Source organism: Nuphar pumila, chromosome 17, assembly GCF_984573655.1.
Source record: "Nuphar pumila chromosome 17, dmNupPumi1.hap1.1, whole genome shotgun sequence".
Lineage (NCBI taxonomy): Eukaryota > Viridiplantae > Streptophyta > Magnoliopsida > Nymphaeales > Nymphaeaceae > Nuphar > Nuphar pumila.
Window position 1 is genome coordinate 70,778,318 of NC_143265.1, and position 119,538 is coordinate 70,897,855.

The 119,538-nt window shown below is 36.7% G+C and overlaps 2 protein-coding genes across 4 annotated transcripts; both read left to right on the top strand.

Annotated features, from left to right (window-relative positions):
• The first annotated feature begins 17,475 nt into the window (after positions 1-17,475).
• On the top strand, positions 17,476-65,952 carry LOC149812159 (F-box/LRR-repeat protein 15-like). Of its 3 annotated transcripts, XM_089993712.1 has the most exons (17): positions 17,476-18,688; positions 25,598-25,859; positions 25,950-26,082; positions 26,230-26,329; positions 26,435-26,632; positions 26,725-26,995; positions 27,078-27,176; positions 27,284-27,372; positions 27,469-27,568; positions 27,658-27,828; positions 37,696-37,848; positions 51,022-51,182; positions 51,296-51,494; positions 52,766-53,235; positions 53,347-53,410; positions 53,684-53,770; positions 65,328-65,952. In XM_089993712.1, exons 1-17 carry the CDS (start codon positions 18,069-18,071, stop codon positions 65,397-65,399), a joined length of 3,249 nt encoding a protein of 1,082 aa, XP_089849838.1. In that variant the 5' UTR covers positions 17,476-18,068; the 3' UTR covers positions 65,400-65,952. The 3 variants fall into 3 exon arrangements, with proteins under 3 accessions (XP_089849838.1, XP_089849840.1, XP_089849839.1); XM_089993714.1 differs by lacking the exon at positions 53,347-53,410 and having other exon boundaries at positions 17,482-18,688; XM_089993713.1 differs by lacking the exon at positions 37,696-37,848 and having other exon boundaries at positions 17,482-18,688.
• Positions 65,953-90,535: 24,583 nt separating this feature from the next.
• LOC149812160 (auxin-binding protein ABP19a-like) lies at positions 90,536-91,457 on the top strand. Its single transcript, XM_089993543.1, has one exon. It carries the CDS (start codon positions 90,601-90,603, stop codon positions 91,234-91,236), a length of 636 nt encoding a protein of 211 aa, XP_089849669.1. The 5' UTR covers positions 90,536-90,600; the 3' UTR covers positions 91,237-91,457.
• The last annotated feature ends 28,081 nt before the right edge of the window (positions 91,458-119,538 follow it).

A 119,538-nucleotide genomic window follows, 5' to 3' on the forward strand; every position in this document is an offset into this window, starting at 1 on the left:
TCTTCCAAGAGCTCATTTTTCACCTTCTTAGACTCATCAGCATCCTCCTACACACTCTCCACAATAAGAGCCTTCTCCTTTGGTTGAGGACCATCAACATCATTTATCACCTCAACATCTACACCTTCAATCTTCTATAAAATGTCCTCTACCCCCAGCATGATATTCTTCGTTGTTATTTTAGCCATTAACAATATGCTTATTGTCGTCTTTTAAATATGAAAACAAACCCTAAAATATGAATTATTGATTTTTAAAGGTAGTTGTCTTTATCAAGCTTCACAAACACTAGAGATGAAAAGGTATTTCATTGGATTGCTAAATTAGGAGTTAGGGAAGATAAGGTTGACGCCATCTCAAAGACACACAGAACACTGTGCATACTCAAACACACTCAGAAGCCAATAGGCTCTGATACCATGAAAATGTTGGAAACAAGGTAATATGAACACACAAACACATAGACACACACACATTGAATGTGGTTCGATCGTGAATGACCTACGTCCATGATAAAAGCTCTTTCTCTCTCTAATACATGATGAGAAGAGGAGTTGCTTCATGTTTATTTATAGAATCATATACAAGTTGATTAAGGGCTCTATAGTTCTTGATTTTCTTAGAGTTCATACAACTCTAGGAGTTCTGTTTATGAATTATGCTTTCATTAGGAGTTACAAGAAATGTCTTATTTATATCGGACTTCCCACTAAAATGTGACTCCTTGCCAATATGAGCTTCTTTAAAAAATGTTGGAGACTTTTGGATTCCTTCTAAAAGGTCATGGGCTCCTTCATGATCGACGGTGTACAGTGGGTCTAGATCTGGACATGTTATCTTTACAAGGGGGATCTGAGGTTTGTACACTAATGAGCTGGGTGAGTGAGGTAGTTTTCCTCGATTAAAAGAAAGAAAGAGCAATTGTAACATTTTGACAACATGGTTGGTGTATTCCTAACCCTAGCTTATCAATCCATAAAACTAAAAGTAACATTTTGATGTTTAAAATTTTGAACATGCAAGAATCTTGATTGGTGCGTGTAGAAAAAAAACTCTTGTTAAAGTGAGAATTCTACCCAATAAAGGATCTCTAAATTTTAATACGCACAAAAAAAACTTGTGTATTAGTATTCTACACAAAAATAAAAAGAAAACTAGTAATAACTATTTGTGATTATAGATCCCATGAACATAAAGATGATAAGTAAAGTTGTAAAGTGAAAACCAGTAATCAAATAATGAGACAACTTATAGCATGATGGAGACATTGAGGCCTAGGTTTGACATCAGGTTGAGCAGCTTGGGTTGGGGCCCAACCAATTTGGCTTAGTTTATTAAGCATTTTGGATGCAGTGTGGTTGGGTCACAGACTAGTCAACCAGTCTATGGCGGCTCTACCAATGAACTATTTATTTTTTATATAAATAGGAAAAGCTATCTCACTTGCTCATGAGTTCATCATTGTAAAACCCGTAGGCCCCTTACGCACCATAGTGTGTGCCCAACTTTGGCCTTACTGTAAGATATATGCATCCAATGGATTTTGAACTCTTGACATCGATTCAGTTTGGTGACGTTTATAAACAGCCTCTACTAGATGAGCGGAGCCTTCATGGGTCCTGTGTCCATTAGGAACGCCTACAACAAGGAAGTACTTTAAGTGGGTGTTTGCATCCTTGTATGCGCCCATCCATGGGATGCACCGAGCATGGACCCACACACGATCGCACACCCACGCAAATGTGAGATGCACATATGTTGCTTTGGTGTATCCTGCAGACTTGAAAATAGCATATGTATAGAATAGGGGCAAACAAACAAGCACAAATACCAAAAAAACAATTTTTTTATGGTGAGTGGATAGGACAAGACAATGCATCTTGTCTAGTTTGCGGATGGGTCAGGATGCCTCGTGTTGTCCTATCCATTGATGTATGTGTTATCATTGCAAAATTTTACTTTTGCAAGTCAAACTGACCTTTAAAAAGTTTTTGAAAATAATTCGTCTCTGTTTTAAAATATAAGAAACTTTTGTAGAATGAGACTCAACTGTCAGTACGAGGTTCAACCGTTCCTGACGTCATAACCAGGGGTAATCGAACCAAGGATCAATCTAGTGCTTTGCTTTGCTCAACTGTCTAAATCGATGTTCTATTCCTAAATGCACAAAGAATCAAGCATGTGCTATGACTTAAACAAAAATTGACTGAAAATATGATGTATGCTTCGAAGATTGGAAAATACTTGGAAAAAGGACACTTTGAAAATTGTAAATCATATCGGGAAAGTATTTTGAAGAAAAGGAAAATTGATTCCTAAAAGAAATTTAAATAACTCTGAGAAAGTCGATTTCTCTGAATTTAAATTTTGAAATTGAGAAGTATTGAAACTTTGGAGAATCATGAATTGAACTTAGAAAGATTGAAAATTTCTTGGAAAATTGAGGGTTTTGAGAAAATTGATTCTGAGAAAAACTCAGGTGACTTTGAAAAAAAATGGTTTTTCTGAGATAGGATTTTTGAATTGTTCAAAAGAATGGGCGTGTGTCCCAATGAAATCTTTTCATGATGCAGTCTAAACCTAGATGATGCATGAATGCAATTTTAGAAAATATTTTCTGAAGAATTTTTTAGAAAACCATTGATAAAAGATTTTTTTTGTGCCTTATAGAGTTTAGATGAAATATATTTGTCACATATCCCTGACTATGACCACGAATATGTATTGAATATAGTTCATTTGATTCTAAAAGGAGAAAATACTTAGAAAACTTTTGAGAATATGCAATAATGTCTAAAAATAGCCTAAGAGTGTAGGTCGTTTGTGGCTTAAAAGAAGATGATAAATCTGAATATTGTTCGCATTCTGACTATGGACATAAATACAAACTCAATCGAGTTTATTAACTTCTTAGAAGCGAGTGCATCTGTCATTCATGTTGACCATTGTGATTTAAAATATGCATGAATCATCATCCATCACACGAATCATATTATTAAAAATAAATTATATGCAATGCAGCCCTAATCTAAGCAGGAAATTAAATTCTTATTCTAAAGTTTATAATTTACATCAATAATAAATTGAAGAAAAGAAAAGAAAAATATAATCTTGAACCTCCCTGCAAAATTAGCAAACTTGTTAGTGGAAATATGTTGGCTTTTCGGGATTTATCCAATAATATATGAAATTGAGGGATTTATCCAGATATAAGCTTTTTTCCATGCTTCTCTAAAATAAATATAATAAAGGATGATGCATAATTAAATAAATAATAAAAATAAGAAACTTTAAAATTTAAATTTTGGGAGAAAATGACCAAAATACCCTTAGAAATTGACCTTTATTGCAAAACAGGATTAAAAATAGTGTTTTTCATAAAATATTTTTATAAAAAACTTAATTCGGAGATCAAATGAATGCAAAACAAAGCAAAATCGGGTGGAGAGCATACCAATATGATTATGAACATTACCAAATCTTAAAAATATAAAACTTTTCAAGAAAAAAAATCAAAATATTAGAAAAAAATCATTTTTTCCTGTATTTCAGTTGAATCAGGACTCCGTGGGCGTCCTGTTTTTATGAAATAACTGAATAATGCATCAAATAAATTCTAAAATTCATAAAAATTGACATAGACACTTTTAATAACCCTAAAATTAAAATACAATTGAATAATATGTTTTTTGTATTATTTAAATATGAATATTAAATAAAGAAAAGAAAATATGTGATTTTGCCCGTGGGCATGTACCTGTCATAGTGTCAGCCCTAAATCGGATATCAAAAAGTAGTAAAAAACTATATAATTTTACATAAAGAAACTAGACATATGAACAAAAATATATCTTATTACAGATCAGAAAAATCATCTACGGTTGGGGAGATACGATTCTGGCAAGTTGTATCTAATTTTGGCTTATACGTAACAATGTGAAACAGACAGATCTGGTTTTGGGTGCAGGGAAATATAGAAGACAGTAGTCAAAATTTATAAAATTTTCGCAGAGGATATTAGACATGCAGATGAAAACACTTCCTTTTACGGATCATCGATCGGATCTTCGGTTTGGGAGATATGATTCCGACAAGTTGACTTAGGGCTTAAACAATGTATAACGGTCTCTGAGGAAAAGATTCTGATTTCTGATAAAGTAAAAATAGCAAATGATTGTAGAAAATTTTGAAAATTTTACAAAATATACTAGACATCTTAACTAACACACTGCTTTTTACATATTGTCGATCAAATCTCGGATGAGGGAGATATGACCTCCGTCCCTGATTCTGTATAGCATTTTCACGATGCATGAATTAGGTTTCGGTTTTTGAATTTTTAAGCAAAGTTACAAAACCCAAAATAATCCAATTTTTTTACTGAAAATCGTAAACACATGTATCATTCAACCATAAAAAAATCAAATTTTATTGACAGAAAAATGCACATAAAATAACATTATTTCTGCATGGTCAGACTTAAGATAAGCATATAACCGATAAAGCACATGAATAACCCTAATCTAGGCATGCAAAATCATAAAAAAAAACTTGTAAATAATATGACAAATTATGATTTGATGCTTGAATAATTAAAACAAATATGAATACAATGAAATAAACAAAAAAAATCAGGGATACACGGTCAAAAGTTTGATTTAGCCTTTTGAAAGAGGGATTCAATCCATAGAGGGATGAAATCTCATCTTTTCTTTGGCATAAACATAAAAAGCAATAATCTAAGCTATTTCAATAGATTAAAAAAGTGGAAATCACTCTAATACAGCATTAGATCATGTTCTTGAATTTATTTCATGGTTATTGAATGAATAGCATGCTTGAATTCAATACTAAGGGAGGGCGGCAATGGCTAAAATACTAAATAAAGCAATAAAAACTAATAAAAATAATGAAAGAAGTTAGAAGAAATCTTACCTTGGGGCTGCAACAATAAAGGAGTTGCTGGAAAAGGAGAGCTTGAAGGAGGAGAGAGAGAAAGCAAGAAGGATAAGAGGAGATAATAATGAGGGTCGACCTCCCTAGAGGTCCCCTTTTATAGAACTCATTAGCATTAATTAGGGTTAGAGAGTTTCACCTAAGTGAGAACTCTTTTAATTAAAGAGGATAAGCAATAAAAAGAGGGGACAATTTTCCTTGGAGAGCCCTAATTGAACTAAGCTTTGATTAAACCTAATTAACTCTAATCAAACTAGAATTCTAATAAATCTATCCAAATGCGACGCCACCCATGTGGGCCCCATTTGGTTTTAAAAACAAATTTAAAAACAAGGGTTAAAAATGATGAAAATAAAGGATAAAATCAAAGATTAAAAATTGAAGTTCTAGAATAACTAAAAGACCAAAATGGATTAAAAATTCCTCCAATATGGCACCGCCTAAGTTGGCCCCATTTGGGTTTTTTTTTTAAATGCTTTTAAAAGTAAAATAAAGGCTAAAAAAAAAGAAGGTTATAAACTCATAATCCTAAACTAAGAGTCTAAATGAATTGGGCATTTGACATTTCTATCTTGAGCCTAAATAAAACCCTAATCTGACCTAAATATTCTCAAATGTGGCACCACCTAATGTGGGCCTCATTTGGTTTTTCAGAAAGCGATTTTAAAACTTGAAAATAAAGGGATTAAAAATAAGGTTTTCAAAAGGGCTTTGAAACAAAAGATAAAAACTAAAGTTTTAAATCAACTAGAGTCGTAAATGAATTGAAAATCTCTCAAATGTAGTGCCAATTGTGTGGGCCCCATATTCGGGTTTTAAAAATGTCAAAATAAAGATTAAAAAGGGTTTTTAAAATAAGGTTAAAATCATCGGATAAAAATTGAAAGCTTAAACAGAGTCCTAAACTAACTAAAACTCTGGACTAGAGTCCTAAATCGACTGAAATTCTGTGATAAAGTTCTAAAACTTTGAAATTCAGTTTTTTGAAAGACAAATGAAGAAGTTTTTGAAAGGTTTTCTCATAAATAAAGTCAGGGTTAGAGTCCTAAATCAACTGAAACTCTGGAACATAGTCCTGATCTGACTAAAACTCTAGAATTATGGTTTCTTTTAAAAGATTTTGCAAGGTTTTCTTGAAAACAGGTAAAAGTAGAAATGAAAGGTAGAGTCCTAATCTGACTGAAACTCCGAAGTAAAGTCCTAGTCCGATTGAAACTCTAAATTTTTGTTTTTTTGTGAAAGATTTTCTTAAAAACAGGTAAAAATAGAAATGAAAGATAGACTCCTAATCCATCTGAAACTTCGGAATAGAGTCCTAGTCCGACTGAAACTCTATAACTTTGGCTAAAATGAAAGTTAAGGTTATCTCTCATTTAAAACCGAAATGAAATTTTGATAGGGGTTCAAAGGGTAAAAAGACAGAGTCCTAAATCAACTAAAACTCTGAAATAACTAAAATTTTGATAAATCTAAATGAAAGAAGTGGTCCAGAAGTGACACCACCTAGATGGGTCCTGTTCGAGAAATGAGATTAGTTAAAAATTGAGTTTAAAGTAAATCCAGATCGCTTTCTAAGTAAAATATTTTGAAATAAAGAAATATAAGATCCTGAGGGTTGATAAATGACAAATATCGATCTAAAACCTATGTTTTTTAAATTGATTTCGAAATAAGGTTTTTAAAACTCGAATCTGGATTGGAGATTTTGAAAACAAGAGTGTTGGATCTAAAAAATGACATGCAATGACATGAAATGATGTGAAATAACAAGAAATGATATACAAAATGCAAACCCGGGATGAGGGATTTGCTGTCCCAAACCCCTGAGAGAAACAAAGAATTAAACATTCATGTTCGAGGATAAAAATTGATAATTGAATATCTGATCCGACACTAGATCCAATCCAAATATGAAATGGGTCTCGGATATATCTAAAATTTTCAGGAAAAGAATTGATCCAAGCTTCGACTATTGATTATACCAGCTGGAGGAATGACAATGAAGTTCTGGACAAGAACGATCCGAGAAATTATTTTGCCCCTGTAGGACATAGAGTGACACTAGAAATGAGGTATGGGCTGGTCTTGACTGGTTTAAACTGAATCCTAGGGTTTTTAAACTTAGAAGAACTAAAAAGATACTGACTCAAACAAACTCCTAGACTGGATGATCGAGAAATGATACAATTCTCAAAGAAATGGTGAGAAATGACCACTGGAGTAAAGTGGGTAACGAGACTGCACTGTGTTTGAGCTAGAATGAAGGTCAAAAATACTGAGATGAACTAATTCTGAAGCTTAAACACTAGCTCAATTGACTGGATTCAGCTCAATTTCAGCTGAAATGGGCTAAAATAGACTCCAACAATATGGAAAATGGAATTGAACTAGATATGGGCCACTTGAACTCTTGGTGAGCTTAGGTTAGACTCAAGGGAATAGGGTCAACTGGGATTAACTGACTAAAAAATAATTGACTATAATTCGAGCTGGAATTGAGCTCATTTTTGAGGAAATGAACCAATTTTAGCTGAAATGGTAAGAAATGAATAGGGTTCGCTCATCGTGAGCTAGAAATGACAGACATTCTAACTATTCTAAACTTAAAAATGAGTTTGGTTGACTCTAATTGGCAGGGATCTAAGCTGACCTAGGGGTAAAATGAGACTTTTACTGACAAACTGGGGTGGAATGACACCTAAACTTGGATCGACCTGGGGTTAGGCTCCTATACTGACCTGCAAAGGGTTGGCATCCGCTGAAAGGGGGTGTCTGAAAATGTATGAGGAAAAATTGGGGTGTTTACAATATGCGATTCAAATACCACCTAAAATAATAAAATGAAAATTGAACACAAGTGAAGGTAATGAAGTAGTAATATTGATGAAAACAGAAAAAATGTCATGATGACAATAAATAATAAAAAAAGATAGTGTTTTTTTTCCTCATGAGAAACCACTCCCAAACCTCGAAGTAAGAGATATGGCCATGCTCGTTGGTGCCTGCCAACTTATGGTCATTTTTTGGTGGCATAAAACCATAGTGCATCCCTTGAGCCTCTGGGAGTCACCTTGCTTGGGTTTAATAACACAAGGGGTGACAATTATGATAATGGAATCTCAACAACATATTTAGCGGTCTAACCATCCCACAACATGCCAAACCCCTTTAGGCCAAACAAAGGCAACAATTAAAGATAAGGGAAAATGGACGAAAGTAAAGGCACAATAAGAGGGAAAAAGATAAAGGATTAGGATAGTAAGAGGGAAGAAGACAATGATGAGAGAGAGAGTCACTTGTAAAAAAGGGACCGATAGTGGGAGAAGGCAAAGGTTGAAGTTGATAGTGAGATAGTGGGATCTTTAGTCTGAGAGGGATCCTTTTGGCTGCTATGGAAGAATGCAAAACAAAGAAGTTAATGGTCTCAGGGACTCTCAAATCTGATCCAAACAAAACCCAAATGTGAGAGGGATAGGTGGGAGACACGAATCTCATTTTTGAGCCTCACCTTGTTCCAAACCGCCAAGTTGTCACTTTGTTTCATCTAATGTAATACATCTCCCTCTCTAAGTGTTGAAAAAATTGGGTTTTCCTTAAGTTTCCCCATATATGAAGTGATACAGTTCACCCTCTCTCTTTGTACATTCTCAAGTTTACTATAAAAAGTTTATGCTTTCTTGTATTCTTGCTCTCTTTATGTAATTGTGAACATGCGTGCTTGTGATTCTACACCTACACGCCTTGCTATGATCTTGCATTATTTGTTATGTGATTACATTAGTTTTCCTAGACTCATTAAGCTGACTTGTTCAGGACCACCAGGTGTTGCATGATGCTCCCAATAAGCCCGTGACAACTGGTACTAGAGCCTATTCGAGAACTTGGGAAGAAAAAGAAGGGTCTATATTGAAACCCTCAATGATTGTTTCGATTTGGCATGGATTCAGAAGTAAGTGAACTCCTTGGGAAGTCCCATAAAGAAAAAAAGGCAGACAAGAAAAAAGTTGTCATGGAGGCAGTTGAAGGGTCTTGCTTGGAAGGAATGGTAAGCCCGTTAGAGAAATGAGTGACCAAGGTTGAGAAAAAGATGGTAGAGTTATCAGTAGATGTTTGAGCATGTGCCAATACAGTTGAGAGATCATAAGATGATTTTGAAAAATTAGATAATGATGTAAGGGTTGAGGTCAAAGATTTGAAGGCCATGGTCCAAGAGCTGATAGACCGGTTGGGCAATCAAGAGATCAAGTTTTGTGAACTCTGAGAAAGATACAGAGTCTTAGAAAGGTTACTGGGGAATGAAAATGATGATATTGGTAATATCTGAAATGATGGAAATGTTGAGAATAACAAGAACACATTGATGATTCGATGTAAGAAGCCTAAGCTAAACCCGATAGAGCTGGCAAAGTACAAAGGGGAAAGGGCAACAAGGACCATCAAAAATTGGGTGTGGGATATAGAACAGTTCTTTGACCATGTTGAGATTAGAGACGATACCAAGCGAATACGAACTACAACCATATATTTGATAGACAATGTCGCGGTGTGGTGGAGGCTTAATGTCATAACATGGAATGGGGAAGATTGACATTTGATTCATGGGGTGATTTTAAAAGAGAGATGAGAAAAATTTTCCTCTCACTGAATGCTGAGGAAATGGCTTGTGACAAAATAATGGCATTGAAACACATGGGGACCATTCAAGAATACGTAGTTGCCTACTCATCATTGATGCTTGATATCGAAGACATGGTCGAGAAACACTATGTCTATTTCTTCAAAAAAGGATTAAAGTACTAGGCTAAAAAAATAATTAACTCGATTGATTTTGCCAATGTTTTGGCCATGGCAGAACAAATAGTCAAACACCCCCCGTGATGGACCTTAAACGAGGCTATTCCATAGGGATGACCGAAGTAATGCAATAGGTGGCCAGGGCCAAAATCAGTATCGGCCACCTCCTTATGATCAAAGGAATCAGAATCAAACAAGACAAGAGGGACTCCTACAAAATAGACCAGCCCCACCAAATAAGTATCTTAGGTGTCCTTAAAACATTCTGTGTTGGTATTGCAATGAAAATTACTTCGCACAAGAATGCCCCACTCAAAACCAAGGAGATATGGGGAACAAAGCCGCCAATGCTATTGAAGTCGAGGAGGAACCTGCAAAGAGGAGATCAAAATGGGAGCCTTATAGAGGGTGAACAAGTTGGAGGGCTCTACCTTTACAACTTCCATGATAAAAAAATAATTGATGTACTTAAAAGTGACCATCAATGGAAGGGTTACCAAAGCAATGATCGATACAGGGGCCACACACAACTTAGGAAAGTTGAAAGTTGGCTTGCGATGGGGCTAGAAAATGAGTCGCATGAAGGCAATGTATTCAATTGCACAACCCGTCTTGGGATTATTTAGAGACATGATAGTCAAGCTGAGAATTGGCAAAATTGAATTCTCGATTACTCCACTAGATGATTTTAAAGTAATCTTAGGCATAGAGTTTCTACAGGCAAGCAAAGTTGTGCCAATCATATCGCTTAGGAGAGTCGAAAGTTGAATAGTGCCAAGCGACAGTATACAATGCACGAGAGAGAGATGACCGCTATTGTCCACTGCCTACGCACTTGGAGACACTATCTGTTGGGTTTGTCATTCATCATCTATATGAACAACATTACCATAAGCTACTTCCAGACCCAGAAGAAGTTCAGTCCTAAGCAAGTTCGGTGGCAAGAGTTCCTGACTGAATTCAACATGATTTTGGAATATAAGTTTGGTAGAACTAATATGGTGGCAGATGCCCTGAGTAGAAATGTTGAGTTAGAGGCCTTGTTTGAAGATGATACTGTGATCACAAAACCTCACAATGACTTCCTCGACAGGATTCATGAGGGTATGCGAGAAGATCTAATGGTATATCTCCTTTCCCTAGTGAAGGAAGGGAAGGTGAGACGATTTTGGCAGCAAGAAGTCGAGTATATGTTGTGAGACCCTCAATAAGATTGCACAAAAAATTGAGCCATTTTTTTATTTTTTATTTTAAATAGAGCATACAACAGAAAATCAAATATTTATTTTTTTAAATATTTTCTCAACACCCCCCCCCCCCTTTTTTTTGCAAATATTTTTTAGCACTAAGGAAGAACAAACATTTCTACAAAAGTTGCATTCCATTCATGTATTCATCACTGATTACAAAATTCAAGGGGTGAACTAACATTGAGTTTCACAAAATTATATTCAATTACATTTCTGATAAAATCCCAAAATACAGAGCACTCTCAAGAAGAGAATGGTCCATGATCCAGCTCCAAAGATACTCCAGTTATACGCATCTGTTGTCGCCAAGCCTGCCTATTCATGGTTTTCTAAAAAAAAAAATGAGAAGGGGTGAGACAAACCACAAGTCTTAGTAAGTAACACGACCACCCACTACTTAATAATGAACATGGGTAGGTCACCAAGCCAAACTAGACTCCAACTAAGTTCATGGCTAACAACGAGTTTCAAATCCTGATGAGGCAGGATTTGACTCAACACGACCACTAACTCGAGAGGTCAAACAAAAAACTGAACATAACCTAAATGCATGCATATAAAATTTTATTTTATTTAGGTTCATTTGTTTCTCTCTACCAATGCACATTACAATTTTTCTTAGTTCTCACTTTCATTATTATCTCCACAAGGGCACCACTGCCTTGGGTTGCTATAGGCTTGTTGGTCGATGTGGGGGTATGCATTCATGAGTGATTTAATATTTTATTTTAAACCCCACAAGAGCACGGGTCACTAGCAAAAAGGTACATAAATCTTTTGTCAAAGAGTTCTTTGCTTTGGAAAAGAGTCCTAGTGTACTACCGCTAGCGTACGTAGCTGGACCTCTACAACAAAAAGAAGTCTACATCCCCTAAGTAGCCGTGGTCGGGGACTGGTCCACCCTAGTAACCAAAATGGGGCCCACAAAAGTGACACACCACCACCAGTGAGAAGGAGTCTATTGGCAACTCAGCACAATCCCATGGGGTTGGGTGCAAGCTCGCTCTCAAGGTGAGTGAAGAGTCACTCAAGGTGACAAGTTACTCCATCTTTTAGGGCGTAACCAAAATATGTGTATCTTGTTTATTTTAATTTCTGAATCATTATCAAATTCTTAATATCTCAAAGTACCCTTTAGGTACTCATGGCCTTGCCAAACAAGACACACTAAAATTTATTTTCACAATGTCATTTTCTAAAAATAGTGCAAATATCTCATTGCACTCTAAATGAGCTGTTATTGTGCCTAGCCAGTAAGCTCTCACTTGGAAAAATTATTTTCCAAGGTCTATACCTAAAAAAATAAAGAAATTTGAGGATATTCGTAAATCCATAATTTACGAATCACAAACCTCATACACGACCCCCAGGCCCTTGTATAGGTTAAATGTTCTTTCTTCTTTATTTTATATTTTTTTTATTTCTAGATGTAATTCATTATTCAAGGCTTTAGAACAACTAAAAATATAGTTTTTAGTTTTCTATCTTTCCTCTCTTTCTTTTCTTCCTTTCTACTCTTTATTTATATAATATTTTATTATATATATATATTTACTTTATTATTAATTTTTTTCAATATCCCCAATGGTTGAATGCATGCTCATCTCTAGATTTACTTATTTGTATCTAGATAGATTATTCAAAGCATACCCAATTCTCTTTTTTTTTTAATCTAACTATTTTTTTGTTATCATTATTATATATATATATTTAATTTTTTTTATACACATGAACTATATGGGAATCAAGCATGCAGAAATATTCATTCCAAGTGCAACATGAAAGAATTATTCAACCATGGCAACAATTTATTTTTATCTGCACGTAGGGCACAAAAGCAAGAATTATCTTTTTTTATAACTATGACTCATCGTAAAGTCTTTTTGTATTTTAACTTAGCAGCAAGCCTATTCTAAAAATTGGGTCAACACATAAAGTGTAGACAGTTTTGTCACCTTTATATCGAGCTAAAATTTTAAATTTTTTGACCACTGGTTGTCGAGTTACGACTCAGACTAGAAAGCTGGTCGTGGACGACTAGTTAAAGATAGTCCCAAATAAGGCTAAGACTTACAATTTTGTTAATGGATATAACATAAAAGTTATAGATATACTTGTTAGTAGTCCAACAAAAAAAATAGGATTTTCTGAGTTTGGATAACCCATAAACAAACTAAATTATGGGCTAGATTGATACAAACCTAGACAGTCACCCGAGTGGTTGCCCTCTCTGTTCTTGGACATTTTTGACATATATAAATCTCAAATTTGGAAAATATTAAAACACAATAATTTTAAATAAAATTGTTAGTCATCCAACACAATAAAAATCAAAATTTTCTGAGTTCATAAGACCCAAATACAGACTAAATGGTGGGCTTGACTGACATTACCTTAGACAATCACTTAAGTGGTTGTCCTCGTTGTTCCAGCATGTTTTCAAAAGAGATAACGCCCAAATTTAGAAAATATTAAAACACAAAAATTTTAGATAAAATTGTTAGTAATATAACACAATAAAAATCAGAATTTTCTGAGTTTGAAAGACCCAAATAGGGACTAAATAGTGGGCTGGACTGACACAACCCTAGAAATCACCTGAATGGTTGTCCTCTCTGTTCCAGCATATTTTTGACAGAGAGAATGACCTAATTTGGAAAAGAGTAAAATAAAAGAATTTTAGATAAAATAAGTAGTCATCCAACTCAATAAAAATCAAAATTTTTTGAGTTCGGATGACCTGAATACAAACTAAATGGTGGGTTGGACTTACGCAGCCCTGGACAGTCACTTGAGTGGTTGTCCTCTCTATTCCAGCATATAACGACTAAATTTGAAGAAGAATAAAACAGAAGGATTATTGGAGAGTTTGATAGCTTTTCAACGAGCTAAACTACCAAATTTTTTTACTTCAGACAACAAAGTTATAACGAAAATAATGACAGTGGGTCTTGTTAGGCAAAATTTTGAGTTACACCAACACATTCATTAAACATTACAAATAAAAATGTATAGTAATCCAATTTTAGTTTTAGTGTTTATAGTTTGATCTACACAAAAAATACTTTTAAAAGTATTTTCTATAATGTGAAGATCCCTTCCTCCTTAACCCAACTTTAGTTAGTCCAAATCAAACAAGTATTGCAAAACTAAGCCAAAAACAAAAAATTGCATATGCATAGATATGTATGTTACACATTTTTTTTTCTAGATTATTTAGCATAACATTTCATCAACACAAAATTTTACCCAATCTACAAGGCTAGAGAAAATCATAGACCTTGCAACCATTAATTTTTTTTTGACAAAGCCTAACTTGAAACAAGCCTAACACATGCTACTATCTCATAGAAGGGGTCGACACCTACCTTGATTTACAAAGTCTGACAAATACAATCCCTAAGCGCTGCTAGACATACCTTTTAGAGTGACTCTCTGGCAGTTCTCCTCTTTAAAATTGTCTAGAACAAAAACATAATGAAAAAAGACAAAGAAACTTTAGAAAATCATCTCCTAAGAACGAGAAAACACAAGAGAAAATAAACACGAAAGAGTCGACCTACCCGGGTCGACTAGGCCTTCACCCTTAAGCTGGGTGTCTCTGAAAATCTCCACCAATCGAACTCCCTTGTTGGATGACCTCTTCAATTGCACCAACTATAACTGGAAAGGTGAGTGGTACCACCCAAAGTTTCAAAAATTCTAACACCACAAAAAATGAGTTGATGCTGAGAGAGAGAGAGAGAGAGAGAGAGAGAGAGAGAGAGAGAGAGAGAGAGAGAGAGAGAGAGAGAGAGAGAGAGAGAGAGAGTTGAGAGTTGAGAAAGAGAGTGAGGGAAGGTTGGACGCCCTCCTCCTCTTCTCCTTCTCTCTATGGCAAAAACGCCCCCCTTCTTTCCTCTCTATCATTACTTTTTTTTTTAATCCAATAAATGAATTGACCAAAATGGGTGGCACAACCCTTATGTCTAAATGAGAGTAGTAGCTTGCTGCTGCCAATGTATGCAGACCAAGCTCTGCATGCATTGGCCTCAGAAAATGTGGAATTGCTATTTTTTTATTTTATTTTTTTTCTTTTAATTTTTGAATAGTTATAGGAGGTGGTAAAGTGAGTTCATAGCACTCATGTGGGCTCATGATGAGCTAACTGCACAAGCTAGTGGCTGACAATGCATGTAGACCCAGCTCTACATGCATTGGCCCAAGAAGAGGTGGTTTTGAATGCCTATTCTCACTTTTAAATCAAAACACCTCAATCTACAAAATAATTTCAAAACCCCTACCTTGGTCAAAACCTAGTTAAAGTGCATGAGACCAAAATGAGTCTCATGCAATTAACCTGGCTGGTCAACAAAGGTTGGGACAAATGTGTCCCTTGGGGTAAAAAATATCCCTAAAAAGCTTCAAAATTACTCAAATTGCCCTCAAAACTTGCCGAGGGTGTTTCAAAGTCAATTTAAGTTCAATTTTGATGAAATAAAAGTCAAAATTCATCAAAATTTTATTGCAGATCTATTCTTGGCCTCAAAAATAAGGTTAGTCGATTCTAAATATCTGAATTTATTTTTGAAAGAAAATTACTCAAAAATTAAGGTTTCTTTATATGTACCTTAATAGGGATCTTTGTGACAAGAGATATTGAAGGATTGCCACAACTCTTTATGGGCAAGGCACTCAGGATAGGAAAAAACTTTTGCATTGATCGATCGAGTATATTATTGACACCCGATGCACGATGACATAGACAAATACATACACACTTGCTTGATCTGTCAACAAGATAAATTCATCAATCAAAAACCCATGGGATTACTGGAGCCTCTCCCCATTCTGAGTCGGTCGTGGGAGAGTATATAAATGGACTTCATTGTCAGCTTGCTAAAGATAGAAAAATACAATGTCAAATTTGTTATGGTTGATAAAATATCTAAATACACAACCTTTGCACCTACTCCTACCACTTGTTCTGTTAAAGACACTGCCTAACTCTTTATGAAGCATGTAGTCAAGTATTAGAGCATCCCAGAAAGCATCATGAGTGGTCATGATGCTCGCTTTATGGGTAAGTTTTGGAGAAAAGTTTTTTAGTTACTAGGATCTTAATTGCATCTCTTTATTAGCTTTTATCCATATATGAACAACCAGACTGAACACATCAATGGGATCTTAGAAGAATATCTATGCTACTTTATCAGCGCAAATAAGAAGAATTAGATGGAGTTACTAGAAATTTCTCAATTTTGTTACAACCTTCAAAGGAGTGAAGCCTTGGGTCACATCCCCTTTGAGATTGCAACAAAGCAACAACCATAGACACCCCATTCGATAGCTGCCCAAGGTCAAGGCAAGGCACCCATTTGCCTACCAATTCATCAAGAATTGGCATGACCAAACTAAATTGGCGAAGACATTTCTACATAAAGCTACCAAGCGAATGATGAAGTGGGTGGACTAAAACTATCACCCTGCTGAATTTTAAGTCAGAGACAAGGTACTAGTCAAGTTATACCCCAAAAAGACAGTAATCTTTTGTGGGCATCAATGTGGGCTCATTCTAAAGCATGATGTGGCCTTCATCATCATCTAGCGGATTGTCATCCTGGTGTACAAGTTAGATCTTCCCACCAATTTTCAAGTCCATCCATTTTTCTCATGTGTGAAATTTGAAGCCCTTTAATGAAGCTAAAGAAGATCCCAACTGCAATTTACCTCAATGAGCTCCCATCCTGTTGCGAGCACCTTCGTCATCACCAGCCCTAGCCTCCCAAGAAGTCAAGTCTATAATGGATCATGTCAACAACTATCTCGTGAAGTGAAAATGATTATCAAAGAGCGATGCCAGTTGGAAGACTCCGTGCAACATTAGTCAATTTGAGAAGCAGATTGGAGACTATGGAATAGTGTCAAGGATGATGCCAATTTAGGCAGAAGAGCGTGTTCTAAACTGTCACTTTGTTTCATCTAATATAATACCTCTTCTCCCTCTCTAAGTGTTATAAAAATAGGCTTTCCTCTAAGTTCCTACCTGTATGAATGAAGTGATACTGCTTTCCCTCTTTATATATATATATATATATTCTCAAGTTTATTTTAAGAAGTTTATGCTTTCTTGCATTATTGCTCTTTGTCATCTGTCTCTCTCTCTATATATGATTATAAATGCTGGTGCTTGTGAGTATGCCTATGAGCATGTTACTTTTCACATGCTTTTAAAGACTGTGCTACAAAGCCAAAAGCCACCAATAGCCAATCAATAAATCTGTTACCACAGCAGGTCCGTGTATAGCCTTCCATTTAAAAAAAAAAAAGAAATTGGAAAAAAAAAACATTTAACCCAATGAAACAAAATCAAGAGGGCAATCACGTAATTTCGGTCGATCACACCAATTGGGTGAAGCAGTGAGGTTGGGGAGGGGGAGAAAAATAGTTGAAAATCTGAGGGGCCTAAAAGGAAAACATCGTGTCAGTCGTGCCTACGCTGTCCGTATAAAATACCCCTCTGATTCTCCACTCAGAGAGAGAGAGGGGGGAAGAGGTCCGCATATCGAATCCTCCGGGGCCTCAAAGGAGATTTTTTTCTTTCCTTCTTTGGTGGAAAACCTTATCAGGTTCTTTGAAGATCCGATCTTTTCGCGCTCTCCCAAAATCGCCCCCAAACGGCGTTGTTCCCCTCTAGGGTTTCCTCTGTCCTCTTTTTTCGTTCTGTGTTCTTCTTCCTCTTCGTTTGATCGGCGACGGTTTCTCGGTCGAATCGTTTCTTTTCGAGGATCGCGTGGGGATCTCGATCTGATTTGTTTGTAAAAAGATCTCGTTTTGTTGTATTTCGGAACCAATTTGGGGATTTCTTCTCTCTTGGGTTTCTGGTGATTCTGGTCCTTCTTGTTTTTTTTTTTCTCTTTTGGGGAAAAAGGAGGTTCTTTTTTATTTAGTTATTTTGTTTCGGTTTTGTTCCTTTCCGCATTTACGCGGGTGTCCATCGAAGGGTAAAGGTTTTGGGCTTGGCAGACTCCTGTGTGGGATCTCCGTGACTGATTTTGTGGTGGAAAGTTTGTGTCTTTTGTGGTGTGTATGAGTATTTCGTTCTCAGTCGCCTGCGTGATTTGGAATTGGGGCATTTGGGGATCTTATATCAGCGATTGGATTCTGAAAGGTGAAATGGAAGGTGATTCTTCGGAGGATGAAGGGTTGGGGTTTGGCCAGAAATGGACTTTTGGTTTGGGGAATGGTGAAGATGATGGCTTGAATGTAAATGCAGACGAGGTTGCTCCTGAGAGGACTGTTGGTGATGCGGGTAATGCGGCCAATCCATGCAGCGGTTTTGATGAAGTTCGGGAAGATGGTAGGCAACCTACGTCTCGTTCTGAGATGAGGCATGTTGTAGAAAACGACAGTGGGGGATCAGATGGAGTTCCTGAGTGGCATTGGGATGTCGGGTCTTCTCGGAGCTTTGCGAGGTTTAGTGCCATGCTTGAGAGAAGGGATTGGGATGCTGACGATGTGCATGTGCTGAGACAAATGGGGAAGTCTTTGCTGAGAGCTCCAGGTCCCATTTTTGAGATAGAAAGGATTCTTCTTGGTCAGGTCCCTCGGAGTCAATCTCGTGCATCGCCGCAACCTTTATGGGTGGGGGAGGCCAGCAATGGGTGTAACAATTTGCAGCACAAGAGAGCCAAGATTCTTGAGAGGCAGTAAGTCCTCTTTGCTCTTATGCTTATTTTTGCAAACTACTGGATGGGTGAGGAGAGCCAGAACTATAGCTCTTCTTTTCTTTCTTCTCTTGTGCTTATTCTTAAGAAACATACTACTACAACACCACAACAGAAACAACAAAGCCTGTCAAACAACAAGAAGTGCCTTCATGGCCAGCACCCTTTCCATTATCACTGATGTCGTGGCATGGATGATTAATGGCATCTAGTTTTGATACTGAGTTGTTATTTTGACCTATCGCTGTGTGAATATTTTTTATGTTTGGTTACTGATTGCAAGGATAGGCATGCAAGAGCCATGTTTGCTTCGTTTATGAATTTATTGGTCATAGGCTTGATGGGGTTCAAATTATAGTTAAACAAATGAAGCGGGACATGATCAGAACATGTCAATTGAGCTTTCCAAATACATTTTTATTTTACGCCTCCAGAACTTCTTGAGCTAATTTTGTAGTTGTTAAAACAGTGTGCATCTATGTCACACAGACATGCTAAAAAGGACACAATAATTTTTTCATTAAAAATCACATAAAGGGGGCATGACATCGACATGAGTAGTTGGAGTATCATTGTGACACAAATGTGCATGGTACATTCTACCATTTCCAATTGGATACTGCTCATGTCTTGTTAATTCTCTGTTTGATGTCCTCTTTATTTGTATTTCATGTTCAAATATGCTTTATCTCTTTGTAGTTTGTTCAGGTGTGTGTGTGTGTGTGCCCCTGTTTGTGTGTGGATGTGATTCATGTTCCATTCTCTTCCCTTAGTTGTGACTTTTCTTCCATCAACTTTGCTTTGGTTTTCCCAACATCCTCAGTGGCCCGCTCATCTTTTAAAACCTTCGTACATCTGCACAAGAAATAAAAATTTTAAGCAAAAAGAGAAGGAAGGCAATAGTAGGAAACATATGATTTTGAAAATAATAACCTGATATAATGTTATAAAATAAGTTACAACAACAATCAAACAACAGTTGGCACTACAACCACCAGGTTAATTGGTTGTGGCTTGAATTATGATAATGGTGTTGTACTAGGATGTTGATAGTGGCTCAGTATGGACAATGGAGTACTTGATAATGATGGTTGAAACCAGTATTGTATAGTCTATTTGGGATCGTTAGCTCCCCCAAGACCATGGCTCACATGGGGATTATTTCATCCATGCAAACCATGGTCTGCTTGGTGATGAATTATGAGTGGTGACCTAAAGCAGACAATTGATAATATTGTCATCAGATTCTCTTTTGTTGACTTCCATCCTGCTTTCTGTGTATGTTCTAGTTCTCCCTGTACAAATTAACAACCTAGATGCTCCTTGCACCCCATTGGACCAGGCTCCCAAGTATATCTGGTGTTCGATCATTAATAGTTCCCAGGTATATCTTGGAATTGTTATTATCTAATAAAGGTGGTTGTGCAAGAGAAGAAACATGGGGAGGCTGAGAGGTAGGTTTGGAATTTTTTACATGCATTCAGTGTTACCATTTGAAGCATAAAGTAAAGGGGGGATAAGGGGCAAGGCCTTCTGGTGGGGATGTCAATAATTGGACTCAGCTGACTGAAGGTGATCTGGTTTTCACATCCAAGGATTATCTGGATTCAGACTTTGATCAAGTGGTGTTAAATGTGAAATTATCTGATTTCGTTGTATGAATGCTGTTGCGATGGTTATTTATACCTTTTTCCAACTGAATGTGTATTGCTTTGTGTCCCAGAGCCTGTCTGCTCATGCCAGTTATACCCGACTGGGTGTCATTGCATGGTCTTAAAAAATCCGGATGAATCTAAGCATGACCTGGTTCTTAAAAATTATACCAGTTCTTTCATATCCATATCTAATCTAATTAGATCCTGATCTGGTGTGTTGTGCATATGCAATGTGATTTTTAATCCAGGTGGTCCTGGACTGACCTGGAAAAAGGTTCATCAGGCTGAAAATCCGCAAACCTATTCTTTGGGAGGGAACCTGCAGAATGAAATCTTCAGAACAACTTTTCCCATGCTTAGCTGAGCTAAGTTTGTTTAGTTGACAGTCCATGATTATTCTTTAAGGGAAGTATTATAGCAAGCATGCATGGTTGTATTTGGGTTCTTAGGAATGTGAAGTGTTGTTTGGAAGCAAAGATTCAGGGAAAGCTTCAAGTCTGCGGGCATGGTTTTTGGTCCCTGCTTTGATCATTGAATTCAAAACATTTCACTAATTTTTTTTTATGAAAGGATATTAATCATGTAAAGTAATAAACAAAGTAACAATGATACAGTCACAAGAAGTCACTTTCATGTAGCAATAACTACAGATAAGATCCCCAATTTTCAGAACCTACACCCACAAAACGTCATTTCTAGGACCAATAACAAATATTTCATTGACAAACTGAGTGCACAGATGCTGCACTCAACTTTTTGTCCTCAGAAAATCCAGAGTTTGATTCCATCCATAATGTTGATCATGCTTTATAGCAGCCGTTATCTTCATACCGGGGATCACCATATTCACCATATGGTTCTTAAACTAATGACTATACCATTTACTGAGAGTTGATCTGGCCATGCCATATGAAGAAGCTGTTTGAAAAAGAGCATGACTCAAAAAGATATTGGATAGATTCTTCCTTGCAATTCAACAAACACCTGCTAGCCAGTTGAAATCCTCTTTTTTCAGGTTAGATTTCATTATTAGTTCCGCCAAAGAGGCTAATCAACAGGACATGATCGCGAGTTTAACATTGGCCCCAAGTGTTTCTTTGGTAAAACTTTCTGTTCTTTATTCCAGTGATTCCTCATGACAATACTTCACCTGAAAACATTTTTCGAGCATTTCTACCATGAACAGGCCCATTGGACAGCAGGCTTACAATGTCTTGAAAGTTAGATTAGATTCAACTAGACTATGTGCTCTTCAGATGGATGCTTCCACAGGAAAACACTCTAGCCATTAATCTGTTACCAGCAATTGGTAACAGATATATCTTGGCAGTTTGCAAGGGTGAAGATCTTGGGAAGTAGGTCTCTGACCAGCCCAAGGATCAATCCAAAAAAGGGACAAACTCACTGACACTAAGTTTCACCTGCATTTTATCACTGAATTTTGCGATGAGTTTGCTCCATCCCACATATTGGTACCTGTTTCCCAGTGATGGTTTTCTTTCCATTGCCAAGGCTAGCTGATTATCAACATTTCTTCTTGATATCCATTATTACTATATAGCAGCCACAACCATTTGAAGAGCAGTGCAACATTTATATTTGTGCCAATCAGATGAATATGGAGTGTACCTTGGAGATAATAAGTTAAAGACCTACTATTCCTGCAGCCTTTCCAAAAAAGGGTCTTGAAAACCGTGCAATTTTTTTTCTACCTTCATCAGGATGCTGAAAAGTGGCATAAGTGAGGATACTAGCTGATACATGTTTGATAAGGAGATAACCATCAGAAAATATTTGGCCATTCATGACTGGATTCCAGCACCCACCCTGTTTTCTGCTTCAGCCCATTGAAACTCCTTAGGGCAACCTTTGAGAAGACATATCACCCATCCAAATATGATGCCAGAAGCCCGATTTAGAGTTATCTCCATTGAAGACCAGCAGGGCACATTCATGTTTGTTATCTTTGAGGTCAATTACTTCAGCGATAATTTTATCAAGTGACTACTATCTTTAATACAGAGAGTATGTAGTCTTTCTGAAAAAGTAAGAAATCAGCATCATAATGAAGATGTTTAAATTAATTAATAACTGGACTGCTTTCTCTATCAAATGACTGAAACCTTCCATGGAAGGTTGAACAAGAACATCGAAAATGGGTCTCCTGATCCGAGTCCCTGATGAGGTGTGAAGGAGCAGCTACACTGCTCATTAATGCTAACCAAAATCAAAGATGATGAAAGGAGTCTCCAATCCATTTCCTGCATCTAAGCCCCTTCCCATACTAAAAGATAAGTGCTCCTAGCTCATAGAGTGAAATGCTGTGTACAAGCCAATGATATAAAACTTCCATTTTCTGTGTCCAAATGGTGTGAATATTTTCATTGGCTAAAATTCTACATTTCTAGGTATTTCTTCTTTTGATAAAGTTGTTCTGTTTGGAGAGAGGGACAGAGAGGCCTCATGCAAACACTAAATTGATAAATGTGAACAAGATTATTTGTAAAACTATTACATAAGCGTATCTTTAGATCTCTATTTTGTTGTAAATATGTGTATCAAGGTTGTAAAAGCGTATCATAACCTGTATTGGCCGGACCCAAAATAAGATATGTATCATATCATAAAAAATTATATTTTTAATAAAAATCCAAAATTCCAAAAAATCCATAAAAAAAACATGAAAAGTTCTAAAAAAAATTGTAACACAAGAAACAATGATAAATAAAACCATAATATCACATATCAAACAATTATGAGCTGCATAAGACATCAAACATCAAATAATGAAGATAATATGCTATGAATAGCATGCATATCTCACAAGAAAAATGTAAACTATGAAATAATATGCATATTAAACAACAAAGCTAAGCTAACAAACAAGTCAATGAATTCATAATAGTGCTTGTTCACATAAATACTTAAAAATTTATATAACCAAATATTTTTCAAAATTCAAACAAAAACTAACTAGATAATGTCAATTGAGATCATTGTCATTGATATCACCAATATTTTGAATATATCGTGATATTATTGGCAATTTCAAGCTTGCCGATATTATCGGGAATATATTGCGATATTTTCAAAATATTGGCAAATAAAAAATATCATGATATTATCGCGATATTTTGGAGTTTTTTATTTTTTCTTTAAATTTTAACTTTGCATTTTTTATTTTATGTTTCTTTTATATTTCAAAACCTTTAGAACATGTTTCTTTATATTTTTGAAAGAAAAATAATACAAAACTTGTTATTTATATTTTTTTCAATTTTTTAAACTCCTGACATTTTCCCGAGATATTCCTAAGATTTATCAACTTTTGAAAATCTCTCTTAGAAATACCCTCACCGAGAAATTACCTTTAACGATACAGGTGACTATGATTGAGATTATGATCATCACCATCATCTTCTTCTTGCAAGAAATTAACCTCGAATCACTCTCAAGCTCTTTAGGAATGAACATGGACCCCCTTTAAGGGGCCTTATATGTTAAAAAAAAAAATCAAAATCGATGCAACTTAAACTGCACTGATTGTGTATCGTAAGATACACCCTATATTAGAGTGCATCATACAATAAAAGGATTATCGTATGATACACCCGATACAGGTATGATAGACATCCAAATCTCGATACAGGTGTGTATCATATCGATTTCCCCCAAAGTTATGATATATATGATACAGAATGATGCTTACAACACTGATGTGTATCTTTTGTTTGTATTGGCTTTTAATATACATATTTTTTTTCACTTGTTTGTTTTGGTTCATTCATGTCATATCAAGTCTTCCCACTTTCACACGTTCTTTAATATACTGAATCACAAATAAATTCATTTGTTCTTTTTGATATAATTCTAATCTTAGAAATGTTTCTTGTTTCAAGTTCTAGATTTCAATTTTTTTTCAAGTTGTTGCACAATGAATATCTTACTTGATAGCATGATTTTATGCAACAGCACCCTAAGAAATAGAACTTACAGGAGCACACCCTTATCAAGTTGTTGTAGTGGGAAGCAGCTTTCTGTTCATGGGAGTGCTATTGGAAAGTGGTTGCATGTGGTAAAGTGCAGAATTTGGGTACTAGGGCTCGGAAACATCTTTGTATTGTCCCCTCGATTAGGAACACAATCAGTTTCTGTACATGAAGAAACAAAGTGGAAGTAAACTGGAGACTAATGCATTGAAACCATGCACAGTTACCAATGTAATTAGAGTGCTTGACATATTTCATATTAAAAGAACAGTCCTGTTGTACCTCAGCACATCACATTGCAGGCTTACCATGCTCCATCTGTAGGTTCTCTGTTTATCTGTTTCATTTGAAAATCTTACATGTTTGGAGTGTCTGTGACTTCCAGATAGTAACAATTTTTATATGTATGTTCACACTTTGTTTCGTATAAAGTTCATTGACATTGAAGATATGTTTTGTTTTTATTATTTTATGAGCAAGTAGATTACCTTGAGTTAGTTTATATTCCCACCATTTTATTTATATTGTAATTCTTCATGTTTTTGTTCATTTTCATTTTAATCATTTATGTTTCTCATCAAGCAAATGTATTGCACAAATAACTTTATTATTTTGTGTTGATTTATTTTAGTAGCATGTGTTCTTAGTTTTTTGTTTTATCATCTCACAGTTGTGGCTTTTCGTCATGATTTACAATCTATGCCACAGGGATTCGGTCAGTAGGGTGTTGCACTTGCGTCTACGCGACTCAGGTGCGGGTGCGGCACCCGGTGCGGTCAAGCCGACCTTGGGTGCGGTCAAGCCGACCCAGGGTCATAAATGTCCAACCCTGGACCCGAAAAAAAAAATGATGAAAGGGTCTGGGCGGGGGTTTAAGGCAAAAAATTAACTATTTTTTTATTTCATTAGTGTTAAGTGTTAACCTGGACCCGAAAAAAAAATGATGAAAGGGTCTGGGCGGGGGGGGGGGGGTTTAAGGCAAAAAATTAACTGTTTTTTTATTTCATTAGTGTTAAGTGTTAACTGTTAAAAATTATATATATACCCTCCCGCACCCCCGCACCCAAGTTTTTTTAAAGTGCCGCATTGCCGCACCCGCACCTATGTGACAGTTTACAATCTAAGCAAACTGTCATTCAGGAACATGGTGAATTTTTATATGATAATATGTTCATAAATTTGTTATGAGTGCCTATCATGAGTTTTCTAGAAGGATTCTGACAGAAGTATTTGGTACTTGTTCTTAGGGCATGCACGTATTCAACCATGGCTTCTGCAGACTCTGGTATGTCTGCATCACCATCTGATGCAGGTCAAAGTCTTTCTCGGTGCATGTCTGTGCAATCTGAAGGTGAAATGCCTGTGTACCTCAACTCAGCCTTTGATGAAGGTAGGAGTCCCATGGACTCTGATGGTGGTTGTGGAAATGATGAAGAAGATGAGAGTGATCGCTCTAAGTTGGAGGATTATGCCATCAGAATGGACCTGACTGATGATCTGTTGCACATGGTATGCTTTCTGTCTCTTTCATTAGCCTTTTTTGTACTTAAAAACTTAAGTGTGGTGTTTAATTCATTAATTGGATTTTTCATGTGGCAGGTGTTTTCATTCCTAAACCACATTGATCTCTGTCGTGCTTCTAGAGTATGTAGGCAATGGCGAGCAGCTAGTGCCCATGAAGACTTTTGGAGACTTTTGGATTTTAAAAATTTGAATATTACACCACTACAGTGTAAGTCTGTTTTCATCTCTTTATTGGAATCATGTGGGTATGATGGCTGTTCATATTGTGCATCTTGTTCTTTCTGATATCAAGTTTCACATCTTGTTTAGCCCTGCTATGTTCTAACTAGATTATAATTATCTTTCACATATGCAGTCGCAGATATCTGCAGTCGATACCCCAATGCAACAGAAGTGAACATTCTTGGTACTCCTGATGTTGAGGTTCTTGCTCAGAAAGCACTGAACTCTCTTAGGTAGGCTTTTTACATATGCTATTGCTTTTTTTTATGATAGTTTTTCATCTCACTTCTGATCCCATCCAATTTTATGTAACGTTGCTTGGTTTGTTGCCTCTACAGGAGGTTAGAGGTTCTAATTTTGGGCAAAGGAAACTTTGGTGATGCTTTCTTTCATGCTCTAGTTGAGTGTCCTGTTTTGAGCAAGTTGGACATCGCAGAATCGACTCTTGGTAATGGTATCCAAGAAACACTTGTTTGCCATGACAGGTTGCACCATCTTAGCATGACAAAATGTCGTGTAACCCGTATTTCAATAAGGTGCGGAGATTAAATGCTAAACTTCTTGAGTTGGATTAAATTATTGACTGTATCATATTTTTTTCCTGGCTCTGAACCCTGGCATGTTACAGATGTCCTCAACTAGAAACTTTGTCCTTGAAGCGTACCAACATGACACATGCTATACTCAATTGTCTACAGCTTATAGAATTGAACATAGCATTCTGCAACAAACTTTCAGATGCTGGAGTGCGCTTGGTTGCTACATCTTGCCCTTTATTAATGTCCTTAGACATGTCAAATTGTTCTTCTGTTACTGATGAAACGTTGCGAGAAATTTCACTTGCATGCCCAAATCTTTGTGTTCTTGATGCATCTTATTGCCCAAATATCTCATTGGAGGTTTGATTTTTTTTCTCTGCTTTCTCCTTTTGACTTTGTTCTGTTTTGTTTCTGACACTCTATAGTATGTCATCTTGGGAAGTCTGTCAGACTACCACTGCTAACAGATCTGAATCTGTGTAATTGTGATGGTATTAACTCTGCTTCCATGGCAGCTTTGTCGTATTGCTATATGCTAGAGGTCAGTTGTGTTCCTCTTTTTTTTCCCTATGAACATTAAATTAATGGTTTATTTTGCACTGCTGCATCCTGTCCATTGTTTTTACTGGAAGAATTGAAAATTGTCAGGCATTGCAGCTTGACTGCTGCTGGCTGTTGACTTCTGTCAGTTTAGACTTGCCACGTTTACGTAATATCAGTCTTGCCCATTGCCGCAAGTATGCTACTATGCTTTTGATTTCTACATACTAATTTTCTTTTTCTTTTTTTACATAAAGCTTAGGTGCATCAAAACTTATATGTTTTCTTTGCAGGTTTGTTGATTTGAACTTGCGGTGCCCTTCGCTTTCATCCATTACTGTATGTAATTGTCCTGTACTTAATAGGATCAGTATCACATCGAATGCTCTTCAGGTTGGTTTCCATGGAAAGAATGTCACTGTTAACCATTCTACTTTGTTGTTCGATGACATTCTGAAACTAACTCTATATCTTTCATGCAGAAATTGGTATTACAAAAACAAGAGAGTTTAGCCTCGGTTCATTTGCAATGTCAAATATTGGAAGAGGTGGACCTTAGTGAGTGTGAATCCCTGAAAAACTCTATTTGTGATGTTTTTTCTGATGGTGGAGGATGTCCAATGCTTAAATCACTAATTCTCGATAGCTGCGAGGTATGTAATTTACTAGTTTGAGTTATGCATGCCTGTGTTTTATTGTCATGCTACTTTCTATTTTTCATGTATTAGTGAATAATCACTGGATGACACTCTAGTTCAGTGTTCCCTTGTCATGTCATTTTTCTTTTGTTTTGAAACCAAGTGCACCTTTACACAATTGGCCTGAGCCTGGCCCATTAATTGTCATCAGATTGTGCTTGTTCTCTTGGAGTTTTAAAAGGGAAAATTGATGGAAAGATTTAGGCTTCTGATTTCCATTGGGAGTATGACTTGAGTGGAGTGCAATCATACAAGATGATGCTCGCTTGATCCTACAGTGGACTTCTATAATAAATGGATAATCATATCTACTTTGTTTATTATCAACAGAAAGAAAAGGACAAGGAACTTATGGTTTGGTTTGTTTATAGGGTACCAGAACAATTTTGGAGTTCTTGAAACTTAGCTAATCATAAATTTTAGTTATTTCCTGTACGTACACATGAGTGAACAAAACAATTGTTGCAAATATGCCCTCCATGTGTATGCCTATACAAAATGCATTCGTACTTTAAATGGAATCATAAACACAGAGGTATGCTTACAAAAATAAAAACATTGCGTTGTACTTCAAGAGATCTCATCAAACATACATTTTTGGATGATTCTAATTTAGCAAATCAGCATGTGTCTATTGCGCACACACTTATGTGTAATGAAGCGTCACCAATAAGATGAATCCACTGACACCAAGGTCACGATCACAAGCACAAGTAGTCCACTAAGGTCACAAGCACAATAGCCACGAAGGGCGCAAAAGTAACAGCCACTAAGGGCACAAGAGTAGAGTCACAACTCACAAGAGAGCACACACACTTGTAAAAATTAATTTTATTAAGGGAGTAAAATGCTCAAAGCAAACATAATACAAGAGGGGTGAGAATCCCCTATATATACACCAAACAACAGCCCAAACTAGCCATTAGGCTAATCTAACGGCTAGAAATACTAGCTGTTAGACTAGTTCTAACAGCTAGCAGCCCTAGCTACAATAAAAAACAAAAAACAAAAATAACAAAATAGGTAAAAAAAATATTATACATACCATATACATATACATACATGAGTATATATATATATGTGTGTGTGTGTATAATATATACAACTTTACACTCCCCTCAAAGTTATGGTGAAATAAATGAAAGTTTGTTAGGGAGAAAATGGAAGCGTGGAGCTGTAAGAGGCTTTATGAAGAAGTTTGCCAATTGGTATTTGGATGTAACATAGGGCAACTCAATTGTCTTCTGTAGGAATTCCTCTCTCGTATAGTGATAATCCATCTCAATTTGTTTTGTTCTCTAATGGAACATATGGTTGTTGACGATGTAGATGATACTTTTGTTGTCACAACACATTTTGAATGCGTCTGTCAATTCGACTCCCATGTGGGCCAGCAATCTTCTAAGCTAAACCACTTCTATAATGGTAGTAGCTATGGCTGGATATTTCGCTTCAATCGAGGACAACAAGACCTTCTGTTGCTTCTTGCACCGCCACAAGATCAATAAATCACCTAAAACACTAAAAAACCCATGGTTGAGTGCATGTTATTGGGATCACCTTCCTAGTCACCATCAATACATGCAATTAATTCTAATGAAGAAAAAGATAGAAAAAGGCCTCTAAAAGTAGAATTTCTAATGTATCTAATAATTCTCATCAATGCTCCAATATGAATTTATATGGGAGCATGCTGAAATTGACTTGTAGAATGGACTTCATGAGCAATATCCGGTCTGGTAATGGTTAAATAAGAGAGGGCTTTGATCAATTGTCGATAAGGTTTGGGATCATCAAGAGGTTCTCCATCATCAATTCTCATCTTAGCATTAATTACTTCTGGAGTGTCTACTCTTTTGTCATCTGAGATTCCTAACTTGAAAATAATATCATTAGCAAATTTAGAATAGAACAAAAAATATCATCTAGGTGAGTAAGCTCTCGTGCTCGGCCTGTTTAAGCTTGGCTCGAGCTCGTTCGAAAAATAAATGAGCCGAGCTTGAACAAAAGGTTTAGGCTCGGTACACATAAACGGGCCAAGCTTGAACAAGTAGTCTAGCTCGGTTAGGCTCGATAAACTCGATTAAGCTCGATTCACATAGTTATATAAAGAAATTAGATTTCATATATGTATATTATTTTTCTTTACATGATCACAAAAGAGGTGTTACCTTAGTGGGTAAGTCGTGGGGCTCTTTTGAAAGTGGCCTGGGTTCAAATCCCACCACTTACGTTTCTTTCAAAAAATACTTTTGACACGAATTTTAAAAAAAACTTTGAAATTTTTTTATAAATGTGTTCAGCTCGAGCCAAGCCGAGCTTTGCTCGAGCTCAACTCAAGCCGAGCTTTGCTCGAGCTCAACTCAAGCCGATCCTGGGCATAGGCTGTTCAAGCTCGGCTTGAGCTCGAGCCGAGCTTGAACAACCAATTTTCCTTCTCGAGCTGAGTCGAGCCAGCCCAAGCTCGGCTCAAACTCGGCTTGTGTGTGCATCCCTATTAAGAAGTTCCTTTATATTTTCAACTCCCTGCTTGTCTCCACTGATGATGGTCATATCATCTACGTAAAGAAATAGAATCATACTTGCATTAGAAAGATACTTGGAGGTCCCTATGTAGGGGTGGGCAACAAGCCGGGCTCTTGGTCCTAGCCCATTAGCGATCGGGCTGAAACCCGACCTATTATATACATGGGCCGGGGCCTGGCTGGCCTGATGGGCCTTAGCTATTTAATTAATTTTTTAGTAATATGAAATTAAAAGAGTTAGCTAGTTGCATAGTAACTTGGTACCTATTGGTATTTACTTAATTAGTTGCATTAATTTTATGAAAACTAGAAAAATAATTAGTTGAGTACATGGGAAGTTATTAATTATTAGTATTTACCTAATTAGTTGCAATTATTTTATGGAAAATAGAAAGATAATTTTATGGGACTGCTGGTTTATTTAAGAATTAAGTTTTTTGACATTTTTTCTCCATCTCTTTATCACCATCATACAAACTACAACTCCATCATCAAGTAACCAACAAGCCAGAGCACTAGCTGATGGAGCAAGTGGAAATGGCTACGAGCATAGTTGAGCATGAGTAATTATTGTCTAACCTATTGACCACCTTGCTAGGATTCAACACGGTTGTTCGACCCGCTAAACAATTGCCTATTGGGCCAATGGGCAGGGCCATGGGCTGCACTTCAAACCCGAGCCCATTAAGAATCGAGCCAAAACCCGACTCGTTAGTAAATGGGCCGGCCCATCTTCAGGCTGGGCCACACTTAAAACCTGATCGATCGAGCTTTAAATGGGCTTGGGCTGAGATGGGCTGGTCCATTTGCCCACCTATACTTCTGTGTACACATCTTCATTTAATTCACCATTTAAAAAAGGCATTTTTTATGTTCACATGATATATAAGCCAATTTCTAATCAAGACTATTCCAATAAGGGTTCTAACGGTAGTCATTCGGGCAATGGGAGCAAAAGTCTACTCATAATCTATTCTGTACTCTTGAGAATTTTTCTTGGCAACTAATCTCGCTTTGTATCTTTCAAGGGTTCCATCACTTTTGATTTTGACTTTATATACCCATCTCCAACTTATAAGTTTCTTTCCTATTAGAAAGTCTTGTATTTTTCAATTTTGTGCATTTTCTAAAGCTTTTAATTCTATCCTCGTAGCTTCAACCCATTCTGGATATTCTTTGGCTTGCAAATAGGTAGTTGGTTCAAAGTATGAGTGAATGAGGGCAATACAAGTACAATACTTAGATGAAAAATATTCATAGGAAACAATTTTTTTTGGGGCCTTAGATATTCTAAATGAATGCTTAGGTTAATGTCTTCTTTCTTAGAATATTTTCAAGTGCACATTGAAGGCTTTTCATTCTTGCTTCTAGAATATTTCAAATAAGATTTTCAACATTTGGTTGATCTTTCACATGTTGATCATCCACTTCAACATTAGGTTGATCTTTCACATGTTGATCATCCACTTCAACATTAGGTTGTTCAATGTTAACAACAACAATAGTCTCATCACGAGTCTTTCACAATCACAACTATCATCATTATAATTTTCAAGAAAATCAAGCAAAAAAGAATATTCAGTCACCTAGCATTTTCAAATCAAAATAATTTCCATTTTCAATAAATGACACATTTTGAGAAACATATAATTTATTATTTTGAGGATCAAAACACCTATACCCCTTTTGGTTTTCACTATATCCCAAGAAAACATATGAAATAGCACGAGGGGAAAGTTTGTCGCCCTTATGGGATAAAACAAAATATTTGCATCCAAAAACTCTTAACCTGAGTAGTCGGGCAAAAGTTTGAAAAGTTTTTCATCCAGAGAGACATTTTGTAAAGATGAGGATGACATGCAACTTATCAAATAAACGACCGTTAGAGCAGCCCACGTCAAAAATGTTTTTGGAACATGACTTGAAATAAGCAAAGTTCTAGTGGTTTTTATGATATGCCTATGTTTTCTTTTCGCTAGATTTGTGGATAAGATCATTGGTGTGAAATACCATGCAAGTTAAGATAGTCTTTGAATTCATTTGAGAAAAATTCTCCTCTCGAATCAAACACAACAACAACAACTACGCCTTCATCCCAAAACAATTGGGGTTGGCGATATGAACCAACAAAGAAAATCATTATGGGTCTTCCACATGAATCCTTCTCCTCCATTCATTTCTATCCAATGCCATGTCCTCGGTGAGGTTCAAAGCATTCATATCCTTTCTTATCACCTCCATCAATGTCTTCCTAGGCCTACCCCGACCTCTTTTAACTAATATATTTTCCCATTTCTCCATCCTTCTAACTGGAGCATCATTAGGCCTTCGTCGAATATGTCCAAACCACCTTAAACGATTCTCTCTCATCTTATTTTCAATGGGTGCAACGCCTACCTTCTTACGTATCTCCTCGTTCCGAATCTTATCTTTTATTGTATTTCCACACATCCATCTCAGCATACGCATCTCAGCTACACCCATTTTTTTAATATGTTGTCTCTTGGCAGCCCAACATTCCGTACTATATAGTAAAGCGGGCCTAATAGTCCTCCTATAAAACTTTTCCTTCAACCGCAATGGCATTCTACGATCGCACAACACTCAAGTTGCACTCTTCCATTTCATCCACCCAACCTTTATCCTATGATTTACATCTCCATCAATTTCTCCATACTTTTGAATGATAGATCCCAAATATTTGAAAGAATCATCCACCGGTATTTCGTGCTCACCAAGCTTCACTACACTCCCATCACTACTTCGTTGCTTACTAAATCGACATTCCATGTATTCTGTCTTACTCTTACTCAACTTAAAACCTCTTGCTTCCAATGTCTGTCTCCATAATTCTAACTTAGCATTAACCCCAGCTCTAGACTCATCAATCAAAACAATATCATAAGCAAACAACATACACCACGACACATTTTCTTGAATTGATCTCGTAAGCTCATCCATCACTATAGCAAATAGGAAAGGGCTTAAAGCTGATCCTTGATGTAACCCAACCGTTATAGGAAAATTGGTTGTCACCCCTCCACAAGTGCGGACATTGGTTACTACTCCTTCATACATATCTTTAATTATACTAATGTACTTGAGAGAAACACCTATTCTCCTCTCGAATCGGTAAGAAAAAATAGAAATGTTTGCCATTAAACCTATTCTTTATCATATTATTAAATTTTTTCAAGTGCATGAATACCTCAGATTTATGCTTAATTAGATCCAAGTATATCTTGGGAAGTCATCAATAAAAACAACATAATACACATATCTCTACCTTTTGATATAACCAGTAACATTCGAATGAACCAATTCAAATGGTTTAGAAGAAACAAAGGTCTTTCGATAAAATGGCAAAATTTGCCTTTTGCCAAGAATACAATCACTACTTTCAAAATGTTCAACATTACACTTTTTTTTCAAATTTGGAAAATGAGACAACTTTGAAGCACTAGGATGTCCTAATCTTTTATGCTATAAAATTACATTCAATTTTTTAACATTATAACAAAATGTATTCTTGGAAAGTTTCAAAAAATTTATGTAGTAAAGGCCTCCTTCTCTATTGCCTTTTCAAATTAGCTTCCCTGTCTGGCGATCCTGCGCCCAACAACCATTTGATGAGAAGAAGACATTACATCCATAGTCTGAAATTTGATAAACCAATAAAAGGTTTAAATTTAATTTTGAAACATATCTAATTTTTGGAATAAAGTTTGTTTTTTTGTGTTTTCAATACATTTTTCAAAAACAACAACACTTTTGATTTTGAGGAAAGTGCCATCGACGGTAAAAACCTTAGTCTCATTTGAGTTTAGTTGGCATTCATTTAATATATTACAACTGGGGGTCATACGGAAAGAAGCATGAAGGTCTAAGAGCCAAGGGGGCATTGAAATTCGATAAAGAAGAGACTACGATTCCGGTTGATTAAGTTGCTTCCTTGAGAGGGGGTTGAAGGGCCTCCACCAATTGTGACAAGGACATATTTTTAATTAAGTTTTGTTCATTACCTCTCATGTCCTTGGTTTCTTGAGGTGGCTCAATCAAGACAACCTTCTTTTCTTCTCTTTTATTTAACTTAAGAAACAATGGTTTAATATGTCCCGTCTCATTGCAATGATGGCAAGTGATCTTCCTTTTGGTTTCATATTCATTGCTTTGTCTACCGAAGTGAGGTGGTTTGTAAGAACGAGTGTTGATCCTTGGACCTAGACATGGCTAAGACCGAATCTCCATCATTTTTTATTGCTTGCTTTTTCAATATAATTTCTTCCATGCTAAGCTGTTTTATATAATCCACTATGGTAAGAATCTTCCCACTATGGAGAAGGGTCGATTTAGTAGCTTTAAAATCGGGTTTTAATCCATTACAAATTAATAAAAGTGCTCCACATCAATTTGTTTTTGGCGGAGTTCGATGTCCAAGGGTTAATGCAACTTTGGCTCAAGCAAAGCAAGCTCATTCCATAACTCAATAGAGAGCATTGTAGTACTCTATAATACTTTGATCTCCTTGTTTCATAATCCTTAATTTGTCTTGCAAATTGCACACATGTGTAATGTCCTTGAGTGAATACATGTTCTTGAGATAATTCCAAGCATCATTATCATGGTCAAATATCTCCAAACTAGAACACTTTTGAATATAGACACTATTAGTAAGCCAACATAATCTTGAACGGTCTCTTCCTCCATTCTTTTCACTTCTTTTGGTAGCGCGTTTGTTTTGGGTAGCTTTGGTCTTCCCTTCTCCTTGAAGTTCAACACTCTTCCCATTGTCAACTTTGGTGGGAACTAGTTTAAGTTCCACATCAAAACCATCCACCGGTTCTCATAATTCCTTTCCCCATATGTAGTGTTTCATAATAGACAGCCACATAACATAGTTTGTATTATTGAGATTCACTGTTACAATAGTGGCACTCCTTGTCATCAATAAATGAAGACATGAGAGAGAGAGAGCACGAAAACTCGAACCACAAACACTTGATGAAGAGATCACGAACACATGAACCACAATCCCTTCACTTGAGATGCCTTGAATCTTCAACTTTTAGGATCAAGACCCGATGGTTCTCATACCATTTAATGAAGCGTCACCAACAAGATGAATCCACCGTCACCAAGGTCATGATCACAAGCACAAGTAGGCCACTAAGGGCATAAGAGTAACAACCACTAAGGTCACAAGAGTAGAGTCACAAGAGAGCACCCACACACTTGAAAATTTAATTTTATTAAAGGAGTAAAATGCTCAAAGCAAGCATAATACAAGAGGGGCGAGAACCCCCTATATATACACAAGCATCATCTCAAACTAGCCGTTAGACTAGCCCTAGCTACAATAAAAAAATAAAAAGCAAAAACAACAAAATAGATACAAAAAAATTATACAAAAAATAAATGTATATACATATACGTAATTATGTATATACATACCATATACATATACATGTAAGTAAATAATATATGTGTGTGTGTGTGTGTGTGTGTGTGTGTGTGTGTGTGTGTGTGTGTGTGTGTGTATGCGTTGGGATGATCCTGGTGTGCTATGTAGTCAAAAGCCCTGACTAGTCCACCTAGTCGATCTAAACTAAGTAAAATGCCTAGGCTTTGCAATTCCTAGGTGGGTACCTTAAAAAATACCAATTTTTCTGGCTAGGCACCGACTAAGGTGCGTAGCTGGTGACTAAGCTGCCTCCACCTAAGCACGAGGGCAATTTAATTATTTATTATTCATATATATATTGTTATTTTTTTGTATATATAATTATATGTATGTGCGTGTGGTTGTGTGATTTGTTCTGTGAAATCATGAAATCATAAAAGCAAAGTGTGCGTGTGTGCGTGTGTGCTTGTGTGCACGCTACTTTGCTTTTAGGATTTTTTCTGTGAAACATTAAAAGCATGCACAATTAATTTTAATTGATTATTTTTTTTATATATGTGTGTTACTCTATGTCACATGGACACGGGTGCGGCGCAATTTTAAAAATTTTGGACACGGGGACTCGGCTATATATATATATATATATATATATATATATATATATATATATATATATATATATATATATATAAAGACTCGGTCAAAGTTATGCCCATTAGGGGACATGTGATGAGTTGCGAAGCCTGATTCAGGGTTTTTTTCCTTAAGGGGGGGGGGTCCCCCGGCGCGGTCAGGGGTCCAGGGGGGACCACCCCTGGCGGGGGGTTATAGGGGGGCAGCGCCCCCCAAGAATTTTTTTAAAAATTCTGTAGCCCAGAATTTTTTTTTAATTTTTTTCCAAAAAATGAACCAAAATGACCCTGGGTGCGTTCACCGCACCCAGGGTCGGGTTGACCGAGTCTGAGCCGCACCCGTGTCGGTGAGTGTCGACGCGGGTGCATCGACCTTGGAGCCGAGTCCGTGTGACATAGGTGTTACTTTGTTTCTAATGAATTTTTCTATAAAGCCCTGAAAGCATGTTTAGCATAATGAATTATGTAATATGTTATTTATATATGTATGTGTTATTGTGCTTGTGTGAAAGGTTGAAAGCATATTTTGTTGATTATACAGAATATGTTATGAATAATTGAAATATATATATATATACATATATATATATATATATTATATTTGTGTGTACAATTATATATATGTTGTATATTAATATATTTGGTGAAAGCATGTGTAATTTGTATTTGTAATGAAATCATCTTATTAGTAATAGAATTAAACATATTTTTATGTATATTTTGTGTACTTTTTTATATTTAATTGGGGTACCGACTAGTCCGACTAGGCACCACCTAGGGATTTTGACTACATAGTTGGTGTGCATGTGTGCTTGTACCTGTCTTTGTTCACGACTTCGTGCAATTTACACTGGACATTCTGTCTGTGATTATATGCTGGCATTAGGGATTCTTATGGATTTTACCTGTGCTTAGCTGAGTTTTGAGGGAGTTCATGCTAAATAGTTTGCAATTATTTTACCAAAAGTAATCTTGTAAATTATTAGTAATTAGATTTCCTTTGTGAAAATATGGATTTCTTGATATCTATTGTAATTTATGAATAGTGGTTTAATACATGTTTGCTTGTTTGTGATAGTGAAACATGTTTCTGCAATTTACATTAATTTTTCAGTTGACTGTCACTTTTTTTCTTTGCATTATATTTCTTCGAGTTCCTCTTAGCTAATGCAGTGCTGCTGCCAGTGCAGTGACCCAGTGTAATCATATTTAGTTCTCTGTAAAACCTTTTAAGTATCAAAGGTATTTCGTTTTTCTCATACAGAGCTTGACAAAGGTGGGACTCAGGAGTGCTTCATTAGTGATTCTTTCACTAGTTGGTTGTCGTGGCATGAAAAGCCTCAAACTTAGTTGCCTGAACCTTCAGCAAGTTTTTCTCCTTGGTTGTGATCATCTCGAAGATGCATCGTTCTGCCCAGTAAGTGAACCTGTTGATGGTAGTCATTTATAGTTAAAAATTATTTTCATGTTTCAATAGGGATAAAGTAGCTGCTTTATTTACATTTGACATATTGTGATCATAATGAATGAATTAAGAACTTTCTAATATTTAAGCGTAATTTGTGATTTACTCATATATTTGACCTTAATTTTTGTTAGGATGCCACATGATGATAATTATTGCTATACTTACCTACTTCATCTCAACTGTCAACAGATATTCAGAGTTTTGAAAGGAGAGACCAGCAATTAGGCTCTTGAGTACTTATCTTGTATGGATTACCGTACATGAATTCTCCACTAACCTGAGTGTCAGCAAAATATTGGCAATAAAACATAAATTAAAAACATAAAAAAATAATTTTTATAAGGAAATATAAATGAAAAATATTTAAAAATAAAAACCACTTGGGTTTTTCACCATAAATAGTCGATAAAAACATAAATGTCACATTTAAAACACAATATTTATGCTTTTGATGAAAAACTCTTGAGAAAATTGAAAATATTGCGAGAAATTACCATTTGTAACTTTCGGGTAAAATCTCGCAAGATTTGTCACTATGATGTGGACACCCATCTTGAATAGCAATCTTGTATTTCCAATGCATGAAGAGACAAAGACATAAAAAAGGAAAGCTGATTACATGGCAATCAATGCAAATGCATCCTTTCTGCCTTCCCAATGACAATTTGAAAAGGAGAGAGACCTCTCCTAAATAGAGGAAAAAGGGGTCCTTTTTTTCTCTCTTGATTGATATGGGACCATTCCCTCCTCTCATTTGAAAACTTGAATGATTTTACTTATTAAATTTTACCCAACCAACTTAATTATTAATTAGATAATACTTACAAACAAGTTATAATTTTACTTTTAACCTATAATATTTTTATTACATATTTATTTATCATGTATAATAATATATTGAGATTTTCTTGAGAAAAACAAGCTTTCTAAAAATCTCCCAAGATATTCACTCATCCAGAAATTCTGGAGAATGATATTTGTGACTATGGTTCATTCTCTTGTTTGGGATCCAGCTCTTGTGGTACCTTTCTTTGAGTACAAATTATCTCATTTTTAGTTTATTACTCTTAGGATGACGACCATTTACTTGGTCAAGTTTAAGGATGAGGTGTGTTTTGTGTTCAAAATCTATTATAAAGTGATTGATAATCAATACCATGCATTAGTGAAGGGTTTGTGCTTAGATAATGGGGGAGAGTACACCTCCTAGGATATTTAGAGCTATCTTCATGATCATGGGAGTGAACATCAGACCTCTCATCGTAATACCAGAGTTGCCAGTTGAGGAAGCGAGAGCGGGAAGCAATACGGGAAGCGGAAGCGGAAGCGGAAGCGGAAGCGGGAAGCGAGGCACTTCTAAAATTTTAGGAAGCGGGAAGCGCGGGACGACTTAGGAGCGAACTAGGAAGCGACCTAGGGAGCGAACCGGAAGCGACCTAAGAAGCAAAGAAGGAAGCGTCATAGGATTCGAGTGAGAAGCGAAAGGGAAGCGAATAAGAATTGAAAGGGAAGCAAAAATGTAATTATATATTTTTATTTTATCAAAAAATAAGATTTATGTCATTATTGACAAAATAAAACATATATATATAGACAATAAATAATATAAGTTGTAATTATCTAACAAATGAATCATATTGCAGCTGTCAAGCATTTAAAAAATCATACATCAAGAGAAGATCATAATTCACATTCTTGTTGCAACCATTTAACAAATGCAATTACTAAATATTGCATTAAGAAAACAAATAAATTTGATTAAAAAGCGTACCTTTTTCAACGAAAAAATCAAATGAGTTGTTATTTGATGTTGTGATTGTTGTAAATCTTGTCATCTCTGCAACATAGAAAATGAGAAATCAATAAACTCAAAGATTACATAGAGATATGGTTAAATTTTTAAGCTATAAATTTCTAAATTGTAAATTATAAGCTACAAAGTTCTAAAGTCTAAACTTAAAATTAACATAATCCACTACTTCACTTCATCATGCAAGATTCAAAATAAAAGTATACCAAAAAAATATTACAAGACCATGACAAAAAAGTAACAAACGTTTTTAAGTTGGACTACTCCAACTACATCATCAAAAAAATAATTAATAATTCAAGAGTTCATTAATATGTCATATTTCTCTTCCCTTTCAAGTCAACAATAGATCACGAACTTTCTACATCATCACATGCTTCTTGTCCTCCACGACCATGTCTTCTGCTCCTTCCTTCATTTTCTATAATGCATTAAAAAATTAAAATGTTCAAAAACCATAATTTAAAATATAAAAACACAATATCAACATACCTTGCCTAGGTCTCCTGTTAAAGAAACGATCAATCCGACCTTGAGGAACTGATGGTCGCTCTTGTATATCTGCAGTTCTACTAGCTCTGTTGGATTGATTTGTATCCTCTTCAACTTCATTTGTACGTATGATTATTAGAGGTAATGGAGCTCTTAGGTGTGCATCTTTATGTTTGGATTTGGAAATAGTGTTTGATTGTTGTGCACTATCATGTAAATCTCTCCAACACATGTCCTCTGATCTCAACGTATTTTCTTCTACAATAGGAAGTTCTGGATTGATATCCCATTTTCGACTAGGTCCTTCTTTGTAGCGATTGTTGCACCTTTTTATAACAAGAATATAAAATATGAATGATAATAAATAATCAATGATAGAAAAAGAGAAAAAAAATACCAAAACAAAAGTATAACATGATTTAATCATACTTGTCAATCAATCGAAGATTGGAATGGATATACACCATGGTATCAACACGATCTTCATTGAGCCTATTTTTTTTAACATTGTGAATGTAACTATAGGTGCTCTACACTCTTTTTGCAGAAGATGTGCTCATAGATTGAGATAAAACCTTAATGGCTAATGCTCTCAACTCAGGTGTATCACCACCATAAAAACGCCACCAATTAAGCACCGACATTGTAGGATTCAATGCATCTATTCTTGCTGCATTTCGGCTAAATCTTCCACTTCTTGATGCAAAAGCCACAAGTTGTGTCCTATAAAGTGTAGAGAGCTCTTCATTTCCAGCAGATATCACTTCAAGCGCGAGTATTGCACCATCTAAGATATCATTATCCTTTTCTGCAAAAAAAATGTTTAGTAACTATAACAAGAAAATACAAATGAAATAAAAAATAATTAAATAATTAAACTTTAAACGTTATTAAATAGATAGAATAAAATGTTTACCAAGAGAAACTCGTTTGACTCCTCCTGCTGCTAGGATCTTGAGATACTCTGATTCATAATATTTTGGAGTAAACATGTGGGCTAGAGTGTGGAGAGGCACATTCATTCTATCCCATCTATTTGAGACAATCTTATGAATCTTTTCATACAAATCTGGTTGTCCTTTTAGATTGTCTTTGATTTTTTTCAACATGTTGTCCATGCCTTCATATACTTCACCAATTATAGGGCCTTCCTGATCACAAAATTTAATCATCTTATAGATGAGTTTTGTAATCAATAATGCTAAATGAACATAATCCCAATATTCTTCATCAAGAACAGTTGTTTCTGTTGTAACAACCCTTTTTTTCATATTTTCATCCATGCATGATTGTTTCCATTCGCTCCATCTATCTGAAATTACTCTGAGCCTCAAGCTCTCCCTCACATCAAGCAAGCGCTTCAAAGTAGTATAATGTGAAGCAAACCTTGCTTTTGCAATCTTTATTAACTCTAATTTTTCATTGCTTCTAAAGATTGCTAGTGTTTTTGAATGATTTGTAATATACTTCACAATTTCTTTACTCTGCAAATATGTTTCTCCTAACCAATGAAACTCATGTGCCAAATCCTTGAAGATCAAATTAAGTGTATGCACAACACAAGGTGACCAAAAAATATACTTATACGTCTGTTTTAATTCTTCACCTGCTAACTTACAATTCGCTGCATTGTCTGAAATCACTTGCACTACATTAGAAGGCCCCACAAGTTTAAATCCCGTCTTCAAAAACTCGGCAATGTTTGCAGCTGACTGTTGCACATTAGAAAAATCGCTTGCATATAAGAACATCGAGCCAAAACAGTTTGAGGCAAGTATATTTATTAAGTGTTTGTTCTTGATATTTGTCCAACCGTCTGAGACAATGGAAACTCCAAACTCCTTAAACTTTTTTTGAAATTCATTTAACTCTCTGTGAACACACTCTTTCTCACTGTCAAGCAACGTTGTTTGCGCTTTTTCATATGATGGGGGTTTATATTCAAGCACTTTACTAACTGCAGATATCATCTCTTCCTAATATGGTGATCGAAGCACATTAAAAGATATGCCATTTGCACACAAAAATATGATAATTTTGTGATCTACATCATCTCTTTCTACCTTTTTAAAGGTATCACGAATATCAACTGTTTTTCGGCTTCCACTAGATGATGTAGTCATACTAATAGGCTTCTTCGGATTATCAATTCTTGATCTCCTTGATTCAAATGCACTTGATGAAACCTCTACTCAACGAATTTGCCTCTTATTTTTTTTTGCCAATTCTGCATTTTTTGCAACTACAGGACAAAAGGCAATCCCAACACTTTGTCCCTTTGGTAATCCCATGAGATGTGCAAAAACTCGAGTATATGACCCATGATAAATATTTTTGTAGTGCTTGCACATAAAAACCTGGGTTCCACCTTGCTTTCCTTGCCCACTTTTCTTTTGTTTCAATACATGGCGCCATAGCACTGTTGTTTTATGCATGCTAGGTGGTTCATCATCTTGGTCATCTTCAGAATAGTTGTCATCCAAGTCATATTCTTCTTCATCTTCCTCATCAAAACAATTTTCGTTTCTGTCCTCAAACTGATATGGACAAGCAGAAGACCTCTTGCCCTTCCCAACACCACTAGATGATTCATGCTCCAAATTGTACAAAGAATCATCATCGTCATCATAATTATTGTGTTTATAGCTTGGGATGGTCATTAATGAAGCAAAGAACATGCAAATATACCTGCATCATAAAAGTATAAGAATCAGCCTAAAACACTCTAAAAAAGCTATTATTAACAACAAGGGATGGAGAGTGAAGAACACAAATCATTACTCATAATTTACCAATTACTAAAACAAATAAATAAACATCATTTAAGGAGGTGAAAGATCTATGATTCTATAATATACTATGATAAAGCAGACAAAATTTAAAAAAAAAAAAGTTCTTTCAAAAGTTTGCATTTATGAAAAAATGTTAAAGAAAGATAACATAACAACGAAGAAAAACAAAATTCATATTGGCCGACTGTTTCTAGCAATAATGATATTTATTTAAAACTTTAAACAACTAGCTGCAACATACTAGTTGCCCCACTCTTCTGATAGAGTAAATGAGCCGAGCCTGGGTGTGCCCACGCTCGGTATATCAAAGAATTCATACTTAATAGGGATGATAAGCTCAATCATGCTTGGTATACATTTTGTATAATATGTTTTTATATTATAACTTATATATTTTTATAATATAAATTCAAGAATTTTCCTATAATATAATTTTTATATATTAATTTATACTTATAAGTATCTCTTTTGTTTCTTTTATCATGCTTGGTACACTTGATCAACATGTAAGTTCAGAATTCACATAAAGCAAAGTCACTTCAAGAGATCAAGGAGAGAATGGAAGTATGCAAGATCAAACACCATAATGGAACCATTAGACAACTTGTGGAGGCAGAACATGTTTTTCATTGACTTTGAAATTGAAAACAATAAATCAATAATCCATATATATCCAACAGTAAAAGAATAATAAAAGCGATCCAGTCAATTTGATTATGATTCAAGCACTCGTCAAAATGACTTAAAACCTACAAGAATGATAAAAAAATACTGCATTAACCCTTATTCATAATACATAATTACACCAATACTCTACATGAATATGTCAATTTGAGGAAAATTAAGAAGCAAAAGGTTGATTAAAGATGGCTATTCCACATATGACATGAAATATGCAAATCCTGACTCAGGATATTACCATGAACAAACTTCCTTATGCTAACACCATGTAATTTAGCCATACTATTCATTTATCGATACACAACTTTTCACTCTTCAAGAATTAATACAAACAATTTCAATGTGCTTGTTCTTTCCATGCTATATTAGAATGATGGTGATGTAACATAGCACGATTTTCATAATACAACAAAAACTCATGTGCTGACGGCGTGATACCCATCTGCAGTACCTGCTGCTACACCATGTCACAGGGATACTCCAACTTAATCCCATATCATGTCCCCTTGTAATAGAAAATTTCATAAAAATTGTACCCTGGCAGCATAAAAACTCTAAGGGCTTACCACCGAGGTGGTATCCCATGTGGTAAACGGGTCCTGTTACAAGCTGAAAGCTGGAATCCCTCTGCCTCGTGGGGCTTAAGAGATGGTTAGGGTCTGCGACTCTGCCTAACCCCAGCTTGCCTTTAAAAAAATAAAAAGAAAAAAAACTCTAAAGAGTCTGAACGAGAGTCGCCATGCTTGGCTTATGAAGGGGTTGCAGTCGTGCGATGAGCGTGAGAGAAGAGATGGAGAGAGTGAGAGGAGAGCATACCTAAACATAAGGGGGGAGGGGGAAAAATCAGAGTCGTGGGAGATGGAGAGAAGAGATGGAGGGAAAATGGATACGCGTACCTGAATATCCCCATCGTCGGTCGGTGGAGGTCGCCAGACGTCGAAAAAGGTCGCCGAAAGTTCTGAAGGTCGCCGGTCGGTGGCCAAAATCTTGAGAGAGAGGGAGGAAGAGAGAGACTTGGAAGAGGCGTGAAAAAAAACCCTAAAGCCTCTTTTATGTTTTTTTGCGAGTTTTTTAAAATTCCTATTTTGCCCTTAATAAAAAAACTCTTTCTTTTTTTAAAAAAGGCAAAATAGTAATAAAGGTCACTCGTACCCCTTTAAAGGGGTACATGCTTCCTAATACTTAAGTGCGCTTCCCTGTGCATTTCGGAAGCATCGCGTTTCGCGCTTCCGAAGCGCGTATCGGGGAAGCACGCTTCCCCTCAAGCATAGGCGCTTCCGGTAACTCTGCGTAATACCCTCAACAAAATGACAGCTGAGAGAAAAAAAAACTTTTGGAAGTGACTTGTGCCTTGCTTTTTGAGACGAATGTACCAAAAGGATATTGGTCGTAGGTTCTTCTTACTGCTGCCTACCATATTAATCGTATGCCATCTGATGTCCTTAAAAGAAAGTCACCAAACCTAATGTTAAATCCTCAAGCTCCCATCTTCCATATTCTTCCTAGAGTATTTGGCTGTACTTGCTATGTTCATGTTCCTAATATCCTTTGGGATAAACTAGATCTTAAGGCTAGGAAATGTATCTTTATTTGGGTACTCATCTACCCAGAAAGGTATAAATGTTATGACCCTGTAATTAGAAAAAGGATTGTGTCTATAGATGTGGTTTTCTTTGAAAACACTCCATATTATGCTAGACATACATGATGTTGAAGGGGAGTTTGAAAACCAAGATGACTTGTCTATACCTTGTTTGCCAAGAGCTATGTAGATTGTCCTATTCAAGTCACCACTCAAAAAACTAAGGATAAACCAAAATTGGTTGAGACCTACTCTAGAGGAGAAAGGAATACAATTATGCTTCTTTGTCCACAATTGAGGAAGTCCCCGTCCAAAGAAATCTTGAAGGTACACAAAAGGAACCTCAAGAATCACCTTTGGAAATAAATGATCTTGATTTGCCAATTGCCATTTGAAAAGGAAAAAGACAGTGTTCCTATCCTTACACCCATTATTTAATTTTGTTTCTTATCATGCATTATCAAGCTCTTATAAGTCCTTTGTAACCTCTTTAGATTTGTTCGAATTCCAAAGAATTTGGGAGGGGCCCTGAAAGTCCCATAATGAAGAGATGCTATGATAAAGGAGATGGAGGCATTGAAAAAATGAAACATGGGACCTTGTAAGTTTACCTCCGTGCAAGAGTTGTAGGCTGCAAGTGGCTTTATACCCTCAAGTTCAAGCCCGATGGGTCGATTGATAGATACAGGACAAGATTAGTGGCAAAGGGAATATACTCAAACCTATGGAATTGATTATTAAGAAACTTTTGCCCCTTAGCCAAGCTAACTTCAATAAAGATTCTCCTAGCACATACCAACTTGATATGAAGAATGCTTTTTGCATGAAGAACTTCGAGAAGTATGTCTCTACCTCCCAGATTCTTGCAAAACAAAGGAGATCACATGGTATGTAAACTTAAGAAATCCATTTATGGTCTCAAGCAATCTCCACAAGCTTGGTTTGAGAAATTCAGCAAGGCTGTCGTACACTTCGGGTTTGCTAGAAGTATTTGTGACTATCAATGTTGTGAAAAGCACTGAGGCGTAGCGAAGAGCTCCACTAAATATGAAGCTTATGCCTCGAGGCCTAAAGCGTAAGCCTAAAAAATATATATTTGAAAACTTTAAAAAAATATCTAAAAATACAAATAAATAAAAGAAATGCTTTATTCATGAAGCAACAACTGATAAGAAACAAAAAATATCAAATAAATACCAAAAAAATATGAGAGTAACATGTAAAAGTAATGTGAATGCAACAACTTGATCTAAGTATCTAACAAATAAAATGAGCATTCAATGAAAAATTAAGTAACAAAATCACTTACAATTAAATTCCTCAACATCTTGTCATCATCATATAATGCATATTAGCATTAACAACCAAAAGTCAATGTATTTATCCGAGATACTCCAAAATGAGAGTGTTACAACATTACAAATGCAAATGAAGGACAAAAAAACAAAACAAATGCAAAATGCCCGTAGTCCTATCATATGAATTAGGCAACAACATTATTTCAATTTTGTAAAACATGCATACTTGCATACTTGCACATTTTATAAAACAACATTATTTCAAATTTGTAAAAATATTGAAGGTTTATCAGCATAATGCCATGAGGGAAACATCCAGGACTCCATGTTCATGAAGTGTACATATTATAGGGGAGGTGTTACTTGGTTTCAACATATTGGCTTGTTCAGTTTTCAGGATTGGTGCTAATATCTGCTTAAGAAGTTGACAAAAAGCTACCACAAAAGCATGAAGGAGGAAACTAGCAGTCAATCATAATTTCTGATGATAATTAGAATATAAAGCAACACATGAACAAAGGAACAAGGAGGTGGAGGGAAGAAGAAGAAGAAGAAGAAGAAGAAGAAGAAGAAGAAGAAGAAGAAGAAGAAGAAGAAGAAGAAGAAGAAGAGGAGGAGGAGGAGGAGGAGGAGGAGGAGGAGGAAGGAAAGACAAAAAAGGAGGAGAGGGAAGAAGAACAAAGGAAGAAGAAGAAAAAAGGAGGAGAGGGAAGAAGAACAAAGGAAGAAGAAGAAAAAAGGAGGAGAGGGAAGAAGAACAAAGGAAGAAGAAGAAAAAAGGAGGAGAGGGAAGAAGAACAAAGGAAGAAGAAGAAAAAAGGAGGGAAGAAGAAAAAGAAGTAGAGGAAAGGCCTACAGACCCAGATGCTTTGAGTATCCACTGAGCGCCCGACTGATTATTATCAGGTCAGGTTCCTTCGAGGGTATCTGTGACCAGCCAACAGCCCGTTGTGCCCAATAAGCCTGATATTAACCATGACTGTATTATGCCCGATAATGGACCCAATATACATGGCATCCTTTGAATGGACTCGGTAAGCCCAAATATGTCAGAAATGGGAAAGAGAGGAAGATAGCACATTGAACCCCTTCCCCTCGAAGATTCTAAGTGACACAAATAATAGAAATTTAACATATGAAATTGCAATCACTATAACAATCAAAGCAAAAAAAAAGTGCAGATAAACAGGAAACATTGACATTATAAGATCTGCTTATGCTTGATCAACAAATTTACAGAACCAGTCCTAACTAAAGGCACAAACTCAAAGATTTTATGGAGAAGAATGGAAGAAATCAACAAATAAGAATAGGATAAATAACATCTCAAAAAGAAGACAAAAATAAGGCATAAGACAACCACAATAACTATCACTAACATCTAGTTAACGTATTCCTATTATCAAACCTAGTCTCTTCTTTTTTTTCTTCTCTTAAGGATCACTATTGTTTAACATAGATTAAACCAAAAATCAAAGAACAAAAAGGGGAAAAGGAAAGAGACGTATCGGAAAACAGACCCACTAGGCCTTGGCCCTCGCTGCTGACCTTCGTCTCTGCTCGCCGGCCATTGCCGAGCTTTCCTCAGTGCTACCGTCCTGGAAAACAGACCCACCACCATCAGTCCACCAAGCTCGCTGGTTGCAGTGTCTCCGGCGCTCCGATGGCTGCAGTGTCTCCGACTCTCCGGTGCTTAAAGGGGGTGGGGGGAGATGAAAATGGAAAGAGGGGACTCTGGGTTTAGGGTTTTGCTTTTCTCGTTTTGAATCTTTTCATTCTTTTAATTTTTTACTTTTTATTTTAATCTCGAATAATAAGGGCCTGAGTCGGCCCAGTACCCGAGCCCAGGCTTGACCTGTTAAGTTATCGGGTTGGGCCCTGCTCGACTTTATTCGGTCAGGTTCCTCAAACTTGGGCCCGAGCCCGACCAGAGTAGGGCCGGGTACCCGAAAGCCCGTCGGATACCTGACTGGATGTCCAGCCCTAGTTGCCTGTCTCCCTCTCGTTCCTATTCCTCTTGTTGCTGTAACTGATTGGGGTTGTCTTAACAATCTCTCATGTTGTCAATACATGCATTCTCCTACACATAGTCACATGCAAGCTGTATCATGGGTGTTAAGGTATTTAAAGAAAAATCCAGGAAAAGTTATACTCTAGGCTAATCATGATCATCTCAACATAGAGATTTATATGGATATGGATTGGGCTGGATCCTTGGATGATAGGAGATCAACTTCTGTTTTTTGTACTTTTGTTGGTGGCAACCTTATCTCTTGGAAAAGCAAAAAGCAAAATGTGGTGGCTAGATCTAGTGCTGAATCAGAGTATGGAGCTATGGCAATAGGGGCATGTGAAGGTTTGTGGCTCATGTATCTTCTAAATGAATTGGTAGTTTAAGTTTCTTTACCATGACACTTCTTTGTGACAACAAACCAGCCATGCATATTGCCAACAACCCGATGCTCTGTCAACACATACATCAAACATATTGACATTGATTGTCTCTTTATTCGAGAAAAGGTAGAAAAGGAAAAATTTCAAATTGCTTATGTACAAATATATTTACCAAAGCAGTGCATTGATTGAAGCATAATGTGCTTGTAAGCAAGCTGGGGATGATTGACATATTTCATCCCACCTTGAAGGGGGTTGTTCCGAAGGATTTCATTTTTGTCCAAAGTCCTGTTGAGCAACTTTGTCCAGTCCATGTGGGTTGACTGTCTTTGTATGTTTCTTTTTAAGGGCATTTTTGTCATGTTTTATTGTAACATCACTGAATATATGCCTATGGTTATGCCCTCTTCTTTTTCCCTATTTCTTCTCGTCCTCTCATTTCTTCGTCTCCTCTATTTTCTCTCTTGCTACTGTACTAATCTTGCTGCAGCTACACATAAGACATTCAAGATGTAGAAATCTGGTTTGCACATTAACTCCCTTCCCCGGATAAACCCAGTTGAAAAATCTGGGAGGGGATTTGCAAAACTGGGTTGAAAACCTAGTTTTGCCCCCACCCAGGTTTTACTTAAAACTGGGTTTGATGGTACCAAAACGGCAACCAAACAATGTTTTTTTGGTAAAACCTGGTTTGACACCCCAAACCGGGTTTTTAACCTGGTTTTGAATGTGATCCATATGGTACCTAGGGTTTTAATGCTTTGATTGATGTGTGTCATATTAGGCTAGATCTGAGCAGATAAGGTATTTTCACAACTGGGATGAAAATTATGAAATAGATTTGAATGACTTAAAATAAGTATCTGTATGAGTTTAATCAATGTGAATCACGGGGTTTGGAAAGAAAAAGAAAGTATTTTGCTGAAAAGGATTCGGATCCAAATAGATTTGACTTTCAGTGTAAGATAGAAGGGAAAAGGCAGAGGAAAAAGTCATATCAAAGAAATGATGGTCTAGATGAGAAATTAGTTGTCATAGGTGCTAGGCGGTGAGCCCCTAAAAAGGCTTAGGAGGTACCCAAAAAAACAAACAAAAAAAACAAAACAAAAAAAACATAAAAAGCATAATAAGGAACATGTATATTGTCTTCTCTTCTCCTCCTCGAAGAAGAAAACAAATGATATGTCTTCAAAAAACAAAACTTCAAAAAATAAAAAATAAAAAAAGCCTAAGCGGTGATAGCCTAGGCGGCAATATAGGGCCCCACTGCCCAGACCTGGTCGCCCAGGCGGTGGGGCTGCGCCTAGGCCGCCTAGGCGCCGCCTTTGACAACTAAGGAAAAAAGAAGATCAAATGAAGTTCGATGACCAAGAGAGATGCACGTCTTTGGAAATAATAAGGGAGATGATCTTGAACATGAGATTTACATCTTGATGGTCTACTGTTTCCAATGTGTGATGGATGTGCAATAGACTCTCTTGACCTCAAATATTTCCAATATGTGAGGTGGCATGTTGTTATAGTGTTTATACTGTAATATCAAATTTTGGTTAGTAACAATCATGACATTATTTTGACTATTACAAATATGCCATCATGAGGTGGTGCCACCCACTGCCACACGAAGATTACAAAATGCTATTTAAGTTGGCGTGAAACCCAATAACAGATGTTTTCAATGGTTACTTGAATAATATAGTCAAATCCAGGTTTGTTGACAGGTTTCCAATATTATCCGTTATTTTTTGGTTTTGATTGCACGAGCCCGTTAATGCATTTCCTTATCAAATCAGTTGTGAGTAAACTTTTTGAGATTGATCAGCTGTCCTTTTTTGCCTACCAATACCTGGAAATTGCATGGTTGAAAATTTATAGAAATAATTAGTTCTTCCTCGTGAAAATAAACCAAGAAGTTTCACTATAAGTTTAGACATGTCCCACTTTACCATTTCGGACAAGATTACAATTCTTTTTTTTTTTTTTTTGAATTTTGAATCTTGAATTCCTTATTTGGATGTATGGATCACAAACTACTTTGATTCTTTTTAATCTTTCATCTTTTGGTCCTTGCAGGTGGGTCTCAGGTCACTTAATCTTGGTATATGTCCCAAATTGATTGCACTTCGGCTTGAAGCACCACAAATGACGATATTGGAACTCAAGGGTTGTGGTGTGCTGTCGCAAGCATCAATAAGTTGTCCAAACTTGATATCCCTTGATGCCTCTTTTTGCAGGTAATATTCAGCATTTTTCTTCTTTTAGATTATATCCTTCTACCATGTTAACTATTTTTCTTTTTGTTTTTCTATATAGATATTTATCTGACATAAATGATCTTTATTTTCAGTCAACTCCAGGATGATTGCCTCTCAGCAACAACTGCTTCCTGTCCATATATTGAGTCATTGATCTTGATGTCCTGTCCATCTGTTGGTCCTGAGGGGTTGTCCTCATTGTGCCGGCTTCCAAATTTGACCTTACTCGACTTGTCATACACATTTTTAATGAACTTGCAACCTGTTTTTGAGAGTTGTACGCAACTTAGGGTACGTTCGGCTGCTCCTTTCAAAACATGATTCAGAATCACAAGTGATTGAGAATCTCAAGCAAAAAAGAAAGTGACCTCATTTGCAAAAGCAAATGAGATTCACTTTCTCACAGCTTACTTTTTATGTTCGGCTTCTTATACAAATGAGATTCACTTTCTCATTCAAATGAGAAAGTGAATCTCATGTGATCCAACTGAACATGCCCTTAAGGCAACATGCCTGTACGATTGGAAGATGTAAATTGTTGGAGAAAAAGATATGTATCATTTTTTAGTATTAGGATTTCCTGTCTATCTAAAACAGTTTCTTGCCTTACATCTCAATCATATTCAGACTGTTTCAATAATATTGGCGAGAATTTGATTGCTTATATTATAAACAAACTCATTAATGCGGCATTAGGAATTCTAGGAACTCAATTTCTTATTTGTATGAATTTTTGTGCACTTATCATGACATTTTCATGTGAAATTATATTTTTAATTTCAAGAAATTTCCTTTTATTTTTTAAATGTTTGCACTTTTTCTTTGTGAAAAGCATGGTTTATCATAGAATAGTAAATAATATGTGGATTGTTCTAGGTAATTTTTGCCAATCCTCTTCTGATACTGATCTTGGCAATTATGATTGCATAATAATTGTATCCATAATCTGAGATGTAGAATACTAAAATCATAGTCACAGATCTTGTTATTGGGATTTTCTCAGCAAAGGAAAATCTCACAATAGTTAAAAATTGGTTTGCTTGAGAAAATCTTGGGAATATATAGGTATATCTAAAATTTAAAAATATATAATAAACTACATATAAAAATATATAAAAGATTAATATGACATTAATAACAGGATAATATTGTGTTAAAACATGTTATTTTCAAAATATGTGATGTTTTGAAAAACTATCACATTTTTTCAGGATTACCTCGATTTTTGAAAATCTTACGATGAAATGCATTTTAAAAAAATGACCTATATTTATGACTATGACCAACAGCATTAATGAATTTTCTCCAAATATTTGTTTACAATGTTTGGTTTCGTAATTAACATTGTAAATGCTATCTGGAGAGATCATGTGGATTTTCAAATCTACATTGTGGTGCCTGGATGCACAAGAACTACATGCATGCATATTCATTTTGTTTTATCATTTTCCTCCTTTGAAAGGCATTCATATGCATTTGTTGCTGTAACAGAAATACCCAAAGCTTATTTATACTAGGATAATTATTAGGAGGATTGAATCCTTGATTATTCTTTCCTGAAGGTCCTGAAGTTGCAAGCCTGCAAGTATCTTGTTAACTCCTCTCTGGATGCTCTTCATAAAGGAGGTGCTCTTCCAGCCCTTCGTGAGCTCGACTTGTCTTATGGGAGTATTTTCCAATCTGCCATTGATGAGCTTCTAGCCTCTTGTACCCATCTTACACATGTGAGCTTGAATGGATGTGCTAACATGCATGATCTTGATTGGAGCTCTGGTGTTGGTGAAAGTTTCCCATTTTCAAGTGCTGATCAATCATTCCATCATCTACCTGGTTTCGGAGAGGGCAGAAAGATCAATGATGAGCCTGTTCGTTTGCTTCAGAATCTCAATTGTGTTGGTTGCCCAAACACAAAAAAAATTGTTATTCCTTCATCAGCTCTCTGTGTTCATTTGTCATCATTGAACCTATCTTTGTCTGCTAATCTGAAGGAAGTCAACTTATCATGTTGTAACCTGTGTTTCTTGAATTTGAGGTTAGTCTATTCTTTCTTTACTGTATTGGGGAACTGAGGGTTGCATGCATGCACTTAAAATTATTTTCTTGCTTGTGCTTGTAATCAACATGTTCTTTTTTCTCGGTTCAGCAATTGCTGTTCATTGGAGATTTTGGTGCTCGATTGCCCCAGGTTGACCAGCCTTTTGCTTCAGGTTGGTACTCGTACCGTTAAGCACTTGATTTGTATTAACTAAAACAGTTGGCTAGCTAAAACAGTTGGCAACACGTTCCTGGGGTATGAGTTTATGATATGTCCAACATGCCGTGGAATATATTCATCATGCATAGAAAATCTACTTGAAAATGTGACATTTGTGGAGTACAAATTCTGTTTGTTAACATGTCATTAATGTTTTCAGTTTCTCATGATGTATAAGTCATACCTATTTCTTCCTTTTTCTTATTTTTTGTACAATGATCTGCAGTCTTGTGGGATCGAAGAGCAAGTTGTGGAAGATGCAATATCACACTGCAATATGCTAGAAACACTGGATATCCGGTTTTGTCCAAAGGTAAGAATTCCAAGTTAGTCTGTCTATTTGTATTTCTTTTCACCTTTTTTTTTCTTAATCTCAACGAGTCACACCTTTCTTTTCACCTATGTCACATGGGTGCGAGTACGGGTACGGGTGCAGAGCAATTTCAAAAAATGTGGACACGGGGACACGGCTATGTATATGTATATGTATATCTATGTCACATGGGTGCGGGTGCGACACGGGTGCGGCGCAATTTCAAAAAATTCGGACACGGGGACTCCGCTATATATATATATATTAAAAAATATATATATATATATTAAATATATATAATTATATATATAACAATAAATTAACACATAAAGATTGTAAATTTTAAAGCAAAAATAAAAAAGTAATTCTTAACACAAACTTACCAAAATATAACACATAAAGAAGCTTGTGACTCACCTTGCCCGACTGATAGGCCGAGCCTAGCCTTGCCCGTCGGACAGAAGGTAAACGAGGAGGGGTCCAGCCCCTCCTCTGTGAATCGGAGGCACAGGGAGGGGTCGAGCCCCTCTTCTGCGAGCATAGGGTGCAGGGAGGGGGCTGCCGGAAAATAAGAACGAGGCAGGGGCGGAGCACCCTGCCTTGTTCTTTTTTTCCGGTAGGGGGCGGAGGCCCCTGCCATACTTTATTTTCCGGCAGAGGCTCTGCCACCTGTCGGAAAATAAGGAGGAAGGGGGAGCCCCCTGCCGGATGAAGAGGAGAGAGTGGGAATGAAGGGCATACCTGTTGACGGAGGAAAGGGGGAGACGATGGCTGGTGTCGCCTACGGTTACCATCGTCGGAGTCTGGATCGTCGACGTGAGTGTAGGAGGAAGTTGCAGGGGCTGGGGGGAGTTAAAATTGACAGGGTAAGCCCCTCCCCCTGTCGTAAACCCCTTTTAGGGTTCGACCCCGACGATGCAGATGACGTTTGGATCTGAGTCCGGTCTGGATCCAGACCCAACCCGGATCCAAAACGTATTTCAAAACGGACATTTATAGACTCGGTCAAAGTTGATCGAGTCTATAAAGTGGACGGACTCGACCCAGGTGCGTTGAACGAGTCCGACACCTGTTGACCGAGTCTGACCCGTGTTTGAAGCCACACTCGTGTCGGGGCGTGTTGACGCGGGTGCGTCGCCTCCCTAGCCGAGTCTGTGTGAGTTATATGTATATATATATATATATAGCCGTGTCTCCTAATGGGCACAACTTTGACTGAGTCTTATATATAAAAAGACTCGGCTATATATATATATATATATATATATATATATATATATTAAAAAATATATAAAAAAGATCAATTTTTTTTAGTTTTTATGTCTTTTGCCCTAAAACGTGGACAAAAATAGACTCGGTCAAAGTTGACTGAGTCCAAAATGTGGATGGACTCGGCCCTGGTGCGTTGACCGAGTCCGACACTTGGTTGACCGTGTCCACCCCGTGTCCGAAGCCGCACCCGTGTCGGGGCATGTCGACGCGGGTGCGTCGACCTTATAGCCGAGTCCGTGTGACTTAGCTTTTCACCTAATTTTAGCATTAGTGCTGAAAATCTGTGGTATATGGGTTGGTTACCTGTCCATGCTGTATCGGTTTGAAGGAGATGAGAAGCTCATATTAAATCCATATGGAAAATGTGGCTTTTGTTAATTATATATATATATATATATATATTTGTATCTATGCACTTTATTTGTATAGGTATATACATATGTATATGCTATATATATTACATATTTCTTCTATTTTTTTTTTGCATTTTCCCCCTTGTTTTTATTTTTTTGCTGGACTTTGACCAGCTTTGACTAGCCATTAGGACTAGTCTAACGGCTAGTAGTGTCCTCTCTCATTTTGTATATAAACGAGATCTCCCCCATGTGTATCCTATGCATTCTTTGTGCATTTGAATCCTAATAAAATATTTATTTTTTTAAGAGTGTTCTTGTGTTCTCTTTGGCCCTTAGTGGCTATTGTGCTGGTGCCCATATTGGCTTGTGCTTGTTTGCCATTAGTGGCATGTGTTTGTGCCCTTTGTGGGTTGTGTGAGCTCTTTTCCCTACATCGTTACAACAATGTTGATAATATTTCTAGCATACATGAATATTTATAAGACATTTCCTATCTAAATCTAAACGTCGCATATCTGGATGTGGTTTGACCCATATCTGACCTGTTTTCGGCCCTACTGAGAACTAAGGTTGGAAAGGTGTTTGTGCATTATTTGAAGCTGAGGGGTGACCAAGGTCAAAATAAAGTCCTTGACTTGGAAAATATATTTATGCATGGTCAGATGCTATAGGTAGTGCCAAATTTGTTGGTTTAATCAAGAAAACCCAGTTATCTACAGATTATCTCCCAAAACCTTATCTCGTGGCAATTATCATGATCATTAATGTTGGGTAGGCTTCACATAAGGAGTGCGGATGTTAGTTTTCAGAGGGCTGCTAAAGTGGTTGCCTGAATTGTACTGACCTGCCATTTGCAAAATTGAGGTATTGTACTGCATATAAATGCCCTAAGTAAACATTGCATGGTTGACAAGAAAGTTCAATTGTTGTCAATACAATGCAAATTCTATAAATTAGAACACTATGAGACTATGAGAGGAGGCTTCTGAAGTAATGTAAAACCTGAAAAGGACACTATGAGACTTAGGTGAAAATCAGACCATGAGTTAAACAGGGAAACTTACTTTGAAGGTTTCATGATGGGGGAAGTTCATTATGAAAATTCTATTCTTGATCCATCTGCCATATAGCCAAGAAGGTTAGGTGCAATCAGATGCAAAAAGTGATTCTGATTAGAACATGAATCAACATTTCACTAGGAATATCATTAATCTTGAATGAACTATTACTTTCACACATTTGAATAAGAATGGATTTTACCAGAAACTTTTGTTGTAAGCATGGAGTTTAGTGAAAATAACTACAAATTTTGATGCATCTTTGATGAACTACATACAAGTGACTGACCAAAGTCGTTAATGTTTCTAGTGTCCACCTTTGGAGGGCAAAAGCGATGCACTTCATGAGTGTCAGTTACCAGACGTGAATTGTGTGACATTTTAGATTATGGAAGGAAAAAGGCAATACATATTCTATAGCAGCTAGCATTCCTTACAGTGGAAAACAATGTTTAAAACTCGCTGAGTGAGCTCGGTGTCTCTGCTCGACTGGGCCATTCACCTGGTCAAAAAATTGAATGACTAGGTTTTCCACAAGACTCGTCCGAGTCACAAATTGGCTGATTTTTCATATGACTCGGCTATGACTCAGTTGGGTCAACTTATGACTCTGCTGCGTCATATGTAAATATACATTATTTATGTATTTATTTATAATTATATAAGTTCACAATGTATATATTTGCGTAATCTATACTTATGTATACTTTTGTAGGGACAGAAGTAACAGTGGACGGCAGCATTTCGTCCACTGTTACATCAGACGAAATAGCGTGCGATCACGATCAGCGGTTCTCTTTTTTTTACGCAAAACACACATTTAGCGGCGGTCTTGATCGCCGCTAAAGATTTGGGCAGAAAGAATGTCTTTAGTGATGGTCAAGGACCTCTGCTAGTCAAATTTTTGTGCAAAATCGGACATCCCCCTGAGCGTCTAACTATTGTTTGACGGGAAGGGGATCCCATGATACCCCCTTCCCTACTTTTGTAATTGTATATCATATGTTTATAATTGTAATTACCTATATATCTATTTGATTCAATACATTTGAAAGTTAACATGATCCCACCGAGTCACCGAGTCATGAGTGAAGGCACTGCCAGGTAGAGTCCTGAGTCATTTGGATTTTAAAACATTGGTGGAAGGTTCTAAGAAGATCACTTGGATCAGCTCATGAGTTATCAACTCCAGCTGCTTGAGACATCCATACCATAGTGTTACAAATGAACCCCCTCTTCCCTCTCTCTGGATTTAGTGATGAGGCAGTCATCGAGCCAAGGCATCCTAAGTTGTAACAATTTTTTTAAACCCGGTGTTCCTTGAAAGCACACCTTGAAGCAAGGCATAGGCTATTTTGCCTTGAGGCACATGCATAAAGCACAATATAGGGTGAGGCATGCGCCTCATAAGCTTCGAGGCACACTATTGCCCCCAAGGCGTGCCTCACATAAGTGGCCAAATGGGCATCAAAGCCCCGATTTGACCTTTTTTCTCTTCTCTGCACTTTTTCTTTTTTCCTCGCTTCTTTTCTGACCCTGCTTTCTTTTCTTTTCTTTTCTTTTTTTTTCTTCTTCCTCTTTTCTTCTCCTTATGTCATCAATTTTCCATATAGAAAGAATAGAAAGAAGTTTGTTGATATTGATTCATATTTGATTTGTTTCTTAGCTTTGTTTTTGGGTTTAATTCCTTAACAAGAAAATGAAATACTTGCATGTCCATGGTTGCTATATGTAGGTACTAAAATAAGTTGTGTTGGATTGCTATTAGTTCTCTTGTTCTTTGGTTAAATGATACAATTGTTAGATCATTCAAATTGTTGCATTATAATTATTGCTTAAGTTCATTTTGTAATTTATTGGTTCATATTCATAGGGTGTGACCAAGTTTTTATGTTGGCTGTCACAGGCTTACCGCAACCCTCCTCCTTTATCCGGGCTTGGGACCGGCAGTGTATAACTTAACAGTTATACATGTAATGAAATGGTGGTCTTCCACAAACGCCCTTGGAATGATCGAACGAAGTGTCTAAAAGACACTTTAAGCAAAGCCCTTAAAAAGGGTAAAATAGGAACAACACACACATTAATAAATAATTTTATTTATGTAAAAAGGATGCTTGAAAAGCATTACAAGAAGTGAAGTTTACAAGGGGGCTGCACCCCTATTTATACAAGAGCTAAAGAGCTCTCCCTTCTAGCTGTTGGACTAGTCCAACGGCTAGAAATCTAGCTGTTGGACTAGTTCCAACAGCTAGTATTTGGTTAAGTTCCAAATGGAACTTAACCAAATTAGATATTATCTAGTTCGATATGAACTAGATAATATTTATTGTACAATAAATTAAAAGAAAATAAAAAATTAAAAATTAAAATAAAAAATAAAAATAATATATAATAATAATAATATATTATTATTATATATATCTATATTACATTTTAACACTCCACCTCAAACTTACGGTACAATGAGGGAAAGTTTGTCTAAGAGGAAGTGAAATCTGGGAGCCGCAAGAGGTTTGATGAAGAAATCTACTAGTTGTTACTCAGATGTAACATATGGCAGATCAATGGTGCCGTGTAGGTACTCCTCTCGAACATAGTGACAATCCATCTCTATGTGTTTGGTGCGTTCATGAAAGGTCCAGTTGCTTGCGATGTAGATTGCACTCTTATTGTCACAGTACATGCGCGAGGCCTGTGTTGCTTCAGCTCCCATGTCAGCTAACAGTCTTCGGAGTCAAACAACTTCCATTGTGGTGGTTGCCATGACTCTATATTCGGCTTCAGTGGAAGAAAGAGAGACATTCTGCTGCTTCTTGCACCTCCACGATATGAGAGATTCACCTAAGAACACACAAAAAACAGTGGTTGAGTGCCTATCATTAGGATCACCTCCCCAGTCAGCAACAGTATAAGCAATTAAATCCAAAGAAGATGATGCTGACAAGAAAAGTCCTCGTGAAAGAGAACTCTTTAAATATCTAATAATGCGTAAGACTGCTCCCATGTGAGCAGAGGTGGGAGCATGTTGAAATTGATTAGCTGTCTGTGTGGACAACATGTGCAATGTCTGGCCGAGTGATAGAAAGGTAGGAAAGAGCTCCAACAAGTTGTCTAAATGGAGTAGGATCTTCAAGTTGTTCTCCATCATTAATTTTCATCTTAACATTAGCTACTTCTGGAGTATCTACTTTTGTTTCATCTGAGATGCCAAACCTGCAAACAATGTTAAAAACAAATTTAGTTTGAGAAATCAAATACCCTCTAGGGGAATAAGCAACTTCTATGCTTAGAAAATATCATAATAGTCCTAGGTCAGACATCTCAAAATGAGTTTTAAGAAGAGTTTTGATATTAGCAACTCCCTGTTTGTCACCTCCAGTGATGATCATATCATCCACATAAAGAAGAAGGATAATGATACCTGCATCAGATTGCTTAATAAACAAGGCAGTGTCAGTCAAACAAGAACGAAAACCAATATTAGTCATAACATGACTAAACCTGTCATACCAGGCTTTTGGTGCCTGTTTAAGACCATAAAGTGCTTTCTCAAGACGAAGAATTTTACCCTTAGGAAGACTAATACCCGGAGGAGCTTCCATGTATACTTCTTCAACAAGGCTCCCATTTAAGAATGCATTTTAACTTCCATTTGAAATATAGGTCATTTCTTAATAGAGGCTAAGGCAATTAAAGTTCGAACTGTGGTCATTCGAGCCACCGGAGCAAAGGTTTTCTCGTAATCAATGCCATACTCTTGAGTGTAGCCTTTGGCTACAAGACGTCCCTTGTATCTTTCTAGGGTCCCATATCACTTTTGGTTTTGACTTTATAGACCCATCGACAACCTATAGGTTTCTTTCCAAGAGGTAGGTCTTGGATGGACCAAGTATTGGTTTTTTCTAAAGCATCTAGCTCTAATTTCATAGCTTCAATCCATTCTGCATGATTTTTAGTTTCAAAATATGAGGAAGGTTCAACATAGGATTAAATTAAAGCAAGAGCTGCCCTATATGAGGGTGAAAAAGATTCATAGGACACAAACTTCTCGGGGGGTATAGAGATTCTAGAAGTCCTACAAGGAGGAACTTCAGAAAATCTTTCTAACGCGCATGGAGAGCGTTGCTCTCCAATTCTTCGTCTTGAATATTGAAGTCTAATATCCCTACTAGTTTGATCTTCATTATCAAGATCAAAGCTAGTAGGGCTTTGGTCATTGTCAAAAGTACGTTCAAAATCCTCTTCATCGGATTTGGAAGTTAAGTCAATTAAAAAGGAATATTCAGTAATATCCTTGTGTTTTTCACTTTCAAACAAATTCTCCTTTTCAAGAAAGGTCACATTCCTTGACACATATAATTTATTATTTTGAACATCGTAACATCTGTACCCTTTTTGGTTTCGGCATATCCTAAAAAGGCACATGGGATTGCACGAGGGGAGAATTTATCATTTTTGTTTGTAAATATAAAACATTTGCGACCAAATACTCTTAGTCTGGAGTAGTCTGGAGCTAAGGTATAAAGTTTTTCAACCGGCGATATATTTTCTAAAGAAGAAGATGTCATTCGGTTTATAAGATAAAGTAGCAGTTAAAGTTGCTTATACCCAAAACCCTTTTGGCACTTGGCTTGCTATTAGCAAAGTCCGAGTGATCTCCATAATGTGACAATGTTGGTGTTCTGCAAGACCATTCTGTTGCGGGTGTTTGGGCAAGATCGTTGATGAATAATGCCATATGAAATAAGATAGTTTTTAAACTCTCTAGACATAAATTCTTCCCCTGAATCAGTGCGGAAAATGGAGACATTACTTTGAAATTTGTTTGTGACCATTTTATTAAATATTTGAAAGTGAGTAAAAACTTCAGATTTATGTTTAAGAAAATAAATCCAAGTATGTCTATTAAAATCATCTATAAAGATGACATAATATGCAAAACCACCTTTAGAAATTACTGGTGCGGGTCCCCAAACATCCGAATGTATTAACTCAAGTGGTTTTGAAGAGACAAAAGTTCTAATAGAGAAAGGTAATCTTTTCATTTTTTCCAAGAATGCAGTCATTAGAAGCAAAATTTTCAGATTTACAAAACTTTCCCAAATTTGGAAAATATTGGATTTTAGACATATAAGGATGGCCAAGTCTTTTGTGCCATAAGTCTGTTTTCAATTTCTGAACATTTAAGCAAAAAACATTCTTGGGTAGCTCCAAAAAATCCATATAATATAGTCCTCCTTCTCTATGGCCTTCCCCAATCAGCTTTCCTGACTGGCGATCCTGTATCTAGCAACCATCAAAAGAGAATGATATATTACATCCATAATCAGAAATTTGAGAAACAGATAAGAGATTTAAATTAAGTTTTGAGATATATCTAACTTCTGGAACACAAAAAGTTTTGTGTTTTTCAAAACACCCAATTCTCTTTATTTCAAGAGATGTTCCCTCTGCTGTAAAGACTTTTGAAATAGTTGAGTTATTTTTAAGACATTCGGATAAGCATTTATAATGTGGGGTCATATGAAACGAGACACCAGAATCTAAAAGCCAAGGGAAGTTACCTGGACCAGAAACAGATGCAACTGCCGCTCCAGTTGAGGCTTCAGCGGAAGAAGAGACCCCTTGAAAAAGAGGCTGAAGGATCTCCATAAGTTGAGCCATAGAAATAGGTGCATCTTGATCTTTTGATTCTTCAACTGATGCAACTTTCTTTTCATCTCTTTTCTTTAATTTTGGACATTGAGGCCTATAATGCCCCTGTTCATGACAATGATGACAAATCACCTTTCTTTTATCAAACTCGCCATTTTGCCTCCCAAAATGAGGTGGTCTGTAAGTGCGAGTGTGATTCCCAGGCCTAGATATAGCTAGGACCGAATCATCATAAGTTTTAGAGGAACCTTTTCGGAGACGATTTTCCTCCATTGTTAGTTCTTCAATAGTTTCAACAATGGAGGGAATCTTTCCCCGGTGAAGGAGGGCCGATTTGGTGGTTTCAAATTCCGGCCTTAACCCAATTATAAATTGGTAAAAGTGTTCAGCAACAAGTTGCTTTTGGGGAAGCTCAATGTCTTCGGCACAATGCCACTTTGGTTCTAAGAGAGAAAGTTCCTCCCAAAGTTCCGACAACCCATTGTAATATTCATGAATCGTTTTGTCACCTTGAGTCATTATTCGAACCTTTTCTTGGAGGTTGCACACATATGCAATATCTTTAAGGGAATACATATTTTTAAGGTATTCCCATGCCTTATCGGCATAATCAAATTTGGTAAGGCTTGAACATTTTTTAATGTCAATGCTATTGATAAGCCATGACATTGTTTTTGCATGAGCCATTCTCCACTCTTTCCATTTTTTCTCATAAGAGGTTAGGGCTTTGATTTTCTCTTCTTTCGATAGGGAACCTCTTTATCTCCCTCGTTTTTTTGTAAGATATAGTTTAGGTTCCGAATCGGAACCATCCACAATCTTTCATAAACCTTTTCCCCATATATGGTGCTTCATGATAGAAGCCCATGTTACATAGTTCGTATCACTTAACTTCATGGGAATGATGATGACTTTATCATTGTCATCCATTGATTACAAGGAGAGAGAAAGAATAAGGATAGAAGAGAAGAACAATAAAAGAATGAAAAAGGAAAGGGATACAAGATGTGGGAGCTCTTCAAATGAAGTGATAAAACACTTCCCTTCAAGCGGCGAAATACTTTTGCAAAGGGCACGGAAACCGATGCAGCTTTTCTCCGAGATCTATTATTCCCGTAGCTCTGATACCATGTAATGAAATGGTGGTCTTCCACGAACGCCCTTGGAATGATCGAACGAAGTGTCTAAAAGACACTTTAAGCAAAGCCCTTAAAAAGGGTAAAATAGGAACAACACACACATAAATAAATAATTTTATTTATATAAAAAGGATGCTTGAAAAGCATTACAAGAAGTGAAGTTTACAAGGGGGCTGCACCCCTATTTATACAAGAGCTGAGCTCTCCCTTCTAGCTGTTGGACTAGTCCAACGGCTAGTATTTGGTTAAGTTCCAAGTGGAACTTAACCAAACTAGACATTATCTAGTTCGATACGAACTAGATAATATTTATTGTATAATAAATTAAAAGAAAATAAAAAATAAAAAATAAAAATCATAGATATATATAATAATAAAAATATATTATATATATATATATATATATATATATATATATATATTACATTTTAACAATACACAAGGGGAGTTAAAGGATATGGATGCTTTGAACCTCACCGAGGACATGGCATTGGATATAAATGATTGGAGGAGAAGGATTCATGTGGAAGACCCAGAATGATTTTCTTTTTTGGTTCATATCGCCGACCCCAATTGTTTTGGGATGAAGGCGTAGTTGTTGTTGTTTCATTTTGTAATTTATCTTATATTTTCTAATTGTTATTCATTATTGTTTCATAAGTAATGCATTGTTTATTTTTATTTTTAATTTTTAACATATTTTTATATTTGTTTTTAATTGTTTTAATATTTTGTGTGAAACATACACTTTACTCCTCAAGGCTTATGCCTTGCTTTCATGGGCAGTTCTTGCACTTCACTATGCCTCGATGCTTTTCACAACATTGGTTTAACCTTCTAGGTCATCACTTTCATGTGCAGTTATTGCACTTCACTATGCCTCGATGCTTTTCACAACTTTGGTTTAACCTTCTAGGTCATCCATATATTTATTTATGTATAATCATCTCGGGCTTAGATTGTACTTGAGCTGAAAATATGCAACTCAGAAGGCCAGTTCAGTTTATAAACTATGGCAAGTGTAGCCCATCTTTCTTCTAGGTTTCATTGTGAATATGACGGCTCAAACTTCCCTATATTATCATTAAGGATTACATGCCAGGGCATACCTGATTTATTCATGGTTCTTGATGCACGCAAAGTTAAGTGCATTCTGCACACATGCGCGAGTTTAACATTTTTTTGAACGATAATGCCGATGAAGCATGTTGGAATACACATGAACAGAGAAAAACTATTGCCATTTGATTTTGACTGATCCTTCCAAGGCTGCTGAAAAGATATTATTCTTTCCATTTTAAATGATCCTGCAAAGGCTACTGTTTCGAAAGTCAGATGGATCCCCAAGCTATATGTTTGCCTGTATTTTTTTTGCTTAATTGGTTTTCTTTTTTATTTTGATACGGTTGATTATCTGTTGCCCATAAACATGAGGTTAATGTGTCATTAACGACATTTTTTTTATTAATTGGTTTTTGCCTGTGATGCAAACCTACATTAGCAGTCACTTTTAGCAAACCTACATTAGCAGTCATTAACGACATTCTTTTTCTTTTTTAGTATGGTTGAATGTCTGCTGTCCCATAAACATAAGGTTGTGTGTCATCAACAACACTTGCCACCACAATACTTGACAAGAAAGCTCTTGGTGGTTGACATGCATAAAGAGAGCAGATCAAGTGATCTGCCAAATCACTTTTAGAAAAGTGATTTGGTATCCTCACCATCCACAATGTACACAAGGACCATGAGGTCCTTGTGGGATGAAGCAATGGATGGTGAAGATGTCAAATCACTTTATCCCCTACTCGAATTCAACCCTCTTTACTTCCGTTGGTGTAGTCAGAATTCCTATTGGACTATGCATTCATACATTACAATGTTGTATTCTTGTCCGAGTATTCATGAGTGGATTGAGAAGCTGTTGCTTGTACTTTTAGCATCATTACTATCGTTAGCTGCTGCTCTTGAAATAATGAGGTTGAAAGGTTATTTTTCCTGTTTTAACCTTTTTTGTGATATTTTTTCTTAAGAAATTATTTCTCATTTTTCCATTTCCTAATTTTTCTTGCAGATAACTGGAGTAGGAAATCTTCGAACAGTTTGTCCTAGTCTTAAGCGCCTTTTCAGCAGCTTGTGGGCATGACCCTGCTATTTTTCCTTCCAATACAAGGTGTTATTCAAAGATCTATCCTTTCTAGTGCATCACCTCCCGACCAGAGTGAAGGCGTATTTGATGTGAAGTAATGCTCAGATGTCCTCTTGTAAATATCATAGTTCTGCAGTACCCCCGTTTCCTTTCTCTTCTCACCCTTTCTTCTAGGTGGGGTTTGGCCATATCATATATATTTTGTTTGTCATTTGTATGTTTGGGTTCCATGTCAGCTGTTTTGATAATAAGGCTATGTCTCGGTTGAGACAAGAATTGAATGAAGGACTAGGAATACCACTCACTGAGAGAGAGAGAGAGAGAGAGAGAGAGAGAGAGAGAGAGAGAGAGAGAGAGAGAGAGAGAGAGAGAGAGAGAGAGAGCATACAAATGAGTTCAGTCTGAGCTTTAATGGATGTTCAGTAACCTAGTCATCTGGGCTTTAACAATCTTTGGATTACCATGGCCGCTATCCACATATGTTATTGAATTGATGACAAGCTTTATATTTAAAATTAGGAGTAAATGTTAGTTTTATTTTACGAAAAAATAACCTTTCTGTATGGCAAAACTGACATGTTTTCTGAAATGCCCTATAATTTTTTATCTGTCTCATGTTTAAATTTGTAAATGTTAGACTTGTTTAAGGCTATTATACCCTTCACACGATCAAACCTCTTGAAGTTTGTGCGGTGTATTAGTATGACTTTTGGGTATTGCAAACTTTTAGATTCATGTTTTTTTTTCTGACTTCACGAAATTCATATAACTATATTTATGAACTTTAACTGAAACCTATAATTTCATAAATATTTCACTAAATTTGCATATACAGAATGAATATAGAATAGAGTTTGCATGATCACATATGCACTATAGAACTGAAGCTTGTAAAAATTTTATAAATATTTTATTATATATATATATATATATATATATATATATCATGAATATGCACTTGTAATTGAAATCTATTATAACTTTGTAAATATTTTATTAAATTTACATATATAATATGAAGTTTTTATAACTATATTTGTGATCTAACTGAAACTTGTTAAAACTTCATATATATGTGGGTCTTTGATTTTTAAAAGAAAAAATGTAAGGTTTATCATTGAAAATTTATTTAAAAAATACATCAGAGATTCTGTTTTGAATTTGAGAAGAGTCGAGAACCGTTCTTCAAACCTCGAGCTTTTCCTCTTATGTTGAGCAGAGCTCAGATCAAGAATGTTGGATCATCAGAAATACTTAAGAAAAACAAGTTTGGTAATGGAAACTACACAAACTTGAAAAAGACAAAGAAAACAATGTGTAAAAATTAAAATAATTCAAAGCATAAAATAATTTAAATAAGCAACGAAATAAGCAAACTAAACTTATTATGAGCTTGGGCAGCCTTTACGATCGTTGAGAGCGGGCAGTACAGATAACACTTCAGATTGGTTTGTGCTCCAAAGGGTGATCTAGACCCCCACTTTAGGTTGGGTAGGCTAAGCCAAGCTATGCTAGATCGTGAAAGAATTTTTGCATAATGGTATTGCTTGAGGGTTTGATCCTGTAAATAGAGAGAATGACTCCTGTTTATAGGTTTTATCTGGATATATTTTTACATATCCAATATCTGAGACAAGATCAAAGGCTGAAATCAAAAGAATTTAAGCCTAAGGCTAAGATTTGATTTTAAAGAAGTGTTTAGCAGATATGATTTGGTCTTAATAAATTTTATTTAAGTGAGGCTTATTTTGGATTGTCAAAATAGACGAAAATGGGTTTGAGTACATCATTTTTTAAGCTTCTCGACATTTAAAACACATGAATGAGTTAACGAGTAATAACGATAATTCATTTGTCATCATTACTTTTAATAATGTCAAATGTTGAAAATAAAAAGAATATTGTATAAAAAAGAGTAATAATGACACATGATTTTGTGTCATCATTATGAATAATGACAATTCAGGACTTTGAATAAAAATAGGTCTGACAGGTCAACTTGTTTTGGCCATAACTTTTTGCTCTAATGTTCGTTTGAGGTAATTTTTATTGTGTTTAAAAGCTAACATCATCAACTTTAATCTATCTTTTGAGTGAAAAACCAAATTCAATATATTCGATGGCTAAAAACTCATTAAGAGTGAAACTTATGGTAATAATGACAATTCATAAAAGTAATAATGATGAATGATTTATCCTCTTGAAAGATAAACTTGTTTTGACAATAAATTCTTATTCAGATGTCCATTGGAGGTAATTTTTGATGTGTTAAAAAGTTGACATTCTCAACTTTAATCTATATTTTGAATAAAAAATTAAATTTGATCGATTTGATGGTTAAAATGTGCTCAAAATGGGACCTTCTTGTTGTTTTGGTCATAACTTTTTACTCCAATGTCTGATTTTTTTATTCGTTGAAAAGATGGAACCTTTAGTTTAATTGTTCGTTTGGACAAAAAACATATGGATGCCATTTTTTAAGAAAAAAAAATACTGGATTTTGGTACGACACTCGTTATGAGATGACTTGGTCAAAATTTGTGTCTACAGATGCCTTTTTTTGTTGTCGAGCATACAAAGCTTGGCCGACAAAAAAAACAGTCACATTGACTAAAAAACTGCGAAAATGATCAGTTCTGGCAACGTTTTTCGAGAAAGAGATATTGACAAAGATATAGATGGCTTGACGATGCAAGATGATAGCTACATAGCTTAAAATGAGGGATTCCCTATTATGCATGTCATATAGGTAGAGAGGTTCGGCAAAACACGGTTGAAATAGAGACTAAGCTAGTACTTTACTCCACGTGAAGGCTTTTCCTTGAACTCGGTGCGACAAATGAGAAGTCTTGCTGAACGAGGTCAGACAAAGACGGAAAAGGTACCTTGTTGCTTGAAATCACATGAAAGATGATTAATGATTGTGCCAAAGACAAAGACTTCTTTTTTAAAAGACGGACATAGACAAACCTTTTTGGGAAAAAAACATTGAAAGGACTTCTTAAAGATATTTTTGAACTTTTTTAAAAGATATGGAATGGTTTTGCTTTAGAAATAATACATCTATTGGACAAAGATTTAGGTTTAGGATGCTTTATGTTCTCAACAAATGGGTTTCAGATTGCTTCGTCAAACCGTGAAACAACTTATGAACCTAATATTTATATATCTACAAGATGATCCTAAGATAAAATCAGGTAGTCTTTTCTAATGAGATATGAGACAATTGAGTTCCTAAGAACTACGTCAAGTAAAAGAAAACTTGTTAGTAACATGCAAAAAAATATATATGACATGACATGATGATGCATGATCAAATGCTTTGATTTGACCAATTTTATTAAGATGATTCCAAAGTAAGTTCTTAAGACATTTTTTTTGACTCATGAAAGATCAACTTTTTGAGAAAACAATAAAAAAACACTTAGCATTAGCTTGCTTGAAGTCGATATCGACAAACTGTATTTTTAGACGTTTCTGACTCTTCAACTCGATGATCAATTGTTCAAGGTGAGAGGGTCTTGTCGATGACCAACCAGCGGTCTCAAGACAAAGAAGAAACCTTGTTTCATATAAGGGTCCTTCCGACCTAATGAGTAGTTGTGTAAAGTAGGAGTCTTGCCGACGAACAACCATCAGTCTCAAGACGAAACAAGCAAAAAAAATGCAGCCAAACAAAGACAGATTTTTAAAAGATTAACTCAAAATGATACTTCTTGCAAAAACTATGACAATGATTCATGCATTGTGAAAAATCCAATTTGGATAAAATTGATAAAAATTGCAGAAAATCTGTCAAAACAAATTTTGTTGTAAGATCAACTTGTAGACTTTTGTGGGTCAAATGATATAACATAAATGAATGACTCCAATATAAATGCTATAGATGAGACAATCAAATCATTATGTTAAAGAACTTCATGACAAACAAAAGATAATACAAAGATGTATGAATGATAATGGTGCATGACATGATGCTTAGTGTCATGGTGAGACTTATGAAATACAATATGCATGATGATCTAAGTCTAAAAATGATGCTCTAATTTTTTTCTCAAAAAGAAAAAGGAGTTGTCCCTTGATAAAAAATTTAAAACATATTTTGAAAATAAAAATTTTCATATGATTGAATATTTGCCATTAAAAGTGTTGCAGGCATGAGAAGAGTGAGTGCAAAATAAGTATGTACAACTTGCATTACTCTATACTGATTTTATTCTTTGCTAATATTGATTTGATTTTGCTTTCCAATTTTTATACCTAATTGAAGTCATTATAAAATAAACAAGCTCGCTCTTCTTCACAAAAACAAATCTTCTGTTTGACCTTTAAATTTTAAAGTGACTAGTCATACTAACACACATATAAGCTCATACTTCAATAGCTGATAATCTAATTTTACAAAGATTAAGACTATATAAACTTTCAAATGAGTAAGACTCATTGGTTATCTAGGCCTCAAAATGAGAGCTCCAAGCGCATAAAAGCCTAGGACTTTCCAATTCGATGCACTTTAATTCCCTCACTCTAATGCTTGCATCAAACTGATCCATATTAAATATTTTTAAGTAGCCAATCATTTTTCAAAGACTTTGTAGGAAACAAATAGGACATGTTATTGGACGAAGTAAGTGGTAATGATGATGGCAAGGGATAAAATGGTAATGATTTTTTTTCTTTAGGGTGAATAAACTATTTTTTTTTTCAAACTTTGGGTACCACAAAGCTTAGAGGGGCTAACAAAAGAAGTTGGACACAACATTCTTGAACACAAGGCTCTAAGAAAAGCAAGTAGGTTAAAGAATCCTGGGCATCTTTTATTTAAGATCTTCGATTGCAGAGGAAGCATTGGAATTTTTGAAGCTTTCTCACTTTTTTTAATGCCTTTTTTGGCATTTTGGTATTTTTTTGTGATAACTTTTTTCTTAATGCTTCTCTTTATAAAAAATGCCACAAGATAAGGCTTGAATATGTATGTTTTATTTTGTACAATGATATGACTAACTTAGTCATTTTCAAAGATGTTAAAAACATGATTTAAAAGCAAAATATAATGGTGCATAAGATGGATAAGTTCACATGATCGACCAAAGGAGGGTAGAAGAAGCAAAGGCAGAACAAAATGCAGTCTTCACATCTTTTAGTTTGAAGAGTTTTTCCTCTAAGTGGATCATCATGGTCATAAACCATAGAATATGAGACTATACATGCCCCTATATGATTCACCCTTTGTTATTTTTAGGCTTCACAAAGAGTTTTACTCTTCTATTTTACTGCAAGCTCAATCATTTTATTTTGTCTTCTCATATAAGATATCTTTCAAGTTTTTTCTTCACAATAATGGAAAAGAAATCGACCATTGCTAAAGATGCAAAGAGTGAGATGAAGTACATGTGAATTTCTCATAAATATAATGATTTCTTTGGAAAAAAATCATTCAAATGATTAAACTTTTGCAACAAAGAGGTAATCCATTTGAAAATTTTGATTTTTTTTTATTTTTTTGGATTTTCAAGAACTTTCTATATTTTTTGGATTTTTAAGATTTTTCTATTTTTTTTAAAATTTTTAAATGAATATTTATAAAAGATGACCAAGCAACTTATTCATTTTTTTAAAATATGTGAGAATGATGAACACATGGCTTTTGACTGCAAGAGGTTGAGAGCAAACCTAATCTGGATGGTATTGTTTTACCTCTTATGACTTTCTGACCTGACATGGAGAACATGATGCACTTTGGATCTGACCAAGTGACAGACTGCAGGTGCTAGGAGGATAGGTCCATGACATTTTCATCTTGAGGTATACGCTGACTCATATTCTGATTCTATTCTCCGCCTTTCCAGCCTTGATCTTTCAAGTGAACATGAGTTGGACTTTTGCTCTGATGTTGCCCCAGATGTGGCTATATGAAATGGCAGATGATATCGATCTTTCACCTTATTAAAAATATCCGCTAACCTTTTGGCTCTCTCGATCCATCATAGATTTGCTCGGTATAGTGCAGACTGCATGTGACTCCATCATTTTCAATAGTGGAAGCAGAAGTTTGAGTTGAATATGTGAGGATCTTGGTTGTTCTATGGACACTGCTCAAGGTCTAGGCTGAGATCAGAAGGTTGATGACTAACATAAGCATGAGAATGACAATGTTACATCTTCTTTTGGCAAATTTTAAGCTGTTCTGAGGAGTATCATCAACAAAACTTTTTTTTCCTCAAGAGAGGAATGAAGGAATTTGACTTTATGAGAAATCTTCATGAAATGATCTGGATAGTTCATCTGAGTATGATAATTTGTGTCTACCAAGTTAGACGAGTCAATATATTCCATCACATCATCATATTCAGGATCTTCCTCTTCGATAAGAATTTTAGACATCTTTTCTTCCTTTAAGGCGAGAGAACCAATGGTAGATTCCAACATAGTTGAACGTTCCCTTTTTGGAGTCTTGGTAAGATCATCCTCTTTTGGAGCCATGAGATAAATGTCATCTTTTGAAGCCATGACATGGTTTTTCTCTTCCTCTTTTATGATGACAACTTCAGTAGATGACTCAGACATAATTGCTTTTCTGGGACTTTGCCAGAATCATTTTCTTCTTTCTCCTCGACTTGAGTCTCACATTGGTGGACCCGAGGACAGGCAATCTATGATGATTCAGACAACTGTGAGGCTTCTTTCTGATCAACAAAGTCAATGTAGACTCTGAGAATTATGACAAATTTTTAACACTAGCTCAACTTTGCTAATCATGTGGAGTTTCTCATTCTGGACGCAACTTAGTTTCTTCTGAGCTTTTTTATTTTTCAAGATCAGTTCATCTTTATCAAGGAGATCCTGAATTATGTACTTAAGAGAAATACGTTCTTCGATGTCATGACCTAGGGTCTGATGATATCTGCATACTTTTGTGTGGTCCTTTTCTTTTATTGAGAGAGGATTTGACATTTTAGGCAATTTAAATTCCTCATTTTGCAACAAAATACCTAGTACTCAAGATTGAGTCGGTTGGATTTTAGTGAACTCTTTACATCTAGGCCATCTTGGATCTTGGGCTTGCCTCTAGTTTTGCATGAAAGACTATAACCTTTTATTTCTCTTTGAGGAGTGGTTGCACTAACTTAGATCTTGGGTGACTCTTCTCTTTTGGATCTATCCTTTTCAGACCCAATGTTAACCAGAATCCCATCATATATGCCCCTTTCAAGGTTCAACTCTATTTAAGTGGCAACATCAATCAAATCCACAACGGTCTCACACTTTTGAGTGACTAAGAGTCCTTTGAGAGATTGATTAAAATTTTTTATGATGAGGGTGATGGCATGAGATTCTTGGATCGGGTTTTTCATGCAATGATTTACTGATTCTCACCTATTTATAAAGTCTTGAGCATCCTCATCCTTCTTTTGTTTAATATCAAATAATTGACTTATCGTTGGTAGCACATCCACTTTGAACCTGAATCTCTAAATAAACAGATTCATTAGAGTTTGGAATTGTCGAATCTGATGCACATCAAGACTAGAGAGCTAAGACAAAGTTTCTCCTTCCAAACTTCTCGAGAACCATCAGATCAAAGCTCAATTATTATTGAGGCAATCTAAACAAGCATCCAAGAACAGGGTGATATGGGTCTAAGGGTTCTCAGTCCCATTGAACTTCATAAACTTTCTGGAGGTGGGATCCAAAGGTTCAGTATCTTGATCCAAAATGAAGTCTTGGATCTCATATGGTCTTCTTTCACCTTTGGTTCTTTTTTTTTTGATGAGTCATATTTCTTAGTTTTTCTTCCAAATTTTGGACCCACTCCTCGTACTCATCAGGTTGAGAATCAATTGCCCTAACAACAGACATGACTGGATCTGGGATCAGACCATTCAGATCGGTACATATTGTGCCTTGCGCTTCTGATTCTGTTTGAAGCTTTTTAACTTAGCTTCATTTTCCATGAATTGTTGTTGTAGACCCTGCACTATGGTTCTCAAAACTTTATTGGAGTTCTCGACTTCTTCCAAAACAGATTGATCCAAGAACTCATCTGCCACACCTTTACCCTTATCTGTTTTTGCATATCGGATCTCTTCCTCATGCTCTTCTTCTTCTTTCAGTTCTGACTCCGACAGATCTGGATATTCTCCAGAAGGTTCATTGATGAATATCCCACCAGATAGAAGTGCTTCCCAATCTTAAAGCGGAGTCCCGACTAATAAAGCTTTTAACTCATGAGTGCCTTTAGATAGCTTATGTAGACTCCTAGACAGATATCAGATCACATACTAAGGTTAGTTAGGTTTCTAGGGACCCTGACCCAAATCTCAAATCAGGTTCTTTGGAGGATCAATTGGATCCTTTTGTGGAACCATGATTTAGGATCTAATACAAACAAGAGTCCAGACAAATCAAACAACACACATATCAAGATTTTTTGAAAACATGTTTCCTAGTTCTCCTCGAATGCTCCACAGATCGGCAACGTCTGCTCCAAATAAATTATATTAGGATGGGTTTTTCTCCGCACTGGACCATTTGTGATATACCCAAACTGAGGTTCTTGGTACCGCGAGTGGGTCACCGGTCTCCTTGGTCCACCAGGGGTATACCCAAGTTGAAGGCTTCTGGTACTAATGGGGGATCCAAAGATCCAAATTTTAGGATCGGTTAGAGGGTTTTAAAAATTAACATGATAAAATGAAGTCTCTACAATCAAAGGCCTAAGAAAAAGAATAAAGTATTGAGAACATGTGCAAAATAATACATTGTTTTTACCAAAAATGATTTCTTATTTTTGTTGGAGGTTTTTTTTCTAGAAAATTTTATGTGACATGCAATTTTCCAACAAAATTTTCATTTTCCTAAATCTAAAACAATGAAGTAAACACACAATCTGCCCATTATTTATACCTAAGAAAACAGAAAATTCATGTTCAAAACAATTTTCATGTTGAAAAATAAAACAGATCAGATTTTAGATCCAGATATAGATCTTATTCAAAAGATATATCTGGTCTAAAAACAATACACAACACAAAAGACAAGATGCAGACACGGGTTATGGGAACTGGGGATCCGAAACCCAATGAAAATTGGATCCGATACAAAGAAATGTGTATTTCCCCCAAAAAATTCAAGTCTAGAAGGCAACAATAGATGTTCCTACTTATTTTTGACTCAAAAAATAAAAGAATCTAGAAAATCTCCCAATTAAAAAAAAATAAAAATAAAATTAACTTTCAAATTGCGTATGGCATGCCGGAAACGAATATACGGGTGCCGAGATATGACCCCAGAAATGCTCTTGAAAACAAGTGTTGAAGAGGTGCTAGGACGCCTATTCTAACTGTTTTACCCTATTTTTTGGCTACCTGCACTGAAAATTTAGAAAATTGATAAAAATAAAAAATATAGGAGTGTTATTTTTCCAACGTCACCCAGATCACAACAATACGATGAACGGTTGAGGAGATAAGTCTCTGAGAATGCTGACTAGTTAACTGTTTCACAAAATTAGAAAAATATCGATGCCAGAGTTTTTACTAAAAAAATGAGTGCTCCAGAGGAGTTTTTGATTCCGACTCTAAACAATACAATCTTAGACCTTGATCTAAGTTTTTCAGCAAGCCTAAAAACATGCATTTTTGTTGCTGTATCTCTAAGATACAGATAAAAAACATATACTTTTGGTAGAAAACAATCACCAAAATGACTATTTTTTATTGTTTGCGTTGATTTTCAGAGGTCGTTGGGATGAAATCTAAAAATAATCTCAACATATGAAATGTAGTCGCGTTTATCAGCTTTTCAATGACCCAAGAATGTGAAAAAACAATCTACGAGTACGGCTATGTTACTGTGACAATGACAAAAACAAAAACAAAAAATAACTGTAGATTTGGATCTAAGGTGGATCCAGATCCAAAAATACACAAAATGGGGTACCAACCTTTAACACAATTTAGGCAACTTCGATCTTCAGATCAGATGAACCGTCCCACCATGATTGCCATTCTATAGATCATTGATTTTTGAAAGCTAAAATGCATGTTTTTTCACTGAAAATTTATTTAAAAAATGGATCCAAGATCCATATCCGAATTTGAGAAGAGTGTGGAGAACCGTTCTTCAGGACCTCGAGACTGGAATCCAGTTCCCCCCCCCCCTCCCCCCAATTCCTAATGTAGGTTCGTCTCTGTGTGGGAGAATCTTGAAGTTATGACAATTCAGCTGATGAATTTATTGAGAACATTGGTAATGATATAGTCAGCCTTCTCTGATTCATCATATTTTAGTTATCTGGTGTACTTCCAAAGCGTGCAATTAGCTACAAAAGATATTTTCATATCGTTTTAAGTGTGTAGGCCATGTTTATAATGTTATTATTGATAGTGATGCTTGTGAAAAGATGATTTCTTAAAAAATTATTAAATTATTTAATTTGAAAACTGAAAAGCACCCAAGTCGTTACAGGATGACTGGAGATGATGATGCCTTACTACATTTTTTTATGAGAAAAGATTATAAAGATGAGATATGGTGAGACATCACTCTATTGATATATTAACATCATGTTTGGTCGCCCTTGGCTATATGACAGGACTATTCATATAGGTGACAAGAATTCCTATGCTTTTAAATTCCATGGCACGAAAATTTTACTGAAACTCTTAAAAGAAGATAGATTTTCAAGAAAATTTTGTATAGTTGGTATTTCACACAAGGGATTAAGAAATAATGTATATTTAATTAGTTGAGTTGTTTGATTTGCTGCATTACCGTTATATAATGAATTCACTAAATCAAATTCTCTTCAGCCAAGGGAGAATGACACAAGATGGGTCCACAACACCCTAGATCCAAAGGAAGTCGTCCAATCCATGTCCGACTTGCCAAGATGATTCATGATCCAAACGAAAACCCAATACAAACTTGAGTCCTAGTTGAGAGGGTGCAGATGTGTGCAAGGATTTTTTTTTTTCAAAGGCAAGTTGGGGTTAGGCAGACCCCTACCAGAATTCATTGATAAAATAAAAGATTACACTGTGTTAGTATCTAAAAGAGCCGAATATCACAATACACAATGAAAATAAAAGAAACAGAAGGCTGGAGTTAAGGTGGTTCGGTGCAAACTGCACCTACGTCCACGTAGTATGATCTCACACACACAATGTCAACTGTGTGAGGTAACCACTATATAAAATTGATTACAACAACTTTGAGGATCCAAGAGATCATCTATGATCACGATTTCCTTATTTGGATTCTATCTCTTTGATAGATTTTATCAAGTGGTTACATTTACATTTGGAATTCTTGAGAGAGAAGGTAAGTTTATCTTTAGTTGGCGCTATCATTGAGGAGTCCGGTTCACTATCCTTTTGAGGGGTCTTCACATATTGGGTAACTCGATGAGTGGATTCTGCATTATCACCAACTAAGACATGATCACAGGATTCAACTGAGGTGTGCGGATCTAATGCTTTAACATCCCCCCCGCAAATGCAACGGGCTGGGTAGAACGATGCGTTTGGATCAAAGCACAGTAAACTGATGAACTGGAAGAGCTTTGGTGAGGATATCAGCAACTTGATTTGAGGAGGGAATATGATGCACAACCAGTTGGTTCTTATGAATGCCATCTCTAACGAAATGGACATCAATTTCCATATGTTTACTGTGCTGCCGAATGGGCAGCCATATACATAGCACTAACATTGTCACACCAAACAGTGGGCGTGGAAGAGGAGGTAACACCAAGTTCCGGAAGAAGGTATTGGATCCAAATAAGTTCGGCTGCACTATTTGCGACTACCCAATATTCAGATTCAAAGCTGGATCTAGTAATGATGGACTATTTCTTAGAGATCCAGGAGAGAAGGTTGGGGCCAAGAAAGACTTCATATGAATTTGCGATCATCCAGGCAACCTATCAAATCAGCATCAGAAAAGGCAGATAGAGAAAGATCCTAAGCGGATCTGATAAGAAGGCCAAAATGAGCCGTATGCTTAAAATGTCTGAGGATCCGCTTCCATAGTAAGTCGAAACATAAATTGGCAAACCTTGTTAATTGAAAATGATAAGTCAGGCCGAGACAAGGTGAGGTATTGAAGTGCGCCAACAATGCTTCGATAGAGAGTCGAATCATGAAAGGAAGCTCCTAAACCAGCAATAGAGTGACAGAGGAGAAGAGCAGAGTGGGACTAGGTTTGGCACCAACCATGTCTGCAAGAGTGAGAAGGTCCACTATATACTTGCGTTGAGAGAGCAGAAGACCATGAGGTGCATGTGTGGCTTCAATACCAAGAAAAAAAATGAAGGTTGCCAAGATCCTTGACGGCAAAGGAAGAGTCCAAGCAAGAGATAAGACTATGAACAAATCATCAACATAAACTAAGAGAAAAACAAGCAAATACCATTGGCGTATAATATAAATAACGAAGTATCTATATGAGAATTTGTGAAGCTCTCGCAAGAAGAGTATTGCTCAATCGTTGGTACCATGCACATGGCGCCTGTTTGAGACCATAAAGACCCCGTTGAAGGTGAAAAACATGATTAGGAAACTGAGAATTTTAAAAACCAGGTGGCTACTCCATAAAAACTGTTTCATGTAGATCACTATGCAAGAATGCATTTTGCACGTCAAGTTGCTTAACTGGCCATTGATAACTAGTGGCAAGAGTCAAAATCGTGCAAATAGTTGTGGGATTGACAACGAGATTGAAAGTCTCAAAATAGTCTATGCTGTCCTCTTGATCATAACCTTAGCAACAAGGCGAGAGCTTTGCAGCGTTTAAGAGATTCATCTGCTCGTTATTTAACTTTAAAGACCCATTTGCACCCAATGACATGTTGAGAAGGGTGAGGTGATTCGAGAGTCCATGTTTTATTGCATGACAACCCACTAATGAGGACTCTTGTTGGCCTAATGAAAGGTTTTGGGTTCAACATCTTGGGTAAATTCAGTGAGCAAGGCTATAGGAAGTGGATGAGAGATGATGAGATAAATTTTAGAAATATGGGTTCCAGCCTGAGAGTGGTTGACCATGGAATGAGAACGAAGAGGTGTCGGTTTATTCATTGGTTTAGGTGACAAAGTAGGCATGTGAGAGGCAACATGTGACATTGAACCAAGAGAGAGAGTTGGTGAGATAGAATCAGCTGACCTAGTGTGCTCTGATGGTTGTGTTGATGGATTTGGATCAGGAGGAGAAGAGAGATGTGGTGGTGAAGGTATAGACCACATAGGACTAGGAATAACAATAGGATTGACAACTTGTTTAGGGGGGGTCCGATTTCAAGGAAAGATAAAACTGAAACTTGGTTTCATCAAAGACGTCATGCCTAGATATAACAACTTTGTTTGAGAGTGGATTAAGACAATAATATCCATGGTGAGAATCGCTATATCCTAAAAAAACATGAAGATCAGTTTTAAAATCAAGCTTGTTTGAGCGATAAGGCCTAAGACATGGGTAACACACACTACCAAAGATTTTTAGAAACTTATAGTCAGGAGGTTGTTTAAATAGAACTTGAAAGGGAGATTTATAGTGCAAATTTGGTGTAGGTAGACGGTTTATAAGATAGACCACAGTGTTAAAGGCATAAGTCCAATATTGGGTAGGTATGACAAGTGTCCACAATATGTCAGTGTTTTCTTTCAACAATATTGTTTTGTTTATGGGTGTGTGGACAAGAAATTCTATGAGAAGTACCACACTCAAGTAAATATAATGCTAAGCCCTTATACTCTCCTCCTCCAGCTTTAAAGACTTAATTTTCTTATCAAAAAGATTTTCAACCTTTGCTTTAAAATGATGAAACACTGTTGTAACATTAGATTTATGAGCAATCATATGTATCCAAGTAAACTTTAAAAAAGCATCAACAAAGTGAACATAAAACCGATAGTAGTCTAAACAAATGATTGGAGCAAGACCCCCATACATCTGAATAAATGAGTTCAAGTGGTTCAAAAATTTTATGAGGAGAACTAGCAAAGGGAAGAGCATGACTTTTCCCTTGCTGACAAGCACCACAAATGTTATTCACTGCATTTGGAAAGAAAGGAAGCCCAAAATGAAGAAACAACCCCTTGAACAATATGCATAACTGAGTGTCCCTACTGGGTGTGCCACTGATCCAACAAAGCTTGTTCACCTACTAGATCAGCAATTTTCACATTATTCACTTCTTTATTTTTGTCATCTATAGAAAGGTTCGAATCCTCCCACGATTGATCTCTTTCCCTCAAGTTGGATCCTTAATGCAACAATATTCAAGGTGAAATTCAAAAAACAAGATTATTGTCACGAACAAACTTATTCACCGAAGGTAAATTGTGAGAAATATGTGGAACATGCAATATATCTTTAAGCACAAATTTTGATCCATCAATAGAAATAAGAGAAGAACCAATATGACTAATTTCCAAACCTGAGCCATTTCTTATCTTAACCATATCCTTTCCTTAGTGAGGTTAACGAGAGAGCGTTAAGATCACGAGTGATGTGATGCGATGCTCCAGAATCTGGGTATCAGTTTCCTTCTTCCATAGTGTTGGTAGTGGCTTGATACGCTTGAGGAGAAGCTTCACTATTATTGTTATGGTTCTTTAAAAAAATTCTTGTTATTTGAAAGCACCGTTTGGCCGTGTGACCCATTTCTCACAATATTGGCAAACCACAGTGAGTCGGTTTAGGCTAATGAACTCATTTTGACCCGAATTCCTTTTTCTATTGTTTTGATAATAGTGCCCTTGTCCATTATTTTTGGTGCTGAACATAGTTCGCTTGAGGATTTGTCACTGATTCAACATGACTGACATCAATATAATGGGCTTCTTCAATCAACAAAAGACTGTAAAGTTCATTCACGGTGACTGACTCACTCCAAGTAGAAATAGAGGTCTTAAGAAGATGTAACACCATATCTTCTTCGCCGAGAGGCCATATTAAGCTGATGAGAAAGTAACTTGGCTTTTTTAAAATATTCATCTATAGATTGCACAACTTTCTTAAGTTATGCAGTTGATCTTTCAACTGTAATATCTTGGAGCGTGATTGGGCAGCATAAGTGTTTTTCAAAAAGTTCCAAACCTCAAACGAGGATTTTAGACCAACAATCTCAGCATGAATAGGCTCAGAAAGTGAGGAGATAATCCAGCTAAGAAGAAGCTGGTACTGTCTAAGCAACACAATGTAATCGGGATTGATGACTTGAGATTTTCCATCTTTGGACAAAATATACTTTTCAGGGCATTTCTTGGTTCCATCTATGAAACCGTACAAATTATAGGACAACAATAAGAGAGTGAATTGCGACTCCCACAACAGAAATTTATCTGCTGAATGTTTGGTATTCAGAAAGTGTTGAAGGAGGGGCAGGTGACAAATAACTTATCAGAGAGCCGGCTAGCTGATGAAGACACTGCCATTGATTCTTCAACGAAACACGAGAAAACAAAAAGGCAGATCTCATGTTGCCGAGAGACTCACGCTAGCTCCTCTGATACCATAAAAGAGCCTAATATCACAATACACAATGAAAATAAAAGAAACAGAAGGCTGGAGTTAAGGTGGTTCGGTGCAAACTGCACCTACGTCCACGTAGTATGATCTCACACACACAATGTCAACTGTGTGAGGTAACCACTATATAAAATTGATTACAACTTTTTTGAGGATCCAAGAGATCCTCTATGATCACGATTTCCTAATTTGGATTCTATCTCTTGGATAGATTTTATCAAGTGGTTACATTTACATTTGGAACTTTTGAGAGATAAACTAAGTTTATCTTTGGTTGGCACTATCATTGAAGAGTCCGGTTCACTATCCTTTTGAGGGGTCTTCACATATTTGGTAACTCGATGAGTGGATTCTGCATTATCACCAACTATGACATGATCACAGGATTCGGCTGAGGCGTGCGGATCTAATGGATCTAATGCTTTAACATCTTTAATAGTATCATCCCCTGAAGGGATCCAATCAAGGGGATGGTTTTTCCAAGATTTACATAAACCCCTTTTAGCTAAATGAGCTAGTAACTTTGAGGTATAGTTCGAATTACGTACAGTTAGATGTGTGCAATGCTTAGGCTGGCAAAAGGACATAGAAGTTAGACATATAGTCTTTCACCGCCTTGGTGTGGATCGAATTGTGATATGATTCAAACAGGTTCTGGCACGAGATTCATACAGCTATCCAGACCTGTTATCAATTTTTGGAATACTCTAGTTTTTGTTTCTTTGCTTTCCATATTTGCTTGTCCATTGAGTTTTCATTTTTCAGTTAATTTATTTTTTTGATAGTCAAGATGGGGTTAGGCAGACCCCTGCCAGTTCATTGAAAAAACATAAAAACTATTACAATCATCTACACAAAAATGGGTGCATGAGGCCAATTTTTCCAAGATTAGATCAAACCCCTTCTGGCAAGAAGAGCTAATTTTCTACTCAGACTGTTAGCTGTACAAAAATGGTATAGAATTTTTAATCTGTCAAAATTATACAGATAATCAATCAAAACTGAAGGGATGTGGACCGAGCTATCTCTGCCTTCCAATCTGTGATTTAGAACAGTCGCAATTTAATTTTTCAGTTAAATTATTCATAGTTCTTTATGGTAGATCTATATTTTGGTAGGGATTTTTGCGGGGTTCAGGCGCGATCTTCCTATCCATTGCATCAGAAAATGACTCTCGCTAAATATAAGTCATTGTGACTGAAAATCTTTGAATGCATAGGCGATTTTTGTTCAATGACTCATGAAAAATGAGTTGGTGTCATTTGTAGAGAAGAAATTAAGTGCATTGCATTGAGGAGATATGTAACTGTTTTAGCCGAGTACTCAGGCCCGATGACTGAATCGATCAGCTCCTCTGTTTTTTCAAAGCAATTACAAAGGATGAAAATAAAAAAACATCCCCTTTTTTTTTTGCAATTCATTTATCAAACCATGCTGGTCAACCCTTCGAAAGGGGGAAACCACGTCTACCACTCGTTTGTTGAATGGTCACGAACAATTTGAGGGGACGCCAGAGTGAACACATTAATGTCCGATTGGACTCTTTTGCCTCGCCATTAGCTTCACCCCCACCTTCCAAATGATTACTCACCCAGTGTCACGGGCTTATTTGTCTAAGTCAAGAAAAGAAAGGTGAAAACATGGAGGGCTGAAACTAAAACTTAAAAGGGACCACCATCACCTTTTGTTTTGCTCTTGTTGCAAAATACAAAGGCAAAAAGGACTCAACGTACTGCCAGCTAGGGGTGTCAACGGTTGGATTTATCCGGACCCGACCCGGACCAAACCCTATAGGGTCCGGGTATGGTAATAAATAATAAGACCCAATTAAGACCCGAAGGTCCGTTTAATACATAGATCTAGGTATAGTTTGCGAAATTATATACCAGACCCAGGCGGGACCCGAGTTCCAATTAAGATCCACAAATTTTCAATGTAAAAAATGATAAAAAGTATTACTTTACCGGGTATGGTCCGGGACTAGTTCATGTAGTTCTTATCGGGTTCGGGTATGATTTCTCTTATAGTAGACCCAATTAAACCCAGGTCCAGACTCAATACCAAACCCAAAAATCGGTCCCAAATCTTGTTCTACATGGGTCCAAACCGAACCCGACCAGTTGACACCCCTACTGCCAACGTTGGCACTTCAAATACTAAAAATAGAAAGAGTCCCTCTCTCTGTTCTTGGGAGTATATTATGAAACGAATATTCTTCCAAATTCATGGTCTTATTAAGGCGTTGATATTGGGAAACAAAACATATTTGTGATATAAATATAGATTCAACTAGAGGCCTGTGCTTGCAATAACAGGAACCAGAGCGTGTGTTATAACAAAATATAGCGAAGTAAAAAAAGAAGGCTGCTAAATGGTTTCATTAGACTCATTCATCATCGAATTTAGAGCTGTTAAATGACATGAAGTTTATGTTTGTGTTCTAAATTCTTAGACTTTTGCATTGTCGACAAAAATATGATCGCAGCTTAATAAACACATCACATCCATAATGAAAATATTATTACAAACTTACCTGTATATCCTACCAAAATTCATGTATAATTAATAAATTTCCAAACTTTTGCTTTATAGACAAAAAATATCAAGGTAGGCCCACAGCCGGAAAAGTTTCATTTGTCTTCTGTAATAAATTCAGAAAATGGTGACACAACAATGAAACAAAGAGGTTGACATTTTTCTTGTTTTTTTCCATGAGATAATGCTGGGTTTGAGTCAGGCCGTGACCAGTTAAGTTACCCTATTGGCATGGGTAACTTGACCATGTTTCTCTCGGAGTAGAAAGCACGTGAACTTGGTCACCTTTATCTGCTGATTCCTGCCCTAGTGGTTTACCCATAGTTACCAGAAGTGCCTCCCTAGTCACCTACCAAGTAAAAACTTATGACCATATTCAAATCCCATTGGTGTTACCCCTGCGTAAGCCGAAGCTTGGCGACTCCCTGGGGTCGAGGGGTAAGCCCTTGGTGTTTTATGCTGACAGGACTGTGACCGTAAGTACGGCAGGCCGAGCCAACACAGATAGGTCTTTGCACTTGGGGGCGGTTTCTTCAAGTTAAAAAAAAAATCACTGAGATATATGATAGGAATTGAATATAACCGTCGCTCATGTACAATATGACCTGATCTGCCCTCCATAAGTAGGGTTTGTAATCAAAGTACTTGTAAGTAGAGCTGGTAAATGAGTTGAATTAATCAAAACACAAGGCGTTCAGGCTCGACTTAACTACCACTGGACCAGGATTGGACTCATGCTTGTATGCAGCAAAAGCAAGCATTACAAAAATTTTAACCTTTATTGGCACAAAATTAACGCCACTAAAAGTTTGCCTAGCGCCAGTAAAGACCTTTGCTAACGCTAACATAGCGCCAGTAGTTTTACCAGTAAAAGTGTTACCAAAAATATATTTGCTGGCGCTAATGCATAACATTAGTGAATGGGTTATTATTGATGTTAAAATAGCGCTAGAAAAAGCCTTTTTTAGCATTTTTTTATACTAAAACAATGCCCAAAAAATGACTTTTCAGGCGTTAATTTAACGCAAAAAGCATTTTTGGCAATTTTTTAGCGCTAGAAAAAGGCATTTTTGATGCTTTTTTAGCACCAATGATATTTTTTTAGCTATTTTTTTTAATAACTCGCTTATACATTCATTCAATAATGAACACACTTAGACATTCATTCATTCTAAAATGAATTTGCTTAGCTATATATTCATACATTTAAAAATGAACAAGTTCATACACTAATTCAAAATGAATCTGCTTATTCATTTCTTTCATTCTAAAATGCACATGCTTATACATACATTCATTTTTTGCATTCAATATGAATCAACTCTTACAATCATTCATTCATTATCAAATAAACATGCTTATACATATATTCATTCATAAATAAATTTGCTAATACATATATTTATTCAATTATTAAAAAATGAATCTGCTCATACATACATTCAATCATTCATTCAAAAATAAATATAATCATATATACATTCACTCATTTAAAAATAAATTAGTTGATACATTCATTCATTCTAAAATAAACCTACTTATACATCCATTCATTTATTTAAAAATAAATCAGTTCATATATTCATTCAAAATAAATATGTTTATTCTAAAATGAATATGTGCATAGATACATTCATTCAAAAGTGAACATGCTCATACATTCATTCATTCCTTCACTCGACCTATAGTAGTTCATACATTTATTCATTTTAAATCATATTTTTTATTCATTTCATTCATTCAATAATGAACCTCCATAAATGCAACCTTCATAACTCCAATATTCATATTTGAAGCCTTGCAAAAAATACAACATCTAAAGCATATATATACACACAACTATATATATTTCTTTCTTCAACTCTGCATAACTCCAACCTCTATAACTTCAATATTCATATTTGAACTTCCATAACTCAAACATTCACATTTGAAGCCCTCAAAAAAATAAAACATTTAAAGCATATATACATATACAACTATATATATTTCTTCCTTCAATCCTCTATAACTCCAATATTTACCTTTAAGCTTTCATAACTCAAACATTCATATTTGAAACACTGCAATAAATATAATATTTAAAGCAAATATACACATACAACTATGTATATTTCTTCCTTCAATCCTCCATAACTTCAATATTCACATTTGAACTTAAAAACTTAGAATATTAGAGAAATTTCATGAAATAACATGTTAAGCAATACCAACTTAAAAAAAAAGTTTTGTTTTAAATATGTAAAAACAATTTTATAGTTCATGAAACAAGAAAATTATGACATCTCATGACCTGAAGTTTTATAGTTTAAAATAACACATCAATTATAACCACTGATAAAAGGGATGTTCTCTCATGTGCTCATCGAGAGTACTATGCTACTTGAAGATCTTTCTAAACTCGCACCTGAAGTTTTTTAAGGCTTTTGCATATTCTTTCAAAGCTCATGCTTTCATCATCTCAAGAATATCAAACTTTTTCTGTGATAATAATATATGTATATTACCTATAGTTGAATGAATAAATATTAAAGTTTTTAAATATATATATATATATATATATATATATATATATATATATAATACATGTGCCAACACTAAAGTCCAAGCATTCTCCTTGTAAGAATCTGGTAATGCATGTCAGGAAAAAAAATATAAAGGTGTGTGGTCGTGATCTTGTGTGATTGTTACTATAAAGCTACTTAGGTATTCTGTATCTCATCTTATGGGTTGGCCATACATATTAATGTCAATCTTATACTTTTGTCCATGTACCGATGCTTTTGATGATACATGTTTAGAAAATATTTGTTGAGAATTTAACAATAAGTTAATAACAATTATGATAAAATAAATATTTAAAATGAGCATGCATTCAATAATATATTACAAAACTATAGATTTTAATGTAAAATCCCTAAAATCTAAATCATACCTGAGAAAAAAATCAAATTTAACATGCACTTACTAAGAAAACTACAAAAATATGGACTAATATGCAAACCCCTATATTTTAAATCATACTTAAAAAAATTTGATTTAGGATGCATTCAATTAATATATCAAAAAATATAGATATCACAACAAAACATAAATGTGTCATCAAATAAATGAAAACATACATACCACTATCATATAAACATTCTTCTATAGGTATTCCAATTGGGCTTTCAATGTTTGTTCAAGGGATATTTGTCCTGACCCAATTTATATCAACATCGTCATTTACACTAGTCCAATATGGTTCTGGCTTATCGTCATTTATGTCATACAATTCACCTACCTGTTTTCTCTGCATATCAAATAAATCTCGTAGTTTTGTTCTAATGACAACCTGTCATTCTGCCATACTAGGATCTTGTACATAAAGGACTTGTTCTACTTGAGACACAAACACATAGGGTTCGTCCTCCATGCAACTCAACTTCATGTTGACAAGTGTGAAACCAAATTCATCTTTCTTTATCTCCTTTTGTATGACAACTGATGACATAATAGCATTCACACTTGAATAAAATAAATTACATATCTCTACTATATTCAACTTCAATGATGTCAGTAATGTATCCATAATAATTAACATCACTATTTGTCGATATTCTATCTCTTTCACTTGAATAACTTGAAATTTGGGTACGGACAACAACACTATTTTGGGACTTCTTTCTTTGTTCATGTCATTTCATGTGAAACTAGAAACCATTTATGACAAAACCTGTGTATCTCTTTGCAACTTTTAGGATACTAAAAAAGCCATATTATCTCATTCTAAAGTTCATCATTGCTACCTCCATTACATAGTTGATGAATCTATTATATTAAAAATGTGATTAAATATATTATTTCATGAATGTAATAAAAAATGTGCATAAGAGGACAATGTAGTAGTTTCTTACATGGTCCCGAAACCAATAAGCAAATTTGGCCGTATGAATGAACTCAAGTTTACGCGGACCCCTTGAGCGCTTACTCTGCTGTAATATTAAGTGTTGCCTACAAGTCTAAAATTTAGCCCAAACGTTAGGAATTTATTTAAAAAATTATAAATAACAATTAAATATAAAAACAATTATAATCTTACTGAAGATACAACAATACAGATTCATGATTGAATAGAATGTATGTATGGACTTGATTCAATATTGAAGGCAGGAGATTAAACAATTCACTTGTGCTCAATGTACATCCCCTTCATAATATTGAATTACTGTCAACTGCAACATTAACATCTTTTTCATAATTTTTTTTGGCATATTTAACCTTGTAAATATCTGGAGCAAAATGCTAAACTTTCTTCAGTAAGGTATTTCTCAATGACTGAGCATTCAAGCTGACTTCTGTTCTACGCATAAACTTTCAGCTTACATAAGTACATGAAATATGTACACATCAATTATAATTAGTGATAATAAATAATTGGTTAAAAAATTACAAGAGTGTTGCATTTATAAAGTATTAGTTTGTACCTTTCGATAGGATACAACTATTGGTGTGCAATTGGCCCACCCAACCTAACCTCTCGTGTTAAATTAATTGGTAAATACGCCATGATATCAAAAAATGAGGGCTAGAAAATCTTATCTAGATGACACAATATCAAAACAACACACTCTTATAGTTATTGCAACTCATCCTCATTCATAACCTTTGAGCGCAAGTCCTTGAAAAACATGCATCACTCAATAAGTACTTCACTGACCTTCTTGGGTAAGGTCCTTTTTAGCGCCAAAAGAAGAAATTGATGCAATAACATATGGTAGTTATGACTCTTCAGGCAAAAAATCTTACTCTTTTGTGTGTACACATCGTGACATATTTGCTACATAATCATCTAAAACTTTTATATTCTTTAACACTTTACAAAATATAGTTTTCTCCCTCTTGCTTATAGAAAAACATACAACAGGTATAAACACTCTAGTAGAACTAGCGTGCCTTCATGAATAAAGTGTATGTCTTATATCCATTGCCTGCAAATTGTGTTGAGCATTGAGATGATACTTTAACTTCTTATCCATGTTCAATAATGTTTCAATGATGTTATCACATACATTCTTCTCGATGTGTATGACATTCAAGTTATGACTAAGTGAATTATGCTCCAATAAGGCAACTAAAAAAACATTGTTCTTCTTGGGTGAGGACACTGGAGAGGATGCTGCGGTGGTGGCAGGCGGCCAGACATGATGCCAGACAGAGAGAGATAGGGAATACAAAGAGAGAGGACACCAACGATGGCGACTGAGAGAGAGTGAGAGAGGACACCAACGGTGGTGGCCGATGGTGATGACCGTGATAGATAGAGAGAGAGAGAGACCATGAATGAATGAGAGAGCACACATTTTTTTTAAATGTGCTTTTTTACTAACACACATTTTATGTGAAAAAAAAACTCTTTTTTATGGCACGCTTCTTTGTTTTGCCAGAATTTTTTTTACTAGTGCATTTTTGTGTGCTCTAAAAAAAGTTTATTATACCAGTGTAGTACATGTAGCGCCAGTGTAACCTACCTTTTCACTGACACTAAGTAAAGTAGCGTAAGTGAAAATGCTTTTTTACTGATGCGCCAGAAGAGATGAGCCAGTAAAAGAGTTTTTTCTTGTAGTGAAGCTCGACCCCAAGTCAAATGAGCTGAACATAAGATGTCTCATGTAAAGAGAATCATACATGTTTTAAAGCATGAAACCAATGAGGTTTGAACCTTGAACCTTGAACTTGAACCTCCAAGTTATGAGCCATCGACTTTATCTAACTATACCACACTACTTTTTTGACATATGTTGCACATGAAAGTTATATTTTATCCCCATGAGCTTACCTGAGCCGAGATGGACCAGATGCCCTATGTTTGCACTTGACTTTATGGATGACAGTGGATCAGGGAGAAATGGGGCACTGCCTCACCTCGCCTCATTTGGATTAGAGATGGAGGACATGAAATGAGGAATGAACTTGGGATAGAAGTTAAAATCAAAACCCATGTGGGGATGGACTTACTTTTGTCCCCGCCCTATCCCGTCCCCGATTTTTGTTAAGAAAATTACTATTATACGCTTATACATATTATATGTATATTATTAACCTTAACGTAAAACCCTTTCTTGAATCTCTCCTCTCTCTTTCCTCTAACAAACCACATAATCTCCCATTTCTCTCCTCTCCTTCCTCTAACGAGGGAAGGCGGCAGCGATGGAAGCCCACAATGGCAAAAATAGGGGCCTTGCCCTGCTCTGTTTGGATTGGGGATGGAGGACATGAAACAGGGAATGTACCAGGGATGGAGGTTAAAATAAACACCCATGCGAGGATGAAGGCAGAGATGGAGGGCAAAATTTTGAGACGAGGCGGGGGTGGAGACCTTGTCCCCCACTTCCGCCCCCGCCCCAGTTCACTGCCATCCCTACTCTACATGTTTAAGCTAAATGAGTTGATTGTGGCTGTCAATTGCACGAACCAAATATGAATGACTTCATGATAAGCCGAAACTAGCCGAGCTGCAAGCTGCTTGGTTCATTACATGCACTACTTGTAAATAAAACACGTATGATGCCCTCGCCTATATTCTGTGTACTTGTTCATGTAGTGAATTCACCCTAAGCCACCTAAGCTCAACAACTAGACCATGCTCAGCTGCATGCGTGGCCAGAGTCAAGCACCACATTCGCCACAAAGGGCCTTGTAAGTTCATATCTAAGTGTAGAGAGAGAGAGAGAGAGAGAGAGAGAGAGAGAGAGAGAGAGAGAGAGAGAGCTTTGCCTTGAGTAAGGAGTAGAAGCAAAGGTAGGCTTACACTTGGGACAGGTAAAGATGGCAATCAATAACACCATCCATTGAGAGGTGATCAGATTTACCCTCCACATATTATCTTGTTCCTTGTCATGACAAAGATAAGAAACAACCGCAGATAAAACTAACAACACAACACAAGTTTGTCGTTTCTCTTGTATTATTGCACACATTCATACTTGCCATCCCCCTTCTCTGCATGGCCCTCTGATCAACCAATCCGCGTCCCACACCACAAAACCCATCCTTCCCTCCTATAAATTCAAACCTCATCCTCCCAATCCTCTCCCAAAAGAAAGGAGAAGCATACATAAACCACACCAACTGCAGGAGATAAAGAAAAATGAAGCTCTTCTTCTTCCTCCTCTGCCATCTCCTGTTATCCTTTACAAAGACTCATGGTGCAGTGCAGGACTTCTGCGTCGGCGACAAGTCGATGCCCGAGACACCTGCCGGCTACGCCTGCAAGAAGGTGTCGGACGTCACCGTCGATGACTTCGTGTACAGCGGCCTAGCCGCCGCCGGCAACACAACCAACATCATCAAAGCGGCAGTCGGCCCAGCCTTCGCAGCGCAATTCCCCGGGGTGAACGGCCTCGGCGCCTCCATTGCTCGGCTCGACATCGCCGTTGGCGGCGTGGTGCCGCTGCACACCCACTCTGGCGCTACGGAGATGGTGGTGGTGATCCAGGGGACGATCTGGGCGGGCTTCATCTCCAACGGCAACAAGGCGTACTACAAGACGCTGAAGAAGGGAGACGTGATGGTGTTCCCGCAAGGGCTGCTGCACTTCCAGGTGAACGCGGGCAGGACTCCGGTGGTGGCCTTCGCATTCTTCAATAGCCAGAGCCCAGGGCTGCAGATCACCGCGTTGGCTCTCTTCGCCAATGACTTCCCCTCCGAGCTGGTGGAGGCAACTACCTTCCTCTCCGCCCCGGAGGTCAAGAGGCTCAAGGGTGTGCTTGGAGGGACCAACTGATGAATGACTAACCCCGTCGCCCGCCCCCCCCCCCCCCCCCCTCTCTCTCTCTCGTCGGGTTTGTTAATTTTGTATGGGGAAGTAATGGCAACAAGAAGGGCAGATAATTTTGGGAGGATCTGACAGTGTAGTCTTTCTTGTGGATCTTGTAAAAGTCTTGTAGAAGGTCTGAGAAACGGCCCAAATCTAGCTATGCTTAAATAATGTTTCTCTTCCTCTTACTTTTGTTATGTTCTATTAAGGGTGGCTGAAACCTGTGTGACAATGAGTTTTAGGCTCGCTATCTTGGGGTCCTTAGCATTGAGAGATGGAAACACCATTTTCCATGTGTTGTCTGCCAAAAATGTGGAATTGACAACGGAGTTGACGAAAACATCCTCTTGCAAATAGGGATGGCAGTGGACCGGGGGAAAGCGGGGCGCGCCTCGCCCCATTTGGACAGGGGATGGAGGGTATGAAACTGGAATGGAGGCGCGCGGGGACGAAGGTTAAAATCCATCCCCGTTCGGGGATGGAGGCGGGGATGGACGTAAACTTTTCCCCGCCCCGTCCCCACCACGATCCCCGCCTCATCCCCAACCCTGCCACTTTTCCTCTCAATATCCCCGCCCCGCCTCATCCCCATTTGAAGCGGGGATGGAGGACATGAAACGGGGATGGAGGTTAAAATCCATCCCCGTGCGGGGATGGAGGTTCTATTCTTGAGGCGGGGCGGGGGTAGAGACCTTGTCCCCCGCCCCGCCCCACTTCCATCCCTACTTGCAAATAGTATTTTGTTGTTGTTGTTGGAAATGCCACTGTACTAAAACCGAGTCGTGATTAGAGCAGGGATATAGAGAACATGTGAGGGTGGTGTATGTTCCCCCCGGATGATTCACTGAATCCCACGTCTGTGTTCGGGGCTTTGAATGAGCACCACGTATACAAGCACATGGGGCTCGTATTCCCGTGTATGTTGACATAACTTTGCATCGGACTCTGGTGTTGTTGCAAAGACTTAAGTACCCTTTCTTGTAATTCTTCTCATAAAGTGATGGTTTGAGAAAATGACAAAAATGCCCTTTATTCAAAAAAGAAAAAACAAACAGTTCAAAAAAAGGACAAACATGTCCTCCATCCAGAAAGTCGAGGATGATGTTGACTCTTCAAAGTCTTCTTCTTCTTTCTCTGTTCAAAAAAAGGACAAATATGTCCTCCGTCCAGAAAGTCGAGGATGATGTTGACTCTTCAAAGTCTTCTTCTTCTTTCTCCGTTCAAAAAAAGGACAAACATGTCCTCCATCCAGAAAGTCAAGGATGACGTTGACTCTTCAAAGTCTTCTTCTTCTTTCTCCGTAAAACACTATAAAACCCTCTCTCTCTCTCTAGAGAAGAAATCAATGGGAGACAAAGAGTTCTCCCTGGAGAAGGCCATGAACATCAACCTTCTCGCACTCTCTCCCTTCTCTCTCTACTTCTGTGCACATCCAACAGACGATCCTACATAGATCCATCAAACACCGACTGACCTGCACACTGACTGTAGCATCGTTCAACTTGAAGAGTTGTGGAGTCTGATTCAAAGTTTTTACCCTTACAGAAGGGGGGTCTGAGGGCTTCTCCCAGCGTGGGTAGCATCATTCAACTTGATGAGTTGTGGAGCCTGATTTAGAGTTTTTGCCCTTACAGGAGGGGGTCCGAGGGCTCCCCCCGACGAGGATCCCAACAACGATTTGTAGTGTTATCGGGCTTTCCAACAACGATTTATAGTATTTTCGGGTCTTCCACAAATCGCTATAGCGATTTGTAGTATCTTTCGCAAATCACTATAGCGATTTGTAGTGTTATTCAGTAAGCAAATCGCTACCCGAATTAGGACCAACTTGTCAGGGCCATATCTCCCTAACCGGAGGTCATATTCCAAATCCGTAAAAAGTGGTGTCTTCGTTATTGAGTTTAGTTTATTTTTGTAATTTTTTAACGATTTCTATTGTCATTTCATTCTCTATTTTTAACTAAAAATCTGACCCCTATTATTCTGTGTTATTTGAGTTGTACAACACCATTCTCGCTTGATATCCACATCTTGATTTTGGCATGCTCCTTGTTGGATTTTTCATTGATTTCTTTCAACCTTGCTTGGAACAAAAATATGTCTTTCTCACCACGATACCCTGTGCATTTTTTACCACAACACCTGGAACCCGTGCCGGGGGGAGCCCCCGGACCCCCCTCCTGTAAGGGCAAAAACTCTAAATCAGGCTCCACACCAAATCAAGTTGAACAATGCTACCCATGCTTGGAGGAGCCCCCAAACCCTCCTCCTATAAGAGCAAAAACTCTAAATCAAGCTCCACAACGAATCAAGTTGAACGATGCTATCTACGCTGGGAGAAGCCCCCAAACCCTCCTCCTATAAGGGCAAAAACTCTGAATCAGACTCCACAACTCATCAAGTTGAATGATGCTACCCACGCTGGGAGGAGCCCTCGGACCCCCCTTTTGTAAGGGTAAAAACTCTGAATCAGACTCCACAACTCTTCAAGTTGAATGATGCTACACATGCTGGGAGGAGCCCTCAGACCCCCCTTTCTGTAAGGGTAAAAACTCTGAATCAGACTCCACAACTCTTCAAGTTGAATGATGCTACCCACGTTGGGAGGAGCCCCCAGACCCCTCTCCTGTAAGGGTAAAAACTCTGAATCAGGATCTACAACTCATTTAGTTGAATGATGCTACCCACGCTGGGAGGAACCCCCAAACCCTCCTCCTGTAAGGGTAAAAACTCTGAATCAGGCTCCACAACAGTCAATGTGCAGGTCAGTCGGTGCTTGATGAAGCAATGTAGGATCTTTTGCTGGATGTGCACAAAAGCAGAAAAAGAAGGGAGAGGGAGAGAGTGAGAGAGTTGATGTTCATGGCCTCCTCCAGGAGAGATTTCTTTCTCGGATAATCCTGCAGTGCAGAGAATGGGTCTTAAATAATCATCTTCGGGGCACTTAAGTTTTTACAATCACTCCTTTTCAAGAATCGTCATTTTTTTACACCAATGAAGGAGAGGGTACTTAAGTCTTTGCAATCGCATCAAACTCCAACGCTAATTAATGCTGACAAACATGGGGATACGAGACGCACATGCTTACATACGTGGTGCTCTTTGGGACCCCCGAACATGAGATGTAGCTAACTGCCCTGTTCGGGGGGAGGGGGGGGGGACATATAACCTGCTTCGCTATTTCACACACACACACACACATATATATATATATATATATATATATATATATATAGAGAGAGAGAGAGAGAGAGAGAGAGAGAGAGAGAGAGCTGTGGGCTCAATACAATGCTGTCATGTGTCACATCACCATAGCACTTAACTGCACCTTTGATCTCAACGTCGGGGTTAGGTGATTGGCCCGACTTTACAATGTATTCTGACTACACAAAATACAGAAAATTCCTAACGTATGTAGTGATTTTCGGTGTAAAACACTAACATGAAAAATCGAATGCATCCAGAGCGATTTTCTATATAAAACACAAAACACCCGATCTGCTCCGTCTGAAACAGCAAAGAGCATGAGAGCCTGGTGGAAACTGCAACTCAGCTCTAATTCAAGGCTCTCAAAAACAGACCTTAGTGGTGAAAAAGGATTATAGAATAAATTTCTGTTCATCTTTTGAATGACGTGTGCTAATTCATTCGTATGAACGAGGACACACCAGAACTAAGATTTATGCTCTGCTGTGAGCCTTTAACTGGGATAGGAACACCATTTCTATGTTTGGACAAAATATCGTGTTGCCGAACATGGCACTGTGGATGGAGTAGTAGAGAACGTCTTTTTATGAATGGTGCTGAAATGTGGTGTTATGGTTGCCAATTCAGTAAGACAGTGTTTTGGCAACAATACTTTTTTTTGGATAATCCAATGGACCCCCCACCCTTTCACTGACCGTGCATTGACTGGCGTCTAGTTGGTAAAACCCTTGAGAGGTCTCCCCGTCCCAGAAGAGAGTACACCCAACTTCAAATTTTGCCACCTGTGGGTTTTGAATTTGTGATATCCCATCAACTTGGTGACATTCATAAGTCGCCCTTACCATATGATCAGAACTCTTGTGGGCACTTTGGCAACAATACTACTTTTATACAAAAGAGAATATTAGGGAAACCACAATGCACTGCTCCCAAATAGCAGTAGTGTTGAGGAAATTACAATCACTGAACCCAAGCAACAAAAAGTGTACTGCTCCCAAACAACAGAGAATGTTGGGAAAACCGTAATGCACTGCTCTCAACCAGCATAGGTGTTGGGGAAGTTGTAACCGCTGCAACCAAACAAGTGTTGGGAAAACGATAACACATTGCTCCTAAACAGCAGAGGTGTTGGGGAAACTGTAATCACTACAATTAGAGAAACAAAGAATGTGAGACCACCCGATATAATGTGGTTTGGTCATAAAGATGACCTACATCCATGAGATGATCACTCTGCTATGACGATGCAGAGTGTTTTCCTTAGCTTAGAAAAATAGAAATCACGTTATAGTTTAATGGCCAGACCTACTCTCAAACATTCCTACTAAAAAAGACTTTCACAGGCTTTGGCAAATTGCTACAATCATGGGATTTTCAAGTTTAGGTTTGGCACAACTGGGTTGTATTGGCATTCTTATCTGTTTGGCACCATCTCCATTTGGATCATTCTTTGGATCAAGTTTAGCAAAACCAGATTCTTTAGTATCACTAACATCCCCCCTCAAGATCAACGTATTAGTCTGGACATTGAGCTTGGCTCGAAGAAGACTGCATTGAGCTGATGTTAGTGGTTTAATAAGAATATCAGTAGTATGTTCATTTATAAGAATGTATCAGGTGCAGAGTTGAGCTTTTTGAATTTTATCCCAAACAAGTTTGCTGCGTGAGTGTTGAACCAGGTTTGCTGCCATATAAATAGCACTTATATTGTCGCACCAAATATCTTAATATCCACTTGACAGCTGCTCAGAGTGGGCCTGTGCATGAACCGACACAACAACGTAAGTAAGGTTAGTTTGAGTGAGAGTCACATACTATAATGCACCCACAACACTCCTATATAGTTTAGGATCCTCAAAAGCAACAAGAGGTGTTGACACAAGTTTGGGGGCCTAACATGTTGGTGCAATAAGTAATTCAAAAATGTACTTGTGTTGTGAAAGTAGAAGACAAATAGATTTAAAGGATGACTTTATGCTTAAGAAGAAATGAAGAGGACCTAAGTCCTTTAAGGGCAAACTCTTGACGAGTGTGGGAGAACTTCCTATAACTAACACTACAAGAAAATTGTTAATTAGCGACGGAAATTTGTGACGGATTTTTTCCGTTGCTAATTAGCGACAGATTAGCTAGAGAAACAATCTGTCGCTAATTCGCGACGGATTAGCGAGGAAACAACTTTTATCGCTAATCCGTCGCTACTTAGCGACGGATTAGCAACTGCAATTTTTTGTCGCTAATTCTTATTACAAGAACACCATTTTAGCGATGGATTTAGAGAGGGAACTCTGTCGTCGCTAATCCATTGCTATTTAGCGACGACTTAGCGACAGAATATATTTCGTCGCTTTTTTGGTATCTTGATTTACGACGGCTTAGTGACAGAATTATTCCATCGCTAAGTCGTCGCTAAATGTCGCGTAAATCCCTAATCCCATCCCTCTTTCTCTTTTTCCTGTTTCGCTGTCTTGCACCCGCCCGCCGCCCTCTCCCTCCCGCCGCCCGTCGGCTCTCGCCATCGCCCGGCCGCCGCCGCTCGCCAGCCGCCACTTCCCGTCCACCGCTCGCCAGCCGTCGCTTGTCAGTCGTCCACCGCTCACCAGCCATCCACCGCTCGCCAGCCGCCGCTCCCCGTCAGCCTCCCGCCACCACCCGGCGACGCGCAGGTAATCATTTCCGGTACGGTAAGTCATCTTCATTCTTCTTCTTATTCTTCTCCCGTTCCTTTTAGTTTTTCCGGCAGGGGGTCGGCCCCCCTGCCTCGTTAGTATTTTCCGGCAGGGGGGCCATAAAACGCCATGGCTAGTACCCTTGACCCCATGGCCTATGCTGGGTTCGGCTTATGCAAAGGAGATAATGGCCACAGGAATTGAATCCAAATTGCCTGTCTAGGAGCTGGTTCCGTTCCAACTCCGCTAACCGCTAGGGTCATTGGCTGTTGATTCATACAATGATGACATCCATCGCTGAACTGCCTTTCTTGAGCTTCAAAGAATTTTGTTGAGCTCTGGCTGAGAACCAAACAACCCATCCATGGTGGTTGGATGACATTCATTGCATTAAGGAATGACAGCTGAGGGGGATCCTGGCGGTATCATAAAGAGGGCCTCGTTAACAACTAGGCCCATGCACCCTTGTGCCCTAGGCATGCCAGGCAAACCTGCATAAGAACTTGTAGCACAGGAAGCCTTCTAATCTTTTTCCCTGTTTCCCTCCTTTTTTGAGGACTTCTTTTTACGTCCAACACTCGGGTGACTTCACGTTACGCTTCCAATTCTTTCATTCAAACATGGTTACTATACAATATTCAATCAGTCAGACCTTACAAGATGGATCCATTTACTACATGATCTCTATATCAAAGCAAAAGCAACAAAAAGCTTATGTTTCCACACCAAGCCACGACTATTCTCTTCCAGAAATGGTCTTTAATATCATTTAATAGTTGAGAACATGTAAATAAAGCTACCAAAACATCTCAACTATATATATATATATATATATATCATGAAACATTAAATATTTCAAAAATAAACTATATCAGTTATATATTATGGAGAGAAGATGGCCAAACACATCACAAATATGATATATAAAAAATATTTAATAAGACAATTTAACATTTTTAAAAAATCATTAATTTTTCAAACACAATAGTCACAACATTGAATAAATGATTTAATTACAAAATAAATAAACAAACTACAATACACTAAAACACACACAAAAGAACCTAAAAATACCCATCAATACTCACCATATTGAAAACATCTCTTGTCTACCTACAATGATACTCAAAATAAGTGTATAAGCTACTAGAACAAGAGTATAATTATAATGTCACTTATGAGCTAAACAAAACACACAAAAACATGACTATTATAATGTTAATCTTTTAGTTTTTCATTCTTGTAAAAGTTTTGTTTAGTCTTTTTGCTTCCTTTGCATAAGTGTTTGTGTTTCCCTAATTAGCTTCAATATTCATTGCAGTACATTACTTGCACACTTTATTTCATCGCATTTCATCATTAGATATATCATCATCAGTTTAGTTGTTTTTTGCATTGCATAAGTGTTTGTGTTTTCCTAATTAGCTTTAATATTCATTTTAACACAGTATTTTTTGCAGATTTCTCAACGGAACTCGCTTGTGCCCCGCCACCCGTGGTAAGTAAGTGACAAAAACAATGCAAATCGGGTAAATACCCGTGGTGAGTAAGTGATGCAAGCGCATCACATGTTATTTAATTTATTGAATGTAACACTTTATTGTTCACACACTCACTTAGTTGTTGATATCTAGGACTGCTTTGTTGAAGTTCAGAGATCATGCTGAGCATGATTTTAATGTATGAATATGGAAATGTTCTTATTTTTGGAGTACGGAGTCCATGCTAGGCATGGTAGTAGCTAGTGGGATATTGAAGTGTGTTTGCTGCAGGTACATGTTTGACATTTGTTTGATATGAATTATTTCGATGTATTGCAATGTTTGATGTGATGGTATCCATGCTTACATGTAGTTACTTTCAATTTGATTATGTCTTCCATGTGAAATTGTATACTAAAAGCATGCTTCAAATGAATGTATCGTGTCATGAATAGTTTGCACATGAAAATATTAAGTTATCAATGCATGCATCATAATTCTTGTGATTGTATGACATCATATATTGCATGATAAATTTGATATTTTCTTCATCATAGCATTCTGATGGTTCTCTTTTAACTCGTTAGGATACTATTCGTAACATCATACGACAAAATGACTGCAAACCGTGAATGGATGTATCGTAGGATAGTGGACAATGAGTTATCGTATGAATATATGGATGGTGTTGACAGTTTCATTGAATTTGCAACGGCAAGTGTCAGTACAGTAGATCCCACGGGTCGGATTAGGTGTTCCTGCAAGATTTGTAAGAATAATCGATTTGTAGAACCTCATGGCGTTAGACATCACCTATACAGGAAGGGTTTTGTGAGTGATTATGAGAACTGGACGTTTCATGGAGAAGAATTTAGAAACGATTTTGATGCACGGGTGAATGTGGTGCACGATAATCCATATACGAATTTGATATTTGATGCCGCAGGAACAGAACTGGGTTCTGCTATGAGTTCTAGTGATGTAAGAACTGCCGTAGATAAAGAATCACCAAACGTTGCAGCTAGTAGATTTTATGATTTACTTAAAGATGCTGATGAGCCACTTTGGAACGGTTGTGAGAGTCACACTATCTTGTCTGCAGTTCTTCAACTAATGAATTTGAAGTTCGAGTATAATTTGAGTCAATCATGTTTTGACCGTTTGTGCATGATTGTGAAGAGTATGTTGCCCAAAGATGAGAAATTGCCACAAAATTTCTATCGTGCGAAAGTTATGGTCAACGCTCTAGGTATGGGTTACAAAAAGATTGATGCTTGTCCAAATCACTGCATGTTGTATTTCAAGAAGCAGGAAAACAACATATCATGCCCGTCATGTGGGCATCCTCGGTTCAAGCCAAAGACAAGAGGCAATGGTAGCACGAAATCAAAGGAAGTTTCATACAAGTCGCTCTGCTACTTTCTTATCACTCCTAGATTGCAGTGATTGTATATGTCTTCAAGGACAGCTAAACACATGAGATGGCATGCAAATAAAGTTCGACACGATGAAAACAAGATCACGCATCCTGTTGACGCTGAAGCTTGGAAGCACTTTGATCGTACTCATCAGAACTTCGCAATGGAAGTGCGAAATGTTAGACTCGGTCTATGTACAGATGGATTTAATCCATTTGGGGGTAGATCAACTCCATACTCATGCTGGCCAATATTTGTAACTCCATACAACCTTCCACCAATCTTGTGTATGAAACGTCCAAATCTTTTCTTGTCTCTGTTGATCCCTGGTCCGACCTCACCTGGCCAAAATCTTGATGTATATCTAAGACCATTGATTGATGAACTAAAAGTACTGTGGGATAACGGTGTTACCACGTATAATGCCCACAAAAAACAAAATTTCAACATGAAGGCCGCTGTTCTATGGACAATCAGTGACTTCCCTGCATATGGTATGTTAACTGGTTGGAGCACACATGGGAGGTTGGCTTGTTCGTACTGCATGGAGGATTCCAAAGCTTTTAGATTGAGGCATGGAAAGAAGCCTTGCTGGTTTGAGTGCCATCGTCGATTTCTACCCAGCGATCATCCGTTCTGACGTCAAAAGAATGCGTTTAAAGCAGACACAACTGAAACAGAAGGTCCATCATCAAGATTGTCCGGCATAGATATTTTAAGAAGATTGCGATACTTTCCAGATGTATTAACAGATGCTCGCAGTCCTACACCCTTCCGTGGATTTGGGAAGGATCACAATTGGACGAAAAAATCTATTTTTTGGGAACTACCGTATTGGTCGATCCTATTGATACGACATAATTTGGATGTGATGCATGTAGAGAAAAATGTGTTTGATAATGTGTTCAATACAGTAATGAATATTAAAGGAAAAACGAAGGATAATCCGAAGGCCCGTATGGATTTAAAATTAATATGTAAAAGACCAGAATTGGAACTCAAAGAGTATAATGGCAAAGTACTGAAACCAAAGGCGAAGTACGTGCTCGGATCTGATCAAATAAAACATGTATGTCAATGGTTGAGACAACTAAGATTTCCAGATGGATATGTCTCTAACATTGCTCGGGCTGTGAAGATTGACGATGGACAGTTATATGGGTTGAAGAGCCATGATTGTCATATCTTTATGCAACGATTGATACCCCTAGCATTCCATGATATGTTAGACAAACCTATATGGGGGGTATTGTCTGAGTTGAGCGGATTTTTCAGAACATTGTGTGCATCGGAGGTCGTTGTATCAGATGTAAAGAATCTCGATGACTCTCTCATCACCACTGTTTGTCTGTTAGAAAAGATATTTCCGCCAGCATTTTTCGTTGTTATGGAACATTTGATCATACATCTGCCATATGAACTAAGAGTTGGTGGCCCTGTGCAATATCGATGGATGTACCCATTTGAAAGGTATATGTTTTTTTATATTTGTCTCTTTAATGACAGATATTTAAAATTTGAAATGTATATTCTTGTCAGATGCATGTTCGACCTAAAAAAAAGGTTCGTAATAAAGCAAGAGTAGAAGGCTCTATTTGTGAGGCGTACACTTTAGAAGAGATTTCAAATTTCTCATCTATGTACTGCGAACCTCATATTCCAACACGTTACACATGCCCGCTCCGTAACGATGATGGAGAACAAGTAACTGTAGCTGACAAGTTGTCGATATTTCAACCACTTGGGCATGCATTTGGTAGTTGCCGATCAAGGCTATTGACAGATCGAGAGCAAGATGCATCACATATCTATATTCTTTTTAATTGCTCAGCGATCGACCCATACATCGAGTAAGTATATGTATATGCAACTCAATTATAAATTCTTTTATGTTCTATATGTGGATACATGGCTCGGTAATATAAGTATTTGTGGTTTGCAGACGATTTGATCTGGAGTTGCAAAGCAAAGTTTCACATCTCACTGATGCAGAAGTACAAAAAGAACGTGAAACTAAGTTTGTGGAGTGGTTGAAACAGTTGGTAAAGAAGCTAACATAAATTTTGTACTTATAAACAACACTAAGTTACTTAATTGATCGTGATCACAATCATTGTTTATGTCTGTGCGTAGGTTCGCCATGGTGATGTTAAAGATCAAGGAATATGTGATTTACAAAATGGTCCGACCAAAGTTGTGCAATGCTACAACGGGTATATCGTAAATGGTTATCGATTCCATACAAAAGACTACGGTATAAACAAATCAACGATAAATAGTGGCGTGTGTCAAGGGTAGCAGCTACGGTGAAAATAAACATGATTACTACGGTGTTATAGAGGAAATAATGGAGTTGACTTACTTAGGCATGAATAACAGGGTTACGATATTCAAGTGTCATTGGTTTGATCCAACTGCAACAAGACTCGACAAAGCTTCAGGCATTGTGGAGGTGAATCATAAATCCAGGTTTGGAACATATGAACCATTCATATTAGCCTCGCAAGCTCAACAAGTTTATTATACTTCATATCCGAGTATAAAAAAGTTAGATAGAAATGAATGGTGGGCAGTTTGCAAGGTGAAGTCCAAACTATACCCCAAGTATGATCAGTTACAGGAAGATGAGTTAGCTGAAGACAACGATTACTATCAATCAGATGATGTCTATGACTTCGCTTATGGTCACGATGTTGCGCATGATATGCATGTCATATCTCCATTGGCCGATGAAACATTCATAGAGGAATGTGATCCAAATGATATACCAAGTGGATGGGCAAACAATGAAGAAGAAGAAGAAGAAGAAGAAGAAGAAGAAGAAGAAGAAAGTCAAACTAGTGATGAGGAAGAATTCTCAAGCTAGTGAGCAAAATCTTATACTACAAACCTCTATTTAAATGCATTGCAGTACTTGATGTGAGTTGTATTGCAATACTTGGTGTGAATGATTAAAAATTTTATTTAAATGTATTGTAATACTTGATACGAATGATTCGAATGCATTGTAATACTTGATGTGAATGATTTTAATTATTTGAATGTATTATAATTTATGCAACGAATGATTTGAATTATTGCAATACTTGATGTGAATGATTTGAATTATTTGAATGCATTGTAATACTTGATGCAAATGATTTGAATGCATTGCAATGCTTGATGTGAATGACTTGAATGCATTGTAATACTTGATGTGAATTATTTGAATGTATTGCATGACATATGTTATTTGTTAGAATATGGTTCATGGAGGTTATAGTGGTCGCTCATCCAGTAGTAGCCAGGCTCAGCCTTCATCTTCATGGGCTCCTGTGATAGGTATATCATATAACTAATTGGATGCTTGATTAGTTCAAATGCGCATTCTGAGAATTTCTAATGTATTTTTTTACAGATGATGTTGCGCCTGTACACGACCCACCTATACCAGTTGATCACACAAGTCAACAACCAACACAGGAAACAAGGTCTTCTTAGGCTGGCATAAGAAGACTCATTCGAATAGTGTATATCGATAATCGACCGTAAGTATTTTGTTTTCAATTATTGCATATCTTTTAAATATTTTATATTGATATTTACTGTGTAACAATTCATGTACAGCACGAGGTTTGAGCCACAAGAAGTAGTACGGGAGATTAGGAATTCACTTTTTCAACATCTACCAGGACCAGTTGCTCAATGAAAAGAGTACCCAAAGGAGGTGTTAGACAGATTGTGATCCTCATTCATGGTATACAGTTGTTCCTCATAGTTAATGTGTTTCATATTTAATTTATTTAAGCAATGTCTACTAACTTTCTGAAAATATTTGTAGGCTTTGAATCGCTTCGCAACTACGGTGGAAGAAAATGATGCAAGGAAGGTGTGGCAGAAGGTGACTGCCAATCGATTTGCAGACATGTTGCACACTATGAAGACTGCAGCAAAAAAAGCATCTGGCGTAGTAGATGATCCATTACTGTGGAAGGGCCATGATCCTATTACTATCAGGAGAGATTACTGGGATGAAATGTGCGATAAGTGGGCGGGAGATGCATTTAGAAATCGCTCTGCGAAGGCTGCACAAAATCGATCAAAGATGTCCGAAGCCCATCTACACACAGGTGGATTTAGGACATTTGGGAGCCACCTGAAGAAAATGGTAACTCATTAATATATAATATTAATTTTATAAGTATTGTTGCAAACTTGTGTACTAAATCTTTTGTTATTTAACTTCGCAGGAAGCAGAAAAAGGAGGCAGTGTACCATATAAGGATGTGTTTGTTGAAACACATAAATGGAAGACCACGGGAGTCTTCATATCAGAGAAGGCGAAAACGACAACGGTATGTATTAATTCTATTAATAATCATTGCAATATATATGCAAGTTATCATAATGTTATCATTAATTATTAATGAATACTTTAAACATTATTTTGTAGGAGGCATATGAGCAACAGATGGTAGAGCGATATGGTGATGACGCTACTCAACATCCATCATTTGATCCTACAGCATGGGTGACTGCAGCAGGTGAACCCAAAAAAGGTCGCGTGTTCGAGTTTGGGAGTAATATGAACACTTCACCAGTTATTGGTTCTTCCAGTTACGGCTCACAGACTTCTTGCGCCGACATAAGCTCCAAGCAGCCGACTATTCTTTCCGGTGATGATGTACGCCAGATCGTTAATGAATCACTGAATAACTAATTCCAATACACTGTCGCCCCCTTTCTCTGAAATGAGATCAAGGCCGTTGTTCTGGAAAGGGCATCTTCGATTCCAGGTCCCTCTCAGGTATAATCACATATTCAGTTTTTTGTCTGCCTTAGAACACATATGAGCATAATCGAATCACATATACAACTTTTTGCCTGCCTAAGAGCACATATGAGCATGCTATAATAACATATAGAATTTTTTGATTGCCTTAGAGCACATATGAGCATGCTATAATAACATATAGACTTTTTTATTGCCTTAGAGCACATATGAGCATGCTATAATCACGTATAAAGTTTTTTTGCCTGCCTAAGAACACATATGAGCATGATAGAATCACATATAAAGTTTTTTTGACTGCATTAGAGCACATATGAGCATGCTATAATCACATATTCAGTTTTTTGACTGCCTAAGAACACATATGAGCATGTTATAATCACATATTCAGTTTTTTGACTGCCTTAGCACACATATGAGCATGATAGAATCACATATAGAGTTTTTTTATTGCCTTAGAGCACATATGAGCATGCTATCATAACATATAGAGTTTTTTGATTGCCTTAGAGCACATATGAGCATGCTATAATAACATATAGACTTTTTTTATTGCCTTAGAGCACATATGAGCATGCTATAATCACATATAAAGTTTTTTTGCTTGCCTAAGAACACATATGAGCATGATAGAATCACATATAAAGTTTTTTTGACTGCATTAGAACACATATGAGCATGCTATCATCACATATTCAGTTTTTTGACTGCCTAAGAACACATATGAGCATGTTATAATCACATATTCAGTTTTTTGACTGCCTTAGCACACATATGAGCATGATAGAATCACATATAGAGTTTTTTTATTGCCTTAGAGCACATATGAGCATGCTATAATAACATATAAAGTTTTTTTATTGCCTTAGAGCACATATGAGCATGCTATAATCACATATAAAGTTTTTTTGCCTGCCTTAGAGCACATATGAGCATGCTATAATCACATATTCAGTTTTTTGACTGCCTAAGAACACATATGAGCATAATATAATCACATATTCAGTTTTTGACTACCTTAAAACACATATGAGCATGCACAAATCACATATAGAGTTTTTTTACTGCCTTAGAACATATATCATTTATGATAGAATCACATATAAATTTTTTTGCTTTGCCTGCCTTAGAGCACATATGAGCATGCTATAATCACATATTCAATTTTTTGACTGCCTTAGCACACATACGAGCATGATCGAATCACATATATAGTTTTTTGCCTGCCTTAAAGCACATCTGAGCATGGTAGAATCACATATAGAGTTTTTCTAGTTGCCTTAGAACACATATGAACATGCTATAATCACATATTCAATTTTTTGACTGCCTTAGCACACATATGAGCATGATAGAATCACATATATATAACTTTTTATCTGCCTTAGAGCACATATGAGCATGATAGAATCACATATAGAGTTTTTTTATTGCCTTAGATCACACATGAGCACATGATAGAATCACATATAGTGTGTAATTTATTTCATTATATTTTGTTTATCAATACTGACTGTTCTTTTCTTGTGTAGGCTGCTAGCGATAATCAGCGTAGTGGAGCTGAAGGGACAGATAAAGACAATGAACAAGAAGACACACAAAATATTGGCGATGATTAGAGAACTGTATTGAAGAAGTTCTATTTTTTTATGTTTCCTAATTGTAATTGTTGAATTGTAAATAATTAAACTTGTTAATTTTAAGGTGGAACGATTAATTGTTGTAGATTCTTGTTATATGAATTTTTTTGTGTGGTTTGTTTTTTATTTACAGGAAATATAAATTGTACAGGAAATATAAATTGTACAGTTCTCGGTATTTAATTTTCAAATATTTTTTTTTTAATTTTTTTTCGTGTTTGCGACGGAACCATCCGTCGCTATTCATATAAATCTAGCGACGGAAGTAAATCCGTCGCCAAGCCATGGTCGTCGTTTAGTCCCGGCGGATTGGCGACGGAATATAGCGCTCGTTAGTTCGTCGCAATTAGCGACGGACCTGGCGACAAAATAATTACGTCGCCAGTTAGCGTCGAAATATTCGCGACGTAAGCATACCGTCGCCTCGTTGTCGCTAATCCGTCGCTAACATGTGTAGCGACGGATTAGCGACGGAATGTGGTCGTCGCTAATCTACTGCTTTGTTGTAGTGTAATATATCATCCACATAGACAAGAACGAACATCACAAGAGATCCATTACTGAAAATGAAAAGTGATGTATCTAATTTGGACCCATGAAAACCCAAAAGATAGTAAGGAATCACTCAAAATTTGGAACCATGCACCCATAGAGAGATTTTTGTAACCTGCAAGGATCCTCGTATCATGGTGATTGACACTACTTATATACATCTTCGTCTAGGGACCATGTTAGAATGCATTGTGAACATCAAGTTGAGGTACTTTCCAACAAAGACTAACGCCCACTGACAACACAAGATGAATTGTTGTAAGCTTAACCATTGGGCTGAATGTTTCAAAGAAATCAATGCCCTTTTGTTGAAGGAATCCTTTGACCACAAGACGTGCTTTGTATCATTTGAGATTGCCATCAACTTTTCTCTTCACCTTATATATCCACTGAGAACCAATGATATTTTGAGAGACCTATAAGGGGTATAAGAGTCTAAGTGTTATTTTTAATTAGCGTTTGAAATTCTTTGGACATAACATCATACATTTAGGGTCTTTATTGGCCTTCACTAAGATGGTGAGTTTCAGGTTGGTGTACAGCTTAGTCAAGAATACAAGAGGTAACGAGTAAAAGGTAGACATAAAAGTTTTTGGTTTGAGATGACCATGTGGTGGGTGAGAGCAAGAGCGATAGGAGGAAGGGGAGTGGAACTTGGTCCCTCAATTGGGCTCGCAAAAGTAGGTTAAACTCAAATTGGGTTCAAGGGACACCAGTGGGCTTTGTGATCCTAAGATTGGGTTAGTGTGAGAAGTTGGTCTAATGGAAGGACTCGAAGCTAAATCAGTCACATATGATGGCATGGGTATGGGTATGGCTATAGGGGATTGGGTGGATGATGATATGGACAATTTTGCTTCTTTGAATGGGCATCTAGTTTTGTCAAAAATCACATGACGAGAAATATACATTTTGTTGGTTTTGACATCCAAACATAAATAACCTATGTCTATTGATATATCATAAGAAAACACATATAGTGGTTTTAAATTCAAGTTTATGCTCTTTGAAGGGTCTTAGACATGGGTAACATCTACATCCAAAGATTTTCAAGGAAGTGTAACCATGTTTTTGGACAGAAGAAGTTCAAGAAGAGTTTTACTCTTTATGGTGGATAATGGTAAGCAATTAATTAGGTAAACAACAGCCTGAACAACATATGGAAAAAAAATTTGTGGTACCCTTGACTAAGCCATAAGAGCCAATGATGTGTCGATGCTTTCTCTCTGCACTCCCATTCTGTTCATGAGTATGCGGGCAGAATATTCTGTGACCAATTCCACACCCTTTCAAATATTCTGAGACACTCTTGCATTCACCTTCCCAATCTGTATGGAGGTGTTTGATTTTCCTGCCTACAATGTTCTCAGCATACATGCAAAGTTTCATATTTATTTTTCAGCATATACACCCACACATTTAGAATAATCATTTAAAAAAAATATAATAGTGAAAACCATCATAAAAAACAGTAGGTGTATGTCCCCAAATGTCACAATAAATAATATCAAGAGGTCCATTAACATTAATCACAACATTTGAAAAAGGAATATTATGACTTTTATACACATCATTTTGAGGTCCTTTATTAACAGGCAAATCATATTTATTCAAAGTTTGATGGGCAATTTTAAATTCTAGGTTTTCCAGTCGTTGATGCCAGTGCTCCAAAGTGATCCTTTCTCCAATGAATTCAACCTTGTTATTATTCAGGTCTAGCCGATATAGGCTCTGGCCAGCCGTGCTTGTGAGAAGAATTTTCTCCGACAACTGATCCTTGACATAATAATGTTGATTAAAAAAAATACATCATTATTACAAGTAAATTTATTAACAGCAAACAAATTCCTGGTCATATTAATCACATGAAATATATCTTTAAGCTCAAAAGAAGAATCTAAATTTGAATTTTTAGAAGAGCCAATGTGCTTAATTAATAGACCTGATCCATTCCCAACCTTCACTGAGTCGTGTCCTTGATATTCAGAATGAAAGGTCATGTTACTGAGATCATTGGTAATGTGATGAGTGGCCCTTGAGTCAGGGTACCATCTATAATCACCATAGCTGATTGTCGATTAATAAAAAGCTTGCGGTGAATTTGGTTGGAAGAGATGGATGACCTGCTGACACTGCTCTACTGAATGCTCTACATTCTCACATATCGTTTTAGATTTTTGGCCTTCAGCATTGGATGCATAAGACTCTGACTTTGTTCTGATTTTGTGATCGATTTCCTTGATTCCGACCAAATCCTTGACCATGACCTCTATATTGGTTATGTTAAGCAACCCTGTAGTTACTATTGTAACCAGATCAACTTGGTTGATATTGATAATTGCCTCGGTTTCAATTATTTTGACATTGGGCCAGGTTGGCTGAAGTGTTATCAATGTTTGAATGGTGTCTTGGTATATGACTTGTGCTTCATGGATGAGTGGGTCATCACATGCCATCATGGTGGTTTTGAAGGCATTGTATTCAGATGGCAGCCCTCTCAAGATCTGCACGATCATATCTTATTCTGAGACTGGCTTATATGCCACAGCCAATTGGTGGGACAAATTTCTAGCTTTACGAAAATATTCATCAATGCTCCTGGACCCTTTCTTAAGGTCCTACAATCATCCCTTGAGTTGCATCATACGAGATCTTGAGTGAGCAGTCCAAACCTCATATGAGGTTCTCAATCCAACCACTTTCGAGGGAATAGGTTCAGATGATGGTGATATCAGCCAACTTAATAAGAGTTGGTCCAACCATTGTCAAATGGCATACTCCTGATTTGGTTCTAATTGATCACTAGAACTAGACTTCTTGAACTCCGGTGGGCATGGCTTTGAGCCATCAACAAAGCCCATAAACTCATACCAGTTTAATATAGGCAGGAATTGTGATTCCCACAGGAGATAATTCTCCGATGTGAGTTTCGTGGATAAGAAATACTGCAAATTTGAAGACGCAGGTGGATGAAACATCGGTAGAGTAAAGTTACCAGATTGTGCATAGTTTTGTGTTCTGGTTTGAAGAATAACTGTCAAGCGTCATGATAGCTGCTATATGAATTTCTACACTTTGATACCAAATTAGAGAAGCAAAGAATGTGGTAAATAGAAAGATGACCTACATCCACCATATGATATCAAAGTGATCACACTATTTGCTTCTCTAATTTGGTATCAAAGTGATCACTCTGTCGGACGTCATTATCATGCGGTTCGGTCAGAAAGATGACCTACATCTACTGTTTTTAAGTTTTTATGGTTGGTGCCGAACACGAAGTGCCAACCAAGGAGATAGGGCCTCCATTTTTTGAGGGCTAAAATGATTGCAAGCATTTCCTTTTCATACGTTGATAGCACCTTGGCACGACGGGCATGACTTTTGCTAAGGAAAGGCAAGGGGTGGTCTTCTTAAATTAACACAACTATAATACCAATGTCACGCATCGGTTTCCACCACGAATTCCTTCAAGAAGTCAGGAAGGGCAAGAATCAAGGCTTCACACATGACTTGCTTGAGTTTCTTGAAAGCAAGCTTGACTGTGTTCGACCATAAGAAGGTGTTCTTCTTCAACATTGTCGTCAATGGAGCAGGAATGATCCTGTATCTTTGTACAAACCTCCTATAGTACCCAATGAGACTGAGGAACCCTATCAAGGCCTTGATGGAAGTTGGTTTAGGCCAAGAGATCATGTTTTCAACCTTTCTAGGGTTCGTGCTAACATCATTCTCATCTACGATGTGGCCAAGGTAGAACACACGGGGTTGTCTAAAGTTGCACTTGGTTCATTTAGCCACAAATTGATGCTCTTTTAGGGTACATAGAATGACCCTAACATGCTCTTGGTGTTCCTCCTAAGTGCGGCTATAGACAAGCATGCCCTTGAATAATACAAGGGTAAACTTTCAAAGCATGAGCCGGAAGACATCGTTCATTACCCATTGAAAAGTGGTTGGGGCATTCGTCAATCCAAAAGGCGTTACTAGGAACACAAATTGGCTGTCATGAGTCCTAAACGCTATTTTTTGTGTATCCTATTCTGCCATCCAAATTTGGTGATATCTAGCTCTTACTTCAATCTTTGTGAACACTTGTGCCCCTTGTAATTCGTTCAATAACTCATCAATGACTAGTATGGGGTGTTTGTCTTTCAAGGTCACCGCATTGAGAGCGCAATAATCGACACAAAATAATCAAGTATGGTCCTTTCTCACCAACAAGGCCGATGAGTAGGGGCAGGAACTTGGTTGAATTACCCTAATTTCGAGCATTTCTCAGATTAATCATTTTATCTTATCCTTTTGTGAATGAACATACCGGTAGAGTCTAATGCTCATGGGTCTCACACTTGAAATTAGGGTGATATGATGATATTAGGACCATTTCAAAGGTAGGGAGGTCGGCTCTACGAACACGTCCTTAAACTCCATTAAAACTTCTTTGAGTTTAAGAGGGACACCTTCTTCTTATTCTTCATTTCTTGCTTGCTTAGTTGTTTGCACCATGCACAAAAAAGCTACACGAGTTGTGCTAAAATTTTTAAGAGCTTCCTCTGAGTCTGTCTTATTACTTCCCTTAGTCCTATGGGCCTTAGGTGTACACATCATCTAGCTTTATCAAAACTCATTTTCATCTTGCTAAAGTTTCAATTGACCTCTCTTAGGGATCAGAGCCAACTCATCCCTAAGTCCACATCAACCTCTTTGATTGGAAGCACATAAAAGTCAACATTGAACTTAGATCTTTGCATCTTGAGATTCACATTTGGGCACATGCTAAAGCATGAAAGCAATTGCCATCTCCTACTACAACCTTAAACATAGGTTGTTTCTTCACAACACATCCAAGACTTGTTCTGGGATCTTTCTGTGTGAAGTTGTGGGTAGATATGATGTCAAATAACACATACACTCGCAACTGGTGTAATACCTTGAAGTTTCAATGATTAATAAATTCTGAAAAAGATTTAAGTTTTTTATTGTGATCTATCCTAGATTTGAGTTAAAGTTTAAAAACTCTGATTTTTGAGTAATTATTGGACCTAAACAAAGATTTAAACTTATATTTGAAATTCTGATGGATTCAAACAGAGAATTACTTAAAATCTAGAATTCAGGGACATTTTCACAATTAATTAAATTATCAAGGGCAAAATAATAATTTGCTAATTCAGTGACATTTTTGATAAAATCTCCAACTATATAGGGGTAGAAAGGTAATTTTTTGATTAAGGACATTTTCAGAGAATTAATAAATTTGTTAAGGCTAAAACGATAAATTTTCACCCTCGATGGCAGGTCCAACAAATATTTGAACTATCAAAGGGTAAAAGAGTAACTTCTTAATTCTCAAATGGCCTCTCTGAAATATGGGATCAAATCAAGGGCAAACCAGGTATAAAATTTAAGTATTAAAATATAATATAATATAGTATTAATATTTTATATTATTTTAATAAAAAAACTCATGATTTTAGAAAAACCACCAACCCAAAACCATGGGCAGCCATGGTTTTTCAAAACCATGGGAACTAGGTGTCGCCTCCATAGAGGAGAGGTGGCACCCATCTCTCTCCTTTTTTTGACAAGTGGCAGAGGTGAGTCATCACCCCTTTCTTAGAAATATTGACACCTAGCTTGAGGTGGGGCCCATAGGGGGGGGGGGGAGGTACCTCCTCTCTCCCATATAAATAACCCCTCACCCCTTCTCTCTCTACCATGCCTCATCTCTCTCTAGTTCCAACCCAAATCTTTGTCGAAACCCCCATATTCTCTCTCTAAAAGTTTAACCCAAACCTCTAGCAAAATAAAAAAAAATTCTCACAAACCCCATCTAGCTTCTTTCCTTTCTTCACAGTGATCTTCATTCTCTCGTAGGAGCTCTAACGAGCCAAAATCGGCTTCTGAAGTGTTGTCAACCAAAGTTTTGCTTAAACTAGCAAAATTTTTGAAACAAGGTTGCAAAATCGCTGCTCGAAGTTTTCTAAACCAGGTTAGTACTCGTATCTTTGCTCTAGAGTCAAATTCAGGTTTGTAGGACCTTTTATTCTCCCTCTTAACCCCTAGGTCTATTCTTTGGATTTAAATTGAGGCAATTTTGCCAAAATTTAATCCAACCCTGCCTCTACGTAGGAGAGGTTCTGTTAAAATTTTTGTAAATATTTTTAAGTATTTAGAACTACTATAGGAGTAATTTTGGCAAAAAAAATTTAAAGGTTTTTTAAAAATAAAGCTATTATAATAGAGGTTTTGGCAAAAATTTTCTAAGGATTTTTTAAAAGTAGCTCTATTATAGCAGAAGCTCTCGCAAAATTTTTTTTAAAGATTTTTGAAAAATAGAATTAGTATAGCAGTAGTTCTTAGACAACTATGGAAGCTATACATCTTCTTAGACAACTTATTGAAAGATATAGAGAGAGGAACAAAGATTTGCATATGGTTTTTATTGATTTAGAGAAGGCATACGATAGAGTACCTAGGGACGTTCTCTGGTGGACAATGATGAAGAAAGGTGTTTCTCTCAAGTACATTAGTATAATTAAAGATATGTATGAAGGAGTAGTAACCAATGTCCGCACTTGTGGAGGGGTGACAACCAATTTTCCGATAACGGTTGGGTTACATCAAGGATCTGCTTTAAGCCCTTTCCTATTTGCGATAGTGATGGATGAGCTTACGAGATCAATTCAAGAAAATGTACCGTGGTGTATGTTGTTTGCTGATGATATTGTTTTGATTGATGAGTCTAGAGCTGGGGTTAATGCTAAGTTAGAATTATGGAGACAGACATTGGAAGCTAGAGGTTTTAAGTTGAGTAAGAGTAAGACTGAATATATGGAATGTCAGTTTAGTAAGCAACGAAGTAGTGATGGGAGTGTAGTGAAGCTTGGTGAGCAAGAAATACCGGTGAATGATTATTTCAAATATTTGGGATCCATCATTCAAAAGTATGGAGAAATTGATGGAGATATAAATCATAGGATAAAGGTTGGGTGGATGAAATGGAAAAGTGCAACTGGAGTGATGTGCGATCGTAGAATGCCATTGTGGTTGAAGGGAAAGTTTTATAGGACGACTATTAGACCCGCTTTACTATATGGTACGGAATGTTGGGCTGCCAAGAGACATCATATTCAAAAAATGAGTGTAGCTGAGATGCGGATGCTTAGATGGATGTGTAAAAATACAATAAAAGATAAGATTCGGAACGAGGAGATACGTAAGAAGGTAGGTGTTGCACCCATTGAAAATAAGATGCGAGAGAATCGTTTACGGTGGTTTGGACATATTCGGCGAAGGCCTAATGATGCTCCAGTTAGAAGGTTGGAGAAATGGGAAAATATATTAGTTAAAAGAGGTCGGGGTAGGCCTAGGAAGACTTGGATGGAGATGATAGGAAATGATATGAATGCTTTAAACCTCACCGAGGACATGACATTGGATAGAAATGATTGGAGGAAAAGGATTCATGTGGAAGACCCAAAATGAATTTCTTTTTTGGTTCATATCGCTGACCCCAATTGTTTTGGGATGAAGGCGTAGTTGTTGTTGTTGTTGTTGTTGTTGTTGTTGTTGTATAGCAGTAGTTCTGGTAAAATTTTTCTAAATAATTTTTGAATTATTTTAATAAAAAAAATTTAGACATTTTAGAAAATTTGAATTTATTTAGTAGGAATTATGTCAAAAATTTTATAGATATTTCTAAAAAAATTGATTTTTATAAAAGGAATTCTATGGAAAAATCAAAATCCTTTTTAGATATTCGAATTAATTTTTTGAAAAAACCTCTATAAAAATATTTTTGATGCAAAGTCATTTTAGAATTTTTAAAACTTAAATTCGAGTTCGAACCCTTTTTCGAATATTTAAGATATTATAGAGCAAACTTTGTAAAAATGTTATAAATTTTTTAAGATTGTTTTTAAAATAGGTTTTAGAGTTTTAGTAATTTTCTAAAAAATATTTTCTTTAGTTTTATAGGGCAGATACTGCCCAAAATTTAATAGAAAAATATAATCTAATATGATAGAATTTTTATCAGAATAAATCGAAGCACCAATGATTTGTTCTGTTCTACTTCAAATTATCAGAAATCAAAGTAAGTTTTTTATCAAAATCTTTTAATTTTTATATTAGACATGTTTCTGATGCATGTATGATTATTTAAAATTTTATTCATAATCATACACATATTTTAGCATATGCATGAATAAATGCATGTTTAGAATGACAAGATTTTGAATTTTATGAGTTTTGAATAAAAATCGTCTAAGGCTTAAACGATTTCCAAATTTTGATAAAAAGAGTAATTATTGTGTAGCATGTCATTTGCTAAAAAAATTTGTTATACAAGTTTTCTAAACCCAAAATGGTCCAAATAAAGCACTTATTTTTATTTTATGAGTCATGTCTACACACAAACTTAAATAATTTTGCCTTCATAGGTGAGTACTCATTTTACATAGCAACATTGGATGGGTTGGGTATATATGACTCTAGTGTTTGCTTTAAATGAATATTTGGGCTATTGAGCTTAGTTTTGAAAATGTTAAGTCTTATAAAAGAACCCTTCAGGCCCATTCAAGATTAACCTACCTTAGGAAGGGTAGTGGTACAGCCAGGAGTGACATTGTTATATTGATTTTAGAAGTGATAGATTCTCCAAAGCCTCCTGTCACTCGAGTTGAGGAGGCGAAGGCTATCGACATGTACTAGGTGATAGGCCTCAGACTGTCACAGTTAGTGGATACATCCGTTTCTCTTTTTAAAGTCATTACAAGACACTTTCCAGTCATTGACCGCTTGCTTTGAAAGTCCGGTTCAGTCATGTATTTGGGTAAAATATACTAGAATAATATACCCCTGAAATGCTTTGTCTGAATACAAATATCATCTTCTACGTATTAGGGTATGATGGTAAATATCGGAACAAAAACCTTTTTTTCACACAAATTGATATGAAAATATGCCATGTTAATATCACACATAATCATATTTTAAATTACATAATTGTTTAGTGAAGCATGCATTTTTATTTGTTACATGAATTTGAAATTACTGAGATCATGCTTAATATTTGAATTGTTCGAATTTGATAATTACTTACCAGGTTGTCATAAGTCTGACCCCATTTTACGAGGATTACAGGTTCAAATATAGAGTAGATTATACAGCAGTAGATATTGGACAGGGGCGGCATTGAAGAATTCAGATTTTCAAGATCCCAAGATTAATTTAAGATTTATTTTAAATTTTAATCCTAAATATTTTATTATCTGGACCTTGTGTAAATGATCGTGAATATAATACTTGCTTAAATTTATTTTTTTCTTTATTTGTATTGTAGTTTGTGAAATGTAACCCGCCCGAGGTTTTAAACTGAAGCTTAAAATTCATTTTTGCTCTTTAAAAAAAATAATTTTTTTTATGCATTTTTAAAGATTTTTAAATCTCGGGGTGTTACAACTGGTACAATCTCTCCTTCAAACACATGGAATTGGGAATAGGAACTCTGGAGAGGGCATGGAAAGAGATTTCATGGCCTTGATTTTTTTCCTCCTCTGATTCGTCTAAGGTGTGGATCGGTTCATCCTTACTTGTCTCCTCTTTACTTTCACAAACTATATACATTTTGAGGGCCTTGCATCTATGCCTTGAGTTTCACTTCTCATCACAGTTATAGTATAGTATAACCCCTTGTTGTGTTGATCCATCAATTGGGATCTACTAATAAACTCGGTCTTGATGGGGTGTCCGAATTTGTTTTTAGCACCCTGATTTTTGACTTAGGTGCATGATCTCGGACTATCGGGGGTTGAGTATGCTTCCTTATGTGGCTGGACTCACATTTCATTCACTATTTATGCTTTCATAAAGCACTCTTCCAATTATTATGGGTCTAGAGCCATAAGCTTAATTCAAATCTCTTCTTTGAGACATCTTATGAATGCGTCTATCAATGCGGCTTCAGACCAATCATCATACATTATGCTTAGGTCCTTAACTCGGCTTGATATTCTTGTATGAATCCTTTTCGTCTCAAATTCTTCATCTCTATATTATGATTGGTATATTAATATGGTCCAACCCTTTTCAAGAGTTCTCTTTCAAACTCTATCTAAGTCAGTATTCTGTAGCATCACACGTGACAATGGTACCACTTGATTGTGTCACCTTCCATGAATGCATATATCAAGGCGGGTTCAGACCAATCACCATACATCATGCTTAGGTTCTCGAACTCGACTTGATAGTCTTGGATGAACCATTTTTATCTCAAATTTTTTCATCTTTACATTGTGATTGGTAAATGAAGAGGGTCTAAACTTTTTCAAGAGTTCTCTTTTGAACTCTATCCAAGTATGTGTTTTGTAGCATTGCTCGTGCCAATGGTACCATCAGATTGCTTCACCTTCAAGGTGAGCAATAGTGTATCATAATCTACTTTCGTAGGATATTCCTTGATTTACATAGTATTGTGTTGACTTATACAACTAGTTATGAGGATCTTTTCCTGAAAAAATAGACAAAAAAATCTTCATGAGTCGTAAAAGAGAGACATTAAAGTTGAAAGTTCTCGAACCGAATTCATGATCTCTCTGGCACTGACCGAGGATGGAATCGTGCATATCTTCTTCATCATAATCATCTTGCACCTCATGATTATTGTTGTCTCTGCATCTGATATTAATATGTTGAAGTTGGATGGCGTCTTGAATGGTGGTGTAGAGTTGTTGCACCATCTGGGTATGGTTGTCTATGCTAGTTTCTAAGGTTGTCATTTGACTTTTGATACCTTTAAGTTTTGAGTTTGTCTTTTGTGAATTGGTTAAATGTTTTAAGGGTCAATTCAGAGGTTTGGAAACATTGTTTTGATACCACTTTGATGTGTTTCAATGAGCCTGAGTTAGGTTTAAGTATTTACGTAGGCTATGCTAGGTTTAAGGTTAAGTTAAAAGTTAATTTAGGTGATAGGGTAGGTTGGTTCTAACATAATTCAGTATTAAATCTACTACACTCAAATGGTCTGACAAAAAAAATCTTAAATAATAGGGGATGGTTTTAGACACCTTAAGGAATAAATGTGCCAAATTTTAGGGTCAGGAGATTTGTATTTTAGGAATTAAAAATTAGACAAATTGTAGTTCGTGATTGGATTTTTTATAGGCTTACTGAGTTTGGATAAAACAAACCCCATTTATAAAATAAATATTTTTGTACAAAGATATAATAAAATCCTGATTTTTGGAGGGTCTAATATAGGTTTCTTAAGGGTGCTTGGGTTAAAGGTTCAGATCTATAGCTAACAGTTTGGGCTGAACGACTTCTGTAAGTTTGATGAAAATTTATTATCGTCAACAAACAAATTTTAGACAGGGGATTTATGAGAGGTTAAGACTTGAGAGGGCTTAGGGAAGGGGTTCCAATGACTTACACGTTTTAGAGTGAGTGTTCTAAGTATGGGGAAGGGTCTGGTCCGTCCAGGGTTGACCAAGGTTCATCATACAAGCTTGGATTGGGTCGGGTCCTCCAATTGTTGATGTAGTTCACACAAACACCAAGTAGTAGTTTTACTTGGTACTCAAACAATGATAAAACCAATCAAGGTCTAAACCACCTTTAACTGATGAAGAGAAGAGCCCTCAAAGAAGGGTGAACAAGTCAGGGGGTAGGGACTCACATGGGGTAAGGAAGGAGAGAGACGTCCACAAGAGAGTGGGCGTTAATTAGAGAGAGGAGATTGAGTGAGATGGATTTTAAAGAAAGAGTTATAATTTTATTTCATGTTCCAAACATAAAAAATAAAGTTCTTTTATAGGTTAATGGAACTCTCATAAAAGCATTATAAATATCAAAGCATAATTAAAATGATAACACCTACTTAGGTATTACCTATTTCTCTACTTAGCTAATATCTTTCCTAAGTCTCTTAATGAGGTCTCAACTCACACGAGTCACTTAGGCTCTCAAAGGCTCATTAAGGAGGGAGTCAAAGGGTCTACACGACTTTCTTAAAAGGGCTTGATGGCTCTTGGGTTGCGCCAACTAGGTGAGTCCCAAACATCTTCTATGGAGGCTTCTAGAGGAGATACTCCATGCGGGTCTCACTTGCATTTATTTTCTGTATTAAATGAGGGGGTGCCCAATGGAAGATCTCACATGGCTAATGTAGCTGCTGGCTGTAGTAGCTGCATGGTGGATGTGGCATCACCTTGGCATGGGTCTCATGTGACCGAGGTGACTTGCATCAAATGGAGCTTGGATTATGGATCCAGATCAGCCAAGCTTGGACCCGTTTGCATGATTTGAACTTTAAGAGTTGGATCAGGCTCACCCAAGACTTGGTCCAAAATTTAGAAGGTTAGTACAAAATGAAAGGTTTAAAATAAAAAACCTTTAAGCTACATAAAAGAATCCATAATTTTAAAATGACCCTATTTTTTATCAATGAAAACCAAAAGAATATACTATTATGTGTGTGTCAATTTCAAAATCACTAACCATCTATTTTCTGATGCATGTGTGTGT

Coding starts and splice junctions, on each gene's coding strand:
- LOC149812159 (XM_089993712.1), top strand. CDS start 18,069: ATGAGTATTTCGTTCTCAGTCGCCTGCGTGATTTGGAATTGGGGCATT. Junction 25,860..25,949: donor CTGATGATCTGTTGCACATG/GTATGCTTTCTG, acceptor TTCATGTGGCAG/GTGTTTTCATTCCTAAACCA. Junction 26,633..26,724: donor GTAACCCGTATTTCAATAAG/GTGCGGAGATTA, acceptor GGCATGTTACAG/ATGTCCTCAACTAGAAACTT.
- LOC149812160 (XM_089993543.1), top strand. CDS start 90,601: ATGAAGCTCTTCTTCTTCCTCCTCTGCCATCTCCTGTTATCCTTTACA.